At 45.0% G+C, this 143,453-nt stretch overlaps 3 protein-coding genes across 7 annotated transcripts in view; 1 reads left to right on the plus strand and 2 right to left on the minus strand.

The window, feature by feature from the left end:
- The first annotated feature begins 34,219 nt into the window (after positions 1 to 34,219).
- On the plus strand, positions 34,220 to 107,533 carry TCF7 (transcription factor 7). Of its 5 annotated transcripts, none has more exons than XM_066197291.1 (11): positions 34,220 to 34,933; positions 35,039 to 35,105; positions 35,495 to 35,601; positions 85,493 to 85,625; positions 88,562 to 88,652; positions 94,917 to 95,027; positions 95,234 to 95,396; positions 95,600 to 95,707; positions 98,259 to 98,307; positions 99,861 to 99,933; positions 103,778 to 107,533. In XM_066197291.1, the coding sequence occupies exons 1-11, from the start codon at positions 34,736 to 34,738 to the stop codon at positions 104,076 to 104,078; spliced, it is 1,401 nt and encodes a 466-aa protein (XP_066053388.1). In that variant the 5' UTR covers positions 34,220 to 34,735; the 3' UTR covers positions 104,079 to 107,533. The 5 variants fall into 5 exon arrangements, with proteins under 5 accessions (XP_066053388.1, XP_066053383.1, XP_066053384.1 ...); XM_066197286.1 differs by lacking the exon at positions 99,861 to 99,933 and adding an exon at positions 93,163 to 93,249 and having other exon boundaries at positions 34,221 to 34,933; positions 35,492 to 35,601; positions 103,778 to 103,944; XM_066197287.1 differs by lacking the exon at positions 99,861 to 99,933 and adding an exon at positions 93,163 to 93,249 and having other exon boundaries at positions 34,222 to 34,933; positions 103,778 to 103,944.
- A 1,681-nt stretch (positions 107,534 to 109,214) lies between these two features.
- Positions 109,215 to 118,536, minus strand: SKP1 (S-phase kinase associated protein 1). Its single transcript, XM_066196934.1, has 6 exons — positions 118,431 to 118,536; positions 115,659 to 115,755; positions 113,335 to 113,408; positions 111,990 to 112,133; positions 111,204 to 111,344; positions 109,215 to 110,431 (listed from the first exon to the last, which is right to left on the minus strand). The coding sequence occupies exons 2-6, from the start codon at positions 115,753 to 115,755 to the stop codon at positions 110,396 to 110,398; spliced, it is 492 nt and encodes a 163-aa protein (XP_066053031.1). The 5' UTR covers positions 118,431 to 118,536; the 3' UTR covers positions 109,215 to 110,395.
- Positions 118,537 to 128,709: 10,173 nt separating this feature from the next.
- Positions 128,710 to 143,453, minus strand: part of PPP2CA (protein phosphatase 2 catalytic subunit alpha) — a 15,275-nt gene continuing 531 nt past the window's right edge. The window contains exons 2-7 of the mRNA XM_066196888.1: positions 132,560 to 132,769; positions 131,853 to 132,026; positions 131,592 to 131,681; positions 131,140 to 131,301; positions 130,266 to 130,384; positions 128,710 to 129,527 (exon numbers count right to left, since the gene is read on the minus strand). Coding sequence (XP_066052985.1) covers positions 129,455 to 129,527; positions 130,266 to 130,384; positions 131,140 to 131,301; positions 131,592 to 131,681; positions 131,853 to 132,026; positions 132,560 to 132,769 — 828 coding nt within the window. The 3' untranslated portion in view covers positions 128,710 to 129,454. The remainder of the gene's footprint in view (positions 129,528 to 130,265; positions 130,385 to 131,139; positions 131,302 to 131,591; positions 131,682 to 131,852; positions 132,027 to 132,559; positions 132,770 to 143,453) is intronic.

Consider the following 143,453-nt stretch of genomic DNA (forward strand, 5'->3'; position numbering starts at 1 on the left):
GCTGGATTTTAAGTGCTGGTTCTGTCACAGAGGACACAAATGCAATACTAACAGTATGTTCCAAATGGTCTCATACTGAAATTCCCTTGGTTAACGTAATACCTGTGTTAAGAGCTTTCATGAACCACAGCTATAAATCCCCCTGGTACCAAAATCATTGCCCATTTACTACTTATTTGATGATATCAGGATTAAGTCATTAATTTTTCTGTAGTAATTCATACCAGTGTCATTCCAAATGGACTTATTTAATTAAAAGTACATAAGATGAAACCTAACTCTATCAAGAATAGGAAAAAGCCTGTAGAATCATAACTAGAAGTTACATTGAATTAATTCAGTATTACATTATAGCAGTGAAAAATATTAAAAGATGGGAAGCCTGGTAGTTTATCTACAGCATTTCAGTATTATAAATTTACAAGAGGGAAGAGTTTGTCTTAAATACTAATCTATGGCAATTTTTAAAAAATAACTTTTGAAGTAAAACTCTTTGAAATAACACATTACAGATCTTTGTTCCTTTGAGTCTCCAAGCACTGATATGAATTATTACATTCAAAGTGCTGTTCCCATCTACTCAGTCTTGTTTTAGCAAATAATAAGGCCAGGCGTGCTCATAATCTTTGTATATTTTGAATATTAATGGTAAATCAGGAAGATAATTAAATTTACCCAAGAGATAATCTTAATTCAATTATTAAACATAATTTCTGTTCATTACATTCTTTCCGTACAATTTCAATAAGGAATTTTCCCTTTTTAACTCTTCATGTTTAAATGCTGCTACCAAATGTTTTCTTATTTGAACGAAATAATTTTAAATGTCCTCTTCATCTTACTTAAATTTCTTCTTTTCAACTTCTCCTTTTATTTTGGATTTTGAGATAGCCAGTAAGCTGCAAAAAGAACTCCATATACTCTGAGCAGAAGATTTATTTCTTCTATCCTGACTTTTCTGGTAACAAACACAATACAATCCTGCTCTGAAAATCCCACCGTATCACTCAAATTCCAGCTCTCAACTGCCACACACTCTATGTGCCTCCAGTTCTGAATTAATATTCATTCCTCAACAATACTATCTGACTTTATGTTGTCAAATACAACATGCAAAGGCTTAGAAATGAAATAATTTGTTGGCTTATTAAAATTAAAAAAAAAATTAAAACATATTTTTAACAAAGCATCTCGTTTTCAAAGCGCCAAAATCTTTTTGTCTTTTTCTTTTCTTCTTCTTTTTTTTTTTTTTTTTAATTCTATACTTTCAGAATATCTAACCACAAGCATTTGAGCAAACTAGAGAAAAGAAACTGTTGGTAATGTTCTGCACATTTCAAAAGGCAGCAGGATATACACACAGTTTATGTTTCTATCTATAGAGAGCTGCAGGCAAACGTACAGTGGAACAAAGATAGACATCAAGATATATTTGTACCTGCCGCTTGTGTGCCTGCATGGAGATAGATTCTTAATGAGATAAGTAAACAATGGAAACTTTTAAAATTCATTGTTTGAGTGTGCTCGGCTCAGTATTTCTCTCTTGCCTTTTCAGTAATAATTTTTTACGTGCTTCCCGTGAATTACAGCCAATCCCAAAGCATCCAGCACTGCTGAGAGAGCAGCTGGGGGCTCTGACCTGCACCAAAGCACAACCAAACATATAAAAGTGAAATAAATGTCTTTAATACAAATATTTCTTTGGCATTCTAGCAGAAAAACAATTTCTGAACCACTGAGTGAAGCAGTTGAAATGTGGAAGATCCTAAGCAGAATTCACTCATTCTCTTCACATCTCACTGCTTGTCCCCACGGCTTTGTCCGCCCAGAGCACAGGTGGGGTTTGTACCAAAGCCCAGAGCCCTGGCTGGACCTGCAGGGAAGCTCCTCTGACCCAGCTAATGCTTTCTTTATAATTTATAAAAAATCTGAGCACACATTTGGGGGGAAAAAGAGACTCCATCATCAGCTAGTGGGAGTGTGTAGAGTCTGGGGGTTCAGCAGAACTATGATAATTCACACAAGATTCAGCTCAGGGCACAGGAACAAATCCAGAAATTGATGAGATCCATGTGCTCGTTTCCCAGCACTGCTGGAATAGCTGTTCAAGTGTCCACAGAAATCAACTGCTGCTAGCAAACAGAAAAGCAATTTGCATATTTTTTTATTAAGCTTTTTTTTTTTCCCTTTTACTGGCAAGGAAGCAAAAGATATTAAAAAAATGTTTAAGAGACCATGCATTATTTTGTAATAGCTATGACATTGTGTTTCAAAGCCCCATCCCTGGGAATCCAGTGTTAAATATTCATTCCAATACTTAAGAAGATTGAAAGACGATATACATTTCTTTGCAATCAAATTTTAAAAATCAATTAAGTGAAATAACCAAATCCAGTAAAATCCAGAGGATGACTGACTAGCTTTGCTTTCTTACAAAAATCCAGTGGCTTCAAGAATCCTCTCCTCTCCTCATGGTTAATAGAGTTTGGTTGAAAACTGATGGTTTGTCTCCTGGTAAAAAAGAATTTAAAAGTACAACTTTGATAGTAAAATTTGTCTGTAAAACTAGAATGTGAACCAGAAGTCAAGTAATAGGCTGAAGGCTTTCCTGAATTTATCATTCCATTCTCAAATAAAACTCCCCTGGGTGCCCAAAACCAGGAAGAACTGTGTAGCAATAGGTTTGGGAAAGAACAAAAAAAAGTGTATTCTTGGAGAACACCAAAAAAGGGCATGTGAACTGAAATGCTGTAAAATCATTAATGGAGCATAAGTTTAAAAAAATTTACCCTTCCTGGAGCCTTCCTGGGGGTTTAAAGCAGTACATTGGAACAGTATTCCTTGGACATCTAAAATAACCTGTGAGTGTGGGAGAAAATCTAACACATGGGCAGGTACCCAAGTAAAAAAGTCAGATCCTTCAATATAGCACACAGCTGTGTTTCATCTTGTGTAAAATCCAAATTTTGAGTGTTCATTAGGAATGAAAGTTGCCACTTGGATGAGGCCAGCTTGGTATCTTCCATTTTATGTTTTTCTTCAAACTTCACTGGAGCTATAAAAGCTGAACACATTTTGCGGCAATCCCTCACTTCATTTTATTTCAAGGTAGAGGGAAAATATAAAGCAAGAAAGAGAAAAATAAAGCCATGATTAATTTTTTAAAAAAAACCTTTGCTCTTAAAAGAAAAAGGTTACTCTCAGGTTACAAATGCCATTTTTCAGTTGATTAATTTCTCATTCCTAGTAAATGTTACTGTGATTTTTTTTTTCTTTTCACTTTCAAGGTCTGGGTTGTGTAAATGTTTTATTTTTGGCCACAACAGAGGCTGCATATAACACCTTTGTGTGTTCCTGGGGCTCCTTTTGATGCCATTTCAGGATTCTCTATAGTAACACATTTTTGCTAATTTTACCAGCATCAATTTTATCCAGCCTATGGGTGGCTGGTAAACTTAAAAGTAGTGCACAAAATCCAACGCTGGGAAATCACCATGGGATTTGTTACCAGATTTCCACACTAACTCTTCAGTAGCTGGAAATCCAGGCTAAAAGCAGTGATTCTGTCCCTTCAATACAGTACAACCCTATAAGTGCCAGCACAAAGCTTCCACTTCCCCAAACAAAACAAAAGAAAAGGCATAAATTAACAGGAGTCATCTGCAAAGTGGGATACTACAATCCTCCCCTAAGTGCTTTGTTGGTGTCAGGATGATTTCAGATTTTTGGTTAAAATCCACACCACCTCCATGCTCCAGGGTGGTACAACCCCACTTTTTTAGCTTTCTGGTCACGATCCGTCTCCCAGACACATTTCTTTCTTGGGATATCTGGAGTTACACTGACTTTCTGCTCTCAATCTCAGTTCTCGCCTGGCCACAATCACTGAACCAACCGCCCAAGCCCGCACCATGCTTTACCCTTAAGTCGCTATGTAGAGCACAAGATTTCCCAGACAGTAATGTGCACATGTATATTAGTAAAAAACTACTCTGAATGCAAACTTTCCTGAACCCTTTGATGACAGCAATAGAAAGTGGGACTGCAAGTGCTGCTGCGACGCTGCTTACTTGCATTTCTCATTATTGTAACGAGCAGTCTACAGGCTCTGGAAACCAAGCAGCAGACAGGGACTTATCCTCCTGCAATTGCTACCTGCTGCTGATAAAACGTTACTGCACAGACAAATTCTGCCCTCAGACTTTATGTAAACACACGAACACTTGCAGGCTCACAAAAGGCACAAACGGCACCGCTTTTAGTGGCGATTAGAAGGACAAGGCAAAAGGCAGAGTAATTATCTGTCTGGGGAAAATGCTGCATTCAACCATCCACATCACACAGCACCTTTAATTGAATGGCAGCAAAATGTGGAAGTAAAGAGGACAGTGGGAAAGAATCTGCATGGCACTGGGTCCCAAAGACACCCAGAGCCCATGGTTCCATCATCCCACGGAGCTGTTGCTCCTGCACTGAAAACAGTGGGCAGTTTTCTCTGTGGAAACCGTGATGTACTCTGTACACAGACAGGAGAAAGTAAATTTTCAAAACAGAAACCCTAAAAGGGTGCGGGATGGCACACACCACCTGGAGTTTCAGAAAGCCAGAAGTTTGACTTAGATTTTCTAAATCTGTTGTATTTCTGTTTTAGTTTTATTCTGTTCCACCTCCTCTTTCTCTCTTTCAAGTCCTGTGTTACCATTATTATTCAACTCAAAAGAGCTTTCTCTAAACATTTCCAAGCAACCTGCGGAAGGCTGTCTTTCCAGAGCCCTAGGAGTTACTAGAGAAATGCATTTTCCTCTCCTATGTTAACAACCTTTTTGCTTCAACAGCACAGCTTTTCTTTCTGTGCCTCTCTTTAACAGCCCTCCACATGGCCATGTGTCACTCTACCACTCAGAGAGTTTCCATTGACTTCACCAAGCTTGGGTTCACACTTTCTGTTTGAAAGTTTTCTGCCCCTTCTTATCTTCAGATCCCTTTACCGCAGTGCTTCCTACCCACACAGAACCTACTTGGTACAAGCTGGAAATCTTGTGAGGCTGTGGCTTTCAGGCTGCTCCCAGTTCCCAAAGAAGGTAATATTTTAGCCCTCAGGGGGGTTCAGTAACTCCTGATCTGAACTGCATATATAAAAAAATAATTTTAAAAAGCCATAAAAAAAAAAGACTCAGATTTGGTCATATTTAGACAAAACTGTTGGGGTTACTTGGCCACTTTTTGCCCTATAAAATCTGAGTGATCCTTCAGCATGGGTGTCAAAGTGGCTACTTCCACTCCCCAGGACCTGGGTATCCAGACATAACTAGAGAGTCAATCAACACCTCATCATCACATTGGTTCATCGAAGATCTTCAGGAAACTCAATTTCCAGATACCTGGATGTGGAAACTTCTGCAAACACATCAGAGAACAGGAGGAAGAGCAACATGATCTTCACAAAGGAAATTAAAATGGATGGTGTCCAATATGGACAGGTATAAATGAAATGAATAAGCACAAATACGCCCCTGCAGATATATCCTCTGAAAAGGTAACACCAAACAGGAGTCAATAATTACAGTCTGTTTAAAAAAAAAAAAATTAGAAAAAAAAATTTATGAAATATTTCCTGTAGGATATATAACAAAATGCAACAGCTGTGTTCTGTGTCATTGTGGTCTCAGATATGCCACCATCAAGCCATTTTGGAGATTCAACTTCAAGAAAGATTTAGAACAGTTGGAGAGAGTGCAAGAATACAAAAGCCAAAGAGAAGAATTATCAGACAACCCAAATATATGGCCCATGAGAGAGGACTAAGAAAATAGAGGTTGCTGAGCTCAATGAGTGGGCATCCAGCAAGGGAATGACATGACCCAGTCTCTAAAAGACTTCCAGGCAAGAAAATATTTATTGGGCATGTCCACAGAAAATTCAGGGAGGAGGATGGACTTAGACTCTGGCAAGAAAGATTCAGGTTAGACACCAAGAAAACCCTCTGAGTGAGAGGAAAGCACTGGAATCAGCTGACTGGAGAGGCTGTGGAGCTCCCACATGGGAAGTCATTTAGAGCAGATTAAAGAGGTTTTCACCTGAATGATGAAGGTCGTTTTCCCTGTAGTGGTTCAGGGGATTGGCCAAAAGACACAGGAAGTCCTTTCCCTGCTTATTAAACAGCTAACTATGGTTAGATTCTCCAGGTAGATCAAAGTGAACACTAAACCAAGGAACTTCAGATCCATGGATGTTGTAATGATACAATTTTCTACATTTTTTAAACCCTCAACTACAGTTAGTGGCCAACCTTGCCCAGAAAGTCCACAGAGATGATGCAATTTCACTCTGCTGAGAGAGATCTATAGTGGGAACAGGGAAGAATTCACCACGACTGCTTTTCACTTCCAGGTCAAGAGTTCTCTAGTAACAAGCTTGGCTTGTGTGAGGAGAATGGAGCGCTTTTCCACAGGATGATCTGCATGGCACACTTGGGCTCATATTTTCTTTTGCAGTCTTTGTCTAACAACAATAACAAAGGCAGTGGCACAGCTCTTACATCATCCCGTTTCCATTCCCACCGACCTTCTGGCAGTCCCTTACCCTCTCCCACCACCTTCTGAGCTCCACAACCAATACAGCATCTGAGCATTGACAGGGACAAGGGTTCGTCCCTTTAGGAGATCATTTCTGACATCAGCCTTTCCAAGTACTAGTAGACAGGAAGAAATTAAGTAGCAGAAAAATCACTAACAATAATTGCCAACCAAGCAGCAGAACTGGACATTCCTTGAGCAAAACAAGTGTTGTCCCAGGAGATGCTGCCTTACACCACTATTCTTCCCTTGTTCTTCTCAGAATTGGCCAAGGCAAAGCTAAACATCCAACAGAACATCCTGCACTTCCAGCAGAAGCAGGACATTGTAATCATAAACCCTGGGCCGAATCAACACATTTTGCTGATGATTTATCCCAAAGGAAGGTGTGGCCACCCATTTCAGCCATGGTCTGAACTATTGTTCACACACGCTGTGTGCATGAGGCACACTGGGGTTTTCCTCACTTAACTGGCTTGATATTTACTTACACAATTATTTCATGTAGGCTTAGTGTTCAAGATTTTTCTTTTGTTCTTGTAAAGATTAACTTATTTAAAAGACATTTAAATAACAAAATACTCAAATATAGTTCTCTTGGGGTCTATTTCAAGAAATTAGAAGCTTGGTGGTCGTTATATTTCACTACCAGTACTTAGTGTTTCAGAAGCTGGGGTTTGTTCTACATATACACATAATTTATCATAAAAAGACTGCTAAATGTATATTTCTGTCAGGCGATTGAAGGGACAGGGTCTCCATGGTTTGCATCAATGAACCCAATTTTATTGAACACGCTGCTGGTCTATGTATACCTTTCAAGCATGAGCTAAAAATAACTACTTGCATCAACAATAACAACCATAACAGCCATATCTAGGTCTCTTAGTAACATTGCTTAACTATGGGCTAGCACACACTTGCACAGGCCTGTGCTGTCTTGTATACAAACATCCACCCTGATCTCTTCCTCCTCCGGGGTCCTGCCTTGACTTGCCAGAGCTTGTGGCCCTCTAGCGCATCTACTTCTGTAATGAGTTCAGCAGTACTTTGAGTCCTGCTTCTTAGCTGTATTCCCACGTATTTCTCCAAATGTATTTGTCCATTAAAGAATGAAAGCTGACTATTGTATCAAAGAGGTTAAGGTAAAGTCAAGTCTCAAAATGTTCTTACCCAAAACTAACTCCACTTGCAGACTTCAGTTGCTTATTTTCTAGATAAATATAAAAGTCCTTAGAACATCAACACAGGCTCATATACCACACCCAGTGAGAAATCACAGAAGCACAGAATGGTTTGCGTTGGAAGGGACTTTAAAGCCCATCTCATGCCAAACCCCTGCCATGGGCAGAGACACCTATTTCAGTTTGAAGCCATTCTCACTTGTCCTGTCACTACGTGCCACTGTAAAAAGTCCCTCCCCAGCATTGCACTCCATGACTGTCACAAGAAATACCATGGTAGCAAGAATCCCAGAACACAGGAGAAGGACACTGCAAGCACAGATTCCGGTCCTCTGTACTCAGCAGATAATATTGACAGAGACTAAATCGTGATTTAAAAAGCAAGTTACACAACTTATAATTGTGTCTCAATGACTGTTCCTGCCTGTAAAAAAAAGCCAGGCAAGCAAAGATCTCAGACACTAGAGAAGTCCTCAGAAAAGAATTTTTAAGTCATCAGAAAAAACTGTCCTTTTCCCTCATCAGTGATGCTTGCTATCAATGTTTTATTCTGGGCAGATATTTAACTGCAAGAAGCATTTGATGTGCCATGCTCCTGCTTGCAAAGCATATGGTTATGCGGTGGGACAGGGAACTCTCTGGTTGTGAAATTTCCCTTAGCTAAGAGAGTGGGATCAGCCAGGTCTATACCCAAAACACAAGCTCCATGCATTGTGTGGATTTGGGAAGGGGAGAGAGTGATGGCAGAATGAGCCATTCAGAACCCATCATAAAATCGTATTTATAAATGGGAAGCTGTTCAGAGCAGGGCTGGGAAAATAATGAAGAGCCTGAGGGAACAGGTGGTAGAGAGAAGATTAGAGGAATTACATATGTATATCTTTGACCCAAGGAAATGGTCCAGAAGCATCTGACAGGTACCTGCTTCACATGGTGAGGGGGGGAGCGGGTGGGCTGGGGTGGAATGGATATCTGAGAGCAGCTACAGGAAAATTAATAAGGAGAAATTTAGACTCAACATGAGGAAAGAAAATCAAAGAAGAAAATTAGAATATTAAGTACTTTGGGGGTAAAAGGGTAATTTGTAGAAACTTCTTCACTGGAGAATTCAAAAACCAGCACAATAAAGCACCAGCAAATACTCAGCAAGAAGAACCATCCTTTGTGAAGGAGGGAAATTGTCTTGGTGACCCACTAATGCTTTGCCAGCTGTAAGATCCAGGGCTCTATTTATACCTGACCACATCATGGGATGCAATGAGGTGAAATTCAACACCCTCACTTTTAGAAGAGTCTTTTCCTCATATCTCCATTTCCACGTGAGCTGTGTTTGGTGCTGCTCCACAGACCTGAGCTTTCTCCACAACACGACCACCAGGGCCAGCAGGAGCCAAGTACAGACTGACAGGCTGAATGGAAGAGGGTGGGGAGAGCTGCCAGGTGCTGCCCTCACCCTGGAAGGGTGAAACTCCAGAGCAGGGCATGCCATGAGGTTGTTCTCCTTGTTCCAAGTTTACGACACAAACACCATGGTCTCACCCCAGCATTTATTTCAATAACCACTGGGAGAGCTTCCAGAAGCCTGTTGTAGGCAGTTATGAAAACTAACCATTGAGCCATTATATAAATGGTCTTCCAGGCATTCGTTATTATGGTTAGTGCTGGAAAATAACAAGACTTTGAGGGGCTTCCACAATAGCAGAGTCTTATTTGTGACCCCAGAGGCTCTATTCAAGCACATCAGAACTAGTCTAAGTTCTGACTGAATTGTGAGACAATGTGGGGTTAAAACCATTACTGCATCAAGATTAAATACATCTGTTATGAAAAACTCCTCTGCTTTGCATACATGATTCAATAAAGACTCTCAGAAGGATAATTGTTTTGCCCAGGTTATTAACTAGAATTTTCTTACTTTTTTTTTTTTTTTTATTACTCCTCAGAATAATTCTTAAGGTAAGCATCTCCTAATTGTGCAAGAATCTTGTTAAGTGGAATGCTCTACCCTGAGTGTCCATTCCTGGATATTATGTTCTACTACCAAAAGTCATCCTTGCATTAGGAAATTTATTTTATATTTCAATAAACTAAAGCTGACGGTTCATCTATGAAAAACATTTTATTAAAAAAAACCTGGAAAATTATGTTCTGAATATCAGAGATTATGTCGAAGTGTAAATTAGGTTTGTACAAGACCAGAACTCGTTGAAAACAGCATGAGAACCAGGGATCTTGAGCAGGGATGGCTCCCTAGTTCAGAGGTTAAATCACTTTGCAACTATTTGTCTCTTGGGAGAGATGCTTTCTTTAAAGGTACAAGATGAATAAACAGGCATAAGAGTCTTATCCTAGGCTAGTGGTCACTCTGAGCCCTCCCCAGCAAGCCGACGCTCCTGTTTTAAGTACAATCAGCGGGGGACAGGCCGTGGGGAGCGGCGGGAGCGGCGGGAGCGGCGGGAGCGGCGGCGCGGCCCCGCAGCGGGACCCGGGAACGGCAGCGCCCGCCCGCGGCCACCAGGGGGCGGTGCCGCGGGAGAGAACGCGGGAACCCGGCTCGGCCGGGAACCGGGAGAGATGGGACAGCCGGGAGGGATGGGATGGCCGGGGGAGATGGAGCGGCCGGGAGGGATGGGATGGCCGGGAGAGATGGGACGGCCGGGAGGGATGGGATGGTCGGGAGAGATGGGATGGCCGGGGGAGATGGGACGGCCGGGAGAGATGGGACGGCCGGGAGGGATGGGATGGCCGGGAGAGATGGGACGGCCGGGAGGGATGGGATGGCCGGGAGAGATGGGACGGCCGGGAGGGATGGGACGGCCGGGGGAGATGGGACGGCCGGGGGAGATGGAACGGCCGGGGGAGATGGGATGGCCAGGGGTGATGGGATGGCCGGGATCACCGCCTTGTCCAGAGAAAGTGCAGCTGCCCCATCCCTAGAGGTGCTCAAACACAGGTTGGACGAGGCTCAGACCAGCCTGGGCTAGTGGAAGGTGTCCCTGCCCATGGCAGGGGGATGGGATGAGATGGGCTTTAAGGTCCCATCCAATAGAAATCATTCCATGATTTTAACCTAGTTCAGACCAGAGCTCTTAAAAGCCACATGACACTGATGATTATTTTTCCTTAAAGGCTTCATCCAGGAGAATCATTGGAGTATACTTACCGGAACAGGTAGTGGCAGTATTTGCCTCTTCTCCAAAGAAGAATTCAGAGTTAGGACATTGGGATTTCAGGAACATAGGGCCACAGCTACCCCCTCCATAAGCAGCATCCTGGCTCCCAAGCAGCAGTCTGTGGGCAACAAAAGGCAGAAATCCTGCTCCTGAGGCTTTTCCCTTGTATGGAACGTTTCCAGACAGATTGGACTGGAGAAAGGGAACAAGTGTAGGATAAGACTCTTTCTTATTCTGTTTATTTACCTTGGAGAAAGAACATCTCTCCCAAGGGACAATAGTTGAGAAGTGATTTAATCTCTGAAGGGCTCCAGCACCCTTCCCTGTGTTCAGGGGAAACTGCCATTTTGCAAAAAGCCTAATCCGTCACAAGTGCTGTTGGAGAAGTCCTACAAGTTTGAGCCCTTCCACAAAGGCAGAGCTTTGCCTACTCGGCAAATCCAGCCAGGGCAGAGGTGTTAAATAACAACGCCAGTGTCGCAATACTCCTGTCCTTGCTCAATTGTCACCCAACCTTAGAGACTTCTGGAGCTTGCTGATGCCTTTCTTGTCAAATTTAGCCTGTCCCAGAACGTGGGCAGCACAAGGAAGTGTCCTGCAGGGCTTCCAAGAGTCCCATTTCTCACTTTTAAGGGTCACTGGTTGAGTAGCCCTAAGGGATGAGACAGATAACTGGACATGCCAGGCTGGAAGCTCAGTGGTCACTAGTCAGCATTGCAGCCTCTGACAGAAAACACATTGTTTCTGCTATGTGGACAAACGGGTTGGACTAATTACCACATACAATCATTATTATTTATGCTCTACAGACATCAGAGTTTTGTCTTTAAATGAATTTATAGAGGGGGGGAAATCGCGAAGCTGAATAATCCCTATAATTATATGCTTAAAAATCGTAAATGGAAGAAATTAGGGGACACAAAGGAACACATAAACTAATTATTCCTTGTTTTTCAGCTAACATATTTCTATGGCAACCACTGTGGTCTTCGAAGAAATTAAATGATTTTAAACCAGTTCATTGGAAAAATCACCCAGTAAAACCACTAAACAAAAATTTCTCAAATAAGTCTAAAGATGAAGGAAGAAAGCGTGTATTTTCCCAGCTCTGGATTACTAGAGCTATGAAACTGTAGTTTTATTAAAACCACTAAATAGGTTCTGTCTTACATGCTATGTGGGAGCTTGGTGGGTATGGACATGGGCACACAGACACATATGAATGTGTGAACGTAGAAGAGAGAATTCCACCTCTTCTATACACCACGTGTCAGTATGGCCAAGTGAACAGAGCACAAGAATGTATGGGTTAAAATAGGTGCATTTTGGGCTTCTTTCTCTTTTTACATTGAAAGCTTCACCCTAATCCTTTCAGAACCTCAGTTTCCCCTACACCTTTTTGCTAAGTATTTATTAATTGTAGAGTGTCCCAACTCTGCCTCTCCCATATGTGGAAAAGTACATTAGGTAGGCAAAAAAGGCATACAATTTTTGTAGACCCACAACACATGAAAAGCAGTGTAGTATATAATAAAGACAAAGTTTACACATTTTTTTTCTCTTGAAATACAACAAATTAATCAAAAACATGCACTTAAAACCTAAACCAGCCTGTCAGCAGCTTCATGTTATTTAAGTTTAGCTCAGGGGGTGCATTGCCAGAGGAATAATTCAATCAGAATGACCCATGAAGCAGGCAGGCTCTGGCTCTGTGGGAGGTTCAGTTCTTCAGGCTGTGCAGAGCTTGTAGCCAAAAAAGTTCATGCACACGGGCCTCACTCTTCTTTTGACCACACCACCAAAACCAGTGGCTTCCCCTATCACATCTGTGGCCATGCTGGCAGCTACAGATAAAGGAGTTAACTGAACAGGCTCATATGAAGGGATCCTCAGGGTTCAGTTAGGAGGAAAGTCCCTGCAGTTGTAGCTGAGGAGCAGGGTTCAGACCTTTTTCACAGAAGTCAGAATTCTCTTCCTCCCTTTCAGCTCTGCTTGACACTTTTACTGTCACCTTCTCAGATGTCTGCCTGCCTACAGTGCTGTGACCAAAACAGGAACTTTAGTGCAGAAAACTAAATTGAGTGCTGTGCACAATCTGCCTCTCTCTGCTTGGATGAACTGTCACAAATAGAAGAAATACCAGGAAACTTCAGCGTCTCAGGCACTAAAAGGCTGCACAGTTCCCGTTTGTATTTCTTGTTACAAAATAGCCATCGTCAGCTTTACCATTTTTCTGGGACAGTTTTTTTGCCACAGCTTTGCAAGGATATAAAGACATGGCACACATCCAGGCACAGGCCAGCAAGATTCATCCCTGCCTTTGGTTAACATAAGATTATTACTATTGTTAATAATAGCAATAGCAGTTCCTATTAAAACATCCTGCTGGCTTTGGAGAACAGGTTTCTGTTTTCCTCAGGTTCTAATTTTAGAAACTTCTGGGGACTGTGTAAACATGTGAGCTGGAAACAAACAAAAGAACCATATAGATTATCTGCTGAAAGCTTGGGGTGTGTGGTCAGATCCAAATATCCTGCTGTCCTGAAGTGCCTGTCCTGGACTTCCACAGAAGAGTGCAGCACAGGGGTATCGTGGGTCTGGCTGGGCTACTGCTGAAAAGAGCTTTCCCTTCTGCTTCACTGGGAAAAGGCAAATCTGTGAGAGATAAAGGTGTACTGAAAGCCACCAACACTGGGCAAATGCCATCAGACTGGGGAAAGGCAATGAGGATGTGCACAGCCCTGTCTAGAACCTCATCACAGTAAGAGAAACCAGCTCTCATTTGGTGCAAAGCTCCTCAGCTCTCTGTGCCAAGCTGGTTGTGGCCCTGTTCTGCGTCTGCTCTGCCAAATCTTTGTGCCCACTGCTATGTTTAGAAAAAAAATGTAGTGGTAAAATGTTCGTTTTGCATTTGTAGTAACAGCTTTCTTCAAAAGATAAAACAGCTTTTCACACGCTGAAGTGGATCTCTAAAGTCAAGCTTGTTCACATCTCATTCTTCTTTTTCATTAATCCAGAGGAAGAAAAACCTACATGACAATTTGCATCACACTTCTAACAGACAGAAAATCTAAATATCTTCACAAGTTAGGGATTTTTTGATTTTGATTCTACAAAGCACTGAAGCAGGAGCTTAATTTACTGCAGGTAAGCAGTATGTGGCTCCAGTGGGACTATGTATCTGATTAAACAATAAACTTAATTGTGTCTCTAGATCAATGCCATAATTTACTCCTCATTTAGTATCAGCACTTATAGATCTTTATATAGTCTCTTCAATAAACTCATGCAGTGCATAACACTAAGTGATCCAGCTTACAAAACCGAGAGCACACTACTGGAAATCTATACCTGGATATATATTAACATTGCTGTTTAAGTATTTAATTTCCATTAAATTTTCCAGTAAAAAAAAAAACCCTTTCTTTTTTCCCAGAACTCTATATAAAGAGATCATTAAAGCAGGCCTCAGCTTGTCCAACAATGTCTTGACAAATTTCAGACACACACAGAAAAATCCCCCAACAAAACAAACAAACAAACAAACAAAACCAACCAAAGAAAACCCACTCACTTATCAGGTCAGACCCTCGAACAGGGACAAATTTTCAAGACCGTGGAGAATGACTTAAGGTATTTAAAAGAATACAAGAATTTTGTAAGCCAGCTATAGCACATAAAATTAGATATTGTGGTTGCTTCTGTTGATACTTGGTGCTTTGGACACGTGTTCCTTTATCTGCACTTCAGGGACCCTTATTCACTCCACTCTGAAAGTTAACACATCCATCAGAGGAATGATTTAATGGCCTTCACAGCCAACAGTGACCCTGCAGGAAGAATAAATGAGTATGTGTTGTTAGCTGAAGGCGAAGGCATGTTTTGCACACATGATGTCACTCTTGCAACTCAGGAAGAACTAATTGCTCGGCTTGTTGTAAAGTCTCTTACTCGTTGGGTTCCCTTGCAAATTATAGTCGTCTGGAGAGCTGCAGCATGTCATCAGCACACAACAATGTTGTCTGAAGCGTAATTAATATCTGTCTTTCTTTTCAAGTTCCTTATTTACCCTCTTTCCCCATGACAAATATGTTAATGACCTCTCCAAAACCCACAGGTTGTCATTTTCAAAGAGCCCCCGTCTTTCTGCCTTGAGCTGAACACTTTAGATTAAATCATGGTGAGCCTGTTCTTGCCCCCATTAAAGCTATTGAGGGTTTTGTCAGTGACTTCAGTGTAAGCAAACTCTCACAGTCTGTAATGGGAGCGGGACCACAGACCTATTTTGCTTTGCACCTTCAGCTAGAGGAAAAAAAAAAAACAACCAACACACCAAACAAACAATAGGCAGGGATTGCCTTACCATTTCACAGGATTTGGAGCTGAATCAAGTGTCCAGAGCAATGTAAGAATCATCAGATCATCCAGTCTCATGGGCTGAGAAGCTTGTGTTGGGTTACAGGGTCTTAAAAGGCCACTTGTCTTGCCTTTGGCTTAGATTTTGGGATTGGGTGTTATATTTATGATTTTATATTTTTGATGTTATTTTCAGGAATATTGACTGCTTACCTGATTCTCTTTAGTACTTATCTGCAAAGGATGTAATACTGTCCAGAGTTTAATATAGTTGCATGTGAAAATAAACACATAGAAGATTTATTCAGTGACAGCTATAAACATATTGGTAGCCCAGACCATTACTGGGGAACATTTTAACACCCGTTTATGAAGTACTGCTCACACTCATAAAGGGCTTGGATAATTCTGAATGTGTGTCCATTTTTTGGTGTGTGACTTTACAAATGAGTCAAGTTTACAAATAATAAATGCATTTACACTGAAACCAGAAACAGGATCTTCTATATTCAATTACCCACATCTGTATTCTACTTTTCTTTTTCATTAAAAAAAAATTCCCCCGATCAAATCATCTGCCATACAGCAGAAAACTCCATACAACACACAAAAGGTCCTATTTCCACTACTATTCAGCTGTTAGTTTCAGATAATAAAGCATTTCCCTTTCCAAGAGTTAAACACATGGCAAATCCCTATGCTGCATTTATCAAGTTTTCACATGCTTCTATCCCTCCCCATTTAGCAAGGCAGAACTTCTGGAATTCTTAGTGTATTACTAATATGAATGTACTTGCAGATAGGAACTACAAAATGCCTTATACATTTCTTCTTCTTTTGCACATAGAGCTGAAAAAGAGAGGCTCAGACCCCCTTTTTCTATTCCAAAAGATGTGCTATAACCAGGTTTCCGCTGAAGTGCCCCCCTTCTTTTGATCTAGAACTTTGTGGACCCTCCGAGGACCACGACTGGAAGCAGATATTCACCTCTAATTCCAGCTCTGCCGCAGCGGTGATGCATTTGAGGATGAACACCATCCCCAAGGGACCCCGGAAAGTTTGTGCACTGCTGTGGGCTCAGCTAAGGAGTGTCAAATTTTATCTTGACTGGAGCAACTTTTTCCCAGCACCTTTCCCCAGGCAGAAGCCTTATACCATCCTATGAGGTTACCAGTGAGAGCACTGAGGTCACTATTCCAAGAGGGATTTGAAACCCCAGACAATCTTGTAAGCATAAAATACACAGAGCCCACGCCTCCCCCAATGCTGTAGGCTTTGATAGAGAGTCTCAGTCCTGCTAAGCAGGGGAAGGAAGACCAAGACCTGTGAACACTAAAGTACAACATTCTAAAAGCCACCCGTCATTTACATTTGAAAAAAATATCTTCTGTTACGTAGGTAGAGCAGCATAAAGCAAGCACAGTATATAAACATCGCTGAATGACAGGCAAAATCAGTTTCAGCAGAATACTTATTTTTAATGACCTATATTGATTCTCATTCCATCACGGTTCAATGTGTTTCTTCAGCATTATGCAAAAATCCTCCTACATTCATCATTTAATAACGATAACCCCCACTGCATTTAAAAGCATGCATAAGTTTATAAAGTCTGCCAGACAAGCCCAGTGGATTTTAATGATCTTCTCTCCTGGCAATAAATTGAGAGCTCACAGAATAGGGGCTGTGATTCAGGATTCTTGGGTTCTGGTCTTCATTTTGCAATACTGTGGCTGCCAAACTACGCTTGACACCTCTGTGCCTCAGCTTGCCTGGTTCATAAATGGCCCCAGCAACACCTGTCACATGCTGTTAAAAGGTTAAGTTAATTGCTGCTCATAAATCATATTGAGAGCCTTGAAAAAGAGAAATATATATATATATGCAAAGCAGGTGCGATGTAATAGAATTACACTGCATTCAGATACACTGTTTAAAATTAAATTCTTGGAGATTCATACCTCTGGTATCGCTTTACTACCCATTAGCATTAAAGATTTCTTCCAGAATATTCAAAACCTGCCTACAATGTTGGTGCAATTCAGGACAACGTTACTATGACACTCACAGGGGAAGACACTAGAATAGAAACAAATTTCCCTATCCATCTCCTATTGGAGTGGAGTGAGTTTTGCATTCATTTTGAGGGCCATGGGACCCAACTCTATTCACCATTTCTAATCAGCCTGCAAAAGCAACACTGCCACTTTATAAGACAGAAATCCTACATTTAATAGATCTGTCACAAACAAATGCTTCCCCTCCCTCCTCTTAACAAGCACATTGGGTGGCTGAAGGATTTAAAATTAGGCACCTTCACTTTGGGAAGTGTTTTGAGATCTGCCAAGTACAAAGTAGACTGTCAAGATTAGCACTTTCACTTTGATTTCTTTCTCCCCCCTCTCCATGAATTACTTGCTATCAACTCCAGCTGTTTTGTGGAGAAGAAGCAGATCAGGGGGTTAGGAATGAACACTGCACCTTTCAGGGTGACATCCACAGAAATGAAGTTTGAAATAGCAGAAACAGAACAAAGCCCTGAAATTTGTATTAGATGAGAAAGTTGCTATTTAAACTTTAATGCTTTTCAAGGCATCAGTTTCACTTCTTCCCACTAGAAAGACAAGGGAACATTACAAACTTTCAATCCATGCCCAGAATACTGCAGAATCCAGTAAAGCTGTCTTTTCTCGGGCTTTTGGCTCAATTTCAGTTCTAAGATGGAGCCAAAGTAGACAATTTCTGTGCCTTTTCCATGTTGCAGTGAAGTGGCACAAAAAGCAATAAAGATTCAGGGATGGAAGTGCCTACAGCAATATGACTCCATTCCTACACATCTCTCCCACTGCTCCCGTGGGTTGAACACTCCCAGTGCTCCAGGCCATGTACATGACCACAAGTGGACCTTTGGAGGAGAGAGGACTTGAATCCCTGCTGAGCTGTTCCATCCTGGAATGATTTCCAACCACACAGCTACGACAAAATCCCAGACAGTGAGACTGGTCCTTCAGCCCTTCCCGGGGTACCAGGGATCACCAGCTCCATTCCCAGAGCACCTCATTCACTCTGTCCCACAGCTCATGTCCAACAGGCACATGACAGATTAGTCTTTTCTTTAACCCTTTCAAACTGAACTATTTCTGGTTCTTTCACTGGGAATGTTTGATCAGGGAAACCTGAGGTTTTCTGTGGTGTCCCTGCCCATAGCTGGGGGTTGGCACAAAATGTTCTTTAATGGTCCCTTCCCATCCAAACCATTCTTTGATTCAATGCGGGTTTTTTTCCCCTTGAACCTTACATGTCAGAAAATTATGTGAAGGCCTTTTAACATCTTAACATTTTAGTAGCCACCTACCACCAAATGAACAAATCAAGCTACAAGAATTCATTATGACTTAATTCATGCTTGAAATCAAAAGGAGAAGCAGTTACCTGGATTACCCAAATCTGAAGCAACCAGATTTTACAAGAAGGGGCCAGGATGCTGAATAGAGCCATCAGTGGGCTGGAGAACGTAAACAGAGAGAGAGGTAATATAAATAATCCATGACTGGAGGATTCAGCCCCCATTTGGGGGCAGAACACTGAAACTATAATTGCTCTTGCAACTGATGAATGAAAACAATTACTCATTTTATTTAAGCAGCTGTTAGTTCTGCCAACACGAGTTTACGAAAGTCATTAGTCAGACTGCTCATAAAATGAAATAATAGAGAGGTTTTATTTTAAAAAAATCATGAGATTATGAAAGAGCCCCAAAATGGATAAAGATGTTCAGGCATTCTCTTCCTATCTGGTTCAGACAGCAGGGACCTTTTTTCCAAGTTTTTCTATGGAATATTGAAAACCAGAATTTTTACTATGATTTTTTAATGAGATAGAGAGAGACCCAAGTCTTGGGACTGCAGGAGCGAGGACCTTATAGCTTCTCACATGGATGGGGTTAAAATTTAGGATGCTGGAGAAGTGCAGGCCTGGGCAGAGGCTGCTGGGAGCGAGGCTCAGCGCCTGCTGGGGCATGGCTACATGGAGATCCAAGGGCTGGCTCTAGAAGGAGGCCAACTTGAGCACAGCAGGGGCAGGAGGAGGGGGAAAGGCTAACTCAGCTCATCCTGCAGCAGAATGGAGGCTCAGGCTGCCCCTGAGCCTCCTCCTCTGCCAACACTGCAGGGACAGGTGGCTCCTCGGCCAGAGCCGGGTGCTCGGTGAGCGCCCCCATTCCTGCCAACCCACGGCATCAAAACCAGTGAGAAACACTTTGACTCTGTGCATTTAACCTTCTCAGGCCCTGGCAGGAGTTTCCTCAGCCACTAAGACAAAGGTTGCCTGAAAAGAGCAGACAGATATTTTATGTCCCAAACACAGTGCCTGAGGGGAAGAGGGGCAAGAGTGGCTCAGCAGGGGGATGGGACAGGACTCGGCATTCCCACTGCCTCCCCACTGAGAGGCTTTTGGCATCAGGAGTGACAACTGGGTGGAAACTCCGTGCTTTCCAACACCTTAAACCAAAAAGGATTTGTAAGACTTCTCCCCTTTCCTGGGGACCTACGAGGAGTGGTCCCAGGTTTGCCTCACAACTACTCGTGGCATCAAAAGCACATTCAAGAGATCAGACAGAGCTACAGCAGGAACAGCAGCTGAAGAAGAGCACATGCCTGCTACCATTACTTCTAGAGAAAGCCATAAATGTACTGATATTTTGGAATGCTGAAATGCCACAGACGGAAAGATGAGAAACAAAACACATCACCAGGTTCTAGTGGAAGCTGGAAGGGGCCCCATCCCAAACCTTTTCTGGATTCAAATATGCATCATTTAACCACAAGAAAAGAAAACTTTTATAGCAGATATTTCCATTGTAATAAACAAGTTGATCTTGATGTAGTCTCTAGAGGGTTCAGGTAGTCTCTGTTTGTGACTAATATTGTCTGGGTGCTACAGTCTCTGTTCTTTTCACCTCTATATTTAATATTTGAAAGTCATCGTGCTCATATTTTCTTAAAGAATATGGTACATTGCTACAAAATGTACCAAGACAGAACTGACATCCACAGCAGGACCTTCACAGACCAGAGAGATCTTTTCGCTCCTTTTTAAAAGGGGTGCAGCACCAGGAAGTGAGGCACACAGTGCTCACAACTGCTGCTGTAGCTTCTTTTTTGGCTAACTGGGATGTACATGCCTCAAGGGAAAACAGCCAAAGCTTTCACAAACCTCTTTGTCTTGGCTTACAGCACTTCTTTCTATGAAAACTGCCACAGTGTACAGTCACACTCTAGACAAGAAAGCACCGAACTCCTACAGGTTTACAGCCCCTAAGGAGAGTCACCACCCCAGATTGAGTCCAGAGGAACAGTTAGGGTTTACTGATAAAAATATACATGTCAGGAATCTGGGGGAAAATATGACCTTTGTAAAGGGAGAATTTAACTCAAGTTAAATTCTTGCTTCAGTTCACAGGTTAGAATTTTATTCAACTTCAAATACTACCTCATATGAACAAAAATACTTTGTACAGAACTCCAGAAGGTTTACAGTGAGCTCAGGAAATCCTGTGGCATTAGAAATGGATAAACTCAACATTCCCTTGCTTTACAGTGGTGTGATCCAATATCAGTACTGAGAGGCCAAGAAACTTCTAGTTTCTCTCTAACTTTGTACAAGCAACACCTAAGCTTCATTTTTCTAATATGTGAAATGAAAACACTTACTTCACTGCAAAGTACTTAAAGAGCAGTGGGTATGAAGAGCTTCATGGATGTGCAACCAAGGGAAAAAACCCAAGACTTAGACTGAAGCCTTATGCACCACCTTGGCACATGGAGAAGATTGTGTAGTTCATCTAAAAGAGAGGCAGAAACTGGGATCCAGTTGTTCATTCAGCAATTACAATTGCTGCTGAGGAAGAGAAATTTCTCCAAAGCCATTAAAAATTACAACATGCACAGAGTTTGCATTCAGCATGAGGTGTTCCAGATCTCCTTGATCCTCATGCACACATTCTTTTTGTACTTCTGTTCAATGCACCTCAAACCCTCATAACCTAGATATTTTTAATTATTTCTAGGCAAAAGTTACAGTTAAACAGAGATTAATAGCATGAAACATTTAGTGTGTTTAATGATCGTAAAGAGAAGTTTTTTACAGGGTCTAAACAGGACTAATTAACAAGTAAATGCTACTCAAGATTCTTTGCTTCAGCTAGGCCATCTCAGATATCACAAAAAATACCTTTAAGAAAGATGCTTCATGTTGTTCCACAATTTCTAAATGGTGGGTACTGCTCAGCAAAGTCACTCTGTAAGTTATTTCCCTGGCTGGATTTCCATATGTCATATGCTTAGAAACAGAAAGGAGCGTTTCTGCCATCCTTCTGTTTAAGTAAATCCCTGTGAATCTCTTTTGTCTGCTTGGATTGCCAGGAAGAGGCATTGAATCTCCTCAGCAGTGTTTTAATTGGCTCTGTGAGAACATGCTCTCATCACTTCATTTCATTCTCTAATGTATCTTTCCAAGATCATAATGCCTATTTCTCTAATTACTTTATTTGGCAGCCTGAAAAGAAGGGTAATTACACTGTTCTCTATTAGCTTGTAAGAAGGACAGAGGACTAGATGGTTTAGAGGAAGGAAAAATCAGACCAGTAGGTCCTGGTTATACTCAAACAGGAATTTCCAGAGGAAATGTGTGGTTGTCCATGAAGAACTTTGAGAGCAATTTTTCTTTAAACCAATACTGAACCAATACAAGACAACAGAGGCACAGTGACAATGCCACATTCCCAAATGAGATGTTGAACAAATGTCTTTACCACATGTGGTCATTAAAGATTTGATGTCAAGATGAAAGGTGTTAACCTTGGAAACCTGGCCAGACTCCAACATAGATAATTACATTCTGCCTCCCTGAGCAGTTGTCTGTAGAGCTCCAGCTGGACATCTCAGCCCTTGAACCGTTAGGTCGCCTTGCTGTGAGTGGCTCAAGAACAGGACTGTGCAACTCAACAATATTCTGTGTCAACCACTTGTATTATGGAGATGCAAACCTCAAAGTGGTAGCAAATCATGCCACAGAAAAATTATTTGGGTTACTGTGCATCCTTTTGGGTTACTGTGCAGCCCTTCTCCACCCAAGCTGCCCTAGGAATGCCATGAAACCTACAATGCACACAACTTTTGTGGGACAGACCTTCTGAAAAGGAAAAAATATTGTACTTTCACTCACAGTGACTTGCTTTGGAAGAAGCTCACAGAGACAGGAGAGGGATGCTGTTCTGCTGGAATTGTTCAAGTTTGCATTGTGTCACTGTTTCTCATGGAAGCAGTCCTGCTTGGATCTGTGAGTTGTGGGAAAATTCTGCAGTCTCGTAACACCACTCCCAACAGTGAACACAGCATTTGCAGCCCGGCTGCTGGATTCTGCCAGCACAGTAAGTGCTGCTGCACTGAGACCTGCTCTGCAAGCGGAGCACTCACAATTCCAGACACACTTACATGGGAGGATTCCCTAGAGGCAGACCTACCTGGCTGGGCAGATGCTCCCTTGCACCCGTGTCCCTGGGCACACACCCTGGCCCCGCACTGTCTCCGTTCCAGCAGGGATGTGCATGGACAGCCACCCCCAACACACACTAATTTCCTTTGCAGGGGTGTCAGGGCATGCCTGGGGATGGCAGCTGGGCTGCACCCCGAGAGCTGCCCAGTGGATTTGTTGTGGAACCAGAGCAGTACTGAAACTGCAGGCGCTGATACCATTATCTGCTTTCAGAGGGCAAGCAGAAAGCAGCACTGAGGGTATTTTGCATGAGCCTCCCAAGTGTTGATGAGATTGTTATTACCATATGCATCTTTTCCTTACAAAAGGGAATCATATTTTAGCTCAAGCAGACAGGATTCCTGAGAGTCCCATACTGAAAAATATAGGCTACATGCAAAAACCCCAGTGCAGAGACTCACTGAAGTCTGTCACACACTGATTAAAATGCAAGTGACTTCAAGGATTGCGCTCTCAAATGTATCACAGGAAATTGTTGTAAAGGGAAAATTATTGACCCACAGAAGGTTTCAGGAGTAGATAGAAATAAATCCTTATTTATGCAAAAGCCCCATAGCCTATCTGATCTCATATTGATGGCCATTCTGTCTTAGATTCATTTTGTAAGACTTTTAATAAAACTGTGCAATAACCAGAGCTAGGGATGATAGCCTACATTAAGTTTCTGACACTGCAAAGAACAACGTGGATCACATTCAGAAATTTTCCCAGTGCTCAACATGCCACTTATCAAATTCCCTTCAAGCATTCATCACACCCATGCAAATAATTTATTCTTCCCCACAGAAGCTTTGTGTTTGATCACAATGACAACTTACTGCTTCTGCTCTGCATCACATGCATTATGGAGCTTCACACCCCAGAGCAAGAGCTAAATCACATCGAGGAAACCTATTGAGGTGACGGTCCATTCCTGCAGTCCTTGCACACAATTACATCTCATGAACTCACTAAGATTTAGTTATGTCAACAAGGTCTGCAGAACCAAGACCATGCTTTTGAAAAATGAGTTGTTAATCCTGAAAAGGATTAACACATTAGGAGATAAGCAAATGCCTAGCTCAAGATTATTGTTACAAGCTAGGCACTTTGATTATAAACTACATTTTCATCATTTAGGACTCACCTGTCCTGTAAATACACATGCACTAATAATTTGTCTATGAAATCCCTTGGGAAACCACAAGCAGGTTTTAGAATCTGCTGATCAGGGTAAGTAGTCTATCAGAATAGCTTTAGCAAATAAAAGAAATGCAAAGTACCAAAATGTACCTAGAGTACAGAGTCTCCTGGCTGAGTAGGGTTGCAGGCTGAGACCCAAAGAGCTGGTAATTTAGGATGGAACAGCTCTTACAAATCAATCAGTGCAGAAAGCCAACATCACACGAGTTATGCATTTACCAGGCAGTGTTTGACAGCAAGAAACAAGCTACAGCACAGAAAATCTCTGTGTATTTTAAGCCTCCATCCCAAACTGACTCCTCATACAATTCATTTGCAGGCTGCAATTTACTAAATCCATCTGTTGTTCCTACAGCTTGCTTTCTGGAAATTCTGCATTTCAAGGGTCTGCTTGTTAGAGAAGGTCAAAGAGTAAAGCAGGCCCTTTCATTTTAAGTGACTTGAAAGAAAAGGAAAGGAAATTTATATTTAGAAATAGCAATGATTAACTAGGGGAAATACATTAGAGTATTAAAATAAACGACATAGGATGGCTCGTACTTCCAATTAGGCTGACTTTACTTCAAGAAAAATATTTATATACAAATATAAAAAGCTGGGGAATGCAAACCTATACTAAGATGAAAGCATCTCATAACATAATTCATGTTTAGCCATTAAAATAGGGGATCACATTTTTACATACTTTTTCTTCTTGTCCTTCTTAAGTCTCTGCTTCTGTGCTTTCTTCTCTAATCACCAAAACTTTTCACAGCTTCTCTTTGTTAGCAAAGTGCCTATGGCAACTGCACACCTTCCACATCTCCATAGCCCTCAGAAAGGCACCATCTGATGCTACTGCATCACTCTGGATCAGAACAGATTCACCACAGAATAAATGAAATAAACTCACATACAGTCTAAAACTGAAGGTCCCAAGAGCTAAAGACTAGACCAGGCTCCACCAAGATGCATTCTGTATTCCTGACAGTATTCGAGGCTTCTGTTTTCAGCCCACTTATTGGACAACCTAAAGAAAACCAAAGCCATTAAAAAAAAACAGAGGAGAAATGTGGGTATCTCCTGAGCACCCCCCATTGACAGTGAAGTACTGGTGGTGCAGTTCAGAGCCAGGCAAGACAGCTCCAGTCACTCCAAGAGCCCCAGGGCGTGCGTCCAGCCCCTGGGGACAGCACTCATCTTGTTTAAACCATTGAGCTCGCTCACCACTGGTGCTATAACCATCATCAGAAGGAAGGAAGGGAGCCCTAAGACCCCCTCCTAAATACTGAGCAGCTGATAGTGTAGGTGTGAGGTGTTCACTTCCACCTGATGGGTCAAAAGTGCAGCTCCAGACTTACTTCAGGGCTGTGGCAGGGACCATGGTCACAGCCTTAAAGGGGGCAATGACTAACACCACACAAAGTAGATACTGGGGGAAAGCACAATTCATACAGCTGGACTTGAGCCAGGAGACTAAAATCATCCTCTGTATGAGTGCAAAAGTCTCCCAGGACCCTTACTGGCATGAGTAGTAGGCTGTCAGTCTAAAAGCTCGGGTGTGCTAACGTCATGCAAGAACAGTGGTTCAATCCTGACTCAGAAGAATCCGTGTCACCTACTGAGTCACCAAAACCACCCCTTGCGGCATGGCTTTCCTTGGAGTCCCCTTTGTAAGCCCTGCTTAGGCCTGACCCTGCTTTTCCTATAAGGTTTAACACCATAGGAGTCAAAAGTCATATGATGCAATGAGCTGCAGTTTGCTTGTTTTCCCAGGGGCTCTCCCTCCTCCAACAGCAAACCTACCAAAAGGCCTTTGTCTAAGGAGTAGGATAAGGAGCATAACACAGTGCTTGCATTTACTTATGGAAGAGCTACACCAGCAGCTCCTCTCAAGCCTCTGAAGTCAGCTCCAGTACAGTTACTTGGCCTAAGTTCATCTAAACTAAATGGGCTGACTTGGTTCAAATCTGTTGCACAACCAAATGATAAAATTTGGGGGGAGGGAGGGAATGACTAGTGATGACACATGTATTTAACACTGCATGTCTCCTCTTTCCAGATTAGGAGGAGTTGGCAAGCTCCAGTCTGTACACATGCCAGCAGCGGATGTCGGCACATATACAACACTTTTCAGAACAACATACTGTTGAAACATGTAGTTCAACTCCAAGGCACCCCTTCTGTTCAGTTAGCCCAAAACAGCTATTAGAATTGTCTTGCTTAATATGGTAGGATTTGTAGCACAGCTTTTAATGCTGCTTTAATCTGGTTTCTTTATAGCCACTTTGGAAGCGCTGAGAAGTCGGTAGCAGCAGCCCTGCTGAGCCTCGCTCCAAGTCCTCCACATCCATTTGAGCTGGGGGAAGTGACGAACCTGTTGGCAAGAGGGAAATATCAAGGATAGAGGGGGATGTCATAAATGATACAGGAATATAATCCTCTCTTCCCCTTTCACATGTCCTCACTTTCCTTTCATTTTTCAGTCTGAAGTACAGAAAAGCACGATGCTGACAACCTCATCCTGGTTCATTGTCAGTGTGTCTTGAGAAAGTCATCAGTATAGATCTGAAAGAAATAATGTCTGCAAAATAAATAAAAATATATTCCAAGTCAGAAATGAAGTGTTCTGTGTTCATTAACAGAAAACTCTGCCTCGGTGAGTTCAGATTTTAAAATAAGTTCAGTTCTTTCCTCCTTTTTCTTTCAATCATTTTGGCATGAACGCCTATGAATTCAGCATCCCCCTAATCCCATATTCTTTTTTCTGATTCATTTGCGCCTTCATCTTCTCAGTTATTTTATTCTTTGTCACAAACAACCACTATCAATCATTAAAAGAAAAAAACTGTGCAGAAAAAACTTCATCTTTTGGTGTGGGTCTGAAGTCATGCTGGATGTACCAGAAGTGGCCAATACACTCCACGTCACATGGGTCAATTTTAGACCCCATTGGAGTAATTTTCCTTTAGTTTGTGATCTGGCCACTCTATCCCTCCACCATTATCCTGACAATTTCCCTTTACTCTCACTTCCTAGCAGCTGCTTCCATTTCACTCCCCCTTTCTTTCTGCATGGCTGTGGCACTGGGGAGGATTTGGTCAGACTACAAAGACACAGGGAGGGCTTCCTGCCATGGGACTCAAATTGGTGCTCATGTAAGGCAGGAGCAGCCAAAGCCTCCAGCTCTGTTCTGCAGAAGTTTGATGTGCTAATGTGGGGAGCACAGAGGGCTGCAGCCAACCCTTTGCCCTTTTCCTCAAGAAGCACCAGTCCCTGCAGGTGAAGCAACCTCTTGTTTGTGTCTTGTTCCTTTGACTGCCCTCTCAAGCATCCAGAGAGAGCAGCTTTCCATTCCAATGTCCCAGGTTACCACAACTAAAACCAGTTTCACTCTTTGCCACTCACTTCAGCAGTTCACTGCTGCCATCCAGCCCAATTGTCAGCAATGATTCTCATTCTGAACTGCCTAACCCAGATTTTTCCAAATAATTCCTAAAATTTCAAAATAAACCACAGAATCATGGGATCATTAAGGTTAGAAAATACTTCCAAGATCATCAAGAACAACTTTCAACTGAATACTGAATGCTGCCACTAAATCATATTCCAGAGTGTGACATTAACTTGGTTTTTGAACAGGAGGTGCCAGGAATCTTGACTCCACCACTTCCCTCCACTAACCCTTTTAACACCAGAGTTGTCCTTTAGAAAAGAGCTCATTCAGACAAAAGCAAGCTGGGGAGTGCCTATGGTGGGAAATTACACTGCCCTGCCTGATGGAACACCTTTGGTGGGAGATACACAAGGGAAGAGGCAGTTGGAAGATGGGTCTGGATCACCACCACCACTTAACCAGGCTCAGTTGCAGCCTGGACAGAATGTCTGAGCAGAGCCTGAGCTAAAACAAAAATATTTGGATTTCTCCTGTACTTTGTCCCATCCAATGTTCAAACAGGATTCCCAGGACAAAGTGTACTTTACGTGATTTGTAGCGAATGCACAGCAAGAGGCTACTTCCAATGGGTTGTAAGGATTTGCTTAAAATGTAAAGGGCACTTTAAGAGAAAAAAGGAGCCCTGTACTTTGGTTTGGTAAAAAAATCAAGTTTTATAGACCCAAAAATCAACATACTTTTCCCTATAGTTTACGTAAAAATTGTTGTGGAAGAAATGAGTGTGATTCTGCAAATCCGTCTTCATGGATCCTTTTAATTTAGAGGCATGAGTCATTGGAGCAGGGACTCCTTGGATGATTGTGTGACCACAGGATGCAGCCCTGGAAAAGTGTTTTTGTAAACAAATAAACATGTTCCTTCCTGTTTGAAACTCAGATCTTTCAGCATTGGGCAAGTGCCTGAGAACCTGACAGTGAGAGTAATAAGAAATATTAAATGCAACGCCAGTTGCTTGGTCATGTTCCAACAGCAAGAAGTGAACAAAACACACGGAATGAAAAATAGATTAGACTTTTTAAATCCTTTAATAATCCAAAGTGTTATGGGTATCAGGAACAAAGAAAAGACTTGTTAAGGGAAAATTTCCTGAAGAGATGATCTTACAACCTGACAAAATCAGAACGAAGGGTAAAAAACCAAAAACTGGGAGAGTTGATCATGGCTTGTGCCACGTTGTGCCGTACATGCAGGGAGTGATGCAAAGATCACAGGCTTCAAAATGAATTTCACACTGTGGCTTATGACATCTGATGGTGTCTTTTGAGAGAGATTATCCTCTTTCCCTGGAGAAAGCAGGATGCTGGCCCCAGTCAGCAGTCTGCACCACCTTTGCTACTTGACTCCCAAAGGGGAAAAATGGAGTCCTCAGTCCTAACAGCTGGAAGCGTTTCCAGAAAAGCACGTAGATATTCAAAAACAACCTGAATATTGCAGAGTCAGGAAGTCAATTTTCTGCTGGTAGTTTAAAAGCAAACTTCTGGCAGCTGTCAGGGAATCCTTTAAGTACATTTAGATCAATGCATGAAGTCAAATAAACACTTAAAATCCCTCAAGATTAAGAGTGAATCCAGTCAGGAAATGGCTGAGCCACTGCTTGACCCTTTTTTCTGTCACAGACCAACCAACCTGGAGGATGCTGCAACCCAACCCCTAATCCTGCTATACCTGGGCACACACCAGTGAAGGAAAGGAGAACAGAGGGTTGCCCCTGGCCTCAGCTGGGTCGGGATGTTTCAGTTGCAAACGATAGATCTATTTTACGTATTAGAGCTTGTCTAGACTAAGGAAATGTTCCTGCTATGACTACGCTGAGGTAATTACACCAGTGTAAACCCCTCTGGGCAAAACAGAGCTTTCAGTGGCCTGATTTACGCTGGTCACTTGCCAGGATTAGTTCAGCTGGTACCAGCCTGTCCTCCAGGAGCTCCTGCTCCCAGCTGGAATCCCTCACAGAAGTTTTCATCCGTCTCATCTGAAATGTTGGCGCTGCCAATCTATCAATCAAGCCATCCTTATGGGACAGTTGTGCAAATGTTTTTCTCCAAAAGAATGGTAAATGTTTAGAAGGCTCTTCTGTGAGTGGAGAATTGATTAATATGCTACCAAAATTAATTTTTAAAAAATGTTGAAATAAATCTGGATTTACATTAAAGCATATTTGGATTTGTATATGCATATCAGGACAAGATGTTTGCTGCAAATACAATGAAATAGGAAAGCTGATGTAGGGTGTTTAACCTGCCAGGGGTAGATGTGTCCCATACCCACATTAAATTTGTGAAGACAAAATGTGTCCAAACAGTAAAAAGGGAACTACTCAAAACTGATCAATTCAAATGGAAAAAAAAAAAAATCCCCTAAATTAAAGAAACCCAAGGAAGGCCCTTTAAAGCACAGAAAGTGGAACCCTAGTCTAGGAGAAGTCAGTGGCAACATTTACATTGACTTTAAAGGAGAGGCTTTACTTACTCTAATATGTAAAACCACACGGTGCTGCTGTGCATAGCACAGTACAAAATACATGTGCTGAGTTTCACACACAGCATTCAGGGAACATGTTGATAAATGCAGGATGAGGAACAGGCGGACTAACAGACAGACTTGGTTATATTTTAATCTGGTTTACTGTTACCTGCAGGTGTTACAGTTAAAATGTTCTAAAAAGTTACTATACACTTTTAATTCTAAACAGTTACTGGAAGGACAGCTAGAAACTCTAATAGTAAAGCAAACATGCTCCTTTAAAAGTTTCCTTATTAAAAAAAAATATATAAAGGAGGGGGGGAAAATATGTCTGAAGCACAAAGATGACATCAGAAAAGTTCCTCAATTCACAGATGGCTGCACCTTTCAAAAAAAAAAATTAAAACAGGAACCCTAGATTGATTTAATCACCCATACAAGTGAAAAAACGTAATGAAGATATTTAGTGCCAAATTGGTTTCTTGGGACCTTTTCCATGTAAATAATACAAATCAAACCTTGAAGTTCAGTGCAGATATGATCTGACAAGTAAGCCAGGCTTTTTGTTTTCCTTTGATCCAGCTCCAGAAATATTTTATCCAAGGTAAAGTTGGTTTTAAGTGTTTTCCATTTCAGTTTTTAATTTTGGATATTCATCATATAGGAAACTTGCTTATAATGCTTCAAACACCAGTCAGGCTGCACTGACTCACAGCACCAAATCTAAAGGTTTCCTTGTATTTGCTCATAAGAGGGGGAATATCAAGAACTCCCAACACGACACGGGATCAATTTCCATTGCTCGGTTATTTTTAGGGTACAGAGCACATGGACAACCCCAGCTGAATATTTCCAAATATCAAGACAAGACAACTTCAGTATTTTTTGTACTGTTCCACTTCTCCTAGGTGAGTTGGGGAATAATACTTATGAAGATAATAAGACAGACCTTTGCTTCCTAAGTGATTCCACAATTTCCCCACACACTGCCATTCCCTCAGGATGCCATCTGGGAGCAACAGTGCCTTCTCTTGGAAGAAAATCTTCACATGTTAGGTTTTGGGGGAGGGGGGGTTGGGATTTTTTTGTTGTTGGTTTTGGGGTTGGGGGTTTTTTTCTGGTTTTTTTTCTTTTTTTTTTTTTTTTTGTTTTTTTGTTTGGGGTTTTTTTGTTTGTTTGGTTTGGTTTGTTGTGGGGTTTTTTTGTTTTTTGGGTTTTTTATATTTTACTTCTCTGATTCCGTTAAAAATTAAAATTAAAAATTAAAAAAAAAAAACTTTTTTATTCCATTTTCAAACCAGGATGAAGGTTCTGCAGTCCAGAAAAAAAAAAAAATATATATATATATATATATATTTATAAACCCGGCCTTGTTCATAGTTTTCAGTGTTGTGTGCCTAAATACAGATTTAGGCACCTTGCTGTAGGCACGCAGTTTTCAAAAATTCAGCTCTTGTCAATAATGTAAAATCCTGTGGATTCTCTTCCTTCCACAAATTGGTATGTAGTATATTTAGAATTAACAGGGCCCGTTTTCTCTTTTGACTCGAATATGTGGTGTAAGGTTAATGAAAATAAGATGGATGTTTTATTTTGGGTCTGACATATAATATTATTAAATGTGCCCACCAGAAATGTAGGATAAAATATTTGCTCTGCTTGAAGATTATGTGATATTTGTATTCTAAGCCTCACCACAGTGGGTTTCTTTAAATAGAAGCTATACTTTACTCCTAAATTGCTTAAGGCAAAGGAAGCAGAGATGATGTTTTTATGAATGTTTAAATGCAAATGGAACTGAGAGTGAATGCTATGCTAGCTAACATCAAAGGCTCACCAAAGTCTCTGCATTAATGAGGCTCTTTGTTTCCTGGATCACAGATTACAACAGGTTTCCAACTCATTGCCAAGGCTTTATCTCCATTTGGGAGGGCTGTAAATCTCAGACGATTTTTTTTCACATGCAAAACAAGAGGATCATCTGAAAGAAGGAAAAAAAAATCTTAAAGTAGCAAATATTTCATTCAAATGATTATTCCTCAAAGTGGCTGCATCTTATTTTATTTTTGGGATGTTTAAAAGAATGGAAATTTGCCGACAGAGTTTCCTATGGGGCAGCTCATTCATTTGTAGGAGAAAATTGAGGAGGAAAAAAGCAAACAACATCCTTCCCTCTCCCATCTTCTTCAGCCCGGCATCAACTGTGCCCCAAAATCAGAACAATAATTCTATGTCATGCAAAATCAGCAATTAGCAGAAAGACAGATTTTGCTCCATTTAAATATATTCAAGTACTTTTCAAAGTGGCTCCAACTAGTTCTTCTCCTCCCCAAAAAGTAATGAGATTATATTCCTAGTAATAATACCCTAATTAACAAGAAAAATAGGGACCAAGATTTTTAGCTTCCTATTCAAGGGCTGAATGTGACAATATGTTGTATATTGGGTCATAAAAAACAATTTACATGGCGTCATTACAGTCTGTAGCAAAGTCTCCAGGACCCAGGGCTATCTTATGCAATCTTAATTAAGGAAAATAAATATCGGTGTGTTGTTTTAAGCTACTGGAGACATGCACAGGACCTGTCGTGTGTGATCAGAAGAGATGGGGAGTTTCCTTTTCCATGGGAACTGCTTTAAAAACCCTCCGACGCCAACACACAAGTGTCTAGTGCCTTCGGAATGGGCTGCGAAGATGGTAATTTCTTGTTTCCTGACTCTCGGGGCCAGGCAGGAAAACTAATAATTTTCTGCTGCCCCACGTCCTCTCTGTGCTCCGACCAAAGGTGCGACGGTGGGAGCGTCACCCGTGCCCGGGGTGAGCACGGCGGGTGGCCAGTGGCACCCACGTGTGACACAGCTGTGTCTGCACCACAGCTGGAATGGGCAGCTGTCCTGGGCGTGTGTGTGTGTGGGGTACACACGTGTGCTGTGTGTGCACAGACACACGTGCCCTGACGTGTCTCAGTGTGTGTGTGTGCATGTGTGTGTTCACGTCTGTCTGTGCACACACGCGTGTCCTGATGTTGCAGTGTGTGTTTGTACACGCATCATGGTGAGTTTCAGTGCACACACACACGTGCTGAGGTGTGTCTGTGTGCACACATCCACATCCTGACATCTTACTCTGTACATGTTTATGTGTTCATGCATGTCTCTCCGTGCACACATAAACATCCTGATGTGTTACTGTGCACACATTTACGTGTTCATGCACGTCTCTCTGTGCACACATGATGTCTCAGCCTGTGCACACACGTGCTGATGTGTGTAATCATTTCCATGTGTGGCCTCCTGTCCTCTGTGCTCCGTCATGTGCTGCTGATCTGTGCTTGTAGATTCATAGGTGGATGTGAGCATGCAGATGTGCTTGTGTGTGCAGATGTGTGTGTACAGATGTCCGTGCATGCCAGATGTGTGGCTGTGCATGCTGATGTGTACAGTTATGTGTTCTTTCGTGCTGATGTCTCTGGGGCTGTGCGTGGATGCCACAGCCGTGAGCTGCTGTGTGAGTGACCATGTGTGCCAGATGTGCAGATGTGCACGTTGTGTGTGTATGCAGGTGTGCGTAGCTGTGCACACACACGCCTGTAGAGACGTGTGTGGGGCCGTGCAGACCCTGACACGTGCCGATGTGTGTGCACACACACGTGTGTGTGGATGTATGTGAGATGTGGATGTGCAGCTGTGCACGTTTGAGTAAGCACCGACGTGTGCATGTGCGTGCTCAGCTGTGGGCACGCAGGAGTGGGTGCAGGTGAGCTTGTGCCAAGGTGCGTGTGCAGGTGTGTGTGCACAGAAGTGGCGCAGGAATGTGGATGGGCACAGACGCGCACGGGGCGTGCGCGTGTGTGCTCAGATGTGTGTGCAGGCACGTCCGTGTGTGCAGGCATGTGTGCACAAAGGTAGGCACAGGTGTGTGTGCAGATGTGCCAGCAGAGATGCCTACGCATACCCGTGTGTGTCACAGACGTGCACACACACCGAGGACTGCACCAAGCCCCCGGTGCTGCCCTCCCTCGCAGCCGGGCCGGGAGAGGGTCACCCCGCCGCAGCGCGGTCGGGGGGGACGGCGTCGGGCCGGCTGCGCCTGTAACGCCGGGACGTGGCGTCGCGTCCTGTGTCCGCGTGTGCCTCTGCGTGCCCGTACGCGTGTGCCCGCCCCTGTCCGTGCCTGTGTGTCGCTGTGTGTGTGTGTGTCCCCGCGTGTGCCCGCCCCCGGCCCCGCCCCGGCGCTGCCAATCACCCGGCGGCCGCTTTGATGTCGCAGCGCTCGCCCGCCGCGCCGTCGCGCTCGCAGTCGGACCGGGCGCTCCGTGCTCCGCCAGCCGCCGGCGCCCGCTGCTCCAGCCAAACTTCCCGGGGCTCGGAGGGCGGGGGGGCGGCGGCGGCACGGGGGGGGCCCGTGGAGCCCGGCATCCCGCGACGCCTGCCCGCCCGCAGCCTGCCGAGCCCCCCGCGGGAGCGGGGAGGAAAGAAGGAGGGGGGGGGGGGAGGCAAAGAAAAGAGTGACGAGAGAAAAGCAATTCTAATTTTTTTTTCCTAAAGGAAGGATTTAAAGGGAATTTGGAAAGGGGGAACAAAAGTAAAGGGGGAAAAAAAAGTTTAAAAGTTAAAAGGAAGGGAGGAAAAAACTTTAAAAAGAAAAAAAAATCAAGAGGGATCTATTTTTTATTTTTATTTTTTCTCAAGAGGAGGAAAAAAATAGTTGAGGGAGAGAAAAAAAAATAATAATTGCGAAGGGCTTGATCCGGGAGAACAATACTCGCCGGGAAAGTTGCTGCGCGGCGGGGAGGGAGCGGCGGGAGGAAAATGCCGCAGCTGGGCAGCGGCGGCGGGGACGACCTGGGCGCCACGGACGAGATGCTGGCCTTCAAGGACGAGGGCGAGCAGGAGGAGAAGATCCCCGAGAACGCCTTCACCGAGCGCGACCTGGCCGATCTCAAGTCCTCGCTGGTGAACGAGTCCGAAGGCAGCGGCAGCCCGGCCGCCGCCGCCGCCGATTCCGAGGTGAGCCGGGCCGGAGCGGCCCCGCACGGCGGCCCCGCGCCCCCCGCCCCGCCGCGGCCCCCGCCCCACGCCCCCGCGCTGCCCCTCTCTCTCCTCCCCGTGCAGGCCCTCCGGCGAGTGCAGGATCCGCAGAGGGTGTACCAGGAGAAGCTCCCGGACCACATGGATGATGGTTAGTCACAGCAGCCTCCGCGTGTCTCTGTGTGTCCCCCTCTCCCCGTTCCCGGTTCACGCTGGTCTTCCCCAGTGCGCCCCGTCTAGTGCGTGACCCCCCCCCGGTTCCCCAGCCCGTCACCCTGACACCCCTGGGAGTGAGCGATGCCAGCCTGGTCACCACAGCCCCCAGCGGGAAAGTTACTCCTGACAGCACCGGGGCTCCCCAGGGTCCCCAGTGTGGGAGTCCGCACCCATGGGGGACCCTGGCGCTCCCCAACACCTTCTCTGAGGAGTGTGGGACAAAAAGACTCCCACAACGTGCTGTAACCTCTTTGGGGACCCCCGACAGGCAGAGGAGTCACCTGTAATAAGACGAATTTTGACAGGGAACATTGATTTCAGCAGGTATGAAGCATCAGGACTCAGGGATGTATAAAGGATCTGCCTATTCTGGTTACCCTTTCTTGATGCTCTCAGATCCGTATCTGCCCAATGGATCTATGTCACCTCTGGTAAGTTTCTCATCTCCTTATGGAGAAGTTTTGTGGCCTCTCTCACTGCTGGACTATGTTGCAGGTATTTTGCAGGCACCTACACATGCTTTTTTCCTGACAAATTGGAGCCCAGTTTCTGAAATACCTGGACACTGTTCTGTCCAAGCCGAAAGGAAAAGCAGTGGGAAGGGGGAGAGATGCTCGGCAGGAACTGCCTGCTTCGCTCTGAATTTGCTGGAGGAGCTGCTTTTCCAGGCTCCTCATCCTCTAGGTTTGGCTTTACTCTTCCAGCAGTCAAATCCTAATATCTTGTGGAAGAATGTCCCTTCCTTTTTCTGGGTCACAGGCTTTGGAAGGAGCAGCTCCTGGTTTTTGTGTTTGTGTTCAGGGATACGTCCCGCAGCCGAGCTGGAACCTGCCTGTAAAAGAGCCAGGTGCTGGCGTGCCGTGTGTTAGGGCTGTGTTGTGGATGATGGCCCAGGAAATGGATCTTGTGCTTCTAAAATGGCAATAGAGGTTTTTAGGAAAAGGCTTTGTGCTGCTGGAGTACTATTCCCGTCTTCTTCCCGTAAAGTTTTTCCCTCTCAGTTTAAAGCAGCTTTAGTAATTCTGTACGTCCTCGTGTTTCTAGGTTTTGTTATCTGAATGATTAAACTAAAGTCTTCTTTACAAAAGCTGTCTTTTCCCATCACCATCTCGATCAGAACTTCAGAAAATAATGTCCTGACATTGCAGCAGACAGTTGATGCTGGTGTTGCTCCTGGGAGCCAGCACTGCTGCTTTTGTTGCAGACATTGTTCTGCATTGGCTGTCAGCAAGTGAGGACAGAATGTAATTTGGTTTATTTCAGGTTCAGGTTTTGATCTTTAAAGGGATAAAGTTTAAAAGAATATATAAACCCATCCTTAATTCCGGTCATTTGTTCACAAGAGCGGTAGGATGTAGAAGTGGTGTTACGAGAAATTGATGGATTGTGGAGTATGAAACTCAAAATTATTTGTGGAAATCAGTGCCGTATCCTCACACCTGACCTAGCTGGCCTGGGTAGCAGGAGACAGGTCCCTGCAAGAGCCTGCCTGTACCCCACACAGCTTTTCCGAGGGGATTCAGTTTTCCTGGCTGCAGACTGCTGGAACTTTGCTAAAGTTTGCAGATATAGAGGATTTATCTCTACGCTTTTAAGTCTTCCTTCAGTTTACAGCAAGAAAAGATGTGTTTGCAGGGCACGGCCAACTTATGTTGTTGTAACCCAAATAAGCATTTCTTCTGGTGCTTCCCACCTTATCCAGGTGCTAGGTATCCCCCTCATTCCCCAAAATATTAAGCTATTCTTTTCCTGATAAACTTTAAATGTTTTTAAATTTTTCGTATGTATACACACTTAATTTGCTCCTTGAGACAGAATCTGAGTAAGTCCGGAGTTATGTTAGTCCAGCATCTTTTTGCTATGGTGAAATATTTATTTTAATCTTAAACTCCTCCTAGATGGGCAGAAAAGTGCAATAGCCTATTTATTAGCAGCTAAGCTATAAAATAGATTGTGGTTTAAGAATCACCTTTTCCCTTGATAACAGAATAAAATCCAAGCAGTTGCTGTCAGGGCAGCAGACAAGAGCAAATAGAATGTGCAGAACTCGAGGGGGAGAAGACATAAGTAGCAGAGAAGAAACGATCCCATCCCCTTGAGAGCCACCAAAATCACCCCGTGCCTCAAACAGCTTCCTTTAGGCCTGTTTGGATCCCGCTGTGGTTTATGAAGAGCTGATTTGATGTTTTCAGTTAAAAATCTGTTACCTAGCAGACAGGGGAAGATTTCTTCCTCAGATGAAGGCTGCTCTTGCGGTTTTTCAACTTGCTACAATAACTATTTCAGTGTATTATTCTGCGCAATTTTGTGTTATATATCTATTGACTGTGCAAAGGTTATCATGGTAAATTATGGATTGCTCTCATATAGATTTATTGCTGCTGTGTACATTATATTAAGTGTGGGCTATAATCTGGTGGCTGCTTCCAATAATTGAGGAGGTCAGATCTGTGACTGAAGATTGCAGATACTTAACCATCCATAAAAGTGTGTTTAATTAACACTTTAGCACAAGTAGAGTCGGGGAGGAGGGTTGTGTGAGTGAATAGGATTATGTATCACAGTCATGCGTGCACTTGATAGTAGAGATTGTATTTTGGTTAATGAGGCTTCCTGGAAACAGTTGTTTGCAAGTAGGATTAATTTTAGAATCTTAAAAAAAAATCAATTAAAAAATTAAACCAGGAGTACTTTGGCAAACTGTCAGGGCTTTACATTGAAAACAGTAATTTACCTGATTGAAAATAGAGTATAACTCCCTGAAAGAGACAGAGCAGCCGGCATTGAGGCTGGGGCTGAACCCCTGCCCTGCAGTGCTCTGTGAAACCACATATTTTTTCAGTGGGCTCCCTGTGAACCCTGTGAGAGAGCTGCAAGTGGCTCTGGACTGGCTCCAGCGCCTGCCTGGCTGGGTGTGTTGCTACCAGCAGTACTGGGGTGCTGCTTTCCTATTTTCTTTCTGATTTTGTCAGCAGCACCACTTTTGCTTTGTTTCCCCTCAAGGTGTTTGTAGCCACTAACTGTTATGCTGCTCACCCGAGCATCCTGCTCAGGTCCCCACATCTCCCAGCCAAAATTGCCTCTTTTTACCAGAACACACCCAGACATGTTATTTACGTGCTCTGCTGCTGCTCCAGAGTGATGCTCTGAAGATGGCTGGGTAGCTGCCATCAGCAGCCAGGCCAAACCTGGCTGATGGTCCCTGCAGGGCCAGGAGCAGAGGGAGTGGCAGGAGCCAAGCAGGGTGGCCCTCCTTGGCTGAAGGTGGCAAATGCCAGTGTGGGATGATTCAGCTGGAGTGCTGCTGGTTTGGGCAGGCACAGGTTTCCTGGACTGGCAGTGGAGCTGGGGGCGTGGGCAGGGTGAAGGTGCTTCTGGAGCTGAGGACAGGGCAGAGGGCTGAGCCCAGGTGTCCTTGTTGTGGGAGCTGTGAACCCCACCAGTTGCCAGGCTGGGGAGGGCACACTCAGTCAAGGGTGTTTAAGAGCCCCTTGGCATAGTCTGTGTGTGCATCTGAAATCCTGACACTCTGCAAGGCCCCAGGAGAGCCGTCTCTCACCTGGCTCTCAGGTGTTGTGTGTCTGGTCATTTAAGGCTCCACTTTATCCCATCTTATGCAAAGTCCAGCTTTTTCCAGAGTGAAGTATATAGGACTTACGGGTCAAAAATCTGCAAGAAACTTCCGAAGAATATGAACAAGTTGAGGAACTGTTTTTCTAAATTAAATATAAAATCATAAAACTATATCCTTTTTTAAATAGTACAAATGACTTTAAATCAAATTAAGGTACATCCTTAGTAAGAACAGCAGCCTTTTAGGTGGTTACAAACATTAGAGGTCAGACATGGTCAAACATGTTAACACTTTGATCAGATTAAAATATTTTTCTTGCTACAGTTGTATAATTGAGTTGAGACCTGAGGGGGTTTTCTGAACATTGTTGTATCTTGTATGATGTGGTAGTTAAATGGTAAAAGGAGCTCTTATAAGTTCCTTTAAGTTCTTTTTGTAAATAGGTTTATAAAATAGGGGAATGAGCCATGCAGCCCTGTATATAGGGCATGAGGTCTCCCTGCTCCCATTGATAGGAGGGGTCTGAGGGGAGCTCCTCACACCTTCTCAGCGCTTCCGATGTGTTTGGTGAGTGTGTGAGGAGTGCAGAGGCAGGATTAAAATGTTCTGTATGTAAAGCTGAGGCACTGGACTTCCTGTCTGTGTGAGAAATAGAAGTGCAAGAGCCTCTTTTTCTTTGGAAAACAGACACCACCTCATTTTCTTAATTACTGAGTTGTCAAACTAGAGCTTACATGGGAGCAGAAGAGTGGGTGTACCTCCCCAAGCCCTGCACGGCTGAAGTCCCTAAATAAGACAGCAGGACTCACAAATAATGTTGCTTTTCAGAGCCTGATCCCTGTAGTCTGCAGGACTTGTGGTCCTTGAGCTTGTTCAGAGGGTATGAAATGTCCCCTTGGGCTGGGCAAGATGAAAGCGCAGTTACTGGTGGCCTGGGGCCACAGGGCCCAATTGTCTAACACGAGGTCAGAAAGCATGGGGCTGCAGTCTAGGGCTGCTCTTCACTGGACAGAAGCTGAAGCAGCAGCAGCTGAGCCCCAGGACACAGCTGCTTCTGCTGCATCCCCTTCCCCACGGCTGCCCCATCCCTCTGCAGGAGGAGACTGTGGCCCCCACAGCAGCTGGCAGAAGGAAATCTGCAGCTCAGCTGCTTCTCTGCCTTTCTGTCCTGACTTGCACTGTCAGTTTAGTATTGCTTTTTCCTGTGCTGAGTTCTGATCTTGTTGAAACCAGTGGGAAAACTCCCAGGAGTGACCGTGTGATGGGGATTTGTTGCTGTGAGAGGACTGCTGCATCCCTCTCCAGATGTTGTGTGTGGAGGGAGGAAGGAGGGCAGCTGGAAGCCAGCAGTAGCTCTGTGTGTTGCCAGCAGTGCCTGCTGCTGTGGGAGAGCAGCATCCCAGCCAGGTTCCCTGGCAGCAGGACTTGCACTGCAGGACCTTGCTGGGATGGTTCCCTGTCCCCGTGAATTGTTACATTCCCAATGGAACATTGGGAATTGTATTTCCAACGGCAGAAAGCGTCAGGAGTGCGGTGGCTGTTGATGAACCTCCTGGCGGACAGACAGATGAGTCATTTGTTCCTGACCAAAGCAAATCCACTTCTTTCACCTCTTCTACCTAGCTTGAAATAAGGTAATGGTGAAAATAAGGTTTTATGTTAAAGCACAGTTTTGGATACGTGGATGTATCAAGGCACAGGGCTTACGAGGTCATTTATTGCATGTCTGATTCAGTCTTGGTTCCCCCAAGGAAAATTCTTGTGTTAATTTCTCAGTTCATATCACACCCTCAATTTTGAAGCAGAACTTTCCTTTGAAATAAATTAGAGAGTTCTGCTTAAGAAGCAGCGACATGATACAGCACTGGATGTGTGTGGTCTAATATAACCTTATTTTTAAAATTGTTTGGAATGAAAAAAGAGAAGGCAAAATGTCACAAGGAAACAAAAGCAAGTTTTATGTAAATCTGTGCATGTGAATAAGTGTGCACGTGATTCAGACAGTTCAACAATATCTGGTCTCCCACTGGGATTCCTTCACAGGCTACCCTGGAACTGGCTTTCCAGGCATGGGATGCTTTTTTGGCAGGGAGTTGCTGTGAGATATGTATGGTAAAGGCACTGTTCCTCCAAATTTCCAACCATTGCTGTTTGTGAAATTTTATGGGCTTGAACGGTTGAGAATCTGGAGAGAAAAGCAAAAACTTAACATCAACTCAAGTTCCTGAAGCTCATCCGTCTTAGTGATTAGTGGTTTTGAAATTTTAACAGTGAAGAGCAAAGTGATTTGGGTTTGAGTGGCACATGGCACATCCAAGATGAAAAGTGCAGAGCTGGTCTGGTATCCAAAGCTGTAACTGAGAGCAGGGGGGAGCAGGAGGGGCTCTGCAATGTGCTCACTCTTGTGTTGCCTCACAGCTTGTGGTTCCTCTCATGCCATGACTGTTGGCACCATTAAATTCCTGCACTGGGCTGAAAACCCTGGCTAATCCATGCAATGGGGTGTGCTGGCATTTGCTGTGCCAAGGTACCCGGTGCGGTAACACGGCCTGTGTTCTGTGACTAAACAGACATTGCTGGCTCCGAGGGATGACTCTCTTGCCGGCTGTCAGAGATCTTCTGCACAGGCCCAGATCCTAATCACAGGCTGAACCCTCTCTATCTGTAGCGTGATCTGCAAGGGAAGCAGGATATTGGGATATGGGTTGGTGTGAGCTGCACACCTAAGATGGCAATCTGGTGTGGACTGTATGTGTCTGTGTGTACATGGCATGGTGGTTACAGGCAAAGCAGAGCCTGGTGCTGAGAAACATCAACAGTTTTGAGGAAGCATCTACAGCTTGCCATTAATTTCACATCTGCTGTTCTTTATCTGCCTTTTGGCCATGATTCATTGAGACCAAGTTTAGTCTTTGTTTCCTATGGGTTGGCCTTTGGGCCCCCTTGCCAGTTGACCAGAGAGAAGGTGAGGAAGGACCTGAGCACTTGGTGGCATTGTCACTCTCACAGAGAGGCTGTGCTGGGCAGAGTGGGTTTGGGTGAACAATAGTTAGGCACGTGCTGCTCTTCACTTATTAAAATCTTCTGCACCATGTGTGGGTCACAATTTCCCCAACAAATCCTCAAGGATTATCTTCCCCTGTCCCATTAATTTGAAGAGGGAGCAGGTGCCAGAACTGTCTTTTTGAAGGCATGGCCACTGTGGGAGCTTCTCTTCAGCCCTCCGAGGCTTTGGCCACGGCTGCTGCAGCTCCCTCTCTAGTTTGCTGCTCATTTCATAGAAGCACAGAATGGTTTGAGTTGGAAGGGACCTTAAAGATCATCACATTCCAATCCCCTGCCATGGGCAGGGATACCAGCCACTAGACCAGGTTGCTCAGAGCCCTTGGTTTCCCATGCCTTTGCCATTCCACCTCACTGCCTGGGAAGCCAGGAGATGGCTTATGTCAGCATCTCTGCCAGCCTGATGTAGACATGCTCTTACCTCATTATTTACCAGTGGTGGGTGGAGGGCACAGCAATGGGAGAGTAGGTACAAGTTGCTTCCTGAACTCTTTGCAGAGCCACTGCGGCAGGGAAAGCTCCTCAGCCTGATCAAATCCCTGGCTGGTGCCAAATGGGGACGTGTGAGTCCCCCCTCTAGGCTCTTTCATGTGCTTTTCTTTGAATCTCTCTTTAAAAAAATAGGCTCTAACAAGATACTTGCTCATTAGTCGCTGTGTCTGGAGGATGAAACAAAGGTTTGGTAGGCGAACGGGTGACTCAGAGGGTTGGATACAGGATACAGAGCTGTTCACTTCCTAGTTTCCAGTTTTAATACAGCTGAATCAGTAACGACCAGGTGCCTGTTCTTTCTGCTGCCTTGTCCAGTGGTCTGTCTGAGAGGGCACAGCTCCCTGCAGGCCCCAGGCAGTGCGAGTGTTTCATGGGGGGAATGTCCAAAGAACCTGCAAGGTCTGGACCAAACCCTCTGTGAACATCAACCAAGGTCTTGTTTTCATCGTGAGACTGCCAGTTCAGCACGTGCTGGTGGTTCACCAACCCACTGACTTCATTTCATAAAGGAAGGGTTTGCAACAGCATGTGCCTCTAAGGCTTGATTACAGCAGAATCTTTTCCTTGGTCAGTTATCTTGGACAAAAAGCTCTTACCTTCACCTCCTTACAGAGCAACTAAACACTGTTCTGTCACTGGTTTGTGCCTTAGAGTCTTTATAGTTTAGGATCATAAAGTCATTTATGCTGGAAAAGTCCTCTAAAATAATTGAGTCCAGTCTTTAACCTGGCACTGACAAGGCTACCGCTAAAACATGTCCCCAAGTTCCACATCTACACATCTTCTAAATCTCTTCAGGAAGAGTGACTCCACCACTTCCCTGAACAGCCTGTGCCAGAGCTTGTCAGCTTCTTCAGTGAGGAAATTTCCCCTACCATCCAATCTCAGTGTCCCCATAGTGCAACTTGAGGCCATTGCCTCGTCCTGTTGCCTTGTACTTGGGAGAAAAGACTGAAGCCCCCCACGCCTGGCTCTACCTTCCTTTCAGGTAGATTAAGACAGCAAGGAGGTGCCCCCTGAGCATCCTTTACTCCAGGCTGAGCCCCCCCATCTCCCTCAGCTGCTCCTCATCAGGCTAGTGTTCCAGACCCTTCATAAGCTCCATTGCCTTTCTCTGGACATGCTATTTATGACCATTCCCAATGAAGGACTCTTCCACCACCACCCCATCTGTGAAGTGGCTTAGTGGAGAAAATAGGACACTTGGTCCGTAAAGGGGTTAGCAAAACCTGATGAAATCAGCTGTCCCCATCCAGAGTGTTCAGCTGGCTGGAGGTGCTGGGCAAGAGGTTACCAAAGTGGCTTTAAACCACTGCTCCTCTCCCGTTCTCCACCTCTGTGCTCAGCTGCCATGAAAAGAATCTGCATCATTGTGTTTCATGGGGTCCTGAAATTAGTATTTTGTGAAAGAAAACAATGAGCTCCACAATGCTGTGGTAAGTTTTTGAAACCAAAGTAAAACTGGATACTGGAATCTAGAGCACTTTTCCCCTCCGGTTATAACAACTTTGCATTTGATTAAATGATAGGCAAAAAAAAGTCTCAACAGTATCTCCTTTGTTCCATTGAAAAATCTGGAACTGTAATATACAAAGTACATGTCTGCCTTGAAGAGGTACATGGTAATCACAGGCTGACCAAAAAAAGACATTTTTTTTTTTTTTTTTAAAGTGATTCAGCTTGTCTGCTCTACGTTGAATTTGTTTTCTGCTGTGGTTTGCTCTGAGGAATGGAGCACATGAGAGTAAACTGAGGTTCTGCTCTGGTGGGACCCACGCAAAAGTAAAATGTGAGAGCCCAAGGTCATGAAGTGTGTTTGACTGGGAGCAAGGGGGCTGTGATTATAAAGGCACTTAGGAAAAGACTCTCTTTGAGTCGCTGGGAAGAGAGTCTTTGCAGCAAAATGCTCAGAAAGGATCAGAAATGTGGAATTTTATTCTGACACTGAGGATATGGCACTGCAGAGGTTGCTTTCGTGTTTAGGAAATAAACCAATGTAAGATCTACCACATGAAAATTTGTTGTTCTTAGCATGGAGAGGCTGATGAGGTGATTCTCGTTGCGTGCTGCTGCCCTGGAATTACTAGTATGGGAGTTGGGATAGTCAGGAGGAGTTGTTGTCTTTGGATTCTAAGTGGGAGACACAGCACAACCCCTGACACCACCAAACCCCAGGTGAAAAATTGGCCCTTGAGTTTTGGCTTCCTGCTGTAACTTACAGACTGTGGCATTGCCAGATTTGGAATCTCACCATCCAAAAAAATGCATGGCTTTAGAAATCCAAGTGATGTTTTGCAAGATTGCATCATACTGTGCTGTATATTCCTTGGAGTTCTCAGATAAATTAAATAAATGGATAAATTGATTATGTATATTTACCCAAAATTGAAACCAAAAGCAATAACATAAAATAAGAAATTAAATTCTAAAAAAAAATTAAATAAACATCCAAACCTTTTTGTTTGACTTTCTCTGATACAAAGCAATTTCTCCAGGGCTGTACACCATATGAAACACATTATAAATGCTCTTGTAAAATCCACATCGTTATACCACATGAAAGTCCAGGTCCTAAAAATAACCATTCAGAGAGGATGCAGGCTAGTAGCAATTTCGGTGATCATGAAATAGTTGTGTTGACATCTCTATGCGTGCACACCCACAGAAAGATTTGACTTTTGAGTATTAGCAACATTTGTGCTTTATGGAATTTTACATCTCATCCCATGGATAGTCCTTTACCCCAGGGGCATTCATTTCTGATCTTGGTCCCATTTTTCTAACCCTGATTTTATTGAGAAAATGGGTACATTACTTTTATTTTTTTCTTTTTTTTTTCTTTTCCTTTTTATTCCCCCCAATTTTATGTGAAACTCTTTCCTTGCTATCGGTTTGACAGTGGTTGGCAATATCAGTCCTACTTCCCTGTCTCCCAGCAGGGAAATATATGGTTTTTTTCCTTCAACAGACACACACATCCCCGGTATTTTGCGGAACTAACTGTTAAAATGTAAACCTAGAGCATTAGATAATAACGAAAGAAGCTGCCACATCTATGCAGCCTTTGTATCTGGTGTAGTATTCAAAAGAAAGTAAATGAAATCTGCAGTAATTACACAGTAATGTATCCACAACAAAAAAATTTCTTCCTTGTCCCAGCGATCAGAACTTGGCTTTTGTTTTGGAATATGAAAGGCTGCAGCCTCCTGCCTTCGGTGTGTTCGCAGCAAAGCCCTGGCTGGGATCAACTGCCGTAGCTCTGGGATAGACAACAGAGTCCTGCCAGCTGATATCGCTCGAGATCTTTTTGAAGAGCTCATCAGATTTGGTTTTATTGCTGTTGTGTTTCGGTTTTCGCTTGTTAATTGTTTGAAAGCATTACTATAGGGATGGTTTTCTGAAAATCGTTGGAATCTCCAGCGCTGATCTCGTGCTTGCATTTTTTCTTTTATAAGTAATGTGGCGGTGCTAGAGATGCACACCTTCACTTGAGGGTGGCTGAAGTCTGTGGTTTAAGGCTGGCCTGGATTTTAAGTGTGTGGCCCCTCTAAAAACCACTTGGAAACAGTTTATATCCTCAAAATAAGTTTGCTTCTGGAACTGGAGCAAAATCTGTGGAGATGGCAAGTGAAATAACAGTGTTGAAGAAAATGACATTGCTTCTGAAATAGCTGGCATGAAAATCATAAAGTCTGAAGTTTCATTCAAATCAGATGTGGCTCTGGTTGTTGTGGGGCAGGACACAAACTCGCCCAGCAATGCAACTCCAAGGGATTTACATGGAGAAGTACAGTTGTTCCAGGTTGTTTTAACTGCAGGGCAGCTCTTGTCCCTTGTTTGGGGTGGGGGGTCCCGTTCCAAGGCAAACAGGCTCTCCGGTTTTTGCCTTGCTCAGTTGATTTCTTGCAGGCTGTTAACAATTCTGAAGAATCAAGTGCTGTAAAATGACATCAGAGATGTGGGTTTGCTGTTGCTAATTTAGCTCCCTAGAACAGCTGGACTAGGGGACGTGAACAACTTTGACAAGGCAATAGTTTCATAGTGTAAATGCATTAATTTCTACATCAAGTCATCAGTACTTGAAGGATCTCTTTCCAACCAAGGGCTGAGAAATTTTGGCTCCTTTTGACATCCTGCTCTTTAAAAGGCAACAGACAGTGGTGTTTAGAAAAAGCTAAAAAGTTTTAATGCTTCTGGCTTGAAGCTGGAATCATGCTTAAGCCCTTTTCTCTTTTCCATAATTAATTGGGTGGCTGAAAACGGGGTTATATCTGGCAATATCAATTTTTTACTATTTTGGTGAGCTCAGATTTTTCTGCTAGGAGCAGAGCAGAATTCAGGTAAAAGCACCAAATGTTTCTGACTGGGTCTTCTGACAGCACTTCAATGCAAGAGCTGTTGTAGAGAAAATTTAATTTAATTTCTTGACTTGGGAGTACAGAAAAATACCTGATATGTTAGTGCCAATTTTTTGGCTATTGACATTTGCTGGAACTAGTATATATATGCATGCATTCAAACTTCTCAGAATAGAATGTTTTCAAATTACAATACAGCATTTGTACAGGTCTAGCACATGGATCTACTTATTAAATGCATCCTGATGGATGAGGCAGGCTGCAGTGAATCCCTGAAAGATCAGCTCCCAAATTCAAAAGCATCACTCTTCAACCAGATTTCCTGCTGAAACCCCAGTGGTGAATGCCAGACTGTGGGGTGGGCGCGTTGCTGTTTCCGTGAGCAGGAGCTGCCTCTCTCCTGCCTGCGCCCGGGGAGCTCGTTTGATATGGGATCCTCTTACCAGAGAGCACCAGGTGCTGTGGCAGACGGTGTAAATAGCCAAATAAACAGACATGAGTAGCACCAGTTGTTTATGTGTTAACACAGGATGTTCTCAAAATCAGGTAAGAAGTGAGGCATGTTACCGAGTTTTATAGCAGAGGAACCGGATAGTCTTGTAACTGCCATGCATGGCCACGGCAGAGGAAGCGTGGTTTTATCCCGGCTTCACCTCCCAGTCCCACAGGAGCTTGTTTTTCTGTGACTCAGTTTCCCCCAGGAGCATTGTGGAGCTTTATCGTTTCGTGTGTAAGCAATGTTTGGAGAGCACGGCAATGTCGATACTGAAACAGAACATAAAATCCCACACAGGCTGCTGCAAGTGGGGATGTTTCAGAAATGATCAGAGGAGGACTAGCCTTAAAGAGTAAGCTGTGCTGCTCATTAGACCACTTACTTCAAGACACTAAACAAATTGCAATTTCATGATCTTTTAGGAAGTTGCAGGTGGCCCTAAGACCTCAACTCCTTCAAGGCAACTGGCATCTTGCTTTAAAAACAAATCACCTTCTCAGCCCAAATGATAATTTCATAGAGTGGCATTAGCTGGATGGCAACGATGATGGCATGGTCCAGCACGTTGTCTGAAATACACAGGACACACAAATCCTTGTTACTAAACCAGGAACAAATGTCATTTATTTATCCGCTTGTAATATGGTGATGAGAACAACCTCCAGGATCACACAGCGTAGCTTTTGGACACATATACCAAACCTCTGGATGCATAATTCAAATTCTTTGTCATGAAGAATCAGTCTATTTATCTTGGAACCCTTTTTACTTAAACAGTAATCTCTAGGAAATCATTTAACAGTAGTTCGCTGCCAGTTTGTCAGTTAATGGCTTGAGGCAAAGTCTGAAGTGGATGAAAACTTTTGTAGGGAGATGCTGCTGTCGCACGAGGTGCAGAAAGGTTTATGGCAGAAAGCAAGAGAGGAGGCGGTCAGATGAGTTCAGTCCAACTTTTAGAATCACGAGGCAGCTCAGCACAACAGGGCAAAGATGGCTTTTGCAAGCACATCATGCGTAGAACGTGAAAGCCATCACATGTGCCCGTGTCAGCTTCTAAGCCTAAATTTTCCTTACTGGAGGCTCCAGGTGTGAGTGTGTGGAGGCCAAAACCACATGTGTTTGTGGTGGCTGGGGCTCTGCCTCGCTCCCTCGCTTCTTTGCATCCCTGGGCATTTCTGCGTCTCTGTATCCCAGGTATCTCTGTGTCTCTGCATCCTGGGCATCTCTTCATCTCACCATCCTGGGCATCTGCATCTCTGCATCCCAGCATCTCCCCATCCCAGGTGCAGAGGCAGCCGGGGCTCAGCCCCCCCTGCTCAGCTGGGGTTCTGCAGGGTGTCTGCCAGGGCAGCAGAGTCCTCCAGCTCTCAGATGTTATCGCTTCTCTCTAAAAGTCTAGCAGCGAGTTTCAGTTAGGTAATGAGTTATCTGATTTCCCTTTAATCTGGGCAGCATCACTCCAGCGCGATAACCTTGAATCACTATTTATCTCACGCTCAATGCTGCAGGAAGAAAATTGGCAAAAATGGGTGAAAATTCACTGGAAATGGAGCTTAGAAAAATTGCCCTGGTCTACACCAAATTCCTCCTTTTTGCAGCAGGTGCAGGTGAGAAATAACTGCCCTGAGTTGAAACTCTCCCGAGAGGCCACAAAATCCAGCTGAAGCAAATGCCACTTCCCTGCAGCATTATATCCCACTCGGTGCTGTCTGCCCACAGAGGATGGTAGGGTGTAGGAGCTGGCAGGGGATTAATGGCAGCCTGGTTCATAAAAAACTCCACTGCCAGAAGGACGTGGGACCCAGACAGAAGTAAAGAGGGGCTGATTCTCTCTGCAGATGCCCCCAAGTGCTATTTGTCTGAGAGCAGATTTTCCCACAGATCTTTGGCCTTCATATTATTTGAAGAACCCCCTCTGCAGCTGCAATCCTTCCCTCCCCCGAGGGAAAAACAGGGTGGTAACTTTGTGAACTGAATGGTGTGGAGGTTTAGGAGTACTGCCATGGGAGGGGAAGATTTGGCTCATTAGTGTGGAACATTGTGTTGCCAAGAACAGAGTTTTGGGGCAGAACTAATAACATGGAAGCAGATGCAGTCAGCTTTTATTAAACTGGTTTGTAGATGACTTTAGGCAACAGTTGTATCTGGGGCTTTCCTTCCAAGAGGCAGAATGGCAGACCCCAGCAGAAGCAGAGCCTGGCTTAGATGCTGGTTAAAAAGTACAGAGGAGCTAAGCAAATTTCTCGATATTAGGAAACGTTTCTCCCAAATATATTTTTAAAGAAGGGGAAAAAAAAAAAAAAGAACAACTGAAGACTTTGTGATTGTGTTATAATCTTTAAACTTTTAGAGTCTACACATTTCACTTTGAGGAAGGAGCAGCTGTAGAGCCACAGTGTTCATAGTCGGAAGGACCCAATGTGATCTCACCTCTGCTTTATCCTGATGCCCCATCTCCTCTAGGCTATGGACTCCCAAGTTGCACTCAGTTACCCCCACATCTGAGCATACATTAACTGCTTGACAGTGCATTAGAGGTGGGCATGGATAAATTGATTTCCAAGCCAAGTTTTGAAGCACTTCTCCCTTGAACCACCCTTTCCGTAGCACCAATTAACTCCATAGTGCTAATCAGCATTAGTGATGGGTGAATGCCATTTCCTGACACATGGCATTCCATGGCCACCAGTAACGATGGGTTGAACTCATTCTCTAATTGCCTTACCCAAGTACACAGGTTGGAATGACCGTCAGCCAAATACAAAGTGCTATTCCCAGCCAGCTCCCAGATCTGAGTGAGACCTCAGGGGTCACCACAAAGACCATCCAGCCTCAGCCAGACCCTGCAGTGTCTATTTCTGTGTGTCCTTACGGTGTCCTCCTGGTCCTTCACCACCTCTGTGCAGCCTGGATTAACTGCCTGGCTTTCATGAGGGCACTGGGAATGGTTGGTCCCCATCAGTGCAGCCAACCCTGCAAATCTCTGTCGGAGATGCATGTTAGATTTCTGTCACCTCCGTAGATGTCTGTCAGCTCCTTCTATGCCAACTCCAGCCACCATTTCATAGAGCAAAGAGAACCATCCAGAAATCCTTTCTCTGCTCCGTGCATCCAAGAGCAGTCTGGCATACCCATCAGTGTCTTCCTCGCTGTGCTCCATGCAGCCTCATCGTCCCAGTCTGGCTGAATAAGACAAGAATCCATTCGGATGCTGTACTCCATCCTGCCTTGGTTGTGCAATGCTTTTTTTTTTTTCTCGAGCAGTTTCTAATCTAGAGATTTTCTGGGATCTCCATGGCATTAAGGGAAGTCTCCTCATCACCTCAGGTTCTGTCTTTCAGTACCAACTGTTTAAGACGTAATTCCAGGCGTCCAGGGCTTGCTTTCTCTTTGTGTCTCCTTTGCTGTTGCTTTCATTTGCTAACATGTTGAACTTCAAAGTCTGTTCTTTCTCATTCCTAATTTTTATGGAAAAAATGGTCTGAACCCCATTTGCATTTCCTCCCTGAGGATACTGGCAGTTCTTAACCCTATATATTAAAGAATCTCAGTTTTCCCAGCAGCCCTTTATTCTGGGACTACTCTTGCACTCTGTTTTCTCCTTGAAATGCTCTCCTGTGGTTCAAAATTGCTCTTCACGGTGCCCCTGACCACTGTCACTTGCTGTTATATGCTATTTGCAAGGATGTTTGATCACTTTTTAAGCCCTTTTCCCTTCCCATCCTGTCCCTTGCAGGTAATTTGTGAAGGTTTCATGCCCATGGCAGTAGATGTCTGTTTGCTCTCAGAGGTTGCATCATGGGCTGCGTGCTCTGCAACCGGCAATATCCAGGACCTGCTGGAATAACTATTTATGAAGCCAGGAGATAGCAGGCTGAAAATAAATAGGGTACTATTTTATTCAGGCTGACTTTAATTTCACACTGATGGTCTCCATATTTTGGTTGAGTCCCGGTGACCACTGGCATTTACCTGCTCCCGAGGCAATTGCCATCTGTGCTTTCCCTGCTGTGATGCAGAAGGGTACAGGGACCCTCTGTCTCTCGGTCCCTTGTCCCTCTTCCTGCTTCCACACAGGGACCACAGCAGTTCCCTGTGTTCCCCAGCTCCTGGGAGCTGAGGGAAGTAGGCAGAACACTGCACCGGCCGTGCAGATCCAGGGATTTAGCTCACGCAAACCCAGTGTTCTCTCCTACAAGCCATTCTCAGCGATGTGCTTGGGTAATTAGCATGTTCATAAACACTTCGTAATCTTGTGATCATGGCTTGCAGATTAGCTCTTTTGCCAGCTTTGCGATTTCTTTGCCAGTTTTAGTTTTAATTGCAAATCCATTACTGCCAGCTCCCTTGCATATTGTAGCAATAGGCAAATTAAAAAACTTGGACACAGTTGGGCGGGTTTCAGTTAAGAAATTAATTGTTACTGCCAACCAGTGCTTTTTAATGTGAGGGTGGCATTTGAGTTTGTTTTTGAGGGCATAATCTCCAAGACTTTTCTTTTTTCCCTTCTCCTCCCCCTTCCCCAGACTGCGTTGCCCTGTCGAGCAGCTCCCCAGATGGCATGAAGCAAATGCTTGCCTCTTTGATCTCCTAGTCAAGAAATTTGGAAGTCGTTCTGAATTTATGAGAATCCTGTCTGAAATAAATCTGTCTGTGCACAGAGCCACACTAAGGCAACCCGGAGCTGCAGGCACGGCTCACCTGAACCTCCCAGGGAAGCAGAGGATTACAGCCCACAAGAGCATCGTGTGATGCTGTAGCGATAAAGAGAAACTTCATGCATATTGTTGAACATGAAAAAGTCTAGACAATCTACAATTTACCAGTCGGGGTAATTGGCTAAAGGCTTAATCCGCCCTGATAATCCAGTAATGGTATTGTTGGCAGGACATTGATGTAAATATCACTCAGCAGTGCTGGCAGCCACTGTCTCCTGTGATTGCTGCCGTTCCCAATTCCTTTTCCACAGTCATTAGGGCTGATGGGGAATTTTCAGAGTTCTGCAAACTTCTTGTCTTTTTGAAAAACTGTCTGGGCTATGTGGTTGTTTTTCACTCTGTTGAATAAGTAACATTTTTCACGAGGTTAGAATTTTCACAGACCCATTCCTCAAGACTATCTTTGTTCCTTGATGTACTTTTTTCCCTCGTGTATTTCTCCCATAGCTCTCTCCAGCCTCCTGATGCTGCTGTCACAGTTTACCGTCCCCCTTCAATACAAACAACATCTGGTCCTGCAGTGGACCTGTGCCAGCACTGCAAGCCACTTCCCACCTGTGTGTCACCACTAAACCTGGTGGCATTCACTGAGACTTTGGTGGCATCACTCTGCACAAGCCCTGACATGCCACTGGGGTGGCTAGGGCTGCAAACACTGGTGGGCCACTGTGGAAGTCAACGAGCTGGGCAGGGTTCTAAAAATTCATCACCCTCCCCATTTTGCAGGGGTGTTTTTAATGCATTTCTGTGTGCCCCGTGGGGAGAAAAAAGGGGATTGTAGCACCACAGATGCAGGGAAGGATGGACAGACTTAGTCCAGCCTCCAAACACGAGTCTCCCACCACTGCAGTGCTTGTCCCCACATGCTGCTTTCCATGACCTGTTGATGTTTTAGAGCATGGCTGGGCTTAAATCTTTGTTTAATTGTGCATGAAGCCAGTGTCTAAAAACACCTGTCCCATTCTTGTTCCTGTATTCTCTTTAACTCATTCCCTCCATTTGCCTTGGTAAATGTGGTTGTTTTCAGCTGCCTTTACAGCTGAAGGACTCTACTCCTGTAAGCCTGCACAGTACCAAGCACAAATGGATCCTGCCTGACTGGAGTCACAGAACCCCAGAATCACAGAATGGTTGGGTTAGAAAGGACTTAAGGACCTTCACATTCCATCCTCCCTGCCATGGGGAGCGATGCCACCAAAGAGATGAAGTTGCTCAGGGCCCCTTCCAACTGCTCTGTACAGCCCCTCTGCCTTCAGAGAGATGGGGGTTGTGTAATGGATTGGAGCTCAGCGGAGGATTTCCTGATGACCAAAGCAGAACCACCTTGGGAATTCCTCTTCTGCAGCAACCTTGACTCCATGCTGCCAGCTGAAGTATTAAAAACCCTATATGTAATAATACATAAACTTAATTTGGTCACTGACCCAGCTGAGATGGCTGTGAATCCTTGACAGCATTCTTAAGGCAGCCTGTAATGGTTTTTTGAACGTGACTTTTTTTTTTTTTTCTGCTCAGAAAACAATAGAGGCAGCACAGTTCCGCTGCAAACAAAACCTGAACACGCTCTAACTTACGTGTGAAATATCAAAGACTGCTTATTCAGTACACATCACCACCCTTCTGTTTCACAGCAAACACCTTGTCACAGCACAGAGACCTTGGGAAAACTATATATAGTGTATTTGGGCGAATGTCACCCTGGTAATTATCCCATAGCTCTGGCTCCACAGTGTTGTGGCTAACAAATCCAACTTTAATTGTTCATGATCTCTATCGGAGCAGACACTGGGTTTGAGTTCAGTCGGTACAGAGTCAGGAGGAATAAACACAAACCTACAGTAAGATCAAAGCAGCAGAGAGGTGCACATGTGCTAATAATAATAGCTTATGAAAGCTTATATTTTCCTTCAATAACATCCTGTCATTTATGTATCAGCTTTGAAAAGGGTAAAAAAAAAATTCAGTGTAATTTACTTCAGCAAAAAAAATAGATGAGGCTGGTATTTGATTGCAGCAGCTCGTGTGTGGTTTGCTGCGAGGGTTGTACATGCATCGTGTCCTCCAGTGCATGTGTGAAAGGAAGGTGCAGAGGCTGAGCTGGCTGTGACCAAAGTACCATCATTATCTGATTTCTGCATACAGCTGGTGACAATGTAATGCAGAAGGGAGGATGAGGTAAACAGTCTCAAAGTCGGTAACCGCATCCACACCTGGTGCACCTCGATAAAATGTCTGTAAACAGTCTGCACAGAGTGAGGTTACAGCGAGGCTGAGGACAGCTAACGGCTCTGGGAGTTGCAGTGAGAGGCACACTGAGGTTTGGGGATGGTGTTTTGGTTGAGGTGGAATTGCCCAGGGGATTAAAACGGGGATTTTGCCCTTCCATGGCCACAGGCAGCTTTGCAGGTTGGCTTTCCCGGCAGAGCGTGGCCGGGGTGACTGTACCCAGGAGGCTCTCGCTGAGCAGGGGCAGGTAGCCGTGATTTCTCCTCCACACAATGTGACCTACTTAGGAAGGTCAGCCCTCAAAGCTGGGCACAATGCTGACCATTTCCTCTGTCCTCTTACATCAGATTTTTGCTATCAGCTTTTTTAATCTAGCACAGTGGCTTAAACTTCCGTCGGGGGGTTTGTCCTGCCTGGCACTGAGATGCCTGGTGGGCTGTGGCGGCCTGGGTCACAAGGAACTGCAGGAGCAGAGCCATGGCAGGTGATGTGACTGTCAGGAAGGAGTCCTGGTGTGTTGTGGGTCTGTCTTTCACGTTGCATGCTGTGGTTGTTGACATTCAGTTATGCCTGTAGTTCTCTCTGCAAGCAAGAAAGGGTTTGGGGTGTTGGTGAAGGGAGGAAGGCTGACAGCAAAAGGTGTCAAAATGTCCCACTGAGTTCTGAAGATGGGCTGGCTGGAGAAGGAGGAGGTTGTTTAGAAAGAGAACCAAGGAGAAGAGCACAAACAGGAGCGGGTGCAGGAACAGTCACACTTTCCGCTCTTCCTGCACAGGCTCCTTGGGCAGAGTGTGATGATGGCCATGGGGTGACAGTAGCAGGGAGCAATCCTTGCCCTGGGAAGGTGTTTCTCAGGGCTGTGAGGCTGAGCTGGAGTCTACTCAGAGTCTGCAGCGGCTGAATCGCAGCAAACAGGGACTCGTTAAGAAACTGGAGCAAATAATAATGATCCATATGTTTAATGCAGCTGAAAGGCGCACTTCAAAGATACTGTTATCCTAGAAAAGCCTGAGTATAGAGGGGAATATACTTGATCACGGCTTCCAAGTTTTGATGGTAGCGTTGTAAGTAGGTCAGCAAACGGTAATATTTAAATTAACTCCTCTTTCTGGCAACTAGATGGGAATGTAGGTCTAGAAATGGGTAAATGTAGATTTCCTTCCCAGCTCTGCCACTTTGACAAGTCACTTCATCTCCTCGCGCCTAAGGGAAAAATACACCTTTGGGCTCTGCCCAGTAATCATCAGCCAAATGCTTCCCCACCTATCTAAAGGGTTTTAGAATATGTGATTGAAAAGTGCAAAGTGTTATTAACATTGAATTAATGTCTGCCATTACAATATGTAATGGAGTATTTCTGCACACACCCCATTTCCTCCTGCTCGAATGTTTTGTCAGACAAGTCCAAGTGTTTACCAGCTTTGTAGCTGGCCTAAAAAGAGCCAGCGAGAGCTGGAGCTGCTGGTTGCTAGTGGAGCTGCTGGGCTTGTTTGATGGCGGGATAGCTGGGGTGCAGAAACTGGCAGCAGAGCTGTAGACGCATCTCCTGTGACACCTGCACACTGTGGCACTGTACCAGAAGGCCAGGTTCCCCCTGCCACAGGGTGCGTGGTGGGGTGCAGAGGCACGCTTCCTGCCAGGCATGGAGAGGGCCAGGCCAGTCTGAAACTGGGAAATGTGCTACTGGACCACCTCACTGCTCTTTTCTGAGAGCTGAGAGCCACAGCCCTCCCACTGCCTACACCTCATCAACTGATGGTAGCATTTGCATTGACTTGGGCAGCAGTGTTTGCTTTAATTTCTACCTCCTCTAAATGTGTTGATTTTCTCTGTGCAAATAACAGCTGCATGTTTATTGACCCACAGCTGTATTTAAGGATTCCCACCCCTGGAAATGTTCATGGTGAGGTTGAATGAAGCTTGGAGCAATCTCGTCTTGTGGAAGGTGTCCCTGCCCATGGCAGGAGGGTTTAAACAGCAAGAGTTTTAAGGTCCCTTCTAACCCAACCCATTGTGTGACTCTGTGATATCAACCCAGATCTTTCAGAGCAGCATTGCTCCTTTTTGGTCATCTTCGCATCCCATCAGACAGATCTTCCCTGCCAACCTTGGTTCGCCCACCACCATGCACAACCCTGCCTCCTTTCTCATTTTCATGCCCTGCACAAACATTTCCCTTCTTTTCTAAAATATCGCAGCACATGGTGTGGGTTACTGTCTAGACTGCATCACTTGAAGCAAATGTATTCACTAATATGATATATTATTAGAGCTCACTAAGAGTAACAAACAAAGTACATTTCTTTGTTCACTCTGTAATTGTTTGTTCATTAGCTCGCTTGCTGATTCATAAAATATGAAAAGCTCCAATGGGGTATCTAGTCGCTAGTGCAAATTAGCTAGTTTCTAATGTACATAAATAAATTATAACCCTGCATTAACTATTTGCCTTTACTATAAGGGCTGTGCAGAAATGCTTTATCTCTGCACACAAAATGACAAGTAAAGGCAGAAGCTGGGAGTGCTGTATCCTACACTTGCAGAACACGCTAGTAGCAAAAATTATCTCTTTGCTGGTGGGTAATTTGTTTTCTTTAGCTCTGAAGGTGGAATATGACAATGTTGGGTAGCTACCTTTGTAGCTAGGGCTGGATGTTCCACTGGTGAGTTGGCAGGGCCATGCTCTGTGTACTGTCAGCAGCTGGGAAAGCCCTGAAGCTTTTGTTATCCTGGGGCTCTGCGTTTTCCTCTGGTTTGTCTGATCCACTGTTGCTCTCTCTCCAGCAGCAGGTCTTCCTACTTTTTGGCTATTCTTGTTGCTTATGAATTATTCCCAAAAGACAGCCATGTCCTCAGATTTCCAGGAAACTTCCAGGCATTGTGTGCCCATGTGCAAGACTCCCAGAGGGTGTAAGATCATCTTAGGGTTTTTTTTTTCTGTGGATTTCTGTGGTAGGGAGTGTAATTCTCTATTAGACATCAGAGATAGAATTCTTCACTCCTTTCCCGACCATGATCAACACGCTCATGACTGAATGAATAATTCTCTAAAAGCTGTATAGGTTTCTAGGTAAAATTCTGCCGGCAGCTGTTTAATGTTCACATGTTACATTGGTTTAATCCCTTCTCAGTTCTGCAATTCTCTTAAGTAAGGAATCCAGGCTATCAGAGTCCAAAAGAGAGAGTGTCAAAGTCCCAGAATCGCAGAATGGTCTGGGCTGGAGAGGGGCATTAAAGAACATCTTGTTCCACACCTCTGCCATGGGCAGGGACACCTTAAACTATCCCAGGTTGCTCCAAGCCCTGTCCAAACTGGCCTTGAACACTTCCAGGGATGGGGCAAACACAGTTTTTCTGGGCAACCTGTTCCAGTGCCGAACAGCACAGTGAACTTACTAAATATTAAAAACTTGTGTCTCATCTGATGTGTATGGATACCAAAGATTTGTGGCCATAAATGCCTTGTTTTGCAAAATTCATGGTTACTGCCTCTTCCATGAGCAGCGTTCCCAAAGTCTTTGCTGGGTGTTAGGCTTGGACCTGCAGATGCTCACGTAGGGAAATGATTTCACATATATGGATGGTCTTGTCAAAACCAGCCTAACAATTGGTGTATAAAATTATTTGTATATATTTGTATTTGCAAGTGTTGGATTTACACATGCAAGATCAAGGACTGAATTTGTAAATTTTTTTTTTTTTGTTTTGCTACATGAAAGCTTTGCTGGCTGTGTACCCAGAGGTCTCTGCTGCATAAATCCTGTTGAATTTCAATAAAAACCACTTGTACGCCTTTCTTGAGCAGACCTAGGTACTTATAAAATTTTCAAATTTATCATAAACTGAAGGATATTTCATCAAGTCAGCTCACTGTAGGATGCCACATTTCCAGTATGTTAACAGCAGTCAAGGCCCAAAAATGTCTGGTTTTAACAGAATGAAATACACATTTTTTTTCTCAGCCTCTTTCAATGGCATTGATTAAACAGAGATTAGGATGATGTGGGGTTTGTATCTTCAGTTATTTTACCTCAGTATATACCATTGCTTTAACTGACTTTACCACAAAGCCTCTCAAACTTCCTTTTCTTTGCTAAATTAGCTTGTGAATTCTCCGCTTCCTCTCATGTTCATCACCTCCACCTCTGTCAGATGTGGAAATAGCCTTTTGTCATTACATGTCCAAAATGTTCCCAGGCAGTGACCCTGGTGCACAGACACGGTTTTCCAGACATTGCAGACTGGCTCTTGGGAGGGGACCTCATCCACAGACAGAATGGTGAAAGCTAAATCCCAGTCCCAAAGACATTTTAGGACCTTTGTGGTATCAAAAGGGAGCATTTTTCTTGCATGTTTGGAATTTGAGAATCCTAAGGCATGATTCATGTGGTCTGGGAGCTGGCAGGGCTTGTGGTGCATTCTCCAGATGCACCAGGAGCCTGGAATCTGCTGTGCTCCAAATGTGGGCAGTTTGGTCGTCACACCAAGTGGAATCTTGCTTTGGAAAGTTGGGGGCACCTTTGCCCCCCTGTTTGACTCCATCTGCATTTCACATGAGGCTTTTTCTTGGTTGATCACTCATGGATTTCTGTCACTTTGTCAGTATTGAGCTTCAACTCTAGAAGTGAATTAGTTCTGCCTAATCAACCCACAAATCCATAATCTCTTGTTTATGAAGGAAATATAAAGAAGTGGTAAAATCTAAAATCTCCTGCCTTGCTCTTGGAGCCAGCCAGGCTGCTGTGAAGGCCTGCAAGCAACTCTGGGCAGCATTGTTCAGAAAGTCTTGCTTCTTCATCTCATTCTGCTTGAATTTCTTCATTTACTTGTTGGAATCATTGACTGCACTTGGCTTCCTACATTTTTGTTTCCCCATGTGTGTAATGCTACCCATGTCTCTTTGCAGATGACCAGATTAGGTGAAAGAAAATGAGTTATGCTTATTTCTGTGCTTTAGGTGTTTTTTCATGAGCACTGCCCTATGCAAAACAAGTAGTATGATTCTTTAATGTTTTCTTTAATCCTGACTCTAATCCAGTCTCCCTAGTTCCACCTGAGTTCCCTGTGAACATAGCTTTCTTCAACGTACATTTTTTTCTTCATTGTTGAAGGAAAAATTTCTTGCTGAAGGGGTAGACAGTTCCAGATCAGCATCTCCTTTTTTAGCTTGTTCACTCTACACTTTCTGCATCAGGGCCAGTCCTGGTGATTGAGGACCTCAGTCCCAGCCATGAGCTGCCATTAGGGTTAGGGTTACAGTTCAGAGAGCTGAGCCCACAACTCCAGGAGCACTGGCACTCTAAAAAGCATTGCAAGGGCATCACAGAGGGGTGCTGTCATTGCCAGTTCCACAGTTTTTAATCTGTGCCACCTCTGACAATGAGGATTTCTGGGCCAGTGCCAAGCTGCCATTAGGGTAAACGCTAGCGTTAGGGTTGAGAGAGTCCAAGAGCCTCATCTCCAGGAACACTGGGGCTGGAAAAGGAATGGCAGGGCTATCCCGGCAGGGCCCCAGCATTGCTGCTCCTACATCTTTCTGATCTGTGAAACCCATAATGTTTGGTTTGGGCAAGGGCTAGGGTTAGGGTTAGGATTAGGGTTAGTGTTAGAGTTGGGGTTGAGAGAGTCAAAGAGCCTACAGCTCCAGGGACAATGGAGCTGCAAAAAGCCTGCCAGGGAGATCACAGCAGGGCCACAGCATTGCTGATCCTACACCTTTCTGGTCTGAACATGGTGATGGGGACCTCAGCTCCAGCTCCAGGCTGCCATTTGGCCTAGAGTTAGGGCTGAGAGAAGGAAATAGCCTAGAGCTCCTTGTACATTTGGCGGAAAACTCATGCCAAGAGCATCACAGTAGAGCCCCAGCACTGCTGCCTCCACACTGTTCAGATTAGGGCTGTGCATGGGGGTGGGCATCTCAGCTGCAGCCCTAAGCTTGCTGAAAGTCTGGTGTGAAGAGAAAGAAAATTCTGAAATGAAAACAATTGAATGGAATAAAATTAAATGACGTGCAGTGAAATGAGCCAAATCTTAATGAAATGATTTTCATTGAAATCGTGAGATTTCATCTCCTTTCATTAAATGAAGAATTTTTCTTTCATGAAAAGAAATGAAATGAGAAATTGAGGAAAAAAGTGAAATGAAAAGTCATGAAAAGAAAGGAAATACGATGAAATGTATTTTTCTGTCAATCCAGTTCTCTGCCTTTCCCTTGGTGTTAGGGGCAACAGTTGTGCTGAGATTGTCTGAGATCTCTGAGATTCTCTGGCCAGTTCTGGCCATTAGAACTTGACTCTGAAGGCCGCCACACAATTCCTTGAAGAAGACAACTTCCATTCTCTGCTGGTCCTGTCTGATTTCAGGACAACAACTGTAAGGCAAAATACTTTACTGCAGATACCAAGAGTTTTAAAGTCATGAAACAAGCTTGCATTTAAAAGGAAGAGTTGCTAAATTCAAGACATATAATTGACGCATAATTTGAAGTAATAGCTTTGCAGGAGTGTCTGCATAGAATCTGACCTATATATTCCTTAGAATTGGTGTCCATGTGAAGGAAGGAGAGAGGTTGACCCAGCTTGACATTCAGATCCCAGAGAAAGGTTGCATGACTAACACTGAAAAAACAGCCATATAATTTCAGTCTTGGAATTGCATCATGAACTCAGAGGCTGACAACCATGGAACCCAATATGGGCATTTTCCAGAGTCACTTCCTGATGCTCATCCACCTGAATTAAGAACAAAGAGTTAATTACTTTTCTTTTGGGAAGCAACTCTCCTCTTACGCGCTTTGCTATGTGAAGAGCACCCCTTCTGCAATTGAGAAGGATTTCAGATGTACCTTTGGCTCACACTTGCCAGGTGGTGGTGATCCAGCCTTTTCAAAATGCCTCTGCATAAAATTATCCCAATCCCACAAACCACTCAGTATTATTTCATTGATGTTGAGGCAAAGAGGCCTCTAAGGCTTTAGAGACTTGAATGGAAGCAGGTGCCTTTTTTTATCCTCCAGCCTTCCCAGAAAATCTAGTGATGCTGTGGGATTTCCCCAGTCCTCAAAGGAATTCCCTCCTTGGGGGAAGATAGAGGTTAGAGTGGCAGTGTGGGTATTCGTTTGAATCTTCCTGGGGCAGAGGACTGTGTCTCCAGTGCATCCTTCTCCTGCATCCCTGTGCCACCTGGATGCTGAGTCCTCGCTCCCCAGGAACATCTCTGGGCCACTCTGTCCTCTCCATTTTCCCACTCCTGGCTCCCTGACAGCAGACAGATCACACATGGAGGGAGGGGATGCAGCAGTACAGTGAGTGGCTGTTAAACAGGGAATTAATCCAATGACTCCAGTGTCCTGGGTACCAAACTCCCAGGGGAGCCCCTGAGGTTGGTGCCTCAGGACAGCAGCATCTTTGGGTACCAAACTGGGGTTCTGTTATTCCCACAGCACTGCCTGTTGCCCTGCCTTATAGCTCAGCACATTCTTGATCAGCTTTAGGGAAAGGACTATTCTTTATCAACTGTGTCAATCTCTGTTTCACACATGTGGAAGTGTCGTGGCTTCCATACGCAGCACAAGTGGCTGTTGGGTTCATCACTTCAGCTGTAGCATGTAGGCTGCTCTTCAGGGTGACTCACTGGGGTGCACTGTTCTGCCCCTTGGGGCATTTGGTTAAGACATAGCACACTCTGGGAACACTGGATCAGGAGAGAACAGAAAAGGAGCAACATGTTGCTACTCTGACACGTTTTTTTTAAAGTCAGCTTTTTAATTGGTGAGCAGAGCTTGCCAGGAGCTGCTGGGTGTTGATCTCTGCTTTCCTGCTCCCTTAGCAGGCTCACAGGGATTTGGATTTTCCCTTGTGACAAGGATGGGTGGAATGAGCTGAAATCAGGAGGGAGAATCATCAGGCTCTCCTGATGGAGAGAGCATGGGTGAAGTGTCGTCCTCCAGTGCTGGGGCCACCAGCAGCAGTGGAGATCCAAGCAGCTGCTGGGTCACCTAAAAACATGCCCAGAGAGAGGGAGGAGAGAAGCTTGATCTGCTGTAATCACAGGTAGGAGTGGAAATGTCTGGAACTGATCCATCAATGAGCAGTGGCCCATTCCTTGGAAATGCTGGGAATGACTCATGTCCCCTCACAGCACGTGTGCTGATCGGGTCTTGGACAGTACTTTCTTTTTCAGTCTGGCTAATATATTCAGTAGCATGTTTAGAAAGAAATTTATATAAAAATCTCTCTTCATGTTTCATTTCCAAGCCACCACACATGGATTTACTTGTGAATAATGGATGAGTCAGCAGGGTATAATGCTCATTACTCACAGTGAGTACGCAGGGAGGTCCTTGGAGCAGTGGCGAGAGCTGGGTGAATCCCGCATTCATCCTGTCCCTGGATGCTGGGCATTGTTGCCTGGAGCTGCCACACTGCTGATGCTGCAGAAGCTGAGACAAGGAATTCAGCTCATTTTCTCCTGATTTTTTAGTCATTTCTGTTGAGGTAAACTAAGCTTGTGACATGTCATGGAGTACAAGCCAATGATAAAGTCTTAATTTCTGCATCTTCTGCCTTCCCCTGCTGTTTGTAGAAGGGAGGTAACAAGTGACGTTGGACAGCCACAAACTTTTAAATGAGGATTACATTACCTACAAAGAATGTAGGCAAGCAAGATTCAGTGGCGCAACTTTCTGAAGAAGAAAAGCCTGTCAGCCAGTGCTAATGAGGGTATCTGGTCATTCACAACTGGATTAATCTTCTTTTCCCCCAGTGAAATGTTTCTGTTTAAAGCACCTGCTAAAAAGGGAGCCATATAATGAAGTGTCTGAGTGGTAAAAAGTCTTCTTAGAGCCCGGTGTTTGCTTCCCATTCTTCAGGTAATGTATAGAGCAAAGGAAAGGCTCCCATAACATGGGAAACCAGGAACAGGAATAAGGAATTAGGATCTGGAGGGCCTGAAATACCCAGCCTGCAAAATCTCATGCTGCTGGTTGTGTGGAAAAGAAGAGCAATAATTGAAGCACAGAGACTGAATTTAGGAACAGAGCAGAATAAATTAATGTGTGGTCCTGGAGGGTGATTATCCCTGCTCCTGCACCTGAGAACTCCTGGGCTTGTCCTGTATCACAGGGAAGCACAGGGGGAGGGTGGTGAAGCATTAGCTTCTCCTTCTGCTCAGAGTACAGTTTAGACCAACCCTAGCCAGACCAGAAAGACAACATGGCATGGAAATCAAAACACAGGCTCCTGTTTCCTCTAATGGTGTACACAGGATGCAGTGGGGCCAATGTGAGGTTTTCTTGTTTGTGGTCGAGAATTTAACTTTCATTTTTCTAATGTCAGACACTTTGGGGCTGAGGGTTACAAATGAAACAGAATTCGGCTCATGCAGAAGTTGCATGTTGGCAAATACAGCGATGTGAGTTTAAACCCTGTGTGGTTTACCGTGGAAAATACAGTCATGATGTTTTTCACCTGAACTTGGCTACACACAGACCAAAGGCAGAGGAGACCATGTAGCTAAAGCAGTGAAGAATTTTAGACGTGAAACTAAAACTGACTTCCTCATTGTGCACACAAATAAACCCGCCCAGGCTGCTGTAGGGTGATGTCCTCATGCCAAATTGGCTTGCAGGGCAGTCGGGCTGTAGTGGGCAGCTGTGTTGGTCTCAGCAGAGGCTGAGCAGAGCTCCAGCCCCCCAAGCCATGGAAGGAAGATTCTGTGCTGGGAGGGACACTGTGCTGGGAGGGAGTCAACACTCATGGAAATTACTTCAGCAGTATTCCATCCATACCTGGACACACATTTAGCCTCTGTTTAGCCCTGAGGATGCACACTGGCAAAGGATGTCCAGAGAAGCTGTGGAAGCCCCATCCCTGGAAGTGTTCAAGGCCAGGTTGGATGGGACTTGTAGTAACCTGGTCTAGGGGAAGGTGTCGCTGCCCACAGGAGGGGTTGGGACTGGTTGAGCTTTAAGGTCTCTTCCAACCCAAACCTTTCTAGGATTCCACAAATCTTTGTAAGCAAGATCAGATTTTTCTCTTATTTGTAACTGCATGAAAATCTTTCTTGCTTTTGCTCATACAAGACCCATATGCTTCAGCATCTCTCATGGATGACACATCTTTCCAGCATGGAGTTGGCAGGGTATGGCCCTTCCACTGGAGCTGAGGGAGATGAGAAGAATTACTTGTGCACAGAACTCATTTATGCTGCCCCTGCTCTGCTTCCAAGCAGGCTGAGGATTAAGATGCAGGTAGCAACACCCAAAAATACAAGGAGGCTCAAGAGTCCTTTCATGCCTTATTCCTTCACAGCACAGTTAAAGCTGCTGCCTGTTTTCCAGTGACTCGTGCCTATGAAAGGAAAGCCAGGATGTGAATGTTCATGGTTTTATTTGTTCGCTACTCAAAAAGTCAGGGGGAAAAGTATGGTACACCGTATTTGTAATACATCATCTGAAATGGTTCATTTCTACCTTTGGACTGGGAAGTAAAAGAGACCTCCCAGTACAGATGTATGCAAAGTATACTTGTATGTGTTTGTCATCACGCATTAATGGGGTGGGTGAGGACCTTCCACATCCATGATTCCTTTTACTTTTGATTTCTCTTGCAGCGTTGAAGGTTTACAGCCTGTAACAAAAAAACATGTGGGTTTCACAGGTCAGTCAGCCTGCCCTGGAGGAAACAGATTTTGGGTGTAGTTTCTCATTTTCATGTACTCCTCATATTCTTCATTAAGCACTAAGAGCAGGCTGCAGAACACCAGCTGGAAGGGAAAGCCAAGGTGTGATCATCTTTCACGTGGTGACAATTTTGTGAGGATTTGGCTTGAATGTACAGTTTAGCAAACAAATCAAATCTGTTTATTGAGTTAGAGTAAGATATGTGTTAGGTTGAAGGTTTGGGCTGGTGGAGATCTAAAACTGGAAGTGAGCCTGGGAAAGAGGACAGAGCAGTGACCTGCATGGGGGCTAGGGCTGTTCGGAGACACTGGATAGGAGGGGAAAAATTTAGGACTAAGATTTGTCTGAGAAAAGCCCTGAGACAGTGTAGCTGCCTGTGGACCCATGATCTGGACATGATACGTTGTTCAATTGGCACTTACCAACTGAGCTTTACCTACTGCCTTGAGCCTTGGCCATCAGTGCCTTGCTGGCTGCGGTTGGAAGCATGGCCCAGGGGCACTCAGCAGTTCTCATGTTCTTTTAGTGATGCCTGTAGTACAATCTCAGTGGTTTATCCTGGTTAAAGCCCTAATCCTACATTCAATGTCAGCCCAGCCCTAGAAACCTCTCCCAGTTCCCAGACTAAACGAAGTGGCTGCAAATGTGGCAGCAGAGTCCACCGTATAATCTCCTGGATTCAAACTCTAACCCTGACCTCAACCTCAGCCTATTGACTGCTCCTGGTGACTCCTGGTGACCCCAGATTTCAAAGGAATCACAGATTCACTCGCAATGAGCTTTCCATTTTGGTGCTGTCTCCCCCAAATCCCTTTAATACCCTAGCCCATCGGTGTCTTTTGGACCTTCCAAAGTCATGCAACCTGCACTAGTTCCAGTAGAAAACTATCTCAGAGAGCTCCATGTCCTCTCCCCATACTTTTGCTCATCTGCCTCCACTAAATCTTCTCATGACCCAAATTTATCTCTTCTTCCTGACCTGACTTATGATCCTAACACCCACTTCAGCCTCAGTGCCATTGTTTTCCCCTTGCCTATTACTAATCCTAACCAAAACTCTCGCCCAAGTCATAAAGATGGAGGCTATATACAACCTGCCTTAAATCCAGGTGGATCTGCTGAAATGCTTTTTTTGGGTAGAAACTACACTGAGATCCAGAGTCCCAGGAGTTAGGGCCAAGGCTAATATTGTTCCCCCAAATGAACTTTAGGATTTAGTTTAGGCTTATGTTTCACAGGAGCCATGAGCTAGGAAAAAATGGGAAAGTGATGACACTGTGGCATGTGCTGCTTTCACAAGTGAGTAGGTGAGGAGTGTCCTGTCCCAGATTTCCCTGCTGGCTCTCACATGGATAAAACAAATACTGGTACCATAGGTCCATGGGCTGACAAAAGTCTTCCTTGGAAAAAACAGACTTCAAGGAAGAGTATCTGATGTCATCACTGGGAGGTGACTGGGGTGGAACAGTTTCCTTAATTGACCTGTAAATGAAATGTTTGACGGGCTGCTGCTCAACAGTGGTGCAAGGATCTATTTCTGAGAAAATTCTTCTGAATTCCAGAAGAGATCAAGATGCTTTGACTGAGAAGGGACTGTATCCAATAATAACTCTCAAGTTCACAAATAAGTCTTTGATCTCTCCTGTTTCATGACTCCTCATTGCTCTTGAAAGACAGCTGAAACTTCAACCCCCACAGTAAAATTCAGGGTTTTTTTTGTTTTATCCTGTTTACAACAAATACAGGCAGGTGGAAGGTCCTGGTGGTGTGATGAGTGTGAGGGAATGACCTTCCCTTCACTGCAGCTCAGTGACAAATGAGAGAGAGAGGAATAGAATGGAATGGAATGGAATGGAATGGAATGGAATGGAATGGAATGGAATGGAATGGAATGGAATGGAATGGAATAGAATAGAATAGAATAGAATAGAATAGAATAGAATAGAATAGAATAGAATAGAATAGAATAGAATAGAATAGAATAGAATAGAATAGAATAGAAATTATTCTTATTATTCTTAGAATAGAAATTTCAATTGGAAGGAGTATGACAGCTACTCCTGTTTTACATATAACAAGAGGGCTTGGGATTTATGTGATCAACAGTTCAAAAGCTATCAGAAGAAGAGAAGCTCCAGGCTGTTTGCATGCTTGCTCACAACTGAATGCAAAGCAACTTGAGGCCGAAGTCCATCCCAAATGCATCCCCTGTGTTGCAGACCACCCCTGTCAAAGCCATGTGAGGATGAGCTGCTCCATTCCAGCCCCGTGCTGAGTGACAGTAACCCGGTGGCATGGGGACAGCTGGCCATCTGTGCACCTCTCCGGGGAGGAGCACACAGCTGTGAGCACATCCTTTCTCATTTGATGCATCACATGTGAAAGGACAAGGCTGGAATTCCAAGCTGGCCCCACTGTGCCCATGGCCACAGGGGAGCAAAGCCACATACCGGAAAGTTAGTTCAGTGAAGCAGTCACAGGTTTTTCTGTTGATTTCCATTCAGACTTCCAAAGGTGCTTTTTCTTTTCTCTCTGTTCTCTGAAGCACAGCATACACCTACTTTCAGCTATAAATAAGAAATAATCGTGTGCATTTAACACTTATTAAAATTCTTTTTAAATTTATATGCAAACGAGGAGCAGCCACAGGCTCCTGGCAGGTTGCCGATAAAAGCCCTTTGTTCTGCAAAGATTCTACACCACTGATGAGGCAGATAAATTTGTCTTCAGTGCCATAGTCTTGTCTTTGCTCTGAATCTTTTTTATAACTACTGGAAGGTGTAGGTTGAGAAATGCTGGTTTGATTAGCTGGGCTTGTGGTTGGTCCCTTTTCATGCCAAAATCATTTAAGTGTTCCAGACATGGCATACACCCATGGAATCTACAAATATATCTCTCCCCAGTGCGTCATAATTCCTGGGGTAGTAAGTGATGAATCATCAGGATCTAATGTGAAGATAACCTAATTAGCATTAATCAGAGCTCCTGCCCGAGGTGGGAAAATGCTAGGTGAGCAGTCTGTTAGCTGCCATCTGACTTATTTAATTATTTTATTTTCATTTATTTCGATTTTACAAATCAGAAAGCTTCAAAGCTTCCAAGTTCATAAACTGGTACTCTTTGGTGACATGAAAAATTTACCAGCCTTTTCATGTCCCTCAGTCTCCATCCTGCCCTCATCTCACCCTTTATCTTACTTCTTGAATTGCCTGGAAGTCCACAGACTGTGGCTGGGTTGTGCTGTGGCATGGGATGTCTGCTGGGCTTAGGGGTTTCTCCCTGCAAGGAATTTGCCTGTAGCCCCCTCCTGCTAAAATCATTAAGTGACTACCTCCAGAGTCTAAGTTTACTCTTACCTTGTTTCAATGTGACTGAATAGAGATCCCATCAGGTGTAGTAAGTGGTGATGAGAAGTATTCCCTTATGTAGAGTAGTTGTGGTATCAGGCTATGTTCCCTTCTTTCGACTCGGGGCAGTATCTTTTTCTTTGAAATCTTGAAAATTCTTTTGCAGCGTTTTTCTTCTAGTAATGTACCTTCTAACAAAAAATCCCAAGCAGCAGGGATGACTGTAAATACTTCCCAATGTGTCCTTACCATGATAGGGGCAGGGCTGTTGCAATCAGAGTTCAAGTCTGTGGTGCAGGAACAGGAGGAATTCAGTCTCAGCAGAAAGGTGCCATCAGACACCACCCTCCATGAATGCTGGCCCACTTGTTTATGGATTGTTTATGGCAAATTCTTTTACCTATTGGCATCTACAGCATGCCTCTGGATTTTGAAATGCATTGGCTTTGGTGGTGTGTCTCCTCACACCTCAGGTTTGGTAGTGGGAATCCCAGTACAAAGGGAACCAGGATTCTGAATTATCCATTAGCATAAAGATGAGTAGCTTTTAGTGAGACCCCTGAGGAATTATTTTAAAGATGCTTATTATTTTAAAGGGCACCCAATGTGCAGCATGGCACCTCTGGGAACCTGGGACTGTCCTGCAGCCCTGGTGGCCCACAGTTCATCTTGGTCACAGAACACAAAATTTGGGTAGGAAAGGACCTTAAAAACCATCTCATTCCAACCCTCCTGCCATGGGCAAAAACACCTTCCACTAGACCAGGTTGCTCCAAGCCCCATCCCACCTGGCACTGACATCCACCTGACGTGGCACAGCCTCTCCTCCATGGAAGAGCTTGTGGGTTCCATGGGGAGCAGCCCCCAGCACAGTGGCAGCCCTGCTGGGACGTGGGGAATGTGTGTCAGCCCCCCCAAGAAAAAGAGAAATATTTGCCAGTCTGTGGGCTCAGAGTCCTACAGTACTCCAGTCGCGTGGTCCTTCGCTGTGGTGGCCAATGCATTTCTTTGCCACCCAGACAGAACTGAGGTTATCTTTCCTTGAAACTGCTGGAGATCTGCCATGGGAAATGCCTTTCTTTGATCTGGATTTTGCCATGATTCTGTAACTTATAATTACACTAACTCATCCATTCCAGTGAAACCCACCCCTTCCTTTTTTACCCATTTCACATGCGATTTTTAGAGAAGCCACTGAGACTTGTCAGAGCAGCATTGTGCTCCACGGGTTGCTGGGGTGGGTTTTACCTCTTGAGTTTGCTCAGACGTAGCAGAATTACTCCTTTTCACTTAAATACTGTTCCATAGCTCTGTACTGAGCAGGAGGAAAAAATTCCATAACAAAACCAAAAGTGTAGGAGCAGCTGCTTCTTTTATTATGGTGAATAAAGTCGCCCAGGCCAGCTGAGGAGGTTTGTAGCCACCAGCAGATGTCATTGCAGCCAACACAGCTTGGTGCACATCAGGTGAGAACAGAGGCACTGCAGGTATTCAGATAATACCCAGTGGAGAATAAAAATAAAAAAATAAATCATGTAATTGCTGATTGCCAGGTAGCTCATTCTTAGATCACTGGTAGCTCATTTGTAGTAGATAGAATAGACATGAGGGATTAAATCCCACACTACAATTTGTTTTCTGCTGAATAATTTAAGATTTATTAGTCCCAAGCACAAATTATAGTAATTTAAAGTACTAATACTTTTTTTTTTTTTTTTAAGTGGAACATGCAGGTGGATTTTGTTTAGTGGGGGTAGTTGGGCCCTGATAACCTAATGAGCCTGAGGATTAATGAGGAAGGCTGGTGAGGGCTGATCCACCCCCTTCTCCAGTGCTGTCTCCCATGCTGGGCCCTCTGAGGAAGGTGGAGCTCAGCAGCCCTTGGGGCTGGGGGCTGTGCCAGGGGCCCGGGTGTTGATGGCAGCAGTGACTGCTGTTGTCATCTTGGCATCTCTCCTTTGTTTTCTCCTCCTGTCTCCAGCCCCTGGTCGTTTGTGCACATCTCCGTTACAGGGCTCTAGTGGAAAGTGTCCCTGCCCATGGCAGGGAGGTTGAAACTGGGTGAGCTTTGAGATCCCTTCCCACCCAAACCATCCCAAGATCTATGATTCTGTGACTCCTTGCTGCAGGAGGAGAGCCTTGGCATTTGTGTTTGTGCATGTGTTTGCCTGGATGTTCGTGTATGTGCACATATTTATGCCCTCACTAGCCTAAATTTTTAATGCTCCCAGTTTTCTATGCTAGTGGCTACAAAGTGGTAGACAATACTCCTCTTGAAATGAGTGGCAAACTTTGCTGTCATAAAGACAAAATAATGAAAAATGCTCATTAGCCCCTGTTCCTGAGTAATTTCCCCACTTCTTTCTCTGGGGTCAGCCAGCAAACAGACAGAGAAAATCCCTGAGCTGCCTGTAAGACCTTGGTCAGTCACTGGTAGTCGTTATTGTGCCATTGCATCAAATGTAGAGAAATATTTTATATAAAATCTCCTGCTACAAGCAATATTTACTGTTTGCTTGGTGAAGACCACAAGCAGCACTGAGTCTGCTGAGCTCCGTTTTTTTTCAGATTCAGGAGATAACAAGTCTCCACCCTAAAATACACTTTACAGTTAAGAAATGCAATTTCTGTTAAACTACTTATCCAAATATAGCCTTGTACACCTACAGGGCAGTCAAGCCAAGGCAGATGGATGTGATGATACGAGAGATAGACTAAAGGTAGAATTTCATGGCCAGTCTCCTCACAACACAGCAAGCTATTTATCTTGTGGGAAACTCTGGCTCTTCCTACTTCCTACGGTCACTGATGAGGCTGCACCTCAAATTCTGTTTTGTGTTGAGTTTTGGGCCCCTCACTCCAAGACAAACATCGAGATGTTGGGGAGTTTGCAGAGAGGGGCAGTGGAGCTGGGGAAGGGTCTGGAGCACAAGTCTGATGAGGAGAGGGGCTAGAGGGGCTCATCCTGGACAAAAGGAGGCACCTTCTTGCTCTCTGTAGCTCCCTGACAGATAGGGATCCATCTCTTCTCCCAATTAACAAGTGATAGGACAAGAGGAAGCAGCCTCAAGTTGCAGCAGGGAAGATTTAGATTTAATATTGGGAAAAAATGGCCACCAAAATGGTTGTCAAGCCCTGGAAGAGGCTGCCCAAGGCACTCAGGGTGAAGTCATCATCCCTGGGGGATTTAACAAACATGTAAATGTATCACTTGGAGATATGGTTTAGTGGTGGCCTTGGCAGTCCTGGGTTAACATTTGGACTCGATGATCTTGGAAGGCTTTTCCAACCTAAACGATTCTGTGATTCAAGACCCGAATGAACACCTGCCAGCACTGGAGATAATGTCATGTTCTTGGCCTTAGATGAGATAAATCAGTGGGAAAACTTCATTGACTTTGGCACGGGTTGTATCTTATTTTCAATTCCATGAATCTAAATTGTTAATCTTTTGCTAAAAGTGTTTGGAGATGCCCCAAACACTTCAGCAGGGGACATACAGAGTCACCTGTTCAGATGGTGTTTCCTTATGAATCCCGTCGGCTGGGGCTGGCTCAGCTTGGGGATTTATTTATTCAGAAATAAAGTTGCTTTATGTTCTGAAATAGAGGAGAGAGCCAGCCAAAGAATTAAAGGGAAGATGTTATGTTAAGCATGTGTTTTAAGAAGAAATTGCTTTATCTGTGTAGCACCTCACTTAAAACCAAGAGGTACAAAAAAGTGTAATTCTCTGTAATCAACAGGATTTTTACCTTTCTCATTCTAAGGAGCTTAGATGATGGCCAGAAGATAGATGGGCTTATTTTTTAATTGCAAACTTTGCTGAGAAGAATATAAATCCTAACCCAGTGCCTAGAGTGTTTTAATTGGTTTTTTTTCAGCAAATGTACAATCCATGGGTAATGGAGAGAACTTTTCTATAAAAAACACAATACTAATACAGGATTTAATCATGTGACAGTGTCCTGAAGCAAAGACTCTTTTGCCTGTGTATCATTGTCCTGGCGGCAAGATAAGTTTTTTCATTCCCATATTCTCTCAAAAGCAGATGTGGGACACATGGACTTCAGCTCAAGCCTTAAATTATATCTAAGCTTAAAAATGTCACTATAGGCGTGTGGAGGTTGTATGCACACAGGTGTGGTAGATGTTGTGGGGTTTTTTAGTATAATCAATGTTCTCTGTAGTCTCCCTTCCATCGTTCAGCAAATACAGCTGTCAGTTACTGTAATAGATCAGAGACCATGGCAAGTAAGTTAAAAAAGTCTGTATTACAAAATGACCTGCAGTTAAATCACTCATCTTTGGTGCTGGGTTGAGTTTGTTAATGATCTGGTTGAGAAAAATTCTATGCCAGAAGCTTCACATAATCATCCATTCTTCCTTCTTCTTGATTTTTTTTTCTTTTCTTTTTATCTAAATATGTGTAAATGCTGAGATCTGTAGTAGTGGATCTGTTTGCATTTCGTGGAAGCAGCTGGCATTTTTTTGGCACCGTGGTGGCATCACTGGGGGCTCCTGGTGCAGGCAGACCTGGCAGACAGGCCTGTGCACCAGTGGCGTACTGGGATGCGCTGGAACGCAGCGGCTGCTTGCACATCAGCCACCCTGGACCCTGCCTCCCGTGGGACTGACTCCACACACACCCTTCTGTTTGCTCAGTTCTGCTTTGTTTAACTTTTCTGGAAAACCTTTTCCATGGAGCGCCGTGTCGCGGCTGACCGCAGGGCAGGGCGAGCTCCCAGGGCAAGCTGTGTTGGAAAACAAGTCTGACCTCAGCCAGCAGAGTTGGTACTTTAACATTTGTGCTCTTCACCACCTCCGTGAAGTGGTGATATCCCACACTGGGATGGTGGGAACAGACACTTCCCTGGAGCTTCTTTCCCCAGTCAGGGTCAGGCTGCCAGGACCCTTCCTGTGGTCAGCCTGGGGTACAGCCCAGCAGAAGATGGCTCTTACAAATGTCACCAGAGATGAGAATCAGAGCATGAAAATACAGAGAAAGGTTTGGGATGAACGTGGCTTATATCTGGGTCTTCTGTCTCCTGGGAAGGTGGGTGCATCAACCAGGACTTTGTCATGCACTTAAACTTCTCTCAGCAAAACTGTAGTGAAGTTTGGTGCACCTTATGAAGAGTTGTGGATTTTCTGAGAAAAGTAAATAATGTGGCTTTAAACTCCTGGCCCCGTGCAGTCCTGGACCAGGCGATAATTTCCCCACTAAAAACTGCATCATTAGAATCATACTAAGCCCTCTCAGGTTTGTGGCTGTTGCTTCCAGTATTCCCATGAACCCCAAACTCAAAGCAAAACCAAGTTGAAAGAGGAAAGTTTCATCAATTATTTTTCTCATCAAAACCATACGAAATTCTGACTTTCTTATTTTTTCAGTTTGAAGCCTTTGATCAGTCCTGCCTTATGAATGTGTGATTAGCCAAGGTTAAAATGAAATCCAAGACTGGGAACGTTTTGTGTTGCCTCTGGTTTCGAAGTGACAATTTTTCACATCTGACCTAATCAGGTTTTCCCTGGGCCATTGCTGACAGTCACTTTCATAAAGCCATAGCCAAAAACTGATGGGAGTTCTTGGTAAAGTATGCTGAGAGGCCAGCCCAGTCATAGCAGGATTCATTTTTTATTTTAGCATAAAAAATAAAGTTTGCTGCATTTATTAATGGGGCACGTCATAATCTCCCATTATGGCACCTCCTGGCAGTGTATTTGGCTGCATTCGGAAAATGAGACTTTCATCCAGGCCCTGAAGTTTGGAAACCAGCTCTCTCCAAGCTGCTTTCCATACTGAGACACAAAGATGAAAATAATCTCATGACCATCCACTCCTCTAGTAAAATCTTGTGCAATTAAATCTATGAATCTCAATACCTGAAAAACAGGACTTGATGACACATGACAAGAGCTGAGTTAAAATATGTATGAGTTAGTACCAGCACGGTGGGTAATCTTTATCATCACGAGTGTGGAGAAGATGAAATCGAGGCATGGGGTGGAGATGCACAGCACCAGAGTTACCTCATGCATTCCCACCCCTTACCTGAACTTCAGTTCTGAAAATGACCCCCAGAACTACTTCTGAATAGACAATATTTTTTTTTTCAATGAAAAAAGATCTGGAAAGATGCTTTTTATGGAGTATGGGGTGCTGTGGTGCTTAATGCATCCATCTCTCTTGGTGTGCTAGCTCATTACCTAATTTGTTGTGAGGAATTAGGAGATTGAGGCAGCAAAGCTGCGTGTTCCCCTTCAGTCTGAGTCCAGCTCACAGGGTCAGACTTCTCCATCCTAAATTTCATCCAGGAGCCTCTGCCTCATGCTGCTGGGGCTGCCAGGATTAGCTGTCGAGCATTTGAACTGCTCCTTGTTTTACATCTCATAGGAGGTAACATTTAAGGAACTTCTAGAAGTCAAGTGGCAGGACAAGATTAATTAGGATTCCTTTCTAATCCTAATTACAATGATATTTGCTTCCCACGATAGGAGTTGTTCATTATCATATGTATAAGTTTGTTTCGTTAGCCTGTCTGCTTCCCTCCCCCCCAACAAAAAAAGGTTAAATAATATTTAATACGTTTTTGCAGTCATTAAAAAAAATCAACTCTTTTTAATCTGGTGAAAACATCAGATGGGCAGAGGAGAAACCCATTCAATTCCCTATTAATTTCCCCTGCTCTCTAATTATATGCAAATCCACCAAGCCCAGGTTTTAATTCAGCTGCTCGCATTAAGAGATCAGAGGAAGATTCAAAATGGGAAAGCAGAGTTTGACGTGTCATCGGGGGCTCATACGAATTTGACTGGAAGATAAATTCCACATTTTAATTAAAATGTTTATTCCGCTCTGCACAATAATGCTTGCTTGCTTTCAGAGGAAAAAAAGGGTATTAAGCATTAAAGGAACTAATTCCTCCTATCGAGAAAATTAGGATTTCTCTCAGGCAGACACAGGGTATCATCCAGGATTAGCGGCTGTAGCATTCTTTGTAAACATGTCACCCTTGAAAGTGAACAACAAGGAAAGCTGCTATCGCCTTACTGCTGCAGGATGTCCACAGAGCATCCCTTTGGCTCCAGAGGGGATTATCTTCCCTCCATGGCCCCCACAGAGCCGTTTATCATGGAAACTGGGAACTAAATGTGAGTCAGATTAGGAGAAGGTGGGGGTGGCAGCGGGCAGCTCGCCTCTCCCCATGCTGGGATCACCAGGGGGATTCGGGGGTCCCCGTGGGAAGGGATGTCCCTCACCACAGCCCTCACCCACCTGGCTTCACTGGTTGGCAAAGCCAGTGCTAGGGAGAGAGTGATGTCTGTCCCCACACTGGGCTGGAATTACGCTGTAGAGGGATCTGGGAGAGACCCTGAGCAAGGCTCAGAGCAGCCATGGTTCATTCATTGCTGGCCATCCATGCTGCAAATGTACTTGACTTTGGTATGAATTTGAAGAGATTCCACCGTAGTAGAGAAATGCACACTCAAGGAGGATGATGATATTACATATTTTCATCGCTGGTTGTTTGGACTGGTCTGTTACTGGATTGTGGCATGGGCTTGGACCCTTGACGTGGTAAAACAGCTTCCCTTGGTGTCATCTGACATTGTGCAAGTGTGTGTCCTTGGCCATCGGATGCCATGGGAGAAAGCTCCCTCTGGACAAGTCAGCCACATTACAGTATCATTTTTACCTATTATTCTTGTTATTACTATTATTTTTTCCCAGCATTGTCAGCAAGTTGAAGATTTCAGATGGGGAGAGAGGAGAGGAGAGGAGAGGAGAGGAGAGGAGAGGAGAGGAGAGGAGAGGAGAGGAGAGGAGAGGAGAGGAGAGGAGAGGAGAGGAGAGGAGAGGAGAGGAGAGGAGAGGAGAGGAGAGGAGAGGAGAGGAGAGGAGAGGAGAGGAGAGGAGAGGAGAGGAGAGGAGAGGAGAGGAGAGGAGAGGAGAAAGGTGAAAAGAAAATAGGGACTGTTGTGCTTGCCATAAGGGGCTGACAACTGTCCCTTCCCAAACCTGTAGAAAAGGGGCAAACGTCCTGTGATAGGTCTCCTGTCCAGGTCCTGGTGTGACAGGTCCCTGCGTGACCAGCAGGACGATGTCACCCATGATGGCCTTGCACCCTGGCACTGCTGTGATGTGGAGGGGCAGGTTTCACCCCTTTGATGTTTGGTTAATCGAAACGTCTTAAATCACATCAGTGTTTTTGAGGGGTTGTGTTTTGTAAACTCCCCCACACTCTTTCAAGTGCATGGGCTGGTTTTGTGTTTGTTATAAATGGAAAGAAAAACACAGCCAGCAGCCAGGACCCCTCTCCTCATGCCCAGGGATTCTGTAAGCAAACATTTGCCTCCAGAAAACTGCGCAACACTGGCACCTGGAGGGTTCTTGTTGCTGGCAGATGGCCCCAGAAATCTTGCAGGTTTTTCCATCTGCTGCTGCAAGCACATCCCTGGAGATGAGGGATCTTAGAATCACAGAATGGTTTGGGCAGGAAGAGACTTAAAGACCATCTTGTTCCACCTCCACTGCCATAGGCAGGGACACGGTCCACTAGACCTAGTTGCTGCAAGCCCCATGTAACCTCACCTGGAACATTTCCGGGGTATGGGCAGCCACAGTTTCTCTGGGGAACTGGTGCCAGCGCCTCACCACGCGCAGAGGGAATAACTACTTCCCAACATCTAGGGATGTGACAACCAGCTGCCAAAGCCATCTCAGTTTAGATCCGGTACGCAGCTGGGGCTGAGTTTTGCAAACGGCTTCTCAAAGCAGGTGAAACTCTTTGAAACTAGCAGCAGCAGGGATCAGGACGTGGCTCTCACAGTGCAGACCCTCAGTGTTTCAACAAACCTTTGCACCCTGCGATTTGGCTGGACCTGCTGCTCCCAGGCACATGGAGGGTGACATCCTTAGTCCTTTGGGAAACGATGTCTCATGCCTGGCCATAGGGCAAGCCTTGCCTCTGTGACATATTTTTGTTTTGCTTTCCTTCCTTGCCCTCTTGGACATTTTCCTGATTAATTCTGAGTACTGGACCGACTGCTTGCCTTAGAGAAGAGGGGTGAAGTAAAGGAGGTCAGATGCTATCAGCCTCCACAGGTCAGATGGGAGCCTTCACATCACAGCCTCGGTGTTACCGGTAACTCCAGGGTTTGCAGGTTTTGATTCAAATTCTCAGAACCACAGGGCATGATGGGGACAGATTTTTTTTTTTTTTTCTCTGTAGCCCAGAACATGAGAGTGCAAATAATCAGGGATGGATGTTGCAGAACGAGCTGGGGGTTGATGCAGCCCCAGAATTAAATTGCCCTGTTTTTTTGGGAGAGACTAATAGGGGTTTGGTGGTGCTGTGTAGCCCCTGGGTTATATGGCCCCAGCATTTTGGTTCCATAAAGCCAAATGTCACCACTGCCTTTTGTGCCAGTGGCACATTGGGACTGGAGGGGGGGTGCTGTACTCTCCTGAGCAGATGTTTTGAGGGTCACAGCAGGAGCATTTCCCATGCAAGGCAAGCATCGCATGAGGGCACTTTCTGCACTTTCTGTTTGAGGAGACATCTGGAGTGAGGTGGCTCTTCTGCTGAATGGAACTGTAAACACTGAGTGGTGATGTTTAAATTTCATTTTTGGGGTTCCACCTCTCTGGTATGGGGTGTAGCTGCCTCCACACTTGCCCCCTGTCACCCTAAGAGAGCAGTCTCTGGGAGGGACTTTTCATCTTTATTTTTCCATGCCTTTTTTTTTTTTTTTTTAATTTTCAGGAAGAACCACCTACATCTTTCTCTTAGAAGATAAATACTTGAGAAGTGAAACAGCTCTTCCTGTGCCCGTAAATGGTGAAAAACTCTGCTTATTTCCCCTGCAGAGTTTGACTGAAAAGTAATAACCATTATTGCTTAAAACCAGAAACCATCAGCAGCACAGAAGGTCACTGAGAAATTTTGGAAGGTTTTTAAGTTCTTTCCCTGTATTTCCCCCATCTCTGTAAGTGTTCAAGGCCAGGTTGGATGGGGCCCTGAGCAACATAGTCTAGTGGGTGTTACATGTCTGCCCATGGCAGGGAGTTGTAACTGTGTTATCTTTAAGGTCCCTTCCTGCCCAAACTGTTCTGTGATTTGTCTCCATCGTGTCTGGAGCTTGGTCACCCCTCCAAGTGCTGGGACACAGAACGTGTGAAATGCCAGGGAACTTGTTCTCTGATGCGCATCCCAGTCACAGGGGAATCAGGATCAGGGAAGCTGAGTTTGGCCACTAAGGCGATCACATCCCCTGGAATGTGGAGAGAAGATCAGGGCTACCCAGGTGCCTCATCAGCATTTTCAAAGCAGAGCTGGATTTTAAAGAAGCTGAAAGAAATCAGGGGGAAAGGGAGGAGTTGAGGAAATTAATACTCTGTCAACCACAAAATAGAGAGTGCAGGAATAAAAACCAGAGTGAGGGAAATGTTTGGATAAAAACCTGAGCAAAGACAATATTTGCCTGTATGCGTGATATGTTTCTTAAACCAATCAGCTCCTTGTTGCAATTCACATGCAGAATTAATGCAAGAATTAATAACTGCAAATAATTTCTTTCCTCTCCATCTGCTGCTGCTCATAAACACATCAGGGCCAGCCAGGGCTGGGGTGCACAGGGAAGTGGGGCTCTTCTGATCTTGGCAGTGAGGTCTCTGTGGGAGCCCTTGGTGGTGCTGAGGGTAAGAACCAGATCCAGCTCTCTGTGCCACAGCCATGCTGGTTGACCTGGGCAGTGGCCAGGAAGATGCTGTTGCTGCCGCTGCCAAAATTTGGCTCTGCCGGAGGGGTGCAGGGCTGGATGAGGGCAGGGCCTGAGCATGGGTGGCTTTAACTTTCCCTGTTTCTTTTCCTCTGCGGCAGCGGGCTGGGGCGCTGGGCCTGCAGCAAAAGTGAGAAGAGAACAAAGTGTGCTGAGATGAGAAATGAGTCAGTGCTGCCTCTGCTCGCGGGCTGCCGAGGGCTCCGGCCCTGGCACATGCAGTCAGTGCAGAAACAGTCTGCAGTGGGTACTTGGGGTGATCTTTTGTCACAGCATCCCCTGCTGTAACACCACGGGAAATGGGGTGCAAAGGGGTCTGCTGGCACGGGCTGGGGCCCTGAGCTGGGAGGTGTTACCAGAACCTGGAGTGTGCAGAGCTGGCTTTGAGTCATGGGCTCTGGGTCCCCGGTGCCCCAGGTGACAGCATTCCCCTGGGAGTCCTCCTGGAAGCCCTCCTGGCATCTGATGGTGTGGGATGTGCCTTATAATGTCCTTAATCATACCATAGAATCACAGGATGGTTTGGGTTGGAAGGAACTTTAGAGATCAACCTGTTCTAACCCCTCTGCCATGGGCAGAGACACCTTCTACTAGACCAGGTTGCTCAGGGCCTCATCCAAGCTGGACTAGTGTCCCCAATACATCCCTAATCGTTTGCTGATTTGGATTGATTGGAGGATAAAGAGCAAGGGCCACAGCGCCCCCAGTCACAGGTAGCTTTACCAGCAGCAGTGCATGCTTGGTGCAGCCTGACCTTATACCTTTCTTTGTGTGGCACAGTGACTAATTCTGCAGTGAAGAGGAATTAATTCCTCATTGAATCAGCGACAGCAAGCCTTGGTAGGTTTTGTTTTCCACAGCCGACACATCGACTCATCTCGCTCTCTCTGAGAAGTGACGTCGAAGCAAACACATATGGGGCAACTCGGGGCTGGACTGCAGCCTGCAGCTCCTGTGCTGCACCCAGGCACCCACGCAGGGCACAGGAGCACGGAGACCTGCTCGGAGCTCAGCACAGCATCTGAGCTGAGAACAGCCTTGGGGAATGCTCCCAGCAGTCAGACACACAGCGCAGCCAGTGACACAGGGCTCTGGGGCTGCCAAAGCCCCCCTCTGCCATGGTGGGGATGGACACCAGCATGGCACAGCTGCCAGCCCCAGTTCCCTTCCCTTGGCCAGGCCCCTCTCTGCACACAGGCCACTGCTGGGCTGGCCCACAGCTCTTCATTTCTCTGTCTTTGGGGCTGGCAGTGTGGGAAGATTTGAAAGTGATGTGAGTAATTTCACCTGACTGTGGCTTCGGCTCCCTGGCGAGGCTGGAAACCACAGCACTTGCCCTGGCCACCAACCCCTGCACCCTGGTACTCTGTGCTGTGGAGGATGGATCCTGCTCCCTCCAGGGTGCTCCCAGCCTTCCCTCGTCACAGGCAGGGTCATGGGTGCACCTGGCTCCAGGGGTCATGGAGGGGTTACGGGACTTTCCTCTCCCTGCAGGCTCCTGTGCATCCGTGGACAGACAGTGGCTCCCACAGTGCAGGGTTTTCCAGCTGTTTTGGCTCTCGGGATGTTGGCTGATGTTCTGGGAGCTGTGGTTTGTGCGAGGCAGGCAGCACCCTTTTATCCTCCATGGGGAGCACAGCACCCCTTGAAGTCGCATCCCCAATGGAAGTTTAACAACATGAAATTTAACAACATGAAATTTAACATTTTTCACTGTTAGAAGGGGCAGTAAACTCCTTTATTTTAGTTCTGAATTGTCTTCTACCAGGAAATTAATTAAAGTCATTCCCATCCATAAAAGCAGTGGTGGAGCCCAGCACTGGTGGGATGTTGGGATTCTCAGCAGCTCCCCAGGGAGTGTGGTGTGATCATTGCTGCTCTTAATAGCTCTGTTCGGTTGTAGCAAGGTATACTTTTCACAGGTTACAAAACATCCTTTTTTTAAAATTTGTTTCATTTCCTAAACTGATCCAAGCAGATTTTTTTTTCCACAATATTTTCAGAGTTAAAAACTCGTAAGATTTTTACCAGCCATGGAAATTTTTTAGTTTGATCATTTTACTCAAATTTTGACTTTTGACCTTCCGAGCTACATTTTTCTAAGGTTAGCTCTAAAGTTTAATAGAAAAATCCTCCATCAAACCAGCAACATAAAACTACTCATTTTTAGCATGTCATGACTAAATAGATAAGCCTTTAAAAAATGAATTAAAATACTTACTAACACGAGGTGCTTTCCAGAAAAGGTTTGATTATAATCTGGCCGCATTCTCTGGTGAAAACCCCACATTTTGAGTAAAAACTGCTCATTTATAGTTCTGATCAACCAGCAGCATCCCAGCAGCTTGTATAACCCCACTGCTGCCTGTGGCCAGAGCACGTGTGATGGAGAATGGGAGCAAAGGCAAAGCACGTTGAGCCTGATCAGGCACCCTGGAGCCAAAATACCCTGGAACTCCAGAGGTGAGGCTGATCCTCATGTGCAAGATCCGCTGGGTTTGCATGTGCTCAGAGGAAAGAGAGTTTTCTGTCTGGCCTTGAGATCCCACCACAATCACGCACCCAGGCGTGAGTGGGGAGATCTAATTTTGCCAACAATTAATCTTTCCTAATAATTAATGCTTTTTTTGCTCCTCCAATTACCTCTAGTTGTTAAAGTCACATCTTGGCTTCAAGGAGGGATCTTCTTCCCTCAGTACTGTTGGGTTTTTCAGTCATTTTCAGGGAGGTTGGTGCTGGGAGGGGGATGCTCTGCAGCATCAGTGCCTGGCCCAGCACACGGAGGAGGAGGGGGCAGTGCTCACGTGGGAGCTGGGCACTCATCAGAGCTGCAATTTAGCAAATTTGGGGTGGGGGGAAAGGCCTCCAGGCTTGCACACCCCATCCTGCTGCTCCATCCCCTCTGGAAATACCATTCTGCAGTTGCTGTAAATGTGTCTCTTCATTTCTGTACGAGGTTGTGGCTGCACAGCTCATTCCCTGACCTGGGAGGGCTGGGCTGGAAGGGGTGAGGCAAAGCTGTCCTTGGAGCCCCTTCACATCCCCCCATGGCTGCTGAAGGACCGGAGGTGATAAATTGGTGTTGGGGACATGATTTTTGGCACCAGCAGCGTTATTTTTGGTGGGTGGGTAGTGAGTGGCTCTGTCACTGCAGCTGTGTGCTGTGTTGAAACCCAGGAGACAAAATAAGATGCTTTACCAAACCACAGCCCGTCCCCTGTGATGTCCTGACCAGCAGCACCCAGTGTCCTCCCAGGGGACCTTCTGAGAGAACACCAAACCACTGCCCTCATGTCAATTCAATCCTTTTCACATCAGGTTAATTTTATGGCATAAAACATTGTCAGCTGCTAAGTCCCGGCTTTGAAAAGCCTCTTCAAGGCTCATGTGCTGCAGCTGATTTGCAGGAACATAATCCAGACCTTGCGAAAGACGGGGAATTGATCTCGTTTCTCTGGCATATGGATTTCTGTAAGCCAGGTATGGTTTCATGGTGCAGCTGGGGAAGACCAGGAGCTTCAGTCATGGCAATGGGCCACAACCATTGGCAGCTTCAGTCTTTGAACCAGGATCAACATGGATTTTTCTCTATTTCTCCATGTTTTTGTGCAGCATTTCCTTCTCTCAATTTTGGGAGATGGGTTCCTGTAACAAACTCCCTAATGGAGGAAGTGGAAAGGGGGATAAATAGTCCCTTGCAGAAATTTTTCTTGTCTCCTTGCTGGTCGTCCTTCCCCACCAGATCTTTATGGCTTCAGTGAGTAGGGAAGTTTTTGAGTGAGACAAGGGCAAGTGTAGAAGGGTCATGGGGAAGGCAGCTCTTCTTACTGGTGCAGCATGTTGTCTTCCATCTGAACTGATGGAAAAACTGAGTAATTGAGCTGCAAGCCTTGCTGTACCACCAGGTTACCATTGAACCATCGAATCTCAGAATGGTTTGGGTTGCAAGGCACCTTGAAAATCGTCTCCTTCCAATCCCCTGCCATGGGCAGGGACACCTTCCACTAGCTCTCAGCCTGGTCCAACCTGGCCTTGAACACTTCCATGTTCTGCTTTGGTGGGAAGGAGGACAGCCCATGCTTTACTCTAACCACGTGTACTCCCTGAGGTATCCTACAGATCAGCATCAGAACAGCCCATCTGCCTTTGGAGTGGTCCGTGGCTTCTGTCACTGCTCTGAAAGCTGTTCACAGTCATCAGGCAGCGAGGCTGGCTGCTGAATGGTGCTGTGCTTTGGATCAGGCATGGAGCAGATGGGAAAGAAAGATCTGCCCTACTTTGAACTGAAGAAATGCTTGAGTTGAGGATTTCAAAACAGCTCTACATTGAGCTTGTTCTGCTCCAGTGTCCTGTTAGAATGTACACGTGGAACTGCATGTCCCTCGTTTAGGCTTTGTGGCTCTTAAATAAGCTAAACCATAGCTAATTTTAGAAATATCACTGAAAAGCTCTTCTTCATCTCATTTCATGGCTAAGAATAGAAAGAGCTCAGAGCTCCAAACATGTGTTTAACTAACCAGGAACCAGTCCAGTGTGCTCTCAATGGGAAAACCACATAACCCATGGCCCTGCTGCAGGACAGGAATGCCTGTCCCACACCAGTTTGTGCTCAGAAGGGGGATTACATTCCCAGTACCCCATTGCATGCAGTAAACCTACACCTGTTAAGCATCGGGAATTAAGGCTTTCATTCATTCTCAAATGCAAACCTGCGTGTCTCTTGGGTTTTATTTGCATGAGCAAACCTTTGTGGGAAAGGCAGATGTAAAGCAGCGTCTCCACCAGTCTGTTTTCCTTTCCACTTCATGGGTTTCCTCCTCAGAGCAGGGATGCAAAACACAGGACTTGCCCAGGGCTCCCAGTTCACTTGGAGCAGCTGGGATAGGTCCAGGACAGGTTGATCAGAGCCACTGTCTGTGTCTGTGCCTCCTTCACCAAAGCCAGCCAGAGCTTCATGCTCATTCTGCATGGGCAAAATCATTACAAAAGTGAAAGGCACCAGTGAATTGAGTCCAGGGATCCTAAATGACTTGTGAAAAGTCACACAGCATATCATCTGTAGACATCCCAGTGAGACTGATAAAAACTGGCTGGCATGCCCAGCTCCTAGGCCCTGGAGAGCTGTCTGACCTGCTCTGTTCCCAAATCTACCCTGGTTTGGAGTGCTGTTAGTCGTGTTTCTTTTTGTGGATTTATCTGGGACAAATCCTAACACTCCACCACCAAGATGAAGTCAGTTTGGATTTAAAGGCAGCCATGGGCGAAACTGGGCATGTAGGAAACAGCACGAGACGCTCGAGGCGAGGAGGCTGCATAGATGGCAACCTGTGTGTGTGTCTGTGTCTGTGTCTGTCCATGTGTATCTGTGTGTGTGCCTGTGTGTGTATGTCTGTGTGTGTCTGTGTGTGTCTGTGTGTGTCTGTGTTTGTGCCTCTGTGTGCGTGTGTGTGCCTCTCTGTGTGTGTGTGTCTGTGTGTGTCTCTGTGTGTCTCTGTGTCTGTGTGTGTCTGTGTCTGTGTTTGTGCCTCTGTGTGCGTGTGTGTGCCTCTGTGTGTCTGTGTGTGTCTGTGTCTGTCCATGTGTATCTGTGTGTGTGCCTGTGTGTGTCTGTGTGTGTCTGTGTGTGTCTCTGTGTGTGTCTGTGTTTGTGCCTCTGTGTGCGTGTGTGTGCCTCTGTGTGTCTGTGTGTGTGTGTGTGTCTGTCTCTGTCTTTGTGTTCCTTACAGCTGTGCTGCTCTTCCAAACAGCTTCCTGTCTCTCTGCTCCAACACACAGGAGGAATTCTTGTTGTGTTCACCAAAAAGGGCTTTTTCCAAGGTGCTGGGCTCCAACAGCCGTGCTGTGCGTAACCAGGAGTAGCTATAAGAGGAGGCAGATTTTTCTTTACTTACTTTTCCTGGATTTTTTGCATCTCCAGCATTACCTCAGCTCCCTCTGGTCCTTCTCCAGCACTGGAGCTCATTCCAGCAGGGATTTCAGCCCAAGGGCTAACTGGTGACCACGTCCTGTTTTCAGTGGCATTACCCTCAGCGTTTATTGGTGGCCTTGGCAGTGCTGGACTGCCAAGGTTGGACTTGATGTTCTCTATAAAGTCTTTTCCAGGCTAAATGATTCTGTGATCCTGTGTCTGTCTTGGCATGACAGCCCTGATTAATAAAGCCCAAACATGACTTTCACAGTGAATATGAAGGATTCACTGTGAAAGTCCAGATTTAGACCCTGTGGTAGTCCAGGACAGAGAACAAGAGCTTTGCATTGGGTAACACACTTGGAGCATTCATCCTGGAATAAAAGATGCTGGAAATGAATGGAAAAAAAATTCTGAACTTTGAAAACTTCATGCTGGTTTGATCTGTTTTCCACTTATCCAAGAAATCATCTCCAGCTGTTTTCTCTGCTTGACTTACGGATTTTTTTTTTTTTGTAGGATGCTGCAGTGTTTGTTTAGTAATTTGTTCACTTCTTGTGTAGTGTTTTTAGTCATTCCTAGCCTTGCTGGCAACAGCAGAACTGCAGAGGGCACTGGCCCTCCTTGCTGGTGGGTCCTGATGACTTCTGAGTGCTCTCCTTGGTTGTGTCTTGCAGTCCAACAAAGTCCCCGTGGTGCAGCCGTCGCACGGAGTGCACCCGCTCACCCCGCTCATCCCCTACAGCAACGACCACTTCAGCCACGGCTCCCACTCACCCCACCTGCCCGCTGACATCAACCAGAAACAAGGTAATGGCAGCCCTGGGACCTGTGTGCTGCCAGGGGGACAGAGCTGGAGGCCACTGGGGCTGGCACCTTTCTACTCCCAAATCAATGGGAAAAGTCAGGACCGTTGGTCAGCTGGGACATTGCTTAGCAGTAGGAGGTTATTTAGCTTTTTGACAATGCTTTGTGATCTGGCTGTGAGCAGTTTGATACCAAAAGTGCCAGCCTTGCTGATGGAGTGTCCTCAGTTCTCTGTACAAGCTGTCCTGTACCTTGAGACCAGACCAGAGCCTGCACGATAACGCGCAAGAGTCAACCAGAAAATGGAAAGTAATCTTTCCTTTGACTCATACCCAAACTGTTGTCAGGTTGTCATTTTGAGAAAATAAATGCTTGAAACAGGAAATATTTTGACTAAACAGGATTGGTGTCTGCAGATTGACTGGATTGTGACATGTGTGTCCCCGTAGCCACATGTTATGTGGTTGTCACCTGGTTTGGCTTTTTGTGTTCCTGTGTAAGCCCGGGCTGTGTCAATTGGCTCATGAGGCTATGGAGGAAAGTACAGTATTTTCAGAATAAACCCTCTAAAATTAACTGTAAATAGAGGTATGTGTTGAGGAATTCACCCCAGACCATCATTCTTCATGGGTTCCTGGCAAACTGAGTGTAAAATCAAACTTTTCTCAACCTTACATTGGTGCAGAACATCTTTTACACAAACCTGGGCTTGATTTCATGGGAAAGCAAGCAAACTGACAGTTTTGTGTCAAACTGCATGCAGGAAGGAGGTCAGTGTCCATCAGAGCCCAGAAACCAGTGCCAGAACAGAGGCACAAAACCAACTGTTGTGATTTGGGCAAAGGCCTCCACCCAGGAGTGATCCAAACTGTCCCAGAGGCATTGGCTTCACCAAGTTAACATCATTGCTAAAACAGTGGGTTATTGAGGATGCCCTTGGCTAGAGGACCCACTGAATAATCCCTGTTCTGAACCTGGAGGCCACACTCTGGGCTCTCCAGGATTGCTGATGGTAGGGTTTAGGTCTGGAGGTCACATTGTGGACTCATTAGGGATGCTGATGGGTATGATTTAGGTCTGCTGTAAGAGATACCCAGGCACATCCTGGTTGCCTTCCAGGCAGCACACTGCTTGTCAGCCATCAGAACATAATAAACTCAACAGAAAAACAGGATGAGTTAACAAAATAAACCTGCTGAGAGCTCAGATGATGATTGAGTGTTTGTCTGAGAGAAAGTGTGCAGGAAGGCAACACGACGCACCTTCCCCCATGCTGCCTCTGCTGTACCTGGCAGAGCTCTGCCCCTCCAGGAGCCACTTGCTGTGAGCTGGGACTCACTGTCAGCCTGGGAAACCTTAAGTGATGCAAGAGCAGCTCACCCAAGGGCAGAGCTGGTTATATCTCTCTGGAGGCTACAACTGGCACTGGAGCAGTCCCTGAGCATTTAGCCTGTACTTCTGCAGACACAGGGAGTCTGTCTGTCCCACAGACCCCACATGTGCTGTTCAAGGGGAAGGTTCAGCCCATCATCCTCAGCTGGCTCTAGCCTTTGTGGTGCAGCTGTGATCATACATTCCCCATCCCTGCACTTCTGGGGAGAGGGTTTTCTTCCATGTTCATCCTCTGTTTTCATCACTGAAATGCTCACGTTTTCACCCAGTGTGAGCACTTGAGAGTCACTCTCATACTCATTCTCCCAGCATCCCTTTAAAGTTTCTCACAGTAGCCCAAGGACACACAGACAAGGAAATACAAGCAGGAATTCTGAGTCAGTGGCTTGTTCCCCAACCACTGGGCCAGCAAGAATAACTTGTGCTCTGACTTACGCAACTCGTATTGTTGGGGGTGCAAATCTGAGGATGTTCCATCAGCTGCCTTGTGCAGGGCTGGTTTCGTTTGACCCTCCACGGGCCACTGAGTCCCACTTGAAGCAAATCTCATCCTAGGTTATATATTCCTGTCAGGTCAGTTATATATTTATTTTAGCTGACTCCTGATAAAATGCTTAGAGTCTGTTGGTGTCATTCATAGTTAATAAGGTATCATTCATTGACCTAGGAGAAAAATCCAGTTGCAACTGCTTGCAACTCATCACCAGTTTAATCCATGTATTTATCTAGGACAGCCACTTGACAATCCGTGTTCCCAGTTTTTGTCTGAGGCTCGGTAGCAGCCACCACTGCACCACACTGTGCCAGAGCTCAGCCCCAGCACCCCACCAGTTTCCCAGTCCAGGGGTCAGCTGGAGGCTGTTTTTGCCAGCAGCACCGTGGTTGTCTGAGGCCCACCCACAGCCCCAGGCAGCACAGGATGTTTTCCAGCCCAGACAGGAACAGAGCACTGCTGCGGCTGTGTCCCCTGGCCATGCTGCCCATGCCAGCGGCTTTGAAGATCACACAGGGATTCCCCATGCAAAGGGTGAATTCCCAGCTGGCACCATACCCACCTCCACAGTTCCTTGGCACCCACAGAGCCGCAGAACAATTGTTTTGAACTCAAATTGCTCAAAATGAAGTTGGAAGTGATGCCTGCTGGAGCATCCCCACTGCCTGCTCACGGGGGGTCCTGCGGATGAGTGATGGAGAGGGAGCATAGGAATGGCTTTGACCATCCACTGAGCACCTGAGCGGGCTCTCTGGGAAAAGCACGGTGCTGCTTGGCCTCAGGCTGGCATGGAGCAGCTGTGATGCTTGTGCAAGGGCAAGATGCCTCCTCCACCCCCCGTTTATGTTTGTGTATTTGCAGCAGTGTGGATGACCCACCACATCCCCACGGAGAGAGCCACAGGGAACACCATCCTGCCTCTTGCAGATACCTATTCCATGTAGCTATCCACAAGTGTTCATAGATAGATGAAGCAGCCGGGGGGTTGGGAGCCATCTGGGTCAGCGAGAGAGTGCAGTGCAGGTTCAACTCCTCTCCTTCTCCCTTCTTCCAGGAGTGCACCGTCCTTCCCAGACCTCGGACATCCCTGGTTTCTACCCGCTGCCCCCCGGTGGAGTCGGCCAGATCACGCCGTCGATGGGCTGGTGAGTGAGGAGGGCTCGGCACAGCCCCCGCCCGGGGGATGGGTCACTGAGCCCAGCACTGCCGCCTCTCTCTCTCGTCACCTCCGCGGTGCTCCCCCCGCTTCTCCCCTCCTGTGTGCTCTGTGGAGAGGGAGGAGAGCGTGGCCCTGTCTTGGAAGTGAGAGCAGACCCGTGGAGAGGCTGAAGGCTTCATCCTGGCTGAGGCATCCCTGGAGAGGGGTTACAGCCTGCCCAGTTCAAAACTGCCTCCTGCTTTACATCTGTCTGTGTGGATTAGGGAACCCAGAGAGAGCTTCCTACCCACCCCTCTTATGCACAGCAAAAGCCTCTTTTTTGAGTAGGAGGTAATTTTCTCCCTCACTGGACTTTTTGGCACAAACAGTGCTTTCCCTGAGCATGCCACAAGCACGGAATAATCCCGTGGGATGCTCCATCTGCCAGGCCATGGTGTTTCTTGGGATCTGACACACAGGGAAGAGGTACATCGTGGCAAAGACCTGCCAGGAAGCAACCCCAGTACCGACAGCCTGGCCACAGCTCAGCCCCAGCAGGCATGGGAACGGAGAGACCATGAGCTGGAGCACTCCCAAAATGTACCCCCTGCATGGACCAGCCCTGCAGAGCATCCTGCAAAGCACAGCCTGTTGGTAAACCTGCCCTGGGGGCACGAGTTAAAAGTACACCAGTGTGTTCTCTGTGGTCATTGCCGCTGGCTTTGGTCCCCGTGACCATGAGCGCACTGAGAGAGCGGGTCTGGCAGGTGCTGCCATGTGGGCATCATCACTCCTCTGATGAATATTTAATCACCAGTGGTGGTGCAGGGACATGGCAGAGGCTGACGGGGAGACTGGTGGCTGCAGGTGGCAATTCAGGGTTGCTGGGATGAGGAGAGTGCAGGGCAGGTGATCGCAGGGGCAGTGGCCAGATTCCCCCAGTGCCAATGGATAAAACCCTTACAAAGCCTGGCAGAGAGCTTCAGGTACAAGAATCTATTGCAGAGTGGGAAAGGGGAAGCTTCTTAAAGCACAGAGTAAAATATTAGCTTTTGCATTGTTTTGTTTATCAATTTCATGTTCCAGATATTTAACCACAAGGAAACAGAGGATGAGGCCGTTGATACAGAGTCTGGCTTCAAAGAGATTACATTTTGCCTTCTGTGCTAGATGTGCTACTTTTGGGTGATGATTTAACTCCTCATATGATGTGATTCATCCTCAGAAAAAAACAAGGACTGGGATGACTGTTGTAACATGAAAGAAATAGTTGGAGCTGGGAGAAAGGAGCCTGTTCATCAAATGGAAGGTCCACTGCTGGGTTAGGATGATGCTGTGCAGACAGCCCTGGGCTCATGAAGGGAGAGCAGTTTGGTTTTTTATGGAGATTTTGTGGGGCAGTTGGTGATGGAGAGACCTTTCATGGCTGAGAGCTGCTCCAGCATCCGTGGGGTTTGCCATCCTCCTGCAGGCACATCAGATGCCTTCATTAATGGCTAATAGAGCAGATATGGTGAAGCAACAAATGGGCTGACATGCAGAGAGCAGCACCTTGAGGCACACGTGTCTAGTAGAGATTTTGCTCTTTCTTTTCCTTGTCTGAAATGTGTGGAAAGAGCCCCAAATCCGCTTGTGGAATGCCTGGTCCTCAGCTGAGGCTCAGCGCACCACTGTGGGTGGGTACAGAAGCACTGAAGCCTGGCAGGTTCATGGCAGCATCCCCCCATGGCAGCAGCAGGCAGCAGGGGCTGTGTGCCAGGGATGAGTGTGCTGGGGATGGTCATGCCAGGGATGCATCCCAGAGAAGCTGCGGCTGCCCCATCCCTGGAAGTGTTCAAGGCCAGGTTGGATGGGGTCTTGAGCAACCTGGTCTCGAGGAAGGTGTCCCTGCCCATGGCAGGGGATTGGAATAGGATGATCTTTAAGGTTCCTCCCAATCCAAACCATTACAGGATTCCATGGTTGTGCTGGTGCCACCAAGTCAGCTGCCAGGCCAGGGCAGCCACACATGAGAAGCAACTTTCCTCCACAAGCTGGCAGGCAGGAGCTGGGCAGAAACTGCTTTTGTTCTCACTGAGCGCTTCAGGAGGAGGAGCTGCAGTCACTGTCTCTCTAATTAAGCTGGGATGACTGTCAGATAAAAGCTTCCAAGAGTCCAGTCAAGTGAGTTTTGCTTGTGGGAGCCTGGCAGTTAACATTAGCCAGGAACCTGCAAATCGTGTCACTCATCTGTGCCCGGGGCCGAGCACAGTGGTGCCATGGCAGCCTCTCCTCCACCAGCCCACAGCCTTTATCCTGAGCCACCCTCCCACCACCAGGTGATCCTCTGAAAACAGGCTGAGAGAGCTGGAGTTGTTCAACCTGGAGAAGATTTCAGGGAGGCCTCTGAGCCCCTTCCCGTACCTAAAAGGAGTTTATACAAAAGAGTGAGAGAGACTTTTTATATGGGCAGATAGGGATAGGAAAAGAGGGAACAGTTTTGAACTAAAAGAGGAGAGTTAGAGCAGATGTTAGGAAGAAATTCTTTAAACAGAGGGTGGTGAGGCCCTGAGACACTGCAGCTACCCCATCCCTGGAGGTGTTCATGGTCAGGTTGGACAGGGCTTGGAGGAGCTGGATCTAGTGAAAGGTGTCCCTGCCCATGGCAGAGCTTGGAATGAGATGAGCCTTAAGGTCCCTTCCAAGCCAAACCAGTAATTCCATGGTATGGGCTGTAATCGTGTACTCCTATCAGGGAGTGATTCTGCAGTTGCTCTAATTTGTGTGTCAGAGGGACTTGGGATGAAGCTGCAAATGCCCAACTCCATTCCTCTCCCAATGTCCCGGCCTCTGGAGTAGCACAGGTTGTTTCTGGATTATCTCCAAGTGTTTTCTCGGCCCTGGGGCAGTCGCCTCCAACTTCAAAGGCTGTTTCAGTTTCCTGGCGCAGCAGCACTTGGCTGTTTGTTGGTGTGTTTATACCCACCGACATCTGAGGGGTCAGTGAGGGCTTCTGCCTGCCAGGGTGTAAACAGCCCCAGCTGCCTTTCCTGCAGACAGATCCCACAGATTTCAGTCAAGCCAATCCACAGTGGTAGGACCAGGAGCCTCCTTCCTGCCCAGTGCAGCTCAGGGGTCTGACTGCTGCCCCACTGTCATTATTCCTCTTCAGGGCACAAACTTGTCTTTAGCCCCAAAAAATCCCAGGCATCCAGGAGCTTGGGTCTTTCACAGTGCACCACTCTTGAGGATAATGGACTTCTTGTGGATTTTTTTATCACTAGAGCTGAAAATAGCTGATTCTGGGTTTAGGTACAGCTCTGTGCAGCCTGGCCAGAGGAGTGTGCGTGCCAGCACGGTTGTAAGCACCCCGTTTTGCCCCATCCCTGGAAGTGTTCAAAGCCAGGTGGGATGGGGCTTGGAGCAACCTGGTCTGGTGGAAGATGTCCCTGCTCATGGCGAGGTGGGTTGGAATGAAATGAGCTTTAAGGTCCCTTCCAACCCAAACCATTCTGTGATTTTAAGGTCCCTTCCAGGCTAAACCATGCTGTAATTCTATGATCTCAGTTTCCATGTGCAGTTTTAGGCTAGAAGCATCTTTTGGCAGGTTTGCAGAACAAGCCAAGGTATTTTGGAGCTATTTACATATGAAAATGTGGGGGTTCCCTTGCTGGGAACAACAAGGAACTTCCTGCACAGTTATTTTACTATCTCAAAAATAATTTCCAGCCCCAGGTCTGATACATGCCTGGTCCCCATTAGGAAACAACTTTCAAAAAGAATGCAGGACTGAGCTTTTGGGTTCTTTAAAACTGATGGGTGTCCTTAAAAGGATGTGCTGGGGAAATCAGAGCATTCCTGAAGCACAAAGGCAGGGCAGGTACCTTCTCCCTGGATTCCAGGAGTCTCCGTGCTTGGGGCATCACAGCGTCACAGAGTAGATGAAGTTGGAAGTGACCACAATGGGTCATCTGGTCCAGCTTCCCTGCTCAAGCAGAGTTGTTCCAGAGCACATGGCACAGGATTGCATCCAGACAATCCTGGGCTATCTCCAGCCAGGGAGGCTCCACACCCCCTCTAGGCAACCTGATCCAGTGTTTGGTCACTGCACAGTAAGGAGGTTTTCCTCATATTTATCCGCCTGGTGCAGCTTCTTACGCATCACACAGAGAATCCGAGCAGGCTTTAATATTTCTTGGTCACACTGTGCTCTTTTGAGCAACTTCTTCTGTGCAATAGCAACATCTCCTGATTCTTCAGCACACCTCTGCGCTTTGCATTGTTACCAGGTAAACTCAAAGCTGCAGCATTAGTCAGTCCCAGGGGTAGAAGGGGTCAGAATTGGATCCAACCTTCGTAGGAAGGCCCAGCTTCTCTCAAAATAACATCCAAAGCCCACACTGCCCCGCAAGCCTAAGGGACACTGAGTGTCCACCCAACCAGGGCCATCAGTGCTCTGAGTCCCGTTAGCAGAGGGTATCTTTAGGAAATACCAGGTGGCTGTGGATACTTTATAGACTCTTTCTTCCTGATCCCAGGCAGAGCCAGTCTGTCTATCCGCTCCCGTCATGTGGATTTAGACAGCCGTACTCGTCAGCGCTTTCTGCTGGGGCTTCTTTCTCCAGGTGAGTATGAGCTGTGTGAGACAGGGCAGCTCGGCTGGTCGTGCAGCTTGCAGTTTGTGCAGCAGGAGCTTGCAGCAGACCACAGCCACCCAGAGACAGCCACGCACCCTCCCCGGGGCAGCCGTGGGGAGAGAAGGCGCTTTCAGGCAGTGTCTGGTCCGAAGGGTGCTCAGGGGAATATTGAGGATGAAGGACGCACAGCGGTTGGGTTTTATTCAGCAGAGCTCTAAAGAGAGTCAAAAACTCCAGCCTTCAGCTCAGCATTGGGAAAATGGGCTGGAATCCGTTGCTCAGGATTTTGCTCCGTGTCACTAACCCTAATCCTGAATGTGTCCCTGCTGCCATCACCGCTTTGCTCTGCAGGGATGGATCTGGTTTACTTGGCCTCAGCTTTAAATGCAGGACAGGAGGGGGCAGTGATTTGTTGCCCTCCCATTGGCACAAGTCAGTTCTGTGATACATAAATACAGCTTCTTCCTTCATGTGAGCAAAATGCATCCCCTGTGGATGGGAATCACAGAGCCCAGCTCTTCCAGGCGTGCTGCTGGGCAAAGCTCTCGTGGCTCCATAGGGATGCCAGGGCCACACCGGCTTTTACCTCTGCTTCATGTCCTGAAGAGCTGTTAGTGGAGATTTCCCATTGGAAAACCATGCAAACCCTTCCTCAACGTGAGCCCTTAGCCACACAGAAACCTGGATCCATGCAACCCTCCATCCATACAGCACTTGATCCATGCATCCCGTGATCCATGGAGCCCCTTAGCCCTGCAGAAGAGGGGAGGGAGTGCTTCCAGCCCTCCTTTCTCACAAGGTATCACCCATGCACAGCCTCAAAAGTGAAGGCAAGCAGAGTTAACGGTTTCCTGTGGAGCCCCAGCAGCCTCCCTGAGCTCCTGCCTGCAGGATTTTGGGGCGGATTTTGCAGCACTGCTGCAGCTGAGAAAGTACACCTGGTCAGATAAGGATCAGACTGTGCTGGTGGATTAAATTAAACAGCTTTTCTTTTCGTGCCAGCATATCTAATGAACAGTTCACCTCCCATGGGCAATTCTGCCATCTCAAGCTGCAGTCATAAAGTGGCAAGCTTGGCAAAGCTGACTTTGCTGGCTTTATCCTCCAAAACTCCGGAGAGAGCTAATGAAGCCTGAGAGCTAATGAGACCTCTCGTGATCTCAGTCCGTGTTGTGGAGAGCATTGCTTAGGCAAGGTGCACCTCCTAGAGTTGGCAGTTGTGTTCATGTTGAGACTTAGTCTATTTCTGTTAAAAGAAAGGTGCGGGGTGGTCCTAATCTCTCCCATCCAAACTCCAGGTTGAGTTTGTTGTTCCTTTCTGCAGCGCTAATGAGATACTGCAACAACAGAGATTTGAGTAGCTGAAACTGCTGGGTGAAAGCACCCTTGATCTCGGCCAGGCTGGCTCCTGCTGCAGGCGGGCTCCCTCGCTCTGGCACTGGATCTTTTCCACCCAGCCGTGCCACGAGGGTGACCCAGGGGTGGTGGGCACTGCCTGCCCCCTGCCAGCCTGGCAGCACCTGCATGCTTTCCATGTCCTCGCTTTCCGTCTGCTTCTGCCACGTCAGAGCTCTCTCCGAGGGACACCGCCCCGGCCCCGCCGTGCCCCCGGCCCGGGCAGCCTCCCGGCACAGCTCACCCCGTCTCTGTTGCAGGTTCACTCACCCGCTGATGCTGGGCTCTGGCATGCACACCACGGGCATCCCGCACCCCGCCATCGTGCCCCACTCCGGCAAGCAAGAGATGGAGCACTACGACCGGAACATGTGAGTGGGAAGGGCTGGCTCAGAGCATCAGCCCCTCAACACCCATTTCATTTATCACTCCTGAGGGGGGAGGGTGGATAAACATTGAGCTGTGCATCTGAGGAGCAAATCTCAGGCCCCCCCACCTGCTCGTGCTGTTGGGTTGTTTTGAGGTGGAATCTTCTGGTGGCTCTGTTGCTGACAGCCCCTCCTTTTGTCCCACCAAGGAAACCTCAGCCAGAACCAAAGAGAGAGAAGGAAGCCAAGAAGCCCACTATTAAGAAGCCCCTGAATGCTTTCATGTTGTATATGAAAGAAATGCGGGCGAAAGTCATCGCTGAGTGCACCCTGAAAGAGAGTGCTGCCATCAACCAGATCTTGGGAAGGAGGGTAAGAGCTCACAGGGCCCAGTGTCATCACCTCGTGCCACATCCCTGTCCCTTGCAGCTTCTCTTAAGTACATAACAACCATCTGCTTCAAATCCGGGTGCTCTTATCCCATAACACAGGGGGCCAGGTGTGCCCTGGTGGGGTGGCATGGTGGGCTGGGAGGGGACAGCAGGGCCATGCTCAGCTGCTGTTTGTCCTTGCAGTGGCACGCGCTGTCCCGAGAGGAACAGGCCAAGTACTACGAACTGGCTCGCAAGGAACGGCAGCTCCACATGCAGCTCTACCCCGGCTGGTCTGCCAGGGACAACTACGTGAGTGCTCGGACCCCCACCCTGGGGCATGGCCCAGAATGGCCTGGGGGGCTGCCTGGTGTTCACCAAACTCCTGCTCCTGGCAGTGCTATTCCTGGCAGCACAAGAGCCGTAGAAATTCACATTTTGGGAGTGTTTTGAGCACCCTCTTGGCTTATGGCTTGTCTGAAGGATGAATGATACAGCCCCCAGCAGCCACAAACGTTTATTTGCCTATTGTCCAAGAAAATACAAATAGAAAGGAAGGAAGCTTTTAAGTGCTGTGGATATATCTTTGAAAATACAATTTTATGGAAGCAAGCCGCTCCGTGCGTCTTGGACAGCAGCTGAGATATCTGTGAGGATGATGAGGCCCTGGCACAGGTTGTCCAGAGAAGTTGTGGATGCCCCATCCCTGGAAGTGTTCAAGGTCAAGTTGGACAGGACTTGGAGCAACTGGGTCTAGTGGAAAGTGCCCCTACTCATGTCAGGAGGTTGGAACAGGATGTGTTTGAGGTTCCTTTCAACCCAAATAATTCTGTGATTCTGTGATTTGAAATAGTGACCCTTTTTGTAGGGGGTCTTTTTTTTTGTAGTCGTGACTTTCACGACTGTTTTGATACTACGTGCCTAACAAGCTCATTAGTGAACTAAAGCAGAGCACTCATAAGTCTTCAGATGTCTGTCCATCCACGCGTCTCCATCATTTCCCTCCCAGATACTGTCTTAGCCCTGGGAACTGCACAGTGAGTGCCCATCCTTCCCACACTGACTCCAGCCCTCCTTCCAGAATGACAGAACTCCACCAAGGGCAAGAAAACACCTGTAAACAGACCCAAACCACCCCAAACACCCCCAAAAAACAGAGGGCAGAGATGATGCAGAAAAAGCAGAGGTGATGGGAAGCCCCCAGCCCACATTTTGGTGGGCACACATCTGGAGGGCATCAGCATTGCCGACAGCATGGCAACATCTTCCTCCAAGACCAAGCACATCCTCCATGGAAATCCCAGTCCTGTATCGTTTTCATCCAGTTCCTTGGGGAACCAAGGGCTGGTTCTTTTCTCCAGAAGATAGATGGTGGGCTCAAAAAGAGCGTATTGCTCCTCCCAGCACTGTAAACCAGCTGGTTTGGGTGTTGTGGTGTTTGCAAGAGATCCTTTTTTCTCCGAAGTTGAGCAGGGAAGAGGAGGAGGAATGTAGGTCACTTGTGCAGCACGTGATGCGGATATCAGGCAGGAAATACAGTTGCTCCCCCACTGAAGAAAAAGCTTACCACAGCTCAGTGCTTTCCACCTTCCCTCAAACCACAAGAAGTCATATAAGAAGTCACGGGTCAAAGGCAGCCCTGGGAGCTGCCTGCATCACACAGCCAGATTTGCTTCCATGCTGCTGTACCCTCTTTAATCAGCTCATTAGGGGATGAGGGGAGGTGCTGCCTCTTGTGCATCAGAGAGGCAGTTTGGGGATAAAATAGGACTTTTTTACTAGTGAAAGAAGAATGAAACATAGGTCCAGACCTGCAGAAGCACTGAAATAGATCAGTGTTATTTAAAAATAAATTTCTGGGGATTTCCTAAAACTTCCTTTCCCCTTTGGAATCAGGGAATATCAAGAATCGGTTTCAGTTTGGGTATAAGGCACCACATTAAAGCACATTTTGAAAATAGGGAAGGATCTAAAATGGACCAAGTGCTTTTTAGAAACGTAAGGAGGAGGAATAAAAATATGACAGGAGCATCAGCTGTTGATCATACTGTCTCCATTGCACGCAGAAAATCTTGTTTAATTCTATTAATCTCATTTAGGTTATTAATTAAATTATCAATTCATTAATTAAAGCAATGTTGGGTGGGATCCCCAGGTGAGATGCATCAGAGTGGGCTGAGGAGTTCTGGCTGAGCAGCGCAGGCACAGGCACTGGCTTTATTACAGTTGGTTTGCATCCACTGGCGTTCTCTCTCACACTTTCTGACACAGCCTGCAGCATAAATCTGGGCCTTAGCTGTGTTTGCAGCATGGACCTGGACTCATAAACCAGAGCATGGAGCAGTGTGGTGAGAAGATGGAGCAGACTAGGGGGTAGGAGTGGGGACATGGCTGCCATTGCCTCTTGAGTTCATTGCAGTTTGTGAATACACACAGATCTCGTGCAAAGTGCTGAGCCAAAATGTCTGTGATGCTGGACTGGGGGCTATTGGAAAAGAGGGTTAATCCCTGAGAAAAGGCACAAGCCCAGAATGAATTTGTGCTGTGCAGAAGCCATAGCAAGTGTGCAAAAACATACTTGGGTTTCACTTTGAGAGTTTCTCCCAGATTTCTTCTTAGGAGTGTTGGAATGGGAAGAGGAGAAAGGAAGGGGCATCCTCACAGATAAACCTGAGTGGTCCCTTTGCAGCCTTTTCCAGTTCATCTCCTGCTGGAATGGGCTGAACCAGCAGCACCACAGCTCTTACTGGCTCTTAACTGGGAGACAGCAGCCATCCCCAGCACCCAGTCCAGCCCCAAAAGCCCTGCACAGCACCCTGGGTTTTCTGGGGCACAGGTAACAGTTTTTCCTTTGATTTCCTAGGGGAAAAAGAAGAGACGAACACGGGAAAAGCAGCAAGATTCCAACTCAGGTAAGTGTGTGTAGCCTGGCAGCTGTTCCTGCTTTCCTGCTCAGATGGGAGAATCCAAAGCAGTTGTTGCGTTTTACCGTGTTTTATTTTATTCTCCTGAGCTTAACTAGAGAAATACACGTCCAGTTTGGTTTTTTTTTAAGCATGGTAAATTAACATTTCAGTGACTTTTTAATAGACATATTTGATTTAGAACATGGATAGTGTGTGAAAACTGAAAAGATTAGATTTTGGCAAATGTATAATAATTTCATATAAACTATCACTAAACTTTATCTATTGAAAACATCCAAGGTGAATGTCCCCATCAAATCTACAGATGTTACTAACTAAAGAAAACTCCTCTCAAATGCATCCATATTGTGTGTGGGATGAAATGTAGTGGCAGGACTGAAGCTCATTCATGGGAGTAGTCCAGGTTTGGTTGTCATTTCAAAGTAGTCTAGAGTTGAAGCAAAGTCATACTAAACCCCACCTCCCTGTACCACCCTGCCAATTAGAAGAGGCCATTTCAACATTTCAGCTGGTCACAGACACATTCCCATCATCCAAGGCTATTCATGTGATGATTTCTGAAGTATTTCTGCCATATCAGGAATAAATATTATCTGTATCAATAAATATTCATTAAATCATTATCAAGAGATGTGCCCCAGTAATACCTTCAGTTTAATTAACACTGTTGATCTCGTTCAGTTCCAAGTCTGATAAGAGAAATACAAGCTTTTAGGCATTTATGTAGAGTGCATTGTATATTTTTATATATCCATATATAAGTCCTGTCTGTGTGATACAAAAATGATACTTTTGCCTGTTACAGATTGAAAACCAACTACCGATTGTACGCAACAAGACATTGATGGTGGTTGAGAGAGAGAGGCTGAATCCAGCACAGAAATGTGCTGTTCCAATCTCATTTACATCACCAGAGAAAAACATGATGTGCCTGAAAGCAAACAGGGCTTCACCCTAATGAGTCCCGTAATTATACAGTAAAACAGCAATGTTTTAGGAAAGGCCATGGAGAACAGCTTTTCCATTAAAACTGGAAGGGGTATGATGGGAGGCACAGTGGAATGCCTGGGCCTGGGTCTCCTTGGTGCTAACTCTGCTTTCAGCCTGCTTCTGCAACGTTTCCTCCTCTTCTCTCCGTGCGCAGTCCGAGCTCGCTGGCAGCCGGGTAGTCACTCCTGAAAGGCAGGGCGCCGGTAAGGATGCAGATACAGGAGTCAGGCATCGCCTCTGGGATTTGACAGCTTCTCCAGACTTAAGAAATTTGAAGAGCTGTGAATTTCCCTGCAGTTGCCCACGTTTCTCAAAACTGTTTCCCAAACCACCTCCAGCTGCCGGCAGTGATCACTGATATTTGCCTAACGATCACTTTTTTCCAGGTGGTGCCAGCGCCCTTCTGTAGCAGAAAAGGATGGGATTGTAGTCTGTTAGTCGTGTGTTAAAGTGGCTAAAATGATGTTGCCTCTTTTCTTCCTCGTGCTCCTCCTCCTCTTTGTGCCTCTGCCTTGCCCACTCTCCGCCGCGCATGCTTCTGTGTTCAGATCCTGCCTCTCCTAAGAAATGCAGAGCTCGCTTTGGCCTCAACCAACAAACGGACTGGTGCGGCCCGTGCAGGTGTGTATCGGCATCTCCTCGCTGCTGGGTGTTCTGGGGCAGTGGGTCCAGCTCCAGGTGTCCTCCTGCAGCCATCCCAGCACCTCCGGGGGCTGCTCCATGCAGGCAGGGATGGGCTGTGCCCTGGGCGTCCTCAGGAGTTCTCTGAGCTGCGAGGGACAGGCTGTTCTCTGGGGTTTTTATCCTTTCTGGGGCACTGTTGGTTTAGTACTGTACGTATTCCTCAGCTGATAGACTTCCCTGGTCTTAAAAGCTTATTTCCAGGATGGAGACCTCTGACCCTGACGTGAGGTTTATTTCTACCATTAGTGCTCTCCAGTCACATTAGTGGCACCCTAGCGCCAGCAGTGAGGATTTAATGGGTTTCTTTTTTGTATTTATATGGAGTTAACCATGTATTTCAAGATCCAGCTCTTTCAGAGCTTTAAATTTTGCAGTATCCACCATGGGTGGGGTGGGACAGCCTCAAGCAGCAAAACAGAGCAGTGCTGTGCTCCTCAGGCTCCCAGAGATGGACTTGGCCAGGCAGTAGTAAAGTTTGCATCAACCAAGTGCTGCTTGGCTCAGAGGGGCTGCAAAGGCAGCCAGGAAGAGAAAGCTCCTGGGAGCTTCTGGATCTGGGTGCTGGAGCACAGAGAGACTCCAGCTTGGACAGAGGTCTGCAATTTGCAGTTTTAAACCAATGCATTGAGGAGAAATGTGGAAGTAAAGTACTGCTTGATGTGTTCGCTTCAGCTTGAAGTGACTAAAATCATTTAATCAACCCAAATCTGGCCCAGACGTTGCTGCACCCCAAGCTCCAGTCCCTGTGGCTGAGCCCCACGTGAGCTCACCTCAGTGTGCCACAACAGCAGGGCTTCCTGTTCACCTTTTATTCCCTGGGTGGTGTCATCAAGGACCATTTTTTAATTGATTAAGAATCCAGACAGAGCTCCCTTAGTGTCTCAGTAATACCTGACTGTGCAGAGGGGCTGCTGGAGTGCCCCATGCCCCCTGCAGCTGTGCCACCAGGCGGAGTGCCCCTTTCTTCCATGGACCCTCCTTCCACCTTCCCTCTGCCTCCACTCCAGCTCTGAACTCAGCTTTTCCTCTGCACGGCTTCCCAATTAACACAGGCTGCCGGAGTGCCCGGACACCTTGGCATGCTCTCCTTGTGTCCCCTGTGTAACCCAGCCCTGGTCAGCCAGAGCTGCTCTGCAATTCCCGTACTAACGCACTGCTGCCCCTCGGGGGCTACTGTCCAGCGTGCTCTGCTCACCTGTGGAGAACAACTTCCCCAGGAGGATTCCCACTCCACAGGAGAGGTTAACTGGTTAAGACTAGGTGTTCCTACTCAAGAGCTTTCACACTCCTCCCCCATACCCTGGACAAACCCTCCAGGGTGCTGTAGTTGCCAAAAGGAGAGGGATAAGTTCCCTTAAAGAGAGGGATAAACCCCTTCAGCTGTGTAATACCCACCTCAGCATAACCCATGGACTGGGCCATTATCAGCAGTGTTATTTTAAATCCAATGAATCAATGGGCACATTCCTGTAATCCTAAACGGGTCATTGAAAGTGTATCCTGCAGCTACTCCCAAGATGCCTGTGGGAAACACAGCTCCTCCTCAGGCTTGTCTCTGGGGAATTACTACCCATGGAAAATACCCTCGAGTTAAATGCTCGGTTCAGCTGAGCTGTCGTGCTTCCTATCGCATTAATTGGGTCAGCACGGCTAACGATGGCACTGACAGCAGTAATAGCATTGCTCTTGTTCACATCCAGTGCAAGTCATGTTTAATACTGGACTAGTTAATACACATTCTCACACGGTCTGGTTTTTCATTAGGAAGATCAAAGAAAGGTGTGTGCCCGCATTAGCGAGTTCTGCATTGGATCCATTTTCCTCAAATGAGACAGCCAGGCAGGGAGCTGGGTGGGAGATGTTCTTTCAGCTGTTACAGCTGTAAAGGCTCCAGCAGAGGAATTGTTCCTTCAATACTTATTAGGGTGACATCTTCAGAGCTCTTTTGTTTGAGGATCTATGCTGAGGTGCTCAAGGACCCAAGGCAGGTGACATGAGGGATCTGTCACATGGAGAGAATGAAAACCAGCTCAACAAAGAGAGAACACAACTGTGATAGTGTGAGAGACTGACTCTGGACAACCAGGAGTAGTTAAAACAATCTGGATGTACAAGGTGACACCTGGAACTTGGGATAAATATTGAACAGAACTGTCACAGGATGTGAAGGAATCATGGTCAAACCCAGCTACAGCAAGAATGATGTGTGACTTGTATTTTTGATACCCCCAAATCATAATACCCAAACAAGTGGGGAACCTGAGTGTTTCTTCCAGGAGGGATGAAGGGAGGCTGGTCCCTGCTCCCTAAGGCAGGTGCTGTCGCCTTAGGGACCTTCCCAGACGCAGCAGATTTCTTGCTAGAAGAGCAGGGCTGGGGGAGGAGAGCTGTCCCCAGTGGGTACTGTCCTGTAAAAACCCCGTGGGGTCAGTAAAACCATCCCCAGATGATGAGCTCTGTCACACTCTACAGAATAGAAGCATGGAACTGAGTCTGTCACCACTGGAGGACCATTCATACCCTTCTGCCAAATCTTTGTCCCTGGTGTCTGCCCACATTGCATTTTGTAGCTTCCCAAGGGAGAGGTCACATCCCAAGGGGAGGTCACAGCAAACATTTCCTCTCCAGGAACCCCACGGGCTGAAGTGTGATTGGTAGCTCTGTCAGGGCTGATTTTCTCTTAGCTCAGTGAGCAGGTTAAAGGTGATCTGCCCTCTAAGGAGCAGCAAATCCTCGGAAGGCCTCAGGACTGTTCCAACTTTCAAATCAGGACCTCAGACACCCTCAGACCATCTCACTCCAGCCAGTCCCAGGCCATTTCCTCCCCTTTTCCTGAGTGGTTCCTGAGCTCGTTTCTGCTCAGCTGTATCACTGAGTTGTCCGTGAAGGTGAGGATGAATGGGAAGTACACTCAGATGCAGAGATAACTCAGAGCAGAAAAGAAGAGCTGAGAGCTAAGGCCAGGTTGGATGGTACTTGGAGCAACCTCTGGTCTAGTGGGAGATGTCCGTGCCCATGATAGGGGAGGTTGAAACGGGGTGGACTTTAAGGTCCCTTCCAACCCAAACCCGTCTGTGGCTTTAAGTAGATGATACTGTGCACAAGACTGGGAAAGTGCTGGGAAGTGGGCTCTTGAAACCTTCACATCTTGGGATGAGAAGAGCTGAGACTGGTGTGAAGGGCAGTGTCCCAGCAGAGCACAGCCTGGCGCTGCCAAGCACAGTGGTGCTGACGTGCCCTGTGACCCCTGTGACTGTCCCATGGGCCCTGCGAGGGCTCTGCAGCAGGTGGGGAGGAATGCTTTAGTCCTGAACTCATGAGAGCCAGGCGCCCACAAAGAATTAGAGCAGTTGGGGTGATGGCTGGTGAAGAATGACCTCACTTGTTGGTTTTTTATTACTATTTTGATTTTTCTTTTTAATTGTTCGGGGTGTAGCATTATTATTTATAATATTATTTTAAATTTTCGTTGATTTGCCTTTTTATTAATATTTAACGTCATGGCTTTGATAATTATTATGATTTTGGGTTGGTTTTTTTTTCTTTTTTGCTGTTTTCATTTTTATTACCGCATGTTGATTTTTACTCCTGTTCCATGCCCTCCTCCTCCTCTCCCCTTGCGGCCGGGCCCCGCTCCCGGCCCGCCGGCGCCGCCTGGCGGTGTCCCCGCGGCGCTGCAGCGCCGCCGCCATCCCGGCCCCGCGGGGAGCAGGGGACGGCGGATCAACCGGGGTGCCGGGACTTTCCTGTTACTCACTGAGGCCTCTCTCCGCTGTTGCAGGAGGAAAAAGAAGTGCATTCGGTACCTACAAGGAGAAGGACGCTGTGCCAGCCCAGTTTCTTCCGATGGAAGTGCTATAGACTCCCCTCCATCCCCACCGGACGCACTCCGATGCATCCCCTCCGCCTTCCCGTCAGAGCAGCTCGCAGCCCCCGCCGACCCCGCGCACCGCGACCAGCCCGACCCCTGCCCCGTGTCCGCACACCTCCCGCCCGCCTCCGGCCCCTCCAGACCCGGCGCCCGGCGCTCCTCGGCGCCCGCCGCGCCCCCCGCCTACAGCCGCGCCTCCTCGGGGACATAGTCCCTCGCCAGCCGCTGGCCACACCCGGCACTCCGCTGCCCACCTGGTTCCGCTGCCCCTGGACGAAGACCAGAGGCCCAGCCAAATCCCCATCTCGCTGTAAAACATGCAAAGTTTGGCGACAGGATGACTTAAGTATGATAGAGAACTCACTCGGTTGGGGATTTTTGTTTTTGGAGGGGAGAGGTGATAAAGATAGAAAAGCAATTTCAAAAAAAAAAAAAAAAAGGTAAAAAATAAGTACTTGCCAAAATTTAAAGTGCTGATGAGTAAACAAGCCTTTTGTCCCTGCCCTGTGATGCTTTTTTGTTTGTTTGTTTGGGGTTTTGTTTTGGTTTCTTTTTTACTGCATTATCTCCAAGTGTGGCAGAGAGCAGAGCCACGTCCCCAGCTTGCTGCTGTAGGTGGTAGGCGCTGTCAGTGTAACCCTGGCTTCCACTCCCTGCCCTCCGAGCTGCTTCAAAGTGTAGTCACTCACAGGTCTCTCATAGCCGTTACACCACAGAGCTGGAAAAGCTGGAATAGGAGCATTTTTTGAAAGCCCGTATGTCTGAAAAGGAAATGTAGCAATGCCAGCGTTCTGATCTGCCCGGGTAAAAGAAATTAAATACATAAACCAATGAGGTGAACTTTTTGAACTTCTTGTTTGAGAACAGGAAGATGTTGTTTGCAGGTAACATGTCTCTGTGCAGACATGTCCCGTTCCAGGGTTGTACAGCAAGGCAGAGGGGAAAGGAGCACGGACCGGCTGCTGGAAGGGCTGATGGTTGCTCAGGGCATCGGTCAGGTGGAGGGTCTGCCCTGCTGGTAGGAACTGTCCTCTGCAGATGTGGATGGTCAGAAAGCCCACCAGACAGACCGAGCCAAGCCTCAGCGCTCAGTCTGTTGGTTTTGTAGGCTCCGATGGAGCTCTGCACTCCACAGCAGAGAGCAGGGGAGGGCCCGTGGCGAGCCAGCAGCCCCGGCAGGCTGGCCCGTGGCCCAGGATCACAGTAGCCCAGGGCTGAGAGCAGGCTGGGGCCCTTCTCTGAGCAGACGGGAAGGGAGGTGTGAGCCCCCTGTGTGCTCTGCAGTGTGGCAGCAGAGCAGCACTCACTGCCCTGCTCTGGGCTCTAGGCATCTGTCTGTACAGACCCTCGGTGAGATAAGTAACCTCTTTTTCATGATTCAGTGTAGAACTTTAAAAAAAAAACCAACTTATTCTAGCTTTTTCTAAAAGATTCTCCCTCCACCCCAATGGCAATGCCAAATGTTAATGTGTTCTCTCCAGCTTTAAAATGTTTACCAGTTCCTGGTATTGTATTTATATTTTGAGTTCGATAAACAAAAAACACCGTGGATGGATTATGATCTCCAGGAACTGATGTAAATCCCAAATAATTCCAAGTTCTTGGATTTACTTCAGGTTTACAGTCTTCTCTGAGACCACAGTCTAGTCCAGTGCAGACTTTTTTTCCTGTTCAAAAGAAATATATTCCAGACTGCTGAAGAGAAAAATTACATCACACAGAGGTAGAGGGGGCACTATTTTTTTCATACTTGATAGATGGGTTTTGGAGTACTGAATACAAATTATGTAGTAATATTATTGTAGAACTGCAAGAAATTTAAGATGACCTTTATAATGTACAAACTATTTTTATATTTTTTTCTTAATGCAAAAACACAAACCATAATTTTTTACATTGGATTAAACATAACTTTTTAACCAAGTTTATGCCTCAAAGATTTAAAATTTAAAAAAAAAAGCCAAACCTAACTAGTCTGTAGAGCAGCTTTGGGTTTAGCCCCTTTATTTAGATAGTTTTGCTTATAGTAGTGTAGATTTTTTATTTCTGGTTTTAGTTTTAGAAGATCTAAACCTATTTCTTTACTCCTCTCCTGTGTAAATGTAACTTCAGAAGCACTGACAGAAAGCTCTGTGCACAAACCTGACAAGTTTGCAAAGAGTCGTTTTGAAATTTGAACCATTTTAACCCTTGGAGAAGCAGCATTACCTGATCCAGTGCCAACTGTACACTCGTGTACTGACTGCACTCAGAGGGTTAATTACATAGCACTAGATCAATATGCAATCTGCTCATTTTAAATTATTTTAGCAAGCTTAGCCAACAGCATGTTCCAGTGCTGAACAGAGGAATTCAGTAGACCTGCCAGACCTTGGCTGGTCTCTTTAATCATTTGATTTTCAAACAAACAAACAAAAAAAAAACGGCTTTAAAAAACGACTGTCTCAGCTCACCATTTGTCACTCTGAGACCCTCTGCTGCAAGGTGCTGTAAAAGTGTCACCTACTGGAACCACCACAGATGACAGACCAGCCACCATAGCCTGGTGTACCCCATACTGGTGTAACTCAACATCCAACTGGCATTGCATGGTTGGATGACAGATGTAACTGAGCAGCAAAGCAAAGGCAGGTAGAAAGAAAAAGCAGATGTGTCTAAATAACACCAGAGGAAATTTCAGGGCAAGTCCTGATCAGTATTAAACTGGCCGAGGCACCCACACCAGCCCTCATTCATTTCACGCCCTGGGACTTTCACCCACTTATTTCAAGGCTCCTCTGGCCCCTCCATGGTGTTGTGAGTCCCTGCCTCGACCAGCAGAAGGCTCATCTGCATTACAGCCTCCTCTTACCATTGTTATTCCAACTGATTCCTGCAAAAGCTCCTTAGTGACACCCAACACCCTCTCTGCAGGAGCCCTTCCCTGTGCCCTCGTGGCACGGAAACATTTTCGGAGCCCCAGAGCTGGAGCAGTCACAGCCACAGCGTTGTTCTGCCTGTGCTCTACATACAGGCTGACGGCCAGACCTGACCCCGTGCTTCCAGCTACTGCAGAGTAAACTCAGAATATCCACTTGTGATATACTACGCTCAGTTTATACTGGGGTAACCGAAAAAATTCATTATTTTTATTCCAAAACACAGAAAAGATAGCTTTAGGCAGCCCCTTTCCAAGACAAAATAGCATGACTGACTTCTGGTAACCAATGCCAAAACAAGTTCTTCTTATTAATACCAAAAAAAAGTGTCTTTAGAACTGCCATATGAAGTGTTGCTATTTTGTGTTAATACTCTTTTTTTAATAGAAGGAAGTCTTTGCCCTGAAGTTTTTATCTCAGCAAAATTTTTTTCTAGTTATTTTACAGCAGTTTTAACTCTTCCTGAAATATATATTGGAATTCCTGGAATCAGTCTGAATGTAGAAATCATGGAAGTACCACTTCATTAAAACAAGTAAAACCACGGTATGTATGTAGCAGGGATAAATGTTTTGCAGCTGTACCTTCATTTGTCCAATGACTATCCATCATTTGTTGTAATTTTTTTACTTCACTGAGTTTGTATTTTTTGGCTTTTATGTTCAAAGTATGTTTATAGCTTTATAAATAAAGTAATTGCCAGACTGGCTGTTTAAAAGAGGCCACTGGAAGTTATAATGCTATCAAACTCTCAAGTAACTATTTCTTAGCATTCATTGCTTTTGTTTTTTCCCTTCAGCATTTGTGTGTTTGAATAGTTTTTAAATAACCACCAATAACAATTCAGTGGTCAAGACTGAAATAGTAAGCCAAGGGTACTAGGGAAAAAAAAAGGTATTTTCTAATCCCTACTGACACCCAGCCTTCCCCACCCTCTCCAACACTTAATTCCTTTATCTGCGAGAAGCCTGATCCCTGATCATGCACTGACTAAAAAAAAATGTTAAAGAAGTACCATACAACTTAAGCAGCAGCAGAAAGTTAACAGAAAGTGGGAATTTAGTCTCTCCTGCTGTCTGGAATTTCAGAGTACACAGGCAGTGTACTGCTGTTACAGCAGCAAGGAGCAGGTTCAGCTGCAGCATGGAACACAGGCACCAGCCACATGATAGCCCAAACTGTCAGCACCTCCCCAGTGTCCTTCCCTACAGCTGAGCACTGGTATTACTGCAGTGGCTAAGACAACTTGAGAGATTAAAAAAAAAAAAAGTCTTTTCCTGCTGACATTCCTGCCAGGCAGCTACAGCATTTGCATCTGGCTGAAGTCTGAGTCAGTACTACAGGAGAATTTCAATTAGAGAAAGTAAATTCTGTGCAATCCTAACTGCCAAAGCTACACAATGCCTTGAGCACAGTGCAGCCCTCCCCTACACCTCCCTCCACAGGTGCCTCAGTGCCAACAGCCAAGTGTCACAACCTGGGCCTTCAGCAGAGGCTCAAGCACTGCACATTTAATCAGCACAGCCCAGGCTATGGGCCAGCTGCTCTCACCATTACCAAGTTTTGTGCCAGGTGTGGTTATGCAGGCACAGCACAGCTGGAGCAGTGAGGAAGATAAAACTGTGTTTTTGTCTCTCCCCCACCCTAAAGCAGCACAAGGCATCTTGCAAGGCAGTAGCTGCTGACAGACACTGACCAGCACCCAAAGGAATTTACACAGGCTGCTGCCACCAAACACTATTACACCGGGCTTCTGTATTAGCCACAGCACTCTGAGGGGGAACAAGTGTGCTCTGGAACACTGCACACACAGATGGATTTATTTCTTGGAAGAATCCAATGTTGGCTGAATATTAACTACAAACAGCCACAGAAATGACATCAGATTTTCCCCCAGAAGCACTTTTACCCTGAGGTGCATTGTTTGCAATACAGGCTGCTGGAAAGGCTTCAGCGTGTCCAGGTGTAGCAGTGCAGTATTTAATGCCCACTGACAATGTCTAATACACCCAATATAATGCACAGCAGCACCAAGGCAGGCCCCACAACCTCCTGAGCAACGAGATGTCAGGAGCAGTTGTATCCAAAGCATGGGTTTGAATGCTGCTTTTGAGCAAATTCTGAATGCTTCCATAATGGTTACATCCACAATTTAGGTAATCTTGGTAAGCCATCAAAAACTCTCTCTGGATATTTAACCATCACCCAACTTCATCTCAAAGCTGCCCACTGTGTCAAACTAGTACTCTGCATCAGTCATTTAAAAAAACCCCTTTACATCTGTTGGTTCAATTAACCACTGCCTCAGTGCTATTATTTCTACACTCAGTAATTAAGTGACAGTAAAATTGCCTAGTTCCAAATAACTAGAACCATTTGCAAACAAAAGTTTAAAAGCCCTTTATTAATTCAGAAGTGAAACACCAATATTTCAAGTGAGATAAGTATGTTTATTAAGATTCATTCTACTCTAATGTTTATACAGAGAATGGAATGCAATACAAGCTAAGAGCACACCTCAAAGATCTACCACACAACCATCCCCTACTCCCTATAAGGGAACTGTAAAAAAAAAAAAAATCAGAAAACCAGTTACTGTTTAACTAGTTGCAAGTGGCTTTGTCCAAAGAAGTTAAGCTTGATATTGCATTAGCTTTGTATGCAATAATTAAGTCCCTACATGCTGAAGTATACAGAGGCATGAGATCTCCTGTGGACACATGAAACCATGTTTCCAAGAGCTACATCACAAGGGTCTTTAAAACTGCCTACAAACCAGCCACTAATGGCATGCACAGGTCAATAATATTAACTTTGGTAATGTCAGTCATTTTTGGTCAAATATGGATTCCACTTTAAACAGTAACATGTATAAAAACACACCCATCCTGTGCATAAAGCAACACACTTTATTTGCTATCACCTAGAGGCAGGTCTTCAAGACATGGCTGAAGTATTCAAATTTAACTGTCAGGAGCTTGTTTAGTTCTAAATCACATTTTCACTAGTCTATAAGGCAAGACTAAAAGGACAAGAAAGTGGTCAAATATTTAATTTTTCTTTTAAATGCAGGACAAGAACCATCTTGAAAATTATATAGCTTTAAGTAACACTAAGTTTTTTCCACAATGTTTTTGTAAGAAATCCAGTAACTTTTTTTTATATTATCTAGTTCCCCAAGACACAATCTGGTCTGTTTTTCTTTCTGAAGTTATCAATACCCTGTAAATACATGTAGTTTTGCTCTTCTTGAGGAAGAAGTCATAGATGTTTTTATTTACAACAGAGTCAATCCTTAGCACTATAGCTGGACTTCAACAGTTTAAAAGCGTCATGAAAATGATAACCTTAAGTGCTACTTCCCATACAGAATCCACACTTACTTCAGTTTTATTCATTGCAAAGTAAAAAGACACCAAATTACACTAGTAAAAACTCAAGAGATTTAGATCTGTACTCAAAAAAAACACTACACATGCAAAGGGAACAACATCCTGCTAACACAACTTCATTTGCTGCTGCATTTGTCTAATATTAACAATTATGAACAGGGCAGTGCAACTAGTATTTGGAACAATCCTTACAGTGTAAGAGTGTCAGGCACAATACTTCATTTCTCTTCACACCACTGGTTCTCTTTACGTACCTGGAAGAACAGTTTAACTGTTAGTATGTTGCAGTGAAATTCTAAGCCTTGGCTGTAAATACCCAAAAGCATTCAGGATTATTTACTGCAGGGGAACAAACTTGGAGCAGCTTTAATTTTTCACACAGATTTTGCAGTTGTAAAGTCCATCTGCCAAACTGGCCATTTATCAATGTCAGCCAGGTTTTTCATGCCTAGGTTTAATCAAACCTGAAATTTTCCCACCAAGTAAAGCAAACAGACTATCTTAAGTCTAAGCTGTTTCTTTCATGACATAGCACTGAAAAATACCCAAGTCTACAACTCATTTTCTTACATTGAAACTAGGCATCTTGTTCTGCTTTTTCCCAACTCTGCCATTTTGCAGTTGGTTTGTTGGTCAAGTTTTAAGATCAATGAGTTTGTTACTTAAGGGAACCCAAACTGAACCTTTCCAGCCACATGCAGCAATGCAGCTTCAGCATTCCTACTATAGCCCCAAACCAGCAAACTAAAGACAGCCACAAACAGTCCTATGTGCTTTCTTATTAGACATGCTGGAGCTAGAAAAATCAATACACTTTGCTTTGACCTTTTCAGGCAATGGGCTACAACCCTGGTAGACACCAAATTCTGCTAGTAGCACCCCAATTATGAGGAGCTGATGCATTAGTTTACATTTACTGGTTACAAGTCTGTTGCATCACAAACTGAGTTATGAAGCACCACACATGAAGCTGAGTAATTCAGCACAAACAGCCAGCTAAATTATAATTAAACTCAAATCAAGTACCTGTGCTTCTTCCTCTTCAGTGAAGTCATTCTTAATATTGAATGTCTTGCGAATTTCTTCTGGAGTTTTCCCCTTGATCATGTTTGCCACTGTCTTGCATGTGACATCCAGCAAACCTTTGATGTCCAAGTAATTTGCAGCCTGTAAAAGTTTTCAGATTTAAAGCCTCCATATCAATATTCTGCCTCTGCAGATGCCCTACCAAAGTTAAGTTTACACTGAAATTTTAGAATACTGCACGCAAACAGATCACCTCCACTTTGAGAAGCTTCTAGCTAGAACCTTCAAGGGACAGTACCTAAAACTTGCTTGCCAAACAGAAGGTAGTCATTTGTACCATGAAAAACATTCCTCCTGCTCTGCCTTTTAAAAACGGCTTTCAGAAGTCTGCAAACATCCAAGATCTTCAGTGTTGCAGTACTGTTAACTAGCCAAGGCAGGTGTAATGTTGGCACACAGGTCCATACAACGTACAAATTTAACATTAGAGTTTCATTTTTATGCAGATCTCCAGAACTCTGTAATAAGCCCTCCACTTGGACTTGAGAGCCAAGAATAAAAAACAGTGCTATTTGGAAAAGTATATTGATTGGTAAGTGAGCACAGATGAATGCCAGCATTAGGCTAACAAGCATTCCAACATCCTCAGTGATTTCAGCCAATATTTACCAGAACCACCTGCCCCCTTTCAAAGAAAAAGTAACTCAAGAAGCATAAAGGCGTTCCTTCTCAAGTGCAGAGCTTCACTTCACAGGCACAGCCTTTGCTCTTCTTGAGGACACTCACCAGGATAAGTTCAAAAAGTGTTCCTTGGTCTACTTTCAGAAACTCTTGATCCCACACAGGGATGTCATCTGTTCTCTTTTCTTTGTTCTCATCATCCTCAGGAGGAGGTGGATCATCCTTGTGATGGGTGCACCACTGAATCACCTAATTATGGTTTTGATTAAAAAAAGTTTTATCCAAGTGATTCTCCCATTAAACCCCAACTATAACTTAATTTCATATTGGAAGAAATGTACCTTTTTCTCTAGACTGATATTAAAATCCTGTATGAACATGCTCAAATCCCAGTATTTTCATTTTAGAACAACTGATCCCCAATCCCAGAATACAACAGCTGTCAGAAATACCAACTGTGTTAGTAGCATGTTAATTACTTAATCTTAAATACCAGCTGCTGGTTCTATAAAGTTACTAGTCTCTGTGCTAACATACAGGGGGTACAAAGAAAACCTAAACCTCATTTTGCTGTACTTAATCTGTTTGCAGAAACATACTTTGTATTAAGCAGGCCACTACACAGGGGAAGAGGGCAGAGTGGCAATAGCTACCAGCAGGTCACGTTCACCCCAGTACAAAGTTCAGCCAGCAAGTTTGCTGTTACTGTTGGTTTGAGGTTTGTTTTGGTTTTTTTTAGTTTGGGAACACACAATCTCATGATCCAGACAAATAAAAGGAGCAAGGATCCTTTTTTGGCACACAAAATCCTGTTCCATTTCACCAACCCGAGAGACTTCACAAGTTTAAGTTATTTATCTGTCTGTTCACTAGGAAACAGTACCTAATCATAGATGTACCCCAGAAGAGATCCAATAGTTTGGTGCTTACTTTGGCACTACTCCTTCTATTTGAAAGCATAAAGATTCTTTGACACCACACGACTACACTTTTCTCCCCTGACCCAAAGACCACGGTCTGTTAATGAATTTAACACCACCAAGTGCACACAGTGTCTCTTCAGCACTGTGACTGCCACTGCCAGTCACTCTCACCACTGCCTGTCCCTTAATTCTTTCTCCAAACATTTGCATCTTGTGAACAGGCACCTCAGCTCACAGAATCCAGTTAAAATCAGTGCTTCAACACTGACTGCCAGTGTGCCCAGATGCCCAGCACCACTTCCTTAGGAAGCCTGTCCAGCCCCCAGCTGCTGATCCAGGTCACCCCTGCACATATTCTGCCATTACCTGCCAGCCTCAGCCCACATGCCTGTGTTCATGCACCTTGATTTGGTTAAGTTTGTAGCACATGAAAAACATTTTGTAACTAATAGTTCATAATACCCAACGTCAAGACAAATTTCACACTTCTTTACTGCCACGCAGTTGAACCACTTTCATCATCTTACCTTTTTTAAGATGGCTGCATTGACATTTGGAAGAGGGACTGGGTCATCATCACCTTCATCATCCATTCCCAAATCTAAAAATGGAAAGATGACTGAGCAATTGGCAGACAAAACCATTTATGGAACTGGGATGCTTCATCAAATCTTCACTATTTTGACAACACTGAGGCTGAATGATTGGTAGCCAAGGACCCATAAACTGTGAAGTCAGGAGCTTTTGTAAGGCTTTGTTGAGCTATGGCTGCATTATACATCCTAGGCTGCACCAAGTTGGGATTAAGTGGTTGATAAGGCTGCCTCATCAAATGAGAGCATCTACAAACCATCAGTTAAGCAGTCACCTGCTAACTCAGTGCTCTGAATCTGAATTCAGATGCTGAACAATCTGACAAATATTTGTGTCTTTTTACCACTTACAGTTTCAACCCATAAGTTCTCACTGAGGGCTCCCATTCCATTTATGATTAAGTAAGAATTCAAATCTACTGTGGTAAATAGACACAGTGTCTTGTCCTCTGCATGACCAGGAAATACTGTAGCCACAAAAGTGCTGCTCGCAGGCTCTGAATCACTTGTACTGATCCTGTACCAGCTGAAGAAATTCACATGGTAAGACAGCAGCACAAATCCTTCCATCAAAAAAAGCATTTATAAAGCATGCTTCCAGCACTGCTTCTTTTAAAAGCCTGTCAGCAAGCTCCAGAGAGATTTGGATTTGTCCCCCTCACATAATAAAAGAATCGATGTAAAAATTAGGAGAAAAATATTATTGAAGTTTCAACTTGATACATAGAACAAATACCACATTAACCATCTTTGATTAGAGAATGTGCTTTTTTAGTACCCAAATGCTAACAGTTGAATGACACCCTAGCTGTCAAAGACATCTTGGAATTAGTTATGTAATTGAGTAAAGATGCAGACCTTCACTCATTACACACACAGATGAGCCAATTCTACATCACCAAGGAACCTATTTTTTAAGAACATATGACCATCATCACTCGTCAAATTTGTGCGATAAAAATCATCTATGTCTGTATTTAGACAAGTCTGCTACTGTTATCAGTGGGATGCTAATTAACATTTTTTTTTGTTTGAAATGACTCCACAGATTCAGAACTGAAACACTGCCATTAAAAGATACTGAAATAATTCAAGCAATATCTGAGTTCAGTCAACTCTGCTTGACCTGTCACCATCACCTCTGAACCAGCAATTTTATCTGTTAGCAGAAAACTGATATTTCATTGGTGGCCCTGTGGTGCTCAGTACAACCCAAACTTTCAGCTCCTCCCCTCTCAGCTGCAGCACCCAACACACAGAACATTAACTGATGCTCAGCCACCTGCACTGAAAATGCATTTCACCTGTACCAGCAGACTGGTTCTCTCCCAAGTTATAAAGATGCAAGTCTATGGTGCCCAGCTTACACGCTTGGCATGAATAACTTCCCTCTCTCCCCAGCTGAGTGTCACTAAACACCAGCAGTGTCACAGCTCCTGCAGGAGAAAACTGAGACTTGTGCACCCTAATGAATTCCATTTCCTGTTTGTGTTGCCAGCCATGTTCAACAGCATCTTATTAACAGAAGTGTTCAATGCCTGACATAATTCAACCATATTTTTACCGTTCTTATAAGGTGTCACAACAAAACAAAGATTTCCATGCAAGAGCATAATATTAACTACGTGTTAACAGAAATAATTGCTTTTAAGTTAATTCATGAATACATCCAAAAACTAGAAAAAGCCACCAGTAAACAATGAGGATTTGCACTAGAGGGATTAGACAGTTTGCTCTGTATCCCAGCCATCTGGCAGATTTCCCCTCCCCCGCCACGAGTTCTTTTGTTTCAGATTTATGTCAGCAGGAGATCAGACCTAAGTATTTATCCCAAATAATTTAACAGCATTCACAAGCTCACAACACAGGTTTAACTTCAGCTCTTTATTGCATTGATTTATTATCTCCCACTCCATGCAAGTGATATTTACATTCAAAGACTGGTTTGTGTGAATAAATCAACTGAAGTTTTAAATATTATTAATGTTCTGTTTGCTTAACTCTCACAAAACTGAAGCAGACTGTAGGCAAGGCAGTGGGCTGCTTGTATTTGACTGACCTCCCTACAAGTGCACTTAACCAGGGCTTTTTACAAGAGCACAGCCATGCCAAACAGTTTCAGCTACAACAGCAGGAGTTCCAGCTGTTGAGGCAGGAGGCAGCAAGCTGCTCCACAGACCTGGGAATCCTTTTTCAGCACAGCACCAGCTTGTCTCAACTCCTGTCCAAGAGGTTTCCTCAGGGTCTCACACTCTTACCTTCCAGCATAGTCTTTATAGTCACAGACTGTTTTGCAATTTCCACGTCAACTTCAAAGATTTCTCCATCTGAACTCTGCAGTTTAATTGAAGGCATCTACAAGAGAAGGACAGTTATTTCCACACAATATTCAGCAGATGTTACAAGTTCAGCTGACTCAAAGATGCGCATCACCTTTACTGCTGAAATTGTTTCTTCCCAACAGCAGACAGCCCAATGCCACTTGAGGTGCACTCAGTGGAAATTTATTCACTCCTTGAATCAACAGTCCTAAATTTATTAGTTTTCATGCTTAAGAAGCAAGGATTGACTGAAGTCTAACATAATTTATGAGCTTTTTTTTTCTGAACTTGAAAGCATAAAATACACAGATTAGTCAATAGTACCTTTTTTTCCCAGTACAACACTAGAGCTATCTTTCTCTAGAAAAAAAAAATTCAACACTTCCAAAACACAGCTTGCCTTCAAATCCAAACAACTGCTACTCACTTCCACTGCCCAAACAATGTCAGATCTCAACAGCAGTTTTCAAGTGATAGCCTCTGGAACAGAATAATAACACTGAGGTTGGAAGGAATTCCCCTAGACAGAGTCTAGTCCAGCCTCCCTTGCTCCAAGAAGACCAGGTTCCTCAGAATCAAAGGCTTTCCTCCAGAAAAGTGTTTGGTTTTCTGAGGAGATTAAAAAGCAATAAACTCCTACAACGAAGGCCTTTGAAGCAGGAAGCAAGACCAGTACTCTGTTAGCATCTGATACAACCATGCATTTTAACCAAGTTCCTCAAACAAACTGCAGTAAGACCTACAATAAAGGGGCAGCAGCCTTGAAAGATGTCATTAGCAGAAACAGAATCAAATTTTACAAAAAAAGCATCATTCCAGGTAAGTAACAACTCAAACCCAGAAGTAAAGCACATGACACAGCAGCAAGGAGATTACAGCTTCTGTCTGAAACAACACATGCACACTGCGGGGGATATCACTGCACCTGAGCCAACCAAAGGACACTATAAACACAACTGCCTGGCCACATGAATTTTATAAGTTTGTTCTCAACCAGCCAGTAGGATGTGTTGTAAGTTCCTTCACCACTCAAAATTTTTGTTGGCAGCAAACCATTGCAACAGTTCCCTTTTTTTTTTTTTTGGTCCTTGAGCTACCTGCTTCAAGATCACTGGGGCATGTATTTGCACAGCCTGCAACTACTGTGAACAGCTCTGGGAACAAAGAATTTCAATTTCAATTCAATTTCAAATGTTCCTCCCCCATCAAACTCAGAAGCTTCACACACCAGTTCCTCACAGCAGTACCTGAGCTATCAACAGTTAACTAAGTGGACCACTTGCAGCAAACTTGCATTGCCTCTTTCGGAAAGCTCAGCAGTGCAGTGTGGCTGAGCAGCCCTGTGCTAACCCAGGCCGAAGGCTCGGCCAACACGTGTTATTAAGCAGCTCACACCAGCCCCGAGCCCTCATTGCTTTAATTTCCATTTGGCAGTGAGCAGGCAGTTAATGTTTACACAGAAATGTAACCCTATATGACAGTGCTACTCCTAATTAAGATGGGTGTTCTGGAGGAACACAGTGACGATTGTTCCAAAGGTACAAGTGTGTGTATACACACACACACATATATATATATGTATGTATATATGTATATATACATACACAGAGATGCACAAAACCAAAATCTGGATTAAAGCACGGTTCTGTGTTAGCAGTTTGAATGATGTTCTGGGGAAAGTGCTGTAGGCACACATTTTAAATTTAATGCATCTGTTCTTGCAGTGACTGCCTGGGAGCACTCCAGAGCAAACCCAGCTCCATCACCAGCCTCCCCGTGCCTGAGCTTACATAATGCTGCACAGCAGAGCCGGCCAGGAAGGGATGCTGCCTTAGCCAGGGGAGCCCCTGCAAGGAGATTTCTCCTATCACCCAAACCCGCTCCTTACAAGACCTTTAGTTATTGCTGAGAGTCTGGAACAAGCAGAATGAGGTTAAACTACTGCCTTATCATTGGCAACACATCAGAATTTCATCCAAATTTCTTTTTTTTTTATACCACAGAACTCAGTGTCCTAGAAAATGGGGGGGGAAAAGGAAAAAAAAAAAAAAAAAAAAAAAAAAAAAAAGGGCAATTTTTAGCAAGCCGAAGTACAGCCCTGGCAGGTGACAGTCCCTGGGCAGCAGCACCACTGGGTGACTAAGCAAACCAGTCCTATAAGCTTTATTCGACAACAACACAAGAGGCTGGGAACCGGGCCGAAACCAAACCTGAATTACAGAGGTAATTTACATGTCTAAGCCTCAAACGCCGAGCTCAGCCACCTACAGCTGCGCCTCCCAGCGCCATTTCGGATGGATGCCCGCCGCTTCCTCCCGGCCTCCCGCGCCAGCGCCGGTGACCAGGAGCCGGTAACGAAGGCGCACCTGAGGCGCGGCCGCCCGGGACAGGGGGGGCCGGGACGGGGAGGCACAGCCCCCGGGAGCCGCGGGGGGAGGCTCGGTCTGCTCGGAGGCTTCACCCACCGCCCCCGCGGGCAGCGCTCCCACACCGCCCCCGCGGGAGCTGCGTTCCCGCACGGCCCGGGAGGGCTCGGCCCCAACGAGCCCCGGCAGCTCCATCCCTGCACGGCCCGGGAGCGCTCGCTTTCCGCCCGCCCCGGCCCCCGCGGTCACCCCACGGCCTCCCGACCCCCCCGCCCGCGGCAGGCCGGGCCCGCCGCCCCCACACAGCCCCGAGTGCCGCCCCCGCCCCCCGCTCGGGCCTCACCGTGGGGAGGCGGCGGCTCCGCGAAGGGACCGTGAGGAGGCGGCGGCGGCGCTCGGGCCCGATTGCGGCGGCGCTCTTATACCGAGCGGGGGCGGGGGGAGGACCCGCCTCTGGCCGCCTCGCAACGGCCGGGCTGCCCGCCGCGAACGCCTGAGCGAAACCCCGCACCGCGCCTCCCGAGCGGGGAGAGCCGGTGCTCGCGCCGCCGTCCGCCGGCTGCGGAGGGGCAGCGGAGCCGACGCGGGTGTGAGGGGAAGGAGCAGCCGGTGGAGGGTTTTTCAGGCGGCGGCGGAGCCGCGCCAGGAGCCGCACAATAGCCGGAGGCCGGGGCCCCTCCCCGCGGGCTGGGGCGGGCCCGGCCGCCCCCTGAGGGCGGCGCGGGGCTCCCGGGACGGCCGAGGGTGCCCGTGTCCCGGGGCTGGCTCGGTGCCCTCCGAGGCCGGCAGGTCGTGTGGTGAAATCGGTCGTTCAGGGTAACCCGCGCTCGCCCCAGAACGCCCACGGTGCGGGTTTTCCTTCACGGGGAGAAAGGCCGAGGCTCGGGGTTAAGCGGGGTAATTCTGCGAGTATCTGTGGAGGCTCCCCGCAGGTAAACACGGTGAAACCCCATCGTCAGTGCTGCTCCAGCGGCAGAAGACATTTTAGCCGAAAAGCAACATTGAACAACCGGCTAGTTTAAAAGTGTTCCAACATCAGACATCCTTCCTCAAGTGGAAATACGTGCGGGACGTTTCGTGGCGCCAGAAATTGATTTAGCTCTGAGTGATGCTCACAGAACATCTGCCCTAGATGCCACCAGGAATTTCAGGCAGCTCCAGCTCAGCCCTTTAACACACCTCCAGGCCCAGAACCAGAGCAGAGCCTCAGAGAAACACAGCCCAGGCCTCTGTTAGCACAGCCCCAGCTGAGCGCCGCGCCCAGCACGGGTGACGGCTGAAAGGTCACCAGGGTGTGCTAGACAGCGACAGGCACTGGGTTTTCAGGGGGTAAAAAGGGTGTGGGAAGGGTTTTGCTTTGTGAGGAAGGGCAGGGTGTCACCCCCGACGTTCTGTGAAGTGTCCAGGATGCCGTGTTGTGCTGTCACAGCTCTGCTGCTGAGCCTGGTTTTGTGTCAGCTCTCCATTGCAAAAAGGCAAGATACTTACACAGTGACAATGTGGGATTCTGATAATTTGCTTTACTTCCAATCCTGAACAAAAATGTTTTAGGTACCAAAAAGCACGTTTTCACATCGTTCCAATGCAGACACAGCCAGGGTGCATGTGATCACACTGGTACCTGCACCAGCACCACACTGCAGAGTATACATCATTTACAGCCTCAGGCAGTTCCTGGGGAGGTTCAGGTTGGACATCAGCAAGGATTTCTTCCCTGACAGAGTTGTCAAGCATTGGCATGGTGGTGGAGTCACCATCCATGGAGGTGTTCAAGAATCAGCTGAATGTAGCACTGAGTGCTCTGCTCTGGTTGACAAGGTGCTGATCAATCGAGGATTGGATTTGGTAATCTTGGGGATGTTTTCCAACCTTAATGATTCCATGATAAATCACAGGTTTCCCTTCCCTTGGGGTCCCAGAAAGTCCCAGGCTGTGCACCCCACATATTAGGGAACACATGACAGCCAGATCCAGTGGAAAATACCTTCTAACATGAAGAATTTTCCCAGTATTCAGAATTTCTTAGCTGAGAATCTTGTTTTGCTCAGTTCAGTAGAAGCCAATGAAGTGTCAAGTATTCCTTACTCCTTTCCCTTCCATCTGAAAGTAGACACACAATCATAGAATGTTAGGGGTTGGAAGAGACCCTAAAGCTGGTCTGGTCCCACCTATTCTGCCATGGGCAGGGACACTTTCCATTAGATCAGTATGCCCAGGGCCCTGTCCAGCCTGGCCTTGGACACTTCCAGGGGTGGGGCAGCCACAGCTTCCCTGGGCACCCTGTGCCGGGATCTGTCTCACACAACACATGAGACTACAATTAGAAGAGTATTTAATATTAAATACCTTGTTGGTTGGGGCTGATTCTCTGGAGAGATGGAAGACTCAAATAGATTCTCAGCTAGGAAGGACCTCCTAGAGCTCAGCTGATAGCCAGGCTGTTCTACATCAGAGCACATAGAAAAGGCTTCTCTATAAATTCCAAAGAACTTTTGGAGGCGACTGCCTGACTTGGGAAGCTTGTTTCATGGGCTTTAGGATGCTGAGCAGCTTGTGAGTCAGAGCAGACTTAAATACAACTCTGAGAAACCTGATCTGACTTTGCAGGTGGATCCAGGTCACCTCTGTGGTTCCTTCCAGCCTGGATTACTGTGTGCTCCCCTGGAACTCTTCCTAACAGCCAGAGGGGCCAGGTGGTGCTTGGCAGCAGACTTGGACAGTAACAGAAGTTCCTCAGAGATCCTGGCATATAAGCTCTTTGTTCACCATTAAATGGGACCTAATTTTCATTTTTAATTTATATTTATGTCTATCTATAGAGTGTGAAGCCTCCAAACTACATCTAAAGTGACTTTTTGATTGTACCAGCGTCGCATTTACCTGTTTCTTCCTCAGTCACACCATGTCATACTCCAGTGCTGAGAACCACATTCCGTGCACTAAAAAACATTGCCTTTATTTTCCTTAAATTAGTATTTTTTATTTATATTAAAACTCCTTTGCTTAGAGAATCAGACAATAACAGAAAGTGGACAATGGAAAACATATCTACAAAAGCTAAATTCCGTTTCCCAGTGTTGCCAAAGACCAAGGTTTCTGATTTGGCTCGTGACCAGCAAGCACAAGCTCACAGACTGCAAATCAGGCTCAGCAAAGGGGGGATGGGGTTTGCTTGCAACACAAGGCAAATCTAGTGGAATCTAGGAACAGGCAGAAAGCTAAATTTCATGCTAAATTATGGTTGTGGATAAATTTAATTCAAAATTATACTTTTGATGAGCTTTATACTTTGTACAGCTCTCTACAGCTTTCCAAAGGAGAAAATTCCATCCTCGGTGGACTTTGAATTCTACTAATTTGTTGAATTAGAAGTCTGGGAAAGTTAAAAGAGCAAAAACACCCCACACCCCAAAAAGAGGCAGATGGCTGTCAGAGATATGCTGTAATCACACGACAGCAGCTCCCAGTGTGCCCCACATATCGCACAGTGAACCTCCCCAGCCACTCCAGATGCCTCCCGTTATCTGTTGTGAGAAGGCAGCCCGAGTCCTGTGAGTCAGTCAGTATTCATGGCACAAAACCCCCGGCCCTGCTAAAGCTGCAAGGCAAAGAACAAGATTGCTTTAAAAAGGAGTGGCCCGATTTTAATTGTTCTGCACATAGGTAATGACTGCACTGCAAATAATCCTAAAGCTGAGCATGGCTTCCCTGAGTGCAGAGAATTACACCATGGATCAGCCACAGGTAAATTACAATTAAGGGCCTTTGACCACTGAGAACATGGAGGAGGAAGGGAGCAGCTCAGCACCAAGGCAAATACCTGAAAAGATTGGAGGAACTGAGCTTGATTTAACACTTAATCAGATCCAGAAGAGCTCTGACCTACATACTGGCAGCATCCCAGGGCTGCAGGCACAGCCAGTTGAGCAGCCACACAGCCGCAGGGGAACAGGGTTTAACATGCTGAACATGAGGGAGCAGCCTCCTGGACACAGCCCTGCCTCTGCTCCACAGCCTCAGATTCCCTTCTTGGATGTTTCTCTCAGGCAAAAATTAACGTGCCCCCCACTCTTCAGAGCACCTTGCATTTCACTTTGACAGAGAAGCAGGATTTTTTTTTAGAGACTATGGAGATAACACACTGATTATTTTTCAATACAAATGTGATGTGGGATTGTCAAAGTATAATGACAATCAGGCTTGAAAGAGCTCAGCTTTGCTCCAGCGACAAGTTGGAAGAAATCCACAGAACTCATCCTGGATTCACTGAACCAGGGAGAGCAAGCCAGGGAGAGAGCCAGGTATGACCATGGAATCTGAAAAAGAACCTAATCTATGTGTAGGGGAGAATGATACTTGCTGCAAAAATCATCTTTTTTTTTTCCTCAGGAGCACAAAAGATGAGAAATATTTTTTAAAACAAGCAGCCACATCAAGTTTGAAAATAATCAAACTAACTGGTTCTGTGTAAAACCAGAAAACATCAGAATTATTCATGTGAAAGAGATGTAGAAAGACACTGCTGAGCTCAAAGGCCTGGGCCAGTGTTTTTTAAAGCAGTCTTGGACCAATGCAGCAGCAGCAGATGAAAAATTCTTGTTCTCAGTACAAGTCTGAAAAAGCTAATTATATAAAAAACCCTAATTATTGCATTTCCACTTCATTAAAGCAGCATCCTTGAGAAGGTGTCACTTCTCATACAAGTTGTAACCCAGCAATGCGAGATGGTGGGTGGCAGAGCCCAGCACTTGGGTGAGAGTCCAGTCAGAGAATCAGAATCCTAGAATGGTTTGGGTTGCCAGGGACCTTAAAGCTCATCCAGTTCCAACCCTCTGCTGTGGACTAGACCAGGTTGCTCAAGGTCCCATCCAACCTGGCTGTGAACACTTCCAGGGATGGGGCAGCCACAGCTTCTCTGGGCTACCTGTGCCAGGGCCTCACCATGCTCAGAGGCAAGAATTTCTTCCCAACATCCAATCTGGTCCTGCTCTCTCTCAGTTTAAAGCCATTCCCCTTTGCCCTGTCACTATAGGCCCCTGTCCCAAGGCCCTCTCCTGTTCTTTTGTAGCCCCTTTAGGCACTGGAAGGGGCTCTCTGGTCTCTCCCAGAGCCTTCTCCAGGTGAACACCCCCAGCTCTCCCAGCCTGGCTCTGGAGCAGAGGGACTCCAGCCCCTGGAGCATGCCCATGGCTTCCTCTGGTCTTGCTCCAGCAGGTCCACATCCCTCTGATATTGGGGATCCCAGAGCTAGACACAGCACGGCTGGTGGGGACTCTGAGAGCAGAGTAGACACCAATGGACTGACAAAACCCAATTACCAACTCCTGTCAAGCAGACACCAAGTGAGATTTTTTTAATTGGCTTCTATTTCTCCCTCTAACAGCACTCCCATTCCCCTTACATAACAGCGGGGATTCAAGATAGTTTAAAAAACTGAAGATGAAGAGGAGGAAGACTGAAAATAGAAATACCTACCTCAAACCTATTTGCAGCACCTATTTCCTACACTCACCCTCACTCCACCTCCCCGCATTTAAACAGTGATTTTTGTACCAGTTCTGCCCTGGCATCCTCTGAAATCATCTGGACCACTCTGGAGGAGCCAAGCCGGGATCCTCTGGCTGCTGAGGGTGACGGTCACGCACCTGCATGCCAGCCTTGCCCGCAGCAGAGCAGCTCCCGGCCGCGGTGCCGGCGGGCAGGGCAGGGCAGGGCCACGCGGTGGCGCCGGGGCTCGCTCCGAGGGACGGGAGCCTCCAGCGAGCTCAGCCCCGCAGAGATGCGCTCCCGGGCATTCCAAGAAAATGAAAAGCGCAGACTTTCTGTAGGTGGCCTTGAGAACGACCTTCGGTGATACCGTATAAAACTGTAAATAGCCTTGATATAAGCACGAGGGGAAGGGAACTGGGTTAGCTTTACAGGGCTGCCTGGCACTGGTCTCCAACGCTGGAGCCGTTCAAAGTCCAAAAAGCAGATTCTGGGTTGGTTCTGACGCCACAGATGATAATGAGCAGTTGCTTTGAGGTTTCAAAGTCCATGGGAATAAATACATACAGTGTGTTTCAGAAGTCAGCATTTTAAAATGCATTCAAAGTACTTTAAAAAGAGATTCCGGGGGGAAAGGGACAGCCCAATAACATTTTGAGACGGCTGAGCTAAAGCTGAATACTCATGACCAGACAAACAGAACCCAGCACCAGCCTTTCTCTCCCCCAGGAAGCTGTGGCACCCCCTCCCCTGGGCATTGTCCCTGCTCCAGCAGCAGCCGGCTGTGTTCCTCTTCCCCGAGGACAAACACAGCAGTGGAAAAGGAGCAGAGCTGCCTGAAAAGTGGGTCAAGCGTGGAATGAAACACCCACCACAGGATACTCCCAGGCAGGGCTTCTCCAGCCGCGTGCCGCCCGCCCTCCGTCCCCCCCCCATTTTTCTTATAAAATAAAGAAGCGGAATAGAGCAGACATCACTGCCAACTCCTGGACTGATCGCAACGATAAAGGTTTTTAACAGCAACATTTAGTGCTAGGCGGGGGGGGAGAGTGTTTTCTCAAACTCCTGAAAAAATAAAGGCAGTTAGGAGCCAGGCTAAAGCCTTTCAGCCCAATCGATCGTGCAATTATCAATGTAAACAGGACACTCCTCTTTTACAGTTCAGCACTTTCGGTTTTAAGTGCATAATTTGGAAAACAGCTTATAGATTTATTGAAATTAAAAACCAAACAAACTAAAGCAACAAAAACAAACCAAGAGAACCTGACCTCCAAAAACCCAGATGTGTTTGGGGGAAATCTACTGAGAAAGATGTACACGGAAGTCAAGACAACCAAAAGCAAAGATTTAGTTTAATTTACACAACCTTGTGCAATGATAGGAGTAGCTGCAAAATGGAGAGCGTTCTCCTCAAAATCACTTTTCTGCAAGTTCTCATGCAGGATGCTCACCCTGATTCCCAAATCTGCTCCTATTCCATCACCAGTCCCAGGTGATTGGCAACTGATGTTTTTATACATAACTTATAGTAGCAGCAATCATTTGAGTCTCCATCCCAAAGTTCTGTTCAGCAGAGAGTAATTAAGAGATCAGTAGTTCCACCCACCTTAAAGAATAAAGCTTTTCAGCGGCAGCACAGGTTTTAAAAGGCTAAACCATGCAGCACTGCTTAATTTAAAACCAAAAGTGTTGTTTCAGCCTTTTTTCCTGTCCATATGCCAAAGCACTCCGGCCTCTTGCTCAAGGAAGCAGCCTGCCTTTATTCCCATCCAAAAGGAGTACAGCCAAATGAATTAGAGCACCAAAATAACTTTTTGTAAAACCACAGTAGGCTGACTCATGAACTGCTGACTCTGCAGGGCTTTGTTGGTGTGTTCTACACAGTCCAGTGTGATTTTTACTTAACACTTTACCTGTTTCCAACCTTCTCCCAAAAGAACTTCCAGAACCCCAATACACTGTTACAACTGCTGTAGCACACAGAAGGCATCCAATGCCTTCTCCAAGGCTTCAGAAATCACTGCTTACAGACATTTTGCTCCAAAAAATCCGAGCTCATACGAACCATGAATGTGGTTGCAAAAAACATGGAACACATAAAAAGCCAGCAACCCTTAAAACACATTAAGAGTTTCCAAGAGTGATTTGCATCCAGACAAAACAAGCAGCAATTAGAGCAATAATGAGCGTGGAACAGGTGCATAAGGAGGTAATGAGAGTGGAGGCACACCTTCAACTCACTGAATTTGGAGCAGCATTTAATTTGAAATTCAAAATTGTGATCACACTTGCATCTTCTTACAACCACTTTTCCTGAAGGAACAAGAGCACTTATTCTTCAGCCCCCTCCCAAGGTAACAGCTCCTCCAAGAGCAGGAACTGCACACTCCAGTATTACTAAGGTAATGAAGAGGTGAGAGGGGAAAAAGACCCAAAATAAACCCAGCACTATCATAGCAGGTTTGGTTTTGTCTTGTACAGGAGGAAATCCTTTAAGAGTCAGGATAAATTTTTAAATTGTCAGAGCAAAGACTTTGTCCCAAGGCCCTTGAAACACAATTGCTTTCTAAAAAGGACTCAGTACTTCAGTTTACTACTATAAAACGAAAATAAATCCCATGGATTGGTAGGTATTGGCACATCTCAGCAGTTTTGCCTATTACTAGCAGAGCTTTTGACAGGAACTGGACCAAGACACAGGCAGGTGAAATGTCACAGCCTGCACTGGCAGGATATCCCCTCACCACTTTTTTCACAGGGCAGAATTTGTTCTGTTACCATTCAGACATACAGGGAAGGAGGTAACACTCTATCTGCACTCTCCCATGCATCCAGTATCTTGCCAGGGTATTATCAGAACACCTAAATGAGGTAACACTGCCCAAGCACTTAGAGTAGGGATACTGAGTGTGTACAGAAGCATTAGCAGTTAGAAACAATCTGAAATGAGTGCCAGGTGACAGTCACACACACCGGTTACCTTGGACAAACACCCACCTACAGCAGCAGCTTGGTCAGTAACGGAGCAGCAACTGGGATCTGTGAAGAGGGTGCCATAAGCAGAGGAAAAAGTACAGGGTGGAAATAGGCAGAAGAAAGGTGTAGAAAGAGGGTGAAGGGGGGAAAAAATCTGGCAAATCCATACACCTATGGATGTAATACATACTTGGTCTCTTGGTTTTGACTTAATGGACCCTTAGTTCAGGACAGGCCTACAGCAGTTTAGGGTGCTCACTTTGATATGATACGGCCAATGACTTACGCAAAATGAAATATGGAAAGCTCAAAACCCTCTCCTTTTGTCCATCAATATTCTCCTGGCTCTATCCAAGTTCTGAGAAAGAAGAAAAAAAGAGAAAGAACAGCTCATGGAAAAGTGTAATTTCATTCCCAACTGACTTCTGATAACCTAAACCCCAATGTCAGCCCTCCCCACTAAGAACCTAGTTTGACATTTCCACTTGAACACTGAACCACCACAATCTGGGATTTCCAGCTATGCCTCTATTTTGTATTTCATGGAATGCAGCAGGTGTTGTAGAGATGGAGGAATTACCAGTGATCTCTAAGTCCTGCTCATTTCTCTGCTGCCACCATGCTCACAGGCCGAAGTAAAGAAGTTTTGTGCAGGTGAACTAATCAATCAGCTACCAATAAATCAAACCCCAATTATCTATATCTTTGTTTCTTCTCTTGCATCTTCCAAACATAGGTTCAGCTGGTTAGTGCTCCATCAAAGCAACTAGTTTTTTCTTCATAATGTGGTTTTCACACTGGAATCTTCACACAGACCATCACAACATAATTATAGATGAAAGCACAAAAACTGGAGTGACTCCAACATTGTCCATGGACTTTACTAACAACCACTTGGATTTGTGTACAGAAACTGAAGCAAGGAAAGGACTGCTCCCCACCAGAGCAGATGAGTCATGCCAATTAAAGCAACAAGGAAAGCAGAAAATAGGGCAAAGTCATTCCTCTTGAAGGAATAGTGTCAATGAAAGCACAAAGTCCCATCTACACAAACACAGAGAAAGACAAGCAACAGGAATGGAACGTGAACTACTCTCAGCAAAGGATTTTTTTAATAGTGATCAAAGCAAAAGCTCCCAATATACTAAAAAAAGACACTTCAGATGCACTTATTTTTAGCATGCACTTCTTCCTGTAAGAGATCAAACTACAGCAGACTGAGCTCTCCAGAAGCCATTTGGAATCCAACCTACAGGACAAGGCTCAAACTTTGCTGAAGGAAAAGCAACCACTTGAGCCCTTTCTGAAAGGGGATGAAGTAATGCTTGATGAAATGCAGCATCTTCTTTGCAAGTTAAAGAATTAAGTGGTCCTCCAGCTTTTCAGAAAAGCAAGAAAGCACCGAAAAGCATGTCTAGGACTAAGCCTCCAGGTGAGTTGGACATTTGCAAAATTTCTGTGTGTTCCCTTAGAAACAAGCAGTGTAAAAAACAAACCTCCACGTTATTACAAAATCTACATCATGCCAAAGAAACTCAAAGTCTCAAACAATATGAATATTAAGAGTCCTATTAAGCCAACAGTCAGGTACATCATTTAGATGTACACAAGAAGTTTCACGCACAAGCCTTAAGAAGGCATAATATATGAATTTTGGCTTTGAACCAAATCATCAAATTTGGATTCAAATTTTGAAGAAGTTAGTAGAAAGGAAATATTTAAACAGAAGTTAACATAAAACCACATACCACCGTTTTTCAGAATGGAAGCCTAGGCAAATACACGTAGCACTAAACTTCAAGTTGTTTCCTTTAATATTTACAAAACTGGTTTTATTCTTAGTTTTTCAGAAAAATGATTTTAAGTATTAGCACCTACATTGTAAATGAGTCAAACTTAAGATTTACACTTGAAATAAAGCCACACGCAATCAATTAAGTGAACCTATATTCTTCCATTTCTGAGTATTTCAGTAGAGCACCAAGAGGGAAAGAGCAACATGTGAGTAACCAGCAAGCTGTTCTCAGCTGTGAGACACAGGCCCAGGCACCTTCCTGGGACAGGATTCAAAAGGTCAGAGTATTCCAGCACACTCCAAATCACCTCAGTTTTAGTTATTTATAAGGTGGAAATTTCTATGCAAGTTTATATAAAACCCATTCAGCTACATGTTAGTTTATTAAACCACAGTTGACCTGAGATGTAATTAGAATTTTGACATTTTTCCATACTTAGTTCACAAGTTTATTATGAAAAACACTGCAGCTTTGTCCTGCAGTAACATTGTTTTACAGGAAAAAAAAAACAGTTCTGTTCAAAGTAATTCACTATCCTTGGACAATTACAAGGGACAATATGGTAGGGCAGAGTGGAAAAGGGAACTGAGTGCAGACAAAAAAAAAAATCAATACAATTAAATTAAACAGTATTCCCTGAAAATAAAACAAACAAACAGTTTCAGAACAAATATGAGGCCTTGGTACTTATTTTAAAAATGTTCTTTAAGCTTCAATGATTGTTTGCTGCTACCCTTATCTACAAGTCATGCTGAATAAAGCTATAGCTAAATGGAAAGTTAAATGTATTCACGAGGTGTTAATGTCTACATCTTATTATTTGCAGTCTCTCAGAGAAAGCAAAAGTAACTACAAATAGCGCTATGCCAGAAACTGGTTTCTTGACCAACAATGTTGCTTCAGCATGCAATGAACTGGTTCATTCTAAAGTGGTCACAGTTGTTGATGACAAGAGGCTTTGTATTGAATATGGCACGTCTTTTGGTCCATGTGAAAACAAAGTTTGAATGTTAAATATTTTCTGACACTTTGGAGTTACTGTTGCTCTTCCCATTTTCTTTAGGTCAACATATGGTTCATGGCAATACTGTACAGGTCTAAAATCTCTTTACAGGAAGTAGTCTGGGGTGCGACGAGTAACATGCGGTTCGCCTCTGCGCGGTGCCGGGTCAAACTGCAAACTGGAGAGCACAGAAAACACAACAGTTTACATTCAGCCATGTCCTAGCCATGAATTACAGCAGCAGTGCTTTGACACAGGTCTGTCTGTGCAAGTTTTATCAACCAAATTAAGTATTCTAGAACAAGTGTTGCAGCTTTTCCACTCCTATTAGTATGTACTTTTAACCATCACATTTTTTAATTCCTCTTGCCATGAAGGTCTGGAGAAAAATTAATTTTAGCTTTAAGATTCAAACTGGTCAAACATTAGTATCTATTATGAAGTTAAAGTCCCCAGTCATTCTCAAAGAGGGCAGTTTGCACAGTGATTTTGCCTCATTTACTCATAAAGTTGCTGCTGCAGTATTAGAAATCTCATTAAAAAAGCTGACATCCCAACACCTGAAGAACTCAAAGACTCCAAAAGTCTCCTGCCCAAGACCGACAGGAAGGCATTACCTTAGATGTGACACACTACTCCTGCTCTCAAATCACATCCCTACACAGTAAGTCATTAAAATCCAGGTAGTTATACAAAACAAAAATGAGGAGTCTCACTTCAATCTGACAGAGAAGATCTCAACAGCAACTGTTCCAGAGGCTTGACTCCAAGACTTTAAATGTGACTAACCCAACGATTCCACACTCACTCCACCTCCCAAAAGCTTACAGAGGGGAAAGAACCCCCATACTTTAACACAATTGAGTGGTATCTTAAAATCACAGGCAACAGAATTCTCATTTTTAAACATACTTACAAGGAGTATTTTAGAGTATCATCAAGTTCCATAATTGCAGCCTGGTTGCCACAACGGTAACAATAGTTTGGAGCACTGAAAATTGTTACTACATTCCGATCATGGCACCAGTTGTACCCCTGGAGAGGAAGGAAAAAATAATTATGACAACCAAGTTCATGTACCCCATGTAACTGCCTGACTACAAACCAACCTTTTAATGTGCACAGCCCTAAGTGGCATTCGTAGGGTTACTTGAAATAAGCTTAAGGCTGAATCTTTTTTCTCTTCTGGAGAGAAAAAGGGTAAAAAGGAATTTTAGCCTTCAAAGGTTGCTTCCTACTAGCAAATGTGAGCTAGATATTAAAAAAAAAAAAAAAAGACAAAACCCAAACCACCTATCAAGATTTCTCCATTGCATTCATATTAAGTAGTTAAAACAGCAATTCTGAAGTCCACAATCTACTCTGAACCCTCAACTGTGATCACCAAAACCAGAGTCCAGACATACATTTAAAAATCTGAACTGCTAGGAATAACTAGAGACCAAGAACAAAGGCACACATCCAAGCTAAAAAGAAAAACTACACTTTTTTCCAAGAGACATGTATTTAAAAACCTTTTTATCTACACAGAAATGCAATACCACATCTAGTACCAAAGCCTGGTTTGGGATATTACTGTAAATTTTCAGGAAAACAAGGCCAAAATAAAGGTTACTCCACTGTCAAACTCCTTTAGTCACACGTGAATACTGTCAAGGTCAAGTTTCTGGAAGACTCTTAGCTGGAACATCACAGGTCACAGCAGCATATGCACATGTCTGACACACAGAGCATGCAGTAAATGGACCAAGGACACAATGCAGTCTGAACACACAGGCTGTCCTGCTCACCTCCATTACCAACTGATGAGCTCTTGAAACCAACGTAAGGCCATTAGCATGGTTAAAGGTTTCTGAAATATCCTGTCCAAATGTGTAACCTGCACCTCGAGGAGAAATCCCCCAGCCACCGCGATCATCTGGATCTGACCATAGCAAGTCACACATCGGACCCTGCAAGAGATGTAGGTGATGTTTCAGAGGTGAAGTGCAAAGAACCAAAACCAAACAAAACCCAAAAAACCTTGCACTCCCACCACCCCTGCACAACTCTTTGAGATTTAATGTTTCTTTCTTTAACAGAGGACATGCCCCTCATTTTTCCTTTAAAAAATCCAGAACAGGAAGACAGGCACTCCAATATTGCTAAGTTGATTTGAATTTCATTTTCAGCCTGTGAAGTTAACCCCCCAATATATGCTGAATCACCAATGTCATTGGCTTAGAAAATTATTTTTGAGTACCTCATGGGGAACTTCCTGCAAGCGATCAAGTGCTCTGATGTGATCCAGTGTATCTATAGATGGAGAGAGGCCACCATGTAGACAAAAAATCTGCAAGAGTTAAGAAACATGAAGTTTATTTGCATTAATCACTGCAGTTAGAACAGTTTAGAATAAAATTATGAGAAAATCTGCATGAGATTCCTTTAAAGATGAGAGCTGACAGTGTTCAGAGCTCCCTTTACAATCAAAAACATTCAGCTTTGTCAAATGTCAACATACCTGGCCATCCACCAAGGCAGTTAGAGGCAGGTAATCAAAAAGGTCTGTAAAGTATTTCCAAACATTTGCATTTCCATATTTCCTTAAACATTCATCATAGAAACCATAAACTTGTGTGATTTGCCTGCTTTCATGGTTCCCTCGAAGAATTGTGATACGTTCACGGTAACGGACCTAAACAGAACAGTTTATTTTAGCACATCAATGAGCAACTCTTCCCCAGAACAGAATTTGCATTCCTCAATCCCTGCCATACATCAATAAAGCAATTAAAACCAAACCATTCTGAAGATTCAATTATAACCTCTCAGGTAAAAAAAAAAAGGAATAATTTATTCAAATCTTCAGCTGCCAAATACTTTTTAATCACACAGAATCACACACAGATTAATTACAAGTTGTATTTATTATTACTAGTGGACTTCACTACACCTGTGCATTAAGCTGATCTCTCCAAGCAAATTCTTAAAGACTGCTACTCAGGCAAGTAAAAAATGAACACCCATTTTAGGTAAAGCTCAGGCTTGCATCTGAACATTTTTATAATTTTTTTTTTTTAAGAAGCGACTTAGCAAACTAAGACAGCCAAGAAGTCAGTTTCAGTACCTCTGATACCAAGGCAGTGAAAATCATAGTAGATATTAAGTGTAGCCAAGATAGTAATGATGTATTTTATTCAGAACCGTAAAGCTGAGATGAAAAGTTACCTTAAGAGCTACAAGCAATGTGACTGTTTCGACTGAATAATATCCTCTGTCAACATAGTCCCCCATAAACAAATAGTTTGTGTCTGGTGATTTGCCTCCAATTCTGAAAAGTTCCATGAGGTCGTGAAATTGTCCATGGACATCTCCACACACTGTGACTGGACATCGCACTTCTTGTACGTTGGATTCTTTTGTCAAAATTTCTTTAGCCTATAAAACAAAAAAGCACATAAACTGTGACTTTGTCTGTGAAGAGCTGTTTTAGTCAAAGCCCACTCTACCACTTCCAACTCTGCTACCTGCTCTCTTTAGGAGCTCCCTTCTTTCTCTGAACCACCTCAGGTAAAAGTTTATCTTGACTTAAATGCTGTTTATCTTAAAACAGCATTTCACTTTATGAAATCCCATGTTAGTAATTAGTAGTTGTGTGGCTTTTTTTCCTCCTTGAGGATGGTATCTTAGGTAAAATTACACTTTCTACAAAAATGGTTCTGTGACACATAGAACAATGATCATCACTACTGGAAGTTAAAAAGCTTGAAGTGTTTTGAAAAATTAAATCTAAAAATGCTGCCAACATCTTACCTCCAAAAGCCCAAACTCAGACACAGTCAAACACCTTGGCACTCACCTGTACAAACATCTTCAACCCACCTGCAAAGGCAGGGAGTCCTGCATAAAGCAGAATGAGAAGAAACAGCCACTGGTACCAGCAATTACAGACCAGGTCATTATTACCTGCACAAGTTATCTCAACAAGTTTTGTGATTAAACACACTAATAGCATCAAGTTGTGTCTTCATAAATCAAAGCTGAGCAAGATCTTTGCTATCACCCTTTTTTCCCAAAAAATTGTGTCTATAAAAGTTGTAGACAAAGGTAATTTGTATGAAGGAGCATAGGCTAAATATAGCACAAGAAAGGTAATTTTGAAATAATGCAAGACAGTTGTTACAGTTTGTTCTCAGAACAGCCACGAGACACATGCCACAATGATCTGCTAAATCAAGAAGGTATTAGAAATATAAATAGTAACAAGTTTACTAGTTACCATCTACAAAGATTCCCCTGTTTTTCAAGGCAATGCTCCTATTAAGAAAGGATCCTTTTTTACCTCATTACCTCAATTACAAGAGAATATATAAAAACTATATTCTATTATATAACCCAAGTTGTCTACAAGACAGTGGCTGACACTCCCACCTAAAAGTGGTGTCACTGTCCCACACATCATCCTGGCTGACCACCACGGTCACCACTTCAAACAGAAGCAACACCTAAGTTTAATGATGGAAATTATGAAATTCAATGTTTCACTGCAAAGAAATGCAAAAATACAGCATGGCTAAGCATCCTGCACAGTAAAAAGCTTTAGATGTCACTCTGCAGACATATTTACATCAAAAGTCAGTCTCATATGAGAGTTTCCACTTGTGCTATGCCCAGTACTAAAGATAGGTCATTTCTGGCTTGTGGTCGATGCTAAAAGTGCAGATTTATTTTAAGATAGCCTGACTTGAGTTAATTTTAATGCAGTGACACTCACCGGATGTTTTGAAGGTGTTTTAACAACCTCAGCCTCTTCTAATACTCTCTTACATTCAGAAGCATTTGCCAGCTTAATTCTCCTTTTGACAGAGAATGTCACAGATGCTTACAGCACTTCGATATAAAAAGCCCCTACTCTTTAATGAGAACGTTTCTACCACTGGATTTTCTTAACACCCTTGAAGCACTGCACAAAGAATGCAGCATTCATTTTTCATCAAAGGTATGCAGCCTTTGTGCTGAGAATGGCAGAGTTCTCAGCAACTGAGTTGTTGCTTCCTCAGTTTCTGAAATATTGAATCACTCAGATACGCACGTGACCAAACACGCAGAGAAGTCAGACAGCCACTCTGATGGAAAAAGACTGTTCCAGGTCAACCTGCAGAACTGCAACCTCTGCTTAAATCCTGCACTGGAGGAATGCTGGGGCATGGATTCCAATGTTTCCATGTTCTAAAACCAGTTTCATGCAACACCGTGTTATGAACTGTTTAGTTCATTTACAGTCTTATGTCCCACAGTATTAGAAGTGGCACATACTCAAGTGCTGAAACATTCTACTTGGCTCCATAAAAGAACTTCAGCAGAGCTGAAGGTAGAAAAAACATCCTGAAAACAAGTCACCGACAAGCAGTCTACTACATCCCAACTTTCATAATAAATGAAGTCCTATAAAAAGGTAAAGTAAAAAACAGAAGGACTTTTAATACACCATAACACAATACAAACACAAGTTGGTAAGACAAAAGTACATTTAAGGCTACAATGACACAATAGTAAGTGATCACCAATACTACTGCTGCAACGTGTGCCCCGGCCTTGTGCTGGATCACACACAGCCCTGTGCAACTCCACCTGTTTTTATTGATTCTTCATGGCGCTACTTACTCACATCACAAAACTCCCTCCCCCTAACCATCCCATCCTCCCCTCCAATAAAGGGACTTCCCACCAGCAGCTCTCCCACACTTCCTCATGGAAAGGAAGAAGTAGAGCACCCTTCAGCAGAAGACAGAAAGCTCCTTGATCCAACCATCTGACAAAGGAGGACTGGGAAAGACACACACACACCACCCCTGAACTTCAAATCCCCCAAGATCTATTGCCACAAAGGGTAATAGTGCAACAATGCAGGATTTTGACATCAACATTTTGAAACATCCAGGCTTCACTGCCCATCATCAGGACAAACAATGATAACATTCAGGAACAGATTTTCTTGAGCATCTATTAATTCTTTTGTATCTCTGCCTTTTTTCAGTCCTTAACAATTCTTACTATTAACACAGCCCTAAGCTTCTCTACACCTCCAACACTTAATTAATCTTTTTTACACAGTAGAATACCACCACAAGTCAAACCTCTGTGGTGTGGGGTACTTAAGCAAAAACTTCTTATCAACAACCTACTATATTACAGTTGTAAAACCCTGCCTCTGAATTCAGTTGAATTATTTTTTCAGCACTAAACTCTCAGATTTCAAAATAAAGTGCAAACACATACAGAATAAGACTGCAAAGAACACGTTACTTCAAGCTGATAAATGCTAATTTTACAGCCAATTACCAATGAAGTCTAAGGCAGAAAAAACACACAGCCATGACACACAGTTACACAACAAGAATGTAAGAAGAACCAAGTGCAATGCTGTCATAAACACTATTGCTGAGGTGGAAAGTCAGATATTTTACTCAGAACAATCTCAAAGTTCAAACAATAAGCACGTATCAGATATATTTCAGCTTAGTCATGGTGCCTGGAATTCATTCTGACTTGATACTGGCTCAGTCATTTCACTGAAAAATGAAAACTTGTACAATCCCAAAACTCAACAAGAAAAAAAAACAATATTAGTTTAAACACACAGGAAAAATTTTCACTTTAAAAGAGTAGCACCACATAAAAACACCATCTAGTACTTAAGAATTAAACCATTCCTGGCCTGCTGCACATCACCTAAAGGCCCAGCTGAACAGCACCAAGCTGCTTTGGTGGCTCTGTTTACAAAGCACATCTCTGCAAAACGCTGCTCTTAAAACAAAAAGACCAGCTTCATTGTTTTAAGACAGCACAAGATCCAAGTGTATGAACTGCCATGGGTAAGAATTTTTAAAATATGATTAATAAAGTCACTACTATACGATTTTCAGATCCTCTGTTTATTTAATGAGATGTACAAGTTGTGTGCATGCAGATGTATCTCTTACTTCTCCTGCTCCCTCCAAATATTCTTATCCTATATGCCACAAACTAAGGCTCAGAGTTGAGTGCCATAAAAGTCATAATCCATTTTATTTCCTCAATTCACTCTGTGTTGAGGAAAAGCAAGTTTCCCTCATAAGCAGTGTACATCATAAGCCTCGTCTCACAGAAATAATTCCCAGTGGTCCATTTCTCAAAAGTCCTCTGAATTAATCCGTACCCAAATTCCTCTGTGTTTCCAGAATACACCAGATACTTCTTAATTACTCTGACCCCTCCTTAGGTGCCTACATTCTAGCATGAGCTGTGACAACTCAGCCCAATTACCTACCCCGAAAAGTTCTGGGGCACACGAAAGAAAATAACAAGACCAAACCAAAGAGTAAATATCACTTTGTCGGTGTAGAATTGTAAATCAATGCTTGAAGCAGCACTATGAAGCACTCATCAAAAGACTAACACTACTAACTCAGTGAAGAAAATACAACCATTATTTGAATTTGACTACAAAGCCCCAGAGTCATGGCTGCAGATGGTGACCTGTCATTCTTGGCTGGCCAGAATTCACACCTGCAGCCCACCACACTGTCTAGTAAAGTGTGCAATGACAAGTATCCACTGTAACCAAGAAATAGTTATTTGTTGTTACCATAAAGATATTTTGGTGAGATTGAAGACTTCAACCACACCCATAATTTCCTGTCACCAAGGTGCACAGGATGTGACTAAAGGCACAATGATCAGCTAATTGGGATGAATACTGGTTTTAGCTGTTCAAACTTCATGACCTGGAAAAGGTTCCAGTTCCAAGCAAAGTCATCCATTACAGTCAGCAATTCTTCTGCAGAGTCAATGCTTTTCAATTTAAAGGTTCCCCCTAGTCCTTACATGGGGAGGAAGGAGAGCAGGTTCATATAAAAGATGGGCTTATTTTTTACAGCAAAAGGTGTTTTCATTCACTGTCTGACATTTGAAACAAAACCAGATAAATAAAGCCTCCAATAACACCCTTCTGTGAAGGAGCCATGGCAGTCAGATTCCACATGACACAAATGGGAAACTGATTTCTGCTGAACTTCACAATCCACTAAGGAGTTCAGTGTGAATGTGTAAGTAGGAACAAAATTAAAATACAAAGCTCCCCACTGACATTTAATTATTTAGTATGCCAAAGTAAGTAAAAGCAGGATTTCCATCCATCCACACAGAAATACCAAGCAGCAAAACACTCTTTTGCCAGAACAAAAGGTGATGCATCTGCTTTCTCTCTGGATTTGTGACTTGCACCTAAACCTCCATTTCTAATCTCTTCTGTTCGGGGAGAAGAGAGACCAGTTTAAATACAAGATCTTAGCCAACCAAAAGAGCAACCCCAGTGCCAGGACTGCTGTAAGATTAAAATAAGACAACCACTTTCCTTTACCACCTGTAAATTCTAGGTCTACAAGAAAGCATGCAAGCAGCAAACTTCTGCCAAATAACCCTCTCTCTGTATTACAAAAGTAAGGACTGACACCATTCAAAACCTTGATAGTCACCTCAACATTTCCATTTGAAAAGATCGGTAGCAGCCTTACACACTCAGTAAGTGGTAAGTGTTCTTGCCCTTGGAGACAAATCTGGGAGAAGTGGAAAGGCTATTTATCAATCAGTACTTGACAAGAGCACTGGGGATAGGAAGGTCTTCTGAAAGAACTCAGTGTCATTATTTTGCTTCAAACAAAAGATCCTAGTATCTTTAATTTTAAATTGAAGAAAAACAATCTAGAAAAACTTTTTTTAAAGAACATAAGAAGCCAAATAACTCAGGAACCCTTATGCCTTCCTTGCCTCATGGGAGTTCCAAGAAACACAGCAATGTCAGCAATGCAAGACGCTGACCACTTACAGGGATGTTTTTCAGTCCTCTCTGTAGAACAAGCTGTATTCATTTTGAAGCATTCAAGTTGTTAAAAAAAGGAATAGGCTAAACCTATTCCTGAATTAGTTGTGCTTGATATCAACAAGTCCAGCTTCGTGCAATGAACTCAAAAAGCTCTCAACCCTTTTGTTCCAGTAACTCCAACAGAGCCTGACATAGTCATGCTACAGGTCAGGACACCAGTTGGAGGATGGCATGTCAAAACTCAAGAAAGTTCAGAACCTACCAGCAAGCAAGAAACACCTGTACTGGAAGGCATGTTCAAAACATTTAGCAGAAATATTGGAGACCTAGCTACTGAGTAACTGAGCTCCAGTATTCATTCTTCAGTCAGGAATAGACTTTTTCCAGCTTAATATGTGCTACCTGAAGAAAAAGAATTTAACAGCAGCATTACTGAATACAGGTGTAGTGTTTAAGGGTCCCTAAGCAAGAGTGAAAATTCAACCCCTGCTCCTGTGAATTCTCCTCACACAGAACTGTTATAGGAGGCCTTGTGAACTCCTGCCAGACACAGCCAGACAGGTTTGGGTTTTGTGCCGGGCAAGGCAACCCAGGTGATCAAGTGAAAATGGCTCTGAAGCGATCCCAGAGCAGCACTGTCACCACAGCTGAGGAGGGAACAGCCTCAGCACAGGTAGATTTGGAAAAGGACAGTCTTGCAATCTCATCCATGTCTTTAGCCTCAAACTGGCAGAACTCAAGGAGGAACTTGCTCTGATTTAGGAGTGCTTCCTGCCTGTTAGCTTAAGCTATCCTCAAAACAATGCAAGTATCTTTCACTCCTACTTGATCACAACTAATGTTGAAACTAAAAAAAACAAAAAAACAAACATCTCACTGCTAGCACAACTCAGTTTTTACAGAATTTATCAGAATTGAAAAAAAAACCAAACCCAGAAAGCTGTTGACACTACAATCACTGGCACATTCAAGACTAATTTTTTATATGTACATCAAGACGCTGTATGTAGATCCAGGCTAGGTGAGAAGGCTGGCAAGGTTGACACTTCAGATGCCTTCTCTGGAAAGAGACTATTTCCATTTTTCAGTATCAACTCTAACAAAAACCAACCAAACAAAATGGAACAATCAAAAAACCAAATCACCACCAAAAAAAAAAAAAAAACCACAACAAATCAGAACACTGGGCATGAAACAATATTTTTAAGTCTTCCAGAATAATCTAAAACACAGTCATTCAAATGTTACAGAAGGCTTTGTACACTTTTAACTCTTCAGAGACAGAAGGTGTAAATTCATGACCCCATCAATGACTTGATCCCTGAGTATGTTCAACAAAGCACCAAAGGAGCCCTAACCCACCCTATGCTCTCCCAGAGCCCCTGAACAGCGACTGAGGGTCCCCCCGCCGCTGGCAGCAAGTTCCCTCACCACAGACCCAGTGCAGGGCCAAGGCAGGACTGCAACGCTGCACATTCCTCCTCTGCCAGGGGTAGGGGACACAGAACCTGCCCCATGCACAGCCCACCTCACAGGGTACACCACACTCTCACCACCTGGGAATTCTGCTGGGGCAGGTTTCTTGGCTGATGTACAGCAAGTTCAGACAGGAACGTTAATTTTCACAATCATCTCAGTCTGAAGAACAGTTAGTTACACAAGATGGATATGGGAATGCAAAAGCTAGCTAATGGCAAAGCCCTTGCAAATACAGCTGGAAACAGTTTAAAACATTCACTTCTGGCCAAAAATAATCAGCTAAGAAAGGCAACTCCTGAACGGCATAGGAAGCAGAAGGGAACATGTGCCTCTGTCTGAAAAAAAGTTGGGCAGACAACTCAGCTTAAAACACAGGAGTGAGACCCACAGAACATGTAAGTTCTATGCATTAGAGGAACTGAACTTTGATTGCACAGGCTTTTTTGGACCCAGAAGAAAGCTTCATCAGAAACATACTTGTCCTCTCAGAATTAAGTCACTTAAACATGAGCTAAATGAAATTGTGCAACTCACACAGCTGCAGTGGGTATAAGCGCGTTTAGTTAAAGAACATCTAACTTGGAAGATCAGGTGTTAAAGTGAAAATTCTACAACAGGAAAAAAATTTAGAAAAATACACCATGAACAAAGTATATACCAGAGAACAGTACAGCCCAGAAACACATTTACTCTACAAAAGTTTACAATGGTGACAAATAAAAAAGCAAATGTAACCAACATCACTGTTACAGATCAAAAACTGCAGGAGTCAAACCTTGAATCAACGTTTCTTAAATGCCTTTACCAGTATCAGCCCTTCACTTAGTTCAAAATATTTTGGCTAGCAGCACTATCCATTCAAAGGTATTTTACTAGCAATTCAAGAATCCTGAACACTCTACACAGTACATAAAACCAAATAGTCTTCTCTCTCTCCAAAAACTGGAGATGCCACACTCAAACTCACCAAATTATGGAGTAGTGTTTTCGAGGGAGTGGCTGTGACACCTCTGCCTCCACCTGCACTAGATACCTTCTGCAGTAACCAAAGCAAACTCTATCCAAAAATTCACCTCATTCCTTTGTGTAATTTTAGACTGTCATCCCACCTTCCTGAGCAATGCACCACACCCCCAGCTCCTGTGATAAAGGGCATTTATACACAGAGGAGACAAGACCATTTCCCTCCACCCTCACAACGTATGGGAAAGAAATTCTAAACCAGCATCCTTTCATTCAAAATGGCCAGTGGAAAAACTCTCACCTGGCAATAAAGGACTTCCTTTCACCTCTGCCAATAAACAATTCAGCACTAACAGGACAAACGCTGCTGACATGGAACAGTAACTGGACTGAGTATATTTTGACCACTTCTTTAGAACTTGCACTTCTCAAATGCTGAAGCAAAGGACACACAGGGGGTCACTCGACTGAATTAACATTAAACACACAGCACATACTAAGCCTACAGTCATTTAACTGCCACTCACAGGTTGATTATTTCAAATCATTTGTGAAAGTAGAATGTATTATTCATGGTTACAAATTACTTCTAGACTTCAAAGATGTTTCTGCCCAGTTCCCACCACCACCATCACCCAGGTAACCAGGCTCAGTGAAAGACAAACCAAGACAGTACCTGGGATTGTGCAGCACAAACGGCCACACAATTATCATGTTAGTTAAAAGCTGTTATGTTCTTCAGGTATCAATACTGAAATACAAGAGAGCCCTTAGGCTTATTCTTATTAGACAAGCACCAGTCTGCACACATGAAGCCCCAGCAGATCAAGAAATACTTGTCAGGGAGATCATCCAATCAAACAGTGTTATCAGGAAAAAGCCTTCCATTTTTTTTAAAATTGCTTATTTTAACTAGCCCTAGCTGCAATTCAATGTGGTGAAGAACAACAGTTTATACCGTTTATACCTTGTAGGGTCTTTATTTGTCATTTGGAACAATAGCTGTATTTGACACTGTCCTTAAGCTATTCATGGAAAAAGCCTTTTGATGTGATTACATCCACGAAACTAATTAAACAGTCCAAACAAAGCACAACCCAGTGAGGTTTCTGACAGTCAGTGCTGGGAAGATGGAGACACATTAAAGCAAGTGCTATCCCTCAGCAGGAAGGTGCAGAACTGAGCTCTCACCCCACTTCCATGAAAACAGCAGAGACAAGATGGAAAACTCAGACTCCAAGGGCCTACTTCCAATTCCTTGCATCAGCAACCCATGAAGAAACTCAACTGCTCTTAGCAGAAAGTCCAAGTAAATCCACCTGTGGTTATCAGCAACAAATCAACTTTCCCTAACATCACCAGCCCTGTGGCTGAACTCAGCACAGTGCTGACCACACACTGAGAAGTGTCACCCCACCCAACATGAAGGCTGCTGCTAAATAATACTGATTGGCAGATTTCTCTTCCACATTCTCATGGCCTCTCATCTCAACACACAGTAGTCAGACACAAAGTTTTCTATTTCCCTTTACCATTATCTTGGTGATGAGCATCACACATTTATCCATAAATACAGCTCATTTCTATTCTTCACCGGGAAAAAAAATGAAAATATCATCTTGTGCAACACTGATGGCTGGGACTACTGAATTTTCTGTAAGGAGTTTCTAGTGATATGCCTGCTTCTCACTGAACCAAAACCCCCAGTACACCGAAAGCTTTTTGTACATTACACATCCCTCACGGTCCTTCAGGTTACCCTACAGCCCCACAAAATGGGGCCCTATGCACCCACCCCTGTGGGATTTAGGACTCAGTTTATAAACGATTTACCATCAGTTTATAAACGATGGCAAGTGGAACACTTGCCTCTCACTGAAAGCAATACAAGGAAGAAGCTGGACCGCTGTCATTGGCGACGCACATGGAAATAGCCAGGTGGTGACATTGCCACTTACTTGCAACAGCCTTTAAAATACACAGCCTGAATCAAATGGAAACAATGTTGAGGTGCTGGAATACAAGTGAACTAAAATCTGTACTGGAGCAAGAGTCGGTCTGGCCAAAAGCACCGCGAATTCTTTATTAAATTCATAGACAGTCGTCTCGAAACAATCTACTTCCAAAACAACCTAAATGTAGTACTTTAAAGCATGATGCCAATTTTAAAATATTCTAGGTACTTTCTGTAGCAAGTACATAGGCTTCTTTAGAAGCCAGTACATCCATAACTTCATATATTCTTTAATATCCAGTTCCCCAAAAAATTCACGAATACATAAAACCGTCAGTAATAAAAGGAAAAAAAAAAAAAAAAGTAAGGGAAAAAAAAAAAAAAAAACCACCACAAACAACCCTCAGCTATTAAGTTACATCCAGAATTAGAATTCAACTGGAAAATGCCTCTGGATGCTACCAGAACAAATTTTTCCTGAATTTCCAAAACGCAATCTGTCCCGGGCGTGCTTTACAACCTTTCCAAGCTATGAACGTCTCAATCAACACATTGCTCTGCAACATCCACGTCTCAACATTTTCCAACCATCACCATAAAAATACGGAGTTATATGGGATTTCGAATGTTTATTCTGCGAATTTCGTGAAACCCAAAACCTTACTGAGGGAAACCAAAACCCCAAAGCTAATTTACCCTTCAATTAGTTATGAACGTGTCTGTGCTCATTCATAACACGAAAAATACAAAAAAATAAATCAAAGCAGCAGCTCTTTACAGCGTGTAACTTCCACGCGCTCACCACAGGCTTTTACTCCCATTGTAATGGCTCAGGCTTTTGGGGGTTGATTTAACATTTTAAC

Source organism: Chamaea fasciata, unplaced genomic scaffold (assembly GCF_029207755.1).
Source record: "Chamaea fasciata isolate MVZ Bird 193981 ecotype frontalis unplaced genomic scaffold, bChaFas1.0.hap1 SCAF_15, whole genome shotgun sequence".
Taxonomy (NCBI): domain Eukaryota; kingdom Metazoa; phylum Chordata; class Aves; order Passeriformes; family Sylviidae; genus Chamaea; species Chamaea fasciata.

Bases quoted from the DNA above. Each gene is read 5' to 3' on its own strand.
- TCF7 (XM_066197291.1), top strand. From the start codon at position 34,736: ATGCCGCAGCTGGGCAGCGGCGGCGGGGACGACCTGGGCGCCACGGAC. The intron at 95,397-95,599 runs GTAAGAGCTCAC...TTGTCCTTGCAG, and splicing joins ACCAGATCTTGGGAAGGAGG to TGGCACGCGCTGTCCCGAGA. The intron at 98,308-99,860 runs GTAAGTGTGTGT...TTCTGTGTTCAG, and splicing joins GCAGCAAGATTCCAACTCAG to ATCCTGCCTCTCCTAAGAAA.
- SKP1 (XM_066196934.1), bottom strand. From the start codon at position 115,755: ATGCCTTCAATTAAACTGCAGAGTTCAGATGGAGAAATCTTTGAAGTT. The intron at 111,345-111,989 runs GTGAGTGTCCTC...AAACTTTTACAG, and splicing joins CACTTTTTGAACTTATCCTG to GCTGCAAATTACTTGGACAT. The intron at 110,432-111,203 runs GTACTTGATTTG...CTGTTCTTCCAG, and splicing joins CTGAAGAGGAAGAAGCACAG to GTACGTAAAGAGAACCAGTG.